Raw genomic sequence first — 142999 nt, forward strand, 5'->3', positions numbered from 1 at the left:
TAAAAACAACTCAACACAGCACAAAACCAAATCCACTCTAAGCTGTGTCGCCGACCTTGCAAATCAGGCCCAATAAAACAAGTAGTTTTTGAAGAACATCCTTTTACATTTCTTTAATTTCTTGGAGCAACGAAGTATGCCTTCCTTAGAACTTGAGAGCTATATCTAATGATTAATGCTGAAGTGACCTCAAGATTGGACCTCACAATGTACATCATGACATGAAAGTGGATAAGAACTATAGATGCTTTTTCCCTTGTATCTAAAGTTACAACAAAACTCGAAATGGTATCTAAAGTTACAACAACAACAACAACAACAAAAATCATGCTAGCCTAACTTAGTAAGATTTCAGATCTTACAAAGGGTTGTTGGACTCATATGGATTATCACATTGGCAATCCAACACCACATCCCTCTAATAAGTGTGGCAATGGGTCGGTTTGTGTTGTGTTCGGATAAGGGTATTATGAAAATTTATCAAACTCAAATCCGACCCATTTAATAATTGTGTTAAAAACTTAAACTCAAACCTAACCCATTTATAAATAGGTATACTTGACCCAACTCCTATATTACCTGCTTAATAAAACTTTAATCTTTATTGAAAAACATAAATTTTATTTTCACCAACAAAAATGGAAATATTATTATCAAAAGTAAAAATAAAGTTAAGCAACCATAAGCCAATATCTACCTACATAAATTATCACAAAACATAAATTAAGTTCTATCACACAAAATGGGTAATTTAAATAATTGTTGATATATTTAAAATTACATGTTATTAACACACTAACAAAACGTACCAAAACGGATTAAGCGGGTTGGCACTCCTAACTCAGATCTGATCCATTTAATAATCTTGTTGACCCCGTTTTTTAGTCATGTTAAGATTGTTAAGCCTACCCTCCAGATTTCATGGAAAATTTAGATTTAAAACAAAAAATCAAAAATCAAAAGAAAAATAAAAATATATAATTGAGGCTTGATACAAGGTGTTGAAAATGACCGTCATCAAACTCCAAAATTTCAACGATAAAAATTCGAAGTTCTTATAATTTTTTCCACTACATCCATGTGACATCAGATCATGTTTTTGAATGTTGTAAAGTGATGTGGTCATGAAACTTTCCTTAATAAGAAAATCCGATATTTTTTTTATCTTCTTTGCTTTCAGTTAAAATAAAATATATAAGGTGGTAGAAGAACAAGGAAGAGGTTGGCTGAGATTGCGAGAGGGCACTCCATTCTTAATTTGTGTAGGCAGGCAGGCAAAGAGATGAAGATGGAGATGATTTTGAGGAGCAGCTGCTTCATGTTCATGAATAATGAAGATAAAAAAAAAGGAGAAATTGAGATGAGAAGGATAGGGGTCGTAAAAACCTTTGAATAACAAGGGTAGAATAAGGAGTGCGGACATATAGCTGGCCATCTCTCTCTCTGCTCACATGCGCAGGGCACGCCAGTCATATTGTGATGAGAGAAAGAGTAATGTAACGTGGTAGAGGTCCCCATCTCACATCACATGCCCCTCACGCGACTTAGGTCTTAGAGAGACACAAGCAATGTAACGTGCTGTCTGTCTTACAGTAGGCCTGAGGCATGCAACATAGAGTTAAGGGAGTTGGGGATCATAAGTTGACTAACTGCTTCCATTCAAAATCCTCAAGATGAGATGCATTTGAAATGACTAGCATCATCTTTATACATTGTGACAACCTCTTGGTGTGACTGTGGTAATTAAAAAATAAAAATAAAAACAAAACAAAAAAGAAGTCAATTTTCCTAATTTGGGTTTAACTAACCACGCCAAGTGGTGAGGGAGAGTGTGTGTGGGTGGGTACGCTGCGCTGACTCAGTGAGTGGATTTTTGTTCTGTGGTCTCTGAAGAGAGAGAGATCATGGCATGTGCGGCCTCTGACTTGTCTGCCTGGTTTGCAGCTTTCATGTGGATAGTACGACGGAATCCACATTTTCTCGTGCTTCTATTCGTGGACATTCCTCTCTCTCTCTCTCTCTCTCATTACCAAGCCAAACTTTCATTTTATTGTCAAAAGGAAAATTTCCTTACTTTGTAAACCCCACCCTTACCACCAAAACTTCATCCACAAATCCCAATAATACCAATTATCTTTGCAATGTATGTGAAATAATTAATATCTGTATGCGAAACGCAATCCTATGGGAAACATTATCACTGTACTTGTCATAATCATTGTGGGCTTAAACTTCCTCCCAAACCTCGTGTCATATGATGTATGAGAAGTGGTAACTTGGTGGGGGTATTCAAGTTAGTTTTTCTAATTTTGCAAAATTGTAAATTGAATAAGAGATTCTTGAGGTAAAAATCTACTCTACTTCGAGATCTACAAGTCTTAGCTAGATCTTCCCTTGATGCTTGAAATGCTCCTAACGGTACTTGCACTATCGAGTCTCTGATGCCTAAGTTAGTTCCAAAAAAAAATTCAGCAGAGTTTTTGTGCTAAGAATTGAGTACCTTCCAATGGTCTAGGTGTTCCCTTTTTATAAATTATTGATAGAATCCCCTTTTTAAACATTTCCATATTTATTATTGTAGAGGGTTAAATCGGTACTGGACGCATGGCATAACTAGGATAAATATTGATAATCGATCACACTATAATTAATGCATATCTCAAGGCATTGATTGATATATCTTTGATTAGATTTTTTTATTTATTAAGATTGTAATCTTATCCAAAAATATGAAGTCTTCTAATTGACTAGAGAATATATATTTCTAGATAAGGATAAATTTGATTGAAAAGCCTGATTTGTTTGACTTTTCTTTTAGAGTTTGTTTTTTTTATCTATATAAGGAAAACAATTAGGGAGAAGAAGGAGAGGTTTTCAAGGGAAAAAAAGAGGAGAGGAGGGTAGGATTTGTAAATCTTGTAATAGCTTGAATAATAATGGAATGGCTCTTCGGAGTCTGAGGACGTAGTTTAAGTTTTGGATGAACCTCATAAACAAATCTTGTTTCTTATCTTCTCTTTCTTTCCCTTCTCTTTAGTTATTTTTCTGTATGATTTTTGATCATTTAAGTGCATCAAGAACAATGAAGATCAATTGTCAAGGGTAAATCTCAAGGAATTGATGGCATATAAGATTTAACCTCTACAATTCTTTTCTTAATTTAGTAACCTTATTTTTTTGGAATTTTCCTTCATTTTCAAATTATATCCATTTTGGATTATTTCTTTAACAAATACTTCTAAACTCATGCCCAAATCCTTAAAATTCAAGGATTAAGCATGTCATACTATCTAAGCCCTAACCTCTTTCCTTTCGAATCCGTTCTTCATTTGTCTAAGCTTTGGATCTTATTGTCCCGACCCTTAAGTTTGGTTCAACCCTGCACTCCCAACCTTATCAAACATTTAGATGACATATGCAGAGATCCTAGGACTTTTAGATTTAACCCTCCATAGAGATAATTTCAGACCTCAAACCTCAATAAGCCCTTTGATTTTATAGTTTATTTTATTGTGATAGGTATCTCATATTTTATAAATTTAAATAGAAATTATTTTGGTTGTACCTCCTAATAAGGACTGTTTCAAGGCAGTTGACCAAATTGAATAGGGAACTTTGGGTATTTCTTGTACAAGTTCTCTTGGGTAAGTGGATTCGGGTTTAAAATTGAGAAATGAATTTAACTTAATTTGGGTGTGAAGGCTTGGGATTTCTAAGACTCTAATATTTTTTAATAAGAATATAATAATTTGTTCTAGATCTCATTCGTTGAGTAAGCATATTACCGAACCACATAAGATCTATATGTTATGTGTGATCTTTATTTACTTATTGTTTCATTATATTTGTTTCGTTTTTTGCTCACAAATTTGGAAGTGATGAATAAGTCAATAAATGTTAGTGTCAGTATCAGTCTTCACTAACTTTCTTAGTATCATCCCCTTGATCATGCATGCGGTTAGTTAAATGGTAATCCATTGCTTAATTAATCTTTCGGATATCATTATTGCCATTCCTTCGTACATTTTGTCAAAGCATCATGGACTCTCATTATCTTTTCTTACTTCTTTTGAATCTTGAGTATCATGGTTATAATGCGTTCTTTTATTTATAAAGGGGCTTATTTATCTCCCTTAATTTCAAATAGGGGCAGATTTGTGTGGTGCCACATGAATATCATAGATGATTTATTTATTTTGTATCTTTATGTGGCATGATATAAAAGAGGTGGAGGAATGGGTAAAACTCTATTTTCTAGCACAACCTACCCCATGGTACCTACAAAATTGATCGGCTTGGCATGCCTTAGTTGATCTAGTTACTTAATCAAAACAATAGAGTTAATATTCGTGATGGGTATTCGTCCAATTGAATTGAGAGGGCATCCCAAGAATATAGAAGTGGTTAACCATTATCAATCATGATCTTTCTAAGATGGGGAACTTCCCATCTTGAAAATGTTTTCCCTTAACTAACTCAAAGATGCATAAGAAGGCCTCTCAAGTAAGGAAATGGGTGACGTGTCAAATAAGGGTTTAAGCAAAAGGATTAGCATATAAGTATAGGAGAAGGCAATAAAGGAAAAGACTTTTGGACGGTGCTTTAAATCTCATAATCATTATTCTATGTAATTTTCATTCTAATTAATTGAACGTCAGAGGGTGTTGGATAAGTACCACACTGATGCCCCAACTTAAAGGAGGAAGAGGTCTCACTACCAGTGCCCCAACGTTATGGTACATCCAAATGATTTAAAGGCATACCATAAATGCTAACTCTCAAAGGTATTTAGTACAATGATAATAGTAATTTTGAAATTCATTGACTACAGAATTTTCGTTTAGTAGTTTGTAATATAAGAATTAATTAGTAAAATTAAGCTATTTAAATGTTAAAAAAACATAATAAATAAAAGTAGAGGAAAAACAGAGGTTAGTGGTTGATGGAGGTGAAGGTGGGATGAATGGGATTTGAACTTAAGTTATGGGATCAACTCTCTTCGAGCCTTTACCACTTAGCTAAGTCGCATCTTCCAAGAATTCCCATGAAAATCATCCAAGAAAATGCAATCATAAAAAAATAATAGAAAATCTTTTTTTCTCTCTTTTTTTATCTTAGATTGTTGTTTGATGGAGAGGCTCGAAGATCAATTGGGATAAAGAAAAGGTCCATTAACAATCAAAATCCTAATGCTTTAAAATTCAACTTCTTGGAGTCCCAATGACTTCCCACTTACGGATGTGACTAGATCTTCAATTAGGGGTATAGGTGGTGCCAATGAGAGAGAAGAGAGAGTGAGTGTGTGTGTGTGCAGAGGAATAAACTTCCCCCATTTGAAAATTATATAATAGTCCCAACTCCAAACGTCTCAAATTTTTTTTGTCTTCAAAATTTAAGTAATAATTATCCCAATTGCAGACAAAACACAGCTAAATTTAGGTGCCATCCATTTAAAGCCACAGCTCCCTATCCTCTCATTCAACTATTATTTTCTACTTTTTATTGGAGAGAGTAAAAATTAGGGGATTGGCTATAGTTGTAGTGTGAGAGGGGCAGTTGAAGTCTTTTTCCCAATGTGGGTGAAGGTCAAGCGTACATCACCTACACCTACCAGGTGTAAGTTAACGAGACCCCTTCCCTAAGAGCAGACAGAGCGGCGAAGTAGCAGCCATGAGAGCCGACAAAGAATGGTGAAAAAACAAGAGAAGAAAGAGAAAAAGGAAAAGTTAAAAGGTTTGAGAGAGAAAGAAATACAAGTCAGGTTTGACCGATCTATCAACAGTCCATGCCCTTTGTGTGGTAGCGACAGTCATGATTCGATTTCAGGGTTTTTTTAATAAATCTGGTGGATCTGATTGGCAACTCACACCAAACCCTATTTAGCCACAATAGACGCCGCTTAATACGCTAATTTTTTTTCCTACCGTTATTCTTTTTGACTTGAAAATATAGAAATATATATATTTAGTGGTTTACTTAATAGTAATTTTAAATAATAAAAATTTCTCAATTCTTATAAAATTTAATTATTATTTATATATTTTTTAGAATTTGTACAAATTTTGAAGGTCGAAGACTAACCCAGGTCAAAGAAAAAGAGAAATATTTTGAATTTGGTCCACCTCCGTACATAATCATGTCTCTCAGGACTGCAGGTTTTCGGTTACGATAAGAGATGCACAGAAAGGTGATAGAGTTGAAATTAAATAGTTATTGAATTAAAAAGAAGAGACGGTCAAGGTATCTTATGAACGTCTTTGACGGACACAAAAGCTTATATAACAAAAACACCACCACCACCACCACCTCTTTTTGGAATAATAAATAATTATTAAATTAACAGATTAAAATAAGAGAGAGAGAGAAGAAGAAGAAGAAGAAGAAACGGGAAAAATAGATTAGGTTGAATACAGCGAAGCAGGGGATATATGAAGAGGCGAACATAATAAGTGTGGAAAGTGCTGAGATTGATAACGATCGTCTTAATTTTTCATTGGACCATTTTCTGGCTACTATTGTCTTGTGGGTTCCCACTGCAGCTTTTTTGTCTTTTTTCTCTCTCTCTCTCTCTTAATCCTCTGTTTTATTTATATTATAATAATCTTTTTATTTTCTCCTCTCTTCGTCTTCCTATTTCCACCCTCACCCAGCAATGATTTTATCGTTACGGTTACCGTTGTTGAGGAATCTTAGGTGTGGATGTGGAAAAGGTAATAGAAGAAGAAGAACAACAACAAGAGCATGTGTTGATGAGTGATCTTTTGCTGTTTTTGTTGGGCTTGATTGATTGATCTATCTATCTTTTTTCTCTCTCTTTCTCTTTCTAAATCGTTTTCTTTTGCTGTCTTGGTTTCATTTTTCTTTCTATCTGGGTTCTGGGTTCTGGGTTCTGGGTTTATTTATATCTTGTTGTATTTGTATTATTTTTCTCTTCTCTATTCTTCATGTCTCAACAAAGGCAATTCCAAATGGTGGGAGGAAACAATGTTGCTGGGCAGTTTGGTGACACTACCTATACCAAGATCTTTGTTGGAGGATTGGCTTGGGAGACCCAAAGAGAAACCATGAGGCATTATTTTGAGCAGTTTGGGGAGATCCAAGAAGCGGTGGTCATCACTGATAAGAATACCGGAAGATCTAAGGGTTATGGTTTCGTAAGATCTCCTCTTTCCTCTTTATCGATTTTTTTTTTTTTTTAATGTTTGTTTTGTTTATCGATCAAGATCATTTGTTAAGTAAGAAGACTTTTTTATTTTGATTTTGATTCTATTATTAGGTTACTTTTAAGGATCCAGATGCTGCAATGAGAGCTTGTATAGATCCATCGCCTATGATTGATGGAAGGAGAGCTAACTGTAATCTTGCATCCTTTGGTGCGCATAGGACTCGTACGTCTACTCCCCAACATGGTTTGTATTCTCTTTCTAGTTTCTATTTCTCAATGAAGCATATTTTGTTAATCAAACTTTAGTTAGATACCCATCTCTATTGTTAACCCATTCAACACTTTTGATTTATTATTCTTCAATTTGGCTAATTTGTGTGACTCCATCTCAATCCACACCTCTATTTCAATCTCATCTCAACAGATAGAAAATTTATAAGCAATTAAATGTTGATCTGATAGGAGTAAAGGGTATTAAATATTTATTTTTTATTGATTTGGATTTGGATTTGGATTTGGATAAACAAAGCAGCAGGCATGGGAAGGTTCAGACCATCATCTGGATCGGTGGCTCCGTCTTCCTCTTCCTATCAAGGATCATCTTCCTCCACGTACTTCCATCAACCTGCTCATTACACATTTCCTTATTCGGCTTACGGGTAAATAGGGCCGCAAGAGAGAAAGCTTTATAATCTGAAATATTTGGGTTTGTGGTGTTTCATTGTCTTCTCATCTTCTCTCTTTCTCTTAATCATTCAGGTATTCTGGATACTCACAGGAAAACATGTATCCCATGGTTAGTGTTCTCGCTCTCTCTCTTTTTCTATTTTTGATCAGAATGTTTGAATTGATCAAATTGATGACATTGGTTGATGCAGAATTACTACAATGTGTATGGGGGAGTGGGACAACAGTTTTCACCTTACTTCACAACAGGCACCGCATCGGCCCCACCCGCCATTTTCCCCAACTTCTACCCATACTATGCCCAATATGCTGCAGCCCAGAGTGGCCAAACACAGGGCTTTGGAGCACAGTATCCCCCAATGGTACAATATCCCTATGTTCCACAGCAATACAATGCAGTGCCGATCCCATCTCTTCCTACTTCAACTGCCTCCGCAACCAATGCCACAACCACCACAACCACTGGTCCGAGCCCTAAAACAAGCTCTCAATTCTCATTTAGTTAAAAAGAAAATTTTGTTATTTCACTAGTCCATTGTAGCGCATTGGATTCGATAATAACTGTAAATGTATGGCAATATGCAACAACAGGTATTACAGCAACCACAGCGGTAGTGGCAGCGACAAGGTCGGGTACTTCACTAGCTGCAGGGACTACCAACGAACAGAGTTCATCAGCTTAATTTGAATGATGAAAGGGAAACAAGTATTCTTTCCAATACACTAAAACAAGTAGCGAAAAGGGTAATAAGTATCAGAAGGAAATGAAAAAAAAAAAAGGCAACAGATATCGAATCACTGAGTCAGAAGAAGAGAATTATGGAATTTCTTTTTCTTCGTAGTGTGCCTGATCCGGTTGTGTACCAGAGAAGGAATCAAGAGTAGCAGCATCAGATTGTTCATTCGTGGGACTGGGACGGGCAATTGAGATGAAGAGCTCGCTCCACTAACTGTCATCATTCATTCTTCGTTCATGCTCAATAGCATCATCATTGTCATGGTCGTCATCATACATGGTTGATTTAGGAGAATAGAGTCCTAGTTAGCACGAAAATTAGATTTGTTTATGTATTAACACAAGGTTGAAACGAAAGATTGGCTTCGGATTAGACCTTGATACTGATTCTTAGATCAGTCTTTGTCTCGGAATGCATGGAGCTTCCGATGACACCTTTGTTTATGTTAGCGGTAACAGTTCCGTTGATTTATTTTTTGTCATCGGATCACACATGGCCAACATTGGTTAGACAAGATGAAAGGCAAGCTCTTGGATAGCTTGGCCTCTAACATGTAATCCATCCCCCCCCCTCCTTTTTTTATTTTATTTTTTATGTTGTTGCATTTTGTTTCATGATAAATACATAAGATAGGATTAGTTGGGGAGGAAGGTGGCACATAGGGTGCTCTGTCCCTCTGTCTCTTTTCAGCTATCTTCTCTTTAATCTCTCACTTTCGGTTTTCTTTCTTTTTTTTCCCGTACTTTCTTATTTTCACCTTTTTTTTGGATATGAAGAGTGTCTGGAATCCAAGGGATCCCTGCAGAGAGGGGTGATGGGTACTGGATCACTTTTTTCCCTTTATGGTGGAAGCATGCGGGTCTGCATCATTTTGCTTCTGAATCTTAGAATTTGATGAGGTCTTCTTGGAGAAGTTTCTTCTAAAAGAAAGTGGAGAAAAAAGAATCCAAGGAAGGTGATTCTTGACTGTGGAATTGAAGGAGCAGTGCACCACTAAATAATGTACCTTTGCACCATTCCCTCCATTATCATCGGTCCATGTGTCGGTGATCTGGACCATCAATTGAATAAATGGGCAATAATACCGTTTGAGAAAAAGTGATGAGACCAATAGAACTGTTTGTCTTGAATCTTGATTCAGATTATTGATAAATTTGGTCAAACAATAGCTGCTCCTTGAAAAAATTGTGATGAAAATGATAGTTATGACACTTGTAACTCACTCACACGTTGAAGGTTGAAGGAATTTGCATTTTATGTAGAAGCTTTTGAAATGGGAAAGCTTGTTTTTGGAGTTATGACGGCAAGATCATGGCCCATCATCATTCAAAAGGGGGAAACGAGTAGTTATGATTATACAGGCCCAAAAAATATTCAAGGAGCAACTGTAGTAGCTACGGAAAAGCAACATCTTTTGCAAAAGTCATGAAAGTATCCCAAACTCTAAATTTTGACCCTTGTCAAACATCTATTGTGCCAAACAAATCGCATGTGAAATCTCCATGACTTGTATCCATCCATAAACAATTTTCACTCAAGATGATGGACCAAGTAACCCTTTTAAATTTTATTAAGCAAACTTCATCCACATTGATTATATTGAGCCAGCTTCATGTATCAATGATGACCTAAAATGGACGATAATGTACCATATGTGGCACTCAGATCGATCCACCTTGGCATCTGGCCGACACTGATTACTTTAAATAAGCAGCCCCACGAAACAGGCACAGACAACACCAAAAGAAAGCTCCTTCCTGAACCACGCTTTAAAAATAGAGTACCAACTTACGGCCAGAGGTATACATTACAAACGTCAGCTTGGTACATATCACCCAGTATTTGGGATAAGGAAGATCAATCACAAACATTTACAAAGACAGCTCGGAAAGTCAACAAAGTGACTCATTAGTATACTATCAATTCATCATACAGATCTAGAATAGCTGCATATAGGTATAGCCAGTGGAATCTGTGAATTTATGCAAATTCGAAGCTATAAAAAGAGATAGAATGAAGTTCTCTATGATACTCATCCCAGAGAAATCAAAGCACTATTAATGAATACAATGTACCAAGGCACCAGCACTAGAGGCCATGTAAGGAAGTATTTAAGAAGTCTGTAAGAGAGAGAACCACGAGAACAGTTGTATTTGTCTTTGGAGCATCCCATACATTTGTTCAGTGATAAATAAACTCTTTCAAAGCCTTGAAGTTCCATCCAACTCTACATACTATTAAAAAAGAAAAAAAATTCTGTAGACATCATAGACCCCAGACTATGATGCAAAAACGACAGCAACAACAAAGTGTCCCAAAAGTTAACTATCAATGAAATAGCCAGACCTTTCAATATCTCCGTATATATGTATTTATAAAATATATTTATATATAGTTAACTTAATCAGTCAAGGAGAGTGCAAAGATAGTTCAGTGCATCTGTTGCCGAGGAGCACGCGGACGAACTGGCGTCTTTGATGGGCTGACCCTGGATGTAGATGATATAAGAAATTGCTAAGTCAACTAAAAAGAAAAAACTCAATCAACAGGAAAATATCAACTCAACTTAGCAGCTGTCAGCGTGAAAACAAAAGGAACTGGAATGCAATATTCAAAACTCACCTTATTGGCAAGGACCCCAACACTGCACCACTACAATTGAGAGCAGCAATTGCACTTTCAGCCTGCAAGAGGAAAGTTGAACATAACAAAACCATTCCCATGGGCAAAAATCAATCTGTACATAACTAAAAATACGAGAGAGAACTGATCCTAGATTCATGCAAGTATGCTATTTCAATCAGTCTATGCTATCCGCTACACAGGCATACTATATAACTATCAAAGGAGGAGTTTGTTGAAGAATAGTCATCCAAATGATTTAGCAGAGTTCAAGAGCCTTATCTGCCATTTCAACAAACAACTTCTTGAACTCAAAAGTATTTTCCTTCCCCCAAATAATCTTCTACATTTTTACAAAAATGGTGCCTGTTAACAAATTTGAAAAGCTCTGCCTATGTAGTATTCCCTTACACTTAACACTACATAGCCTCCCAAGCCTGGAGGAGCTGAGGCCAATATGACTAAGATGGGACATTATTGGCATCAGTGGAGGAGAAATACTACTGACCTAAATAAAAAGCAGTGTGAAACATAAGGTCAAAAAGTGTATAGCGTGTCAGACTTCAATGGGACAGTGCAGAATATCGGACTATAGTATTCACTCCACTTCCAGAGACAACAGTACCATGGATGGCTGCTGCTGATGAAAGCTAGACATGAGTAGCAGTTTTTTGTGGTAGGTGATCATTTTTCCAAGATGGTTCACCCATTACATGTAGGGAAACATTTGATACTGCTCACGTGGCTAGAACATTCATCAAGGAGATTGTACATCTATACGGGGTGCCTAAGTGTGAAAGCCATGCACCACGACGCCTAGAGTTAGGTGTAGCTCGCCCCAGAGTCACCCGAGAGCACCTATGTAAATCTATATAAGGCTCACATATGAAGCCATATTAGTCCCGTGCCAGAACATATCTGTTAGCTTAGTGACATTTTCATGATAAAAGAGTGACTGACATCTACTTTTGAAGTTTCCGATTTAGTGTACTTTTTGTAGGAAGGGCGTCTTTGGTCCCAATCCCTGGCCTACACCCACGTTAACTTTAAGCCCTCGCCCAAGCTACGTGGCGTCCCGTGTGTATTAGATCACCAGTTGCTAGTAATACGTCTTATTTGTTTTTGTAACGTGTTACTCCGTGTAATTACATACCATATCAACAAAGTTGCCTCCGGACTTTGTCTCGTGTTGCCCCGTTCTCTTGTATTGCTAGCTATGTTTTGTGTGTGTGAGTTATTTTTAATAGGCTTGCTTCCGGGCAATCATCCCAAGCACCGCACGACCTTGCTTCGGAAGAACATGGCCGTGATAGTTGGTATCAAAGCCCGACTCTTCCCTAGGTCCATTTAGTTCATGCAAACAATGGCAAACGGTGAGAATAGCACCGTGGACCAACTCGCTTCAACTCCACCACCCCCACCCCCACGTACAAACAAGGAACGTATAGAGCTACTCGAAGCTCAGATGGCCCAGCTATCAGGTGGTGTTGATGATATTGCTCAACTGGTGATCACCACGACATGTTGGATAACGAATCCATGACCCTCAGCATTAGATTGATTGACCTCGAGGAAGATACCCGCGGATCCCTAGCACAACTACAAGAATACATCACAGAGCTCACTACCAAGGTAGGTTTCCTGGTAAGAGCCGTTGGTAAAGAACGACCTACCGGTGGTGAAGCTCCTCCCTCGCGCATGCGAGTCCTAGAGTCATGCGCCTTTAGTGGTGCTAGTGATGCGAAAGAGCTAAAAAATTTCATGTTCAATATGGAGCAATACTTTCATGTTGTTCTCCTGAATTCAGAAGAGGTTAAGGTCACCATGGCCTCCATGTATCTAACAAGTGATGTCAAACTATGGTGGTGTACCAAGCACTTCGAGATGGAAAATGGTCAATGTTCCATCAATACATAGGATGACCTCAAACAAGAGCTGAAAAATCAGTTCTTACTAGAAAATGTGGAGTTCATTGCCTGCAGAAAATTGAGGCAATTCCACCAGACAGGTACCATGCACAATTACGTCAAGTAGTTTTCCATCTTGATATTCGATATTCGTGACATGTCCGAGGACACTGTTTTCATTCTTACATCTGCTATTACCGCAGCCGAACGGTTGACTGATTATACCCCATTGATGGGGGCAAAAAAAAGGTACACCCTCAATCGAAGGGGTACTCCTAGTAGCGTGAGCACACCAAGGAGTCCTCCAAGGTAAGAATGGAGGACCTAGACTCAGTTCTAGCCAGGGATTCCTCCCCTTTAAAGAACACAGGTACCTTGCCTAACAATCGCCACAACAAGTTTAAATGCATTTTGTGTGGTGGTCCTCATAAGACATTCAAGTGCCCACAGCGAGCCAAGCTAAATGCACTATTAGCCTACTAGAGTGACCTTAGTCACAAGAGTACAAGTGGGCGAGATGATGACAAGTCTCCTCACATGGGAGCCTTGAATTTGCTGAATGCACTCAGACTTCTGAGACTTAGCCATCAACAAAAGGGTCTCATGTATGTGAACATCAAAATTGGTGGTAAGAACACCCAGGCAATGGTTGATACTTGATACAGGAGCTACACACAGCTTCATCTCCCCTGTAAAGGCGAAATGCCCCAATATTCGGCTCGAGAAAGATTCTAACCACATGAAAGCTGTTAACTCCCAAGCCACTCCTATCCAAGGGTCGGTAAAGGCTGTGTCCGTCAAGATAGGCACATGAGGGGGTAAGCTCGACTTGCTCACAGTTCCACTCGATGAATTCAGTCATCATTGCGATGGACTTCTTGCGATAGAATATGGCCGTTCCAATGCCATTCGCTAACACATTGGGCATGTTAGGTGAATTTCAAGCTTCATTCTCGTGTCCACAGGCTATGAAGAGGGAAAGATTATCTCAGCTCTTCAACTGAAGAAAGGGTTAAAGAAGGAGGAGCAAACTTACCTCACTACCCTACGAGTTGAACCTGATGATCAGGACCATAGTTCAACTCCCACTCTGATTCGACAGGTATTGAGAGAATTTGATGATGCGCTACCGAATGAGCTTCCTAAGGTCTTGCCTCCATGTATGTCGATTGACCATCAGATTGAACTAATACCTAGTACCACGCCTCCTGCGAGGGGGCCTTACAGGATGAGTCCTTCGGAACTAGCTGAGCTACGCAAGCATGTCATCAAGTATTGGGACGTGCCCAAAAACATTGTCAGTGATAGAGATTCAAGATTCACAAGGAAATTTTGGACCGAACTATTCTCAGCTTGACTTTTAGACCAATGGACATTCTCAAATAGATGGGCAAACGGAACAATTTAATGCTATGTTGGAAGAGTATTTAAGGCATTTTGTCAATGCCAACCTTAAGGATTGGGCGAATCTTCTTGATGTTGCGTAATTCTGTTTCAACCTTCAGAAAAATGTCTTTCTCCAACAAGAGTCCTTTTGAGCTTATTACTGGCCAACAACTTTTAACACCTCACGCTATTATAGCAGGCTATCAGGGACAATGTCCAAAGGTGTATTGGTTTGCTAAGCTTTGGCAAGACAACAATGAAATTGCCAAGTCTTACCTTGAAAAAACGTCCAAGCGAATGTAGAAATGGGCTAATGAACATCGTCGACCAAATCCTTTCAAAGTTGGTGATTTAGTTCTCCTCAAGACAAATTAGTTGAAAAGATTCAACCAAGTTCAGTGAGCACACACAAGTCTAATACAGCATTATGAAGGACCAATGCTCATCCTCTTTTGAGTAGGCAAAGTCTCCTTCAAATTGAAGTTACCGCACTGGTTACGCAACATTCACCCTGTCTTCCATGCCAGTTGTCTCAAGCCGTTCCATGCAGATCCCGCACAGCATTCCAACCCACACACCTTTTCATTCAGCAATTCAGCTAGAGCGTGTTGTCGACAAGGTCCTCGCAGAGCATCAAGTCAATAGCATTTTAAGCAAGTAGCAGTACATTAAGTACTTTGTCAAGTGGAAGAGCATGCCAGAATGTGAAACTACCTGGGAGAGTGCAAAGAACTTACTACCTTTCAAGAAGAAAGTCGAAGAGTTTCTCGGGGACACTACGACGAGAACGCTTGCAGAATAGGTGGGGGAGACTAAAGGCCATGCACTACGACACCTAAAGTTAGGTGTAACTCACCTCGGAGTCACTCGGGAGCACCTATGTAAATCTATGTAAGGCTCACATATGAAGCCATATTAGCCCCGTGCCAGGGCATATCTATTAGCTTAGTGACATTTTCGTAATAAAAGAGTGACTGACCTCTACTTGTAATGTTTCCTTCTGGAAACCTAGGAAAGACTTAATGTACTTTTTGTAAAAAGGGTGTCTTTGGTCCCAATCCCTAGCCTACACCCATGTTAACTTTGAGCCCTCACCCAAGCTACGTGGCGTCCCGTGTGTACTAGATCACCAGTTGCTTGTAATACACCTTATTTACTTCTATGACGTGTTACTCTGTGTAATTATATAATATATCAACAAAGTTGCCTTCGGACTTTGTCTCATGTTGCCCCTGTTATCTTGTATTGCTAGTTACGTTTTGTGTGTGAGCTATTTTCAATAGGCTTGCTTGCAAGCTATCATCCCAAGTGTAGCACAACCTCACTTCGAAAAAACACAGCCGTAACAACCAATCATTTCTTACCTTGACACTAACTCCATGAATCATTTTTGGCATTTATTTTTATGGAAATGGTTGGGGACTAGGTTCCAGCTTTCCAGCACATTGCAAACAAACAGTCAAACATTGTTAGGAGAAGGTTATCTAGGAGCCTAAGGATCTATTGAGAAATCTTATCGGAGAGTATGTACCACAATGAGATGAGCCTCTTCCCATTGAAATAGCTTGATTAATCGCAGTAGGAAAATTCTGATCAAAATTGTTTATGGGCGTCCATTGACCCATGTACTTGATTTGATGCCCCTTTCAGTGCATGGAATGGCAAGTGGTGATAACGATGTGAGTATCAATTGTCAAACACATCAGGGATGTTCAATAGCATGCATAAGAAAGACTTGAAGAAGCTAATCAATGGTACAAAGCTATCACCAACAAATATAGGAAAGAAAAGGTCTTCAAGGAAGATGATTGAATATGATCTTAAGATGAGCACAGTTTCCTACAAGCATACATCATAGGCAACAAGTGCCGATGGGACCTTATCATAATGTGAAATAGGTAAAAAAAACACCTAAGAAACGGAACATGAGATAGCAATAAAGACCCTGAAGACACAAGAAGGAAAGTATCAACAACTATTAGTCAAATGAAGGAATCAACCTAATTCAAAGAACATGAATTTTAAGGGAGATATTACACGCTCCATGGCTCATTGGTGGATTCATGTCACTTCACAAACAAAACGAGGTTGGGTTTCTATAACCTTGGTGAGGAGTACTAAAGCATTTAAATTCGTGCCATTGGTGAGGGGTACAAAGACATTTTCACATTTAGTATTGGGGGACCAATCAAAGTCGTGGTATAGGGGTTTATTGTTATAGTGTTGAGTTCAATTGTAAAATAACCCCAAGGGGACCTTTTTAGATGCTATTCTAAGCTCTTGCAAAGTTCTAGCTTGGTTATCTCTGTTATTTTTATTGGATTATTACTTCAGCTCTATTTAGCAGTCTCAATAAATTTGAGTTTTCTCCTATAAGTCTTGCTCTTTTTCATAGATCATTGGATACATGCTATGTATATGTAAAATGCATAAAACATATGAAGAAACCAAGAAATTTTTTTGCTCTAAGCAAATACCACAAACATTCATGTTTTTGTCTGATTAATTTATGCATTTTGTAATTTCCAAATTCATTGAATTGATTTTATTGGAACAATATTTCTATATTTTTAATATAAAAAAAAAAATTATGAAGTTGTCTAACTTTTTAACTTCCTTATAAATAAATAGAAAAATTGTATAAAAAAATATTATTTAACTGAAAATCATTGTCATCATCTATGTTATATCCCAAATATCAACAACTTTTCACCATTCAACTCCTACAAAATCTATATATTCTATCAAGGCATGTGAGTTTAGATCTTCTCCTGCTACAATCCACCTTGTCTTCGGTCAACCCCACACCTTTCTATCGGCTTCAACTTGCACAAAGTGCTCCTTCTCACTAGTGCACTCAATGTCTTTGTTGTGCATATCCAAACTATCTCAATTGGATTACAAAATTTTTATTTCCTGTTGAGGTTATTCCTAGATTCCCTCCAATGTCTTCATCTATAACTTTTTTTTCTTTCCTAGTCTCACCACACATCCATGTCCACTAAGCTCATTCTATGCTATGTTTCTTGACGGCTCAACAATAAATGCCAAAAGGATAGCTGGTGGTGTTACTCTTGTAAAACTTTTCTTTTACTTTCGACATTATAGGCATGTAATTACCTAGAAGAACGGTTTTACTTTAGCAAGCTACTGTTGATTATATAGGTCACATCTTAACGAAACTTTCCATCTTCATGGATGATTGATACTAAAGAATGAGTGGTTTATTTGGGGTATTTCTTTCCTATGAGTATCCTTACTAAAGTGCGGTGCTATATTCAGGCTTGGTCCAACTTATCATAAAAGTCCTAGTTTCAAGGTATCCCCATAGTTTGTTTTGAATTTATTCCCTTCTAGTTTCATTGACCTATACACATCATCTGCAAATAATGTGCACCATGGGACCTCCTTGAATAAGAGTAATCCATCCATCCATCCAAAAATAGTACAGTCTAGCTTATCTTGTAATGCAAACCTATTGTAATTGAAAGCTCCACCATCTCACCAACAACTATTATCAAACTAAGTATAAATCCAGCATACATTGATGATTGATCCTAAGGAATGAGTGGTTTAGTTGGGGCGTTTCTTTCCTATGAGCATCATTACTAAAGATGCAGACTGCATACATTCAATCTTGGTCCTACTTATCATAGAACCCTTAGTTTCAAGGTATCCCCCATGTTCTAGTTTTCATTGAGAAACATAATTACACCGGACTTCCTAGAATAAGAGCAATTCATCCATCCACGCATAACTAGTACTGACGAGCCGATTTCCTTATGCAAACTCATTGTAATTGAAAACTCCACTGTCTCACCAACAACTATTATCACACTAACTACAACTCCAGAATACATGCTCTTCATAGTTAATAATGTCAATATACTTGGGGATCTTTTTTATAATACCCACCAAACTATCTACCAACCTTATCATAGCTTTTTTGAAGTTACTAAAACCATGTGAAAATTCTTCCGATGTTCTCAAAATTTCTCCAACATTAAGTAAGAAGACAGCCTTGATGGTTGACGTCCTAAGCATGAGAGCCTTTTCTTCGCCATGCAAAACTACACATGAAGCTAAATTGATTCTGTAAGGCTCTCTTTGTTTCACAAAAGAAACTCCTTACAGGAAAATTATTTTTCTGGGCACAGATTCATATATAAAAAAAACACAGTATTTTTTTGTTTTATCGTATAGTTGTATTATGAATTGTTTGAAAATTTCCTGGAAAAAGTATTCCACTGATTTGTTTTTCATGAAAAAATTATAGAAAACTATTTTTGTAATCTATTTCCATATACTTGGCAATCCAAATAGTATAACCAACACAGTCTACTTGTAACACAAACATTCTACATTGTTTCCATAATTCCTGGAGTTTTTACAATAATTTTGTAGGCTTTAGGACCTAACTTTCAAAATATCCAAGAGATGGGTCTCTTCTAAAAGAACATCTCCAACATGACATGTGGACGTATGATATAAAGGACCTTTGAGAGATCTCATATTATCAAAATCTAAACGGAGGCAGATGAGGAACTGACTCTTTCTCTACTTTTTGAATGTATCCTTAGACCATCTGTAATTAACGAAGGAACCATTTCCATTTTGCAGCTCAACTTTTCTTTCCATTGAATTTGTGCTCACCACTGTAAATTATTTTTTTGATAAATAATGTTCAGGTAAATAAGAAAATTAAATGGTGTTGGAGCACCATGAGCTCATTGTAAAAGCTAACATAGTAAATATTAAACATTCAGCACTCATAAACAAAGAGCTCGGGCAATTACCATTACAAACTCAACGAAAGCGATACGGGTAGAATGATGATAGTCTCCAAGCAGTCTCAAGCGATAAACCTGCATCAGACAAGATGTGTCGCATCAATTATCTACTTTCTAAAACGAAAGTTGACCATCCAAAAAGAAGCATAAATTTTACATATGACAGAGTAGCAGCTACAAACCTCTCCACAGAATGATTCGAAGAAGAGTTTGACATCAGCTTGAGAAACCTAAAACAAATGAACAAAGAAACCAGAAGCAAAATTGCCAGTTCAAAATCTGCACTAAATTTTCCTTAACCCATTTGCCGTTTGTTGGGGAATTTGGATGGAGCGGAATAACATGGTCTTTGAAGGAAAGGAGCATACCCTTCTCAAGGTCCTCTTGTCCATAGTTGGGTTTTTATTCTATTGGAACAATGTACTGAAGGAGTTTATGGGGGTCTTATTCTATTTGAGTGGGATTTATTATGTTCATCTTGCTAATCTCTTTGTATCTGTTTGCTCCATGTTGTTTGGTTGGTAGGCAATCTTGGCCTCCGATCTTTTTGCATTTTAAAAAAATCTTTTAACCTATTAAAAAAAAATCTGCACTAAATTCAATAATAACAGAGAAACTGCAAAAAAGCTACCTTTTTATCAATATTTGTACAATAGATGGTTCTTGTGCACATTTGGCGCTCATCTTCAGACTGGGGACCAAAAAAACAGTTCAGTCATCAGATTATAAGCAAAGCACTAAATGTTTAAACCTATCATAATTTACCATATGATTCATATACTCTTTAAGGCTGTGATATGTTACGTAGGGGGAAATTCATAGTAGATAATCACAATGTATACTCATTTATGGTACAATATGGTAGGCCACTTATCAATAAACATCACAAGGATCACTAATACACACTATGACAATGATAGCAATATCAATAGTGTGGTTATAAAAGAAATTATAGATTAGCAAGACTATGGTGTTGCACTAACTTCTATAGCTTCAGATTGCATTGAAAATAAATAAAGCATCTCAATCAAATAGAGATAAGTATATAAGTATAATTAATAAGACTTTCTCACCCTCGGCAAAAGAGTTGGGTTAACAGGTGCAATTGCCGTTTTTGAGGGAAGCACCCTAACTGGGTAGTATCCAAGCATGGTCCCAGCTAGACTTAAGGCAGCCCTTGCACCTTCTGATTTGGCACAAACCCAGGAAAGCAATATTTCATTAGTTTAATACCTTTTTTTATCATCAGTTCATTACACCACCAAAAATTGATCAATATAACCCCAACACCCCCCAAACCCAAAAAAAAAAAGGAAAGAGAGAGAGAGAACTACTGAGATTGATAAGCTTACCCTCATCAGTAAACTCAATAAAAGCAAAACGAAGAACGGACTTAGGATCACCACATATACGACAGTCAACGACCTTCAACATCCCAAAAGGGAAAATTTGTTCAGAAACGTAATACATCATTCACAAAGTTAATCTCTCCTCATATGATCAAAAGAAACATGGATTACCTGTCCACAATTGATGAAAAGGGCTGCAAGCCGTTCTTCAGTAACCTGTATATATGTATATACCAAATAATATATTAATTAGGCCAGTATTGATTGACAAGCAAATCAAAACTTAAAAAAGAAATTATAATCTCTATAAATGGGATTGATCCTTTACCTGTTGACCAATGTCAGAGACATACACAGTCCTCCTAATTACCTCTTCTTGTTGTGCCATACTTGTTCTGCTGTTCATTCTCCGCTTTCCTTGAATGTAGTTACTCTTCTTCTGAACAAAAGTAAAAGTACAAACAAATAACATAAGCGATAAATAATCCACCAAACTTATATAACAAAATACGTGTATTGGATACCAATTAGAAGATAGAAAGCTAAACCTACCCGTCTACTTGTATTTCCGTCGACACTACCATTACCATTACCAGTATCACTGTGCATCATAAAGTTGTTAGTATAAAACCCTTCACCAAATCCATGGTTAGATAGTGAGGGCGGAACGAATTCTTCGGCCATTGGATTCAATTTCGAGAGAAGCTCCTCCAATTCCCTTATATCCCGTTTGAAACCTTCACCAATCTCTCCCTTCATATCAACACCGTTTGATCGTTGATGCATATTTCCATATTCAGGCTTCCCTGCTGCGGTCATCGTCATTCCCACTCCCACCTGTAGATTCTGCTGCAAATCGTTGTTCATGTGGTCATGACTGTGCTGCTGAATCTGAGCCATGTGGCTCCTAACATGTACTGAGGGAGCTGTTGTCGCCCCCCTATGTTGAAATTGCTGGATTTTCATGTGGAAGGGTTGATCGTGTAAAATTGGGTTGTTGTTCTGTTGTAAATTAGGATCAACCATCCGAATCCCTAAATGATTCTGCTTAGTTTGATCGAGATCGTTTGGAACATGAGAATCTACTGAAGCGATCTCAAAATTTCGACTTGAAGAACCAACAGTAATCCCCAAATTGCGACCAGCATTCTCAACAACCGCCATGATCGAATGCGATGTGAGCGATTCCTCAGTCAAAATCTCTGTAAAGTTTAAATTCACATGATCGGTTTTGATCAAGAAATCTAGCATGCAAAAAAAACTTTAAAATTACATCGTATTCTGCAAAATTGTCTACATTGATTGATCGATAAACAAACCTTATCGAGATTGCTACAAAGAAATGAAAAGCAGGCAAAAGAGCATCTCTGTAAATCGGGGGAGAGAGAGATTTTTTTCTTCTTCTTGGTTTTATGTCCTCGAATCTGAGAGAGACGAAAGAAGCTCTTGGAATCGTCCGTTTGTTTATTCAAACGTTCTTCCAATCGTCCCTGCTGAGCTTCGTGAAACTGAGATGACCACCTGACAGCTCAAATGCTTTTGTTTGTTTTTTTTGTTTAATTTCAGTTTTTATTATTGAGTAGGAAATAAGTTTTTGGTAGAGGGGTAATTGGGTAAATGCCTGTAACTTGGCACGCGAGGGGCATCACTGTCTACATTAATAGCCTGGCGGTGCTTCTTTCCCTCTTACTTCAAACAAAAAGAATCAAATTCCCTCCATATATATATCTTTCTTGAGATACCCGTAATAAAGATGCAAACCCCAAAAACCTATGTATCAAAAGTGACACCACCACGACACATTTTTCATTAATAATTTTCATTTTATATGAAGAAGGGGAACAGAGCTTTATCATGCAAAACTAAATCTTCAAAATCATTTGCAATCACAAATTATTGGAACATATGATACTTTAGGTTTCTTTAGCTGGAGGAGCATTTACTTCAAGATAAATACACTAAGGGTATGTTTGATTGCATGGAAAGTCACTTTTCATGAAATTTGAAATCCATGGAAAATTAGTTGTGGAAAATAGGTAGGGTTGGAAAATCAAATTCCATTGTTTGATTTCACTTGGATAAAATCATGGAAAAAATATGAGAAAAAATAAGAAGAGGAGAAGGAGGATGTGGCGACGACGAGGACGACGGTGGCGGCGACGACGGCGGCGGTGGCGGTGGCGGCGGCGGTGGCGGTGGCGGTGGCGGTGGCGGCTACGATGACGATGGTGGAGGCGGCGACGACGACAACGACGGTGGCGACGGCGACGACAACGACGACGGTGGCGGCGGCGACGATGAAGGTAAGTGAGGAAAATGGGGGGAGAACTTGGTGGTGGTGGTGACGGAGGAGGTGAGGGATGGAGAAGAAGAAAAATAAGAAGAGAGAGAGAGAGAGAAGGTGGTCGGAGACGGAGCCGACGGCGACGACGATGGTGACGACGACGGTAAGGTTAGTGTAATGGTGGTGGTGGTGGTGGTGGTAGTGGTGGTGGTAGGGAATAATTGATGATGGAAAACATGGGTGGATTTCATTTTCCCACCCATATGGGTGGGAAAGTGAAATCCATGATTTAGTGGACTTTTTGAATGGGGTGGAAAATGAATTCCATTTCCATGTGCAATCAAACACTTGAAAAATGTCATTTTCCATGGAAATTGATTTTCCACCTTATTTTCCATGTGCAATCAAACATACCCTAACTAAATTATTAGATTATAAAAGATGTTTCCCAAGAAAATCCTTGACTAGGGTGTATCTAGTAAATTTTCATTTTTACTTGGGTAGGGTTTTTTTTTTCCTCCCCTTGTCTAGTAAGATAAATCTTAAGGGGTTGGAGGTGGAGGCGTGAGTGTATATTGACATCTCGTAAAACGACGATTTTTGTATTGGCACCATCTCAAGCCGTTAAAATGCAACTTGACCATTTTCCCTTGACAAAAGGTTTTGATCGTTGTATTTTGTGAAATTGTAAGTATTTTGCATTTTTTTTCCTTCTCATTTGTTGTCTCTTTCGTAATATTTTTCTTAAATGGTTAAAATGCAACTTGACCTTTTCTCCTCTCTCTCTTTTTTGTATTTATTCCCTCGTAATCTTGTCATCTCCATTTCTTTCTAACAAATGATAATCTAATGGACATTTGATAATTCTCATACTATTTTCCCTTCACATCTTGAAAATGTACTAATTGAATAATATGTGATTTTGTACTAAGAACTTCTTGTCCTTGGGGATGATTTCCTAACACCCCTTGCAATAAATGGAAGGAAGCTTCTTCCTCTCTCATAATAAATTGAAAATAGAACTTTGGTTTCCTCTCTTTGCTACTTGCAGCCAATGCACGCACGTAAAATAACTAAAAAATTATTAGAATTGTAGGATGCAATGTATTGTTAAAAAAGAATGGTATGATCAATATTCTAGAGATTTTTCCTTTTTGTTAGGAAATCGAGTTAGTGGTCAACAATTAATGTATGAAGGCTGGTTTTTAACCCAAGCATGGTACAACACTCACGTACCTTTTCAACTTGGCTAAGTTGACACCTTTGTATTATTTTTTTTTAGACGTTGCAAGCACCCCAAAAATGTGTAGTATCTTTTCAAAAATACTTGCAGCACTTCACTAAATCAAGTAAAAAATGAAAATTTTGAAAATTCAATAAGTTGTCGGAAATCAAGAGCTAAAGCATCAAATTAGAAATTAGAAATTAGAAATAGGTGCACATATTTCAAAATCAATCAACTCCAATCACATATGAAAAATAGGTGAATGATTTTCAAGATTGGTCACCCCACCTGCATATCCACAAATGGGCATGATGACTCATAATGGCCACGCACCTATGAAGCAAGTAAAGATTACCGAGTGAGTCATTAATTAATCTTCATTGTGAGAAGTTGATGGGCTAAAGGTCTTCAAACTGTTGGCATGAAGAAGAAAATGAGAGAAGAAGAGACATCGATGTGGTGCTTACCAAATGCACTCTGAAAGTTAAGTCAATAGTACAAGAAGAAATAGATAACAAGTTGGCTTTTGACAATAAAATGTCTATACTCCATTCTCTTTACAAATCCATGTATTTATAGGCAAAATTGGGTAGCCAGGTGTCACCTGCCAAGTGGTCCAATTATTTATTGAGTTTGACAACTAGTTAGCGATAGAATACTTGAGTGTGTTGTGAAATGTTGAGATCAACAATTATAATAAGGCCAGCCTCCACAAATTTAATCATTTGTTTCAATGATCCATGTTCACATGTTGAGGTCGAAGATTTACAATCACTAATCTTGATGATTGTAAAAGCTTCATCCAAATAATTAGACCCAAAGTTGATATCAATGAATCATCGATCTTGAAAATTTGAACCATCAATCTCACCAAGAGGGGGGGCACCAAGAACAACAAATAGATTCATGTTACCATAAAAATACAAAAAAAGGAGGTGTTTAATAAGAAAGAATAATACTAAACTGATTTTAAAAAAAAATGCTCAAATATACTCAATTGGCTTGAAATGTGCAAAGAACCATAGATTTTTACTTGTGCATCTCGAGCAAAATCTATGGTCTATGCACATGCCACATCAATTAGGTTTTTTTTATAGTCAATTTATTATGGTTCAATAAGAAATCATATCAGCAGGATTCATAAGTAATTTTTCATATTAATCTAGAAAAATTACTTAAAGAACCTTGACAAAGGGGTTTCTTTTTAAATAATCCCTAAGTTCTAGGGGGTACCTAAATAATTCATTTTGTAAAATTTTCATTTCTTTATGATCCTTGAAGTTCATCTCATATTATAATATTTTTGAATTATCCAAACTATCTTTTTGAGTTCAAGTATAATCGTCGATGAACTCCACGCTTTTAAGTCATATTTAATTACTGTCGAATTTAACAATATTTTCATAAAAAGAATTATTGAACTTGAAAACAAGAAGTGGTGAACTCGGCACTATAAAATGTGGTCTAGATTTTCCATTTTCTTTTTCATATATATTCTTTTACTTCGTTGTTGGGTAAATCTACTTGAAATACTTAAAATATATGAATCGTAGTTGCGAAACAAAAATTATAATGTAAGAATCACAAAATCTAGAATTCGTTTTTAATTTTTTTTTTTTTTTTTTAAATCATGAGATTAAAAAAAGAACATCTAAATGTTCATAATAAAGATTATATTATAAAAAAATATCGAAAATAATTGAAATCGTCATTGAAAAATTTAAGTATGTGAAGAAGATGAGAAAAATGATAGTTTAGGTATTTTAAAAATATTATAACGTGAGTTGAGATTCAGGGACCATTAAGAAAGAAAAAGTTTACGAAATGTACTATTTAGATACCGCCTAAAACGTAAGGATTATTTAAAAGGAAATCCCTCCGTCAGGGTCCTTTAAGTAATTTTTATGATCGTGGATCGATTTGTAATTTATGGGCGGCTCAATACTTTTAGAGCCAAGCCACAGAGGAAAGCCGAAAAGTTAGCTAATCAGGCCGGACGCCAATAATTCATGAACTAGGGTTTGTAAGTCCTTCGCTTCCGCTCCTTCTCGTGGGAGAAAGCAATCTACGTGTGGATAGACATAGACGAAAGCTATTGTAATTTTTCTACTTGTTCACCGGAGTGGCAGAACGGTTGGGAGGAAATACAAAGAGTTACAGAGAGAAGCTTGGACAAACTTCATGGATGGATGGATGGATGGATTGATTGATCGATTGCGAAGAAAGATAAACCTTTAATCTGTAATTTCTTGAGAATCTCTCCAAAGACATCTAATTATTGAGGTCAGGTAACTTTTCTTTTTTGTTTTGCTATCTAATTTCGTTCTGTGATCAGTGCCTCATGTAATTCGAAACTTAGATCATGAAACTTCGCTCTAGTTAGGTTTTTGGAACCACAAAACAATGGAAATTAGGGTGAGGGTTTTCCTTGTTGGAACTTTGTAGTGTAGCTTGTTATTAGGGTTTCGGAATTAGGGCGAGGGCAAGAAACAGAAAGCCATGAAGGGCCGGTCGCAGCGTCTGCCCATCGCAGAGCCTTCTGATGACTGGGTTGATGGTTCGTGGACAGTGGACTGCGTGTGCGGTGTGAATTTCGACGATGGGGAAGAGATGGTGAATTGCGATGAGTGTGGTGTATGGGTGCACACCAGGTGCTCACGCTTCGTTAAAGGAGAGACATCGTTTGCTTGCGACAAATGCAAGATCAAGAAGAACAAAAATGATAATAACGAGGAGACCGAGGTTGCTCAATTGCTTATTGAGCTCCCTACCAAGACTATGAGGATGGAAAATCCGTGTCCCTCTTCTGCCCCTCCTCCTCGGCCTTTTAGGCTTTGGACGGAAATTCCAATTGAGGACAGGGCTCATGTCCAGGGTCTTCCGGGAGGTGAGCCCACCCTTTTTCAGGGGTTGTCATCGGTTTTCACTTCAGAACTGTGGAAGTGCACAGGTTATGTGCCCAAAAAGTTCAATTTTCAGTATCGGGAATTCCCTTGCTGGAATGAAAAGGAAGGGGTTAATGCAAGAAGTGATGAGGAAAATGAGAGCCCTGTTGACAGAGGTGCTGATGCCTTGTTCTCCTTGTCGAAGGATATTGTCTCTGCCAACCCGGTGGAGATGTTGGTTGGTTTGAGAGGTTCAGTCGAGGCTATTGGTTGTGAGAGAAAGTTGTCTACAAAAGAGATGAAGAAGCAGGAGGGAAAGGAATCAAGTGTTGGGCGTATTCAGAATGGTGTGAAGAGGGAAAGAAATCGTCTTCGTCCTTTTGGGGTACATTCGGGTAAGCGGAAGAAGGACGACATGGGGGGATCCAAGGATCAGAGTGGAAAAAAGAAGGCTAGAAGTGCTGATAATGAGGCGGAGAACAAGAAGAGCGGTATGCTCATGTCTCATTTCTACCCGCATTTCTTGACTCTGGAAATTTGTGCAACATTCTTTACAACTTACAATTTCTTGTTTTTTTATTGTACTTTGCAGCTTCTACGCCTGCCATTGATGCACAAAAAATCGAGTCCCGTGAAGATGGAGGATTCAACATTGTTAAGACACATTTACAAGACACAAAGAATGATGATAGAAGGGAAGTCATACTCCCCGATCCTATCTCTGATGCTTGCTTTGAAGAGATCAATAATATGGACAAGCCCAAAGACAATTTAGCATCTAAGGCCCACCATTCTGAAGACTTCTCCAGGGAGGCCACCACGCATATTTCACTGATTGAAACAGTGGTAAAGTCAGAATACATAGACCATCAAGCTCCTATGAAACCTGGGAGTTCTCCTAAAATAGATGCTGTTGCTGTCTCTCCTTTAGAGCCAAATGGTGTTGGATGTGCTCCTATAAAAGTAGAGGTATGCTTTAAAATGTCTATCATTTATTGTGGATAATTTCTGTTTGTTTGATGTGGCTTCTCTGTGCAATATTTTAGAAGAAAAGACGGCACTTGAATGTTTCAAGGAATTAGTGGAAATGAAGGGAGTTTTATGCTAAAATCGATTGTTTATTATTTGTTTTCGCCTATCATAAGTGCGATCAATGTTGTTAAACCACATGCGTGGTCATGTGTGACAAGCATATGTTGTGCGCATATGCTTATCGAACAACTGCACATGAGGTGGCATATTGAGAAAAATAATACATAAAGTTACAAAAAATGAGAAAAAAAAAATGAAGTAAAAATGTGCAAGAATTGCATAAACTCAAAAGAATGCTGTAGAAGAAGACGTGAGGAATTTTTACCAATACTTTAACTTATTACCCATAAAAAAAAGACATGATGATTTTCTTATAGATTTAATTATTAAACTAACTAAAAATAAAATATCTCAAGTTCTCAAGAAAGCTTCTTCAATTATTGGTACTTGATGTAGAAATTTAGAAAGTTGACATTGAAGTAGAAGATGTTAGAAATTGTACTTTAGATTAGAAGTGAGTTTTTAGAGAGAAAATGTGTGTTTTGTAGAGAGGAGTAGCAGGCTAAAAGAAGTAGGAATTGACGTGGGAATCAAGTATTTACTAAAGCTTTAGGTTTAAAAAATTAATTTGTGTATTTGACACAAAAAATTCTAGCAAATGGGTTGTCATTCAGTAAATTGTTTAGTATATTAATGGGTTAAACAGATTTTAGGGATTTAAGAACCTTCTTTTTATTTGTTTTAGGTTAGTTTAGGAATTTTGATTTGTCTGGATATTATTCACGTCATTTTTCTTTAGGTCTTATTTTGAGGGATCAAAATTTTTCGTATTAGGTTTATTTATTAGTTTGGTCATTTGAAAGGTTATTCAGTTATTTATCCAATGAACCCAAGATTTCACAATTCCGATGAGTTTTAAGAAAGTTATGGCCAAAATATTGTTAGGGTATCAGTTTTACATAAATATATATATGGTTATTGTAATAATTTTTAACAGATTATTTGAAGAAAAAAAAATACAGAAGTTTTTTTTTCTTGTTTAAATGTTGGTGCATTTAACTTGGGTGATGCTATGAAAATCATTGGGGTGATTCAAAGGTAAATTTGTCATTTTTTTTTCCTCTTTAATCTTCTTCTCCTTTATATTCTTCTTCAATCCATTTTTCTACTTTATTTATTTGTTTATTTGTGAGAGATCAACCCATCAAATCCTTCTTGGTCCACAAGAAATAATCACCCAAACCAGAATGCGTCTAAAATCTATCCAAACTCCTTTAGAACTTAGATTTGAAACTCACAACCTAATCTGCAATCTTCAACTCTTCCCTCTATTAAAACTAACCTTATTTCATACCCTTAAACCTAATGAAAACAACCTGTTAAAAATAATCATAATTGCAAAACTTTGTATTTCACATACACAATTGGCCTCCGTTGAAACCTTTGATGACCAATATAACCTTTTATGCCTGATTTTTTTTTTGAACCCTTTCAATAACGTTTCTTTGTTCTTCACCACCCTTTCAAAAATGTTTTGTGAGATCATATTTAGATGGCCCATTTGTGTATGCTGGATATCTCACAAATCGTTTTGCACATGTATTTGTTGAATGAATGTCCTGATTTTAATACATAGAACCAGGAGTTTTACTTCACAGCTTCTATGCATTATCTTTTTCTGTCAGCATCCTCCTGTCTCTGCAAGAGATTGATATTTTGCTATTATGTGAGGCAACAAGGCACTTTGTATGGAGAAATAATTAATCTATGGAGGAGATAGGCCAATAGCTCCAGGAGAAAAGAAACTGAATCGATAAACAAAATGGATCTCAATTGCTGACTGAGGCATCCACATCATCAAGGGAACGATTCCTTTTTCAAAAAAATTTAGGGTATGAAGACGTTGAGTTCTATAGGGACAGAGGAGGATTAGCCCCTGAGTTTTATGTTTCATTGAAACTATTCAAGTCGAGTATTTCGTTTAGTCTTCTGCCTTCTTTCAATGTCCTCTTGTTTGATACATTTCAGAGGTCCAAAGGGTAATTGTTCATGAAATTTGATCTCATTTGATCAAAGACATTTCTATATCAATCTTCTTGTAGCTTGAACAAATTCTTTGGGAAAACCAACTTAATCTCAGAAGATCGAGGAGGTTACTTAGAAGGCCCCTGATAATTCTCAAATGAATAATTAAACTGACACTTTTCTGGAAACGTACCTTACCCATCCAAGAAAAGAAAAAAGAAAAAAAGAATGTAAGTAGACTTGGTTTTCTAAAAGTAGCTATGTTGGCTGTGCCCATGTCATTTTTTTTAGACTTATTTTATGTGGTTGTGTGTTGAACTTCATTTGTTCACATAATCACATTATTGGAACACATTTCACTGGCAGGCATTTTACAAACTCACGGTGGATGTCGGTAATATATGTGTTTTCCAGCAACTTGGTTCGAACACAATATTGGTTGACTGTCTCCGTGGGTACCCCGGCCTTTGATTGGCGTCTTGTGTTGGTTGCTATTATTTGGGGGTGTTTATTTATGAGCTTCCTTTTTTCTCCCTTTAATTTCTTTTCTTTTTAAAATTGAACCTATTGTTTTGAATTAATCATTTCCTTGTTATTGCATTAGGGTGTTAACAAGACTGTTGATGGTTTTGATCATCTTAATGATGAGAAGCATGATCACGGGGACTTAAATGGAAGTTCTTCCAGTGTTGCAGTAGAATCTCAGAAATTAAATCTTACTCTCGATGATCTAAGCAGTGCTTCTCCTGAAATGCGAGATAATCAATCGCCTCCAGATTCAAATGGCAAAATACCTCTAACCTCTGTACCACCACATATTGAAGTTAAAATGGAAGAAAATGATGATCAACCTAGAGGGAATATACTCTCTTCTCCTCCTAGTGATGTAAAGCTCGGTACCACTAAGACCTTGGACCAATATACGGAGATATCTGCTGCTGCTGCACACCTGTCTGAAGGTACTCATATTCGTAGCCGAGATGTAAGCAGTTTTCCATCTGGTGACCATAAAAGTCAAGATGTTGTCAGGGAGTCAGAAGCAATAAGCCATTGTGACAGGGATGCTGTTGCTGAAGGAATGATTTCTATTTCCGCTGAGCCTTGTCAATATGGACAGGAATCAAAGGGTTCATCTGGTCCCCTTACAGGGCAAGAAACTTTATCAGAACCTAAGCCTGGTCCAAAACCTGTTGAAGAGCAATCAAAAATAGGAGGGATGAACTCCAGCTCTCCAACCCCTCTCCCAGCACCCCTCACACAACATAAAGCGGTTGTAGGCATTGGAAAGTCTTCAACTTCATCCATAGTAGTCATCTCCAAGTCATCTGTTTCAGCTGGCTGTAAGCCTCCAGGTCGGCCTGCATCGCCAAATACTCCGAAGCCTATCCATTCGACTAAACAGCGAGCTAAGGTGAACTCATATGGTGATATTAAGAAAGATCATACTCTGAGTGGTGTAGTCAGGGATAATGCTAGACATGAGACGGCAAGAAAAACAACAAAAGAGCGTCCAAAGGTCTCTGCGAATACGGTGTCGAAAACACATATGGGCAGGATTTCTCATTCCTCTAGTTCTAAGCATACTTCGTCCGATTCAAAGGAGCAAGTACTTCATCCATTTTCTAGAGCATCTGTGACACGGAATGTAGCAACAGCTTCGTCAGGTTCAGTTGACACATCAAGTAATTCACATTTGCAAAACAAGACTACAGTTGCAGGATTATCCCAAAAAGGTGAGAGGTTCAGTCAATCAAGTTCCCAGCAGTCCTCTAAGGTGAATCATTCATCATCTATGCATCCTCCAGTGCCTGTTAATTCTTCCGTGGCATTAAGTGATGAAGAGGTGAGAGCATAGTTTCCAAATATGTACATGTTGGTTTTTTAAGGAATCTTATTGTTTGCATTATTCCTTGTTTTGGCAGCTTGCACTACTGTTGCATCAAGAACTCAACAGTTCTCCTCGAGTACCTAGGGTTCCACGTGTCCGCCATGCAGGTAGCACTCCTCAATTGGCTTCTCCAACAGCTACAAGCATGCTTATTAAATGCACATCCAATCCTGGTGGAAAAGATCAGATTTTTGTAAGCTGCCATATTTTCATATATTCATCAATTAAGGATGCTAAATAGTACCTGTCTTGTCAAATTTGTAGCCTTTGGAATTACTAAGCTGTTAACACTGTTTCACTTTGGTAACAAACCAGTCTTTAACATATTGTATAGGTTTCTAGGAGAAAAAACAAAGAAGATGCACCTAAAGATGGCCTACGCAATTCTCGTGAGCATAATGATGAAACAAAGCAGATGGGCAGGCTGCCTTCTTCCCCCGATCAGAGAAAACAAGGTCCAATCTCTACTTCAGATGGTTCTACTAAGAAGGAAGCACGTAGTGGATCTCCTGAAGTAGTTCATTCTGCTAAGAAGAATGTCCCTCTTGGTCCATCTTCATCCACTGAGGTCATTGACCAGAATCTGTCATCTGTACGTAACTCAGACCGGGATATCTCCGATGATGATGATGCTGATGCTGATACTGGTTCTGTCCCTCACACTTTACCAGGTATTTGGTTCGATAGAGATTCCAGTTTAATCTCTTGAATGTTAAGTTTATTTTTGAGAAATTCTGTCGGTATTTATGCGTCATCAATGAACATTTCTAAATTCCAATGCCTGTGTCCACAGGGCTGATTGATGAGATTATGAGCAAAGGCAGGCACATGACATATGAAGATCTTTGTGATGCCGTTCTTCCGGTATAGTTTCATCCTTCTTTTAAACAAAGGCTTGCTCTTTGTGGTCATTTTTTTCCCCCCTGATGTTCCATTATTGTCTTTTTTGTCCTTCTATTGCAGCACTGGCATAACTTGAGGAAGCATAATGGTGAGCGATATGCATATTCAAGTCATTCGCTGGCTGTTCTTGATTGCTTGCGGAATAGGAATGAATGGGCTCAGCTGGTCGATCGTGGTCCGAAGGTAATACAAATAATATTGTTATTTCCTTAACACGTTGTAAGCAGTTTGCACAAGTTTATAATCAGCTGCCCGCATGCACCACCTTCCACCTTCATTGGTTCTTTAGGATCACAGAATTAGTTGAATCTCTTACCGTTTTCATTATCTAGGCTCTATTATCCCTAATGAGAGAGGGATCGAAGAGGATGTTGCCTACAGAATTAGATTGGGTATTTTATATAGTGGACATGCTGTTGCGTGGTGTTATTTGATCACTGCACAACAATCAAACTAAGAGGAAAAGTTTTGCCAAACAACAGTAAGACCCACTACGTTTTATGGAATAAAATGTTGTGAAATAAGAAAACAATGCATTAATTGAACATGTGTAGTAGCATTGGGAACATGTCAATAAATGAGTGAAATGACTAGAAAGAACAAAATTGGAACTGAGCACAGCTGGAGGAATTTCTTAGTAAACTAATAAAATAAGGGAATTTGATCAATATCCTTGAATGTGCAAAATGAAGACCAAAGACAGCAGACGGAGTCTTGGTGCAGGTTGAAGGCGCCAAGAGCCCGTTTAGATACACATAAAAAATTAACTTTTTAAAAAAAGCTAGTTTGGATTCATTTTAGAAAACTACTCTTCCCAAAGGTTTTTTTTTTTCTAGCTAGTTTCTACTTTGTATCCAAACGGACTCTACAAGAGTTGAGGAAAGCAGAACAGTTGAGATAGTAAGAGGATTTGGATATGGTCCTAACAGAGGATATAGCTCTAAATAGAACTGAATAGTGAAATAGAATTTTTTTTTTTTTTTTGAAAAGTATAATATATTGCAAAGAGGAAACCAGAATACAAGGAGGCCGAGAAGGCCTCACAAAGAACAACAAGGAAAAGAAGCAAACAATATCACTGATTACATAAAGAGTCCCATCTAAAAATAAAATCATCAAAAGAAATCCCTGCGAACTCTATGTTTTGCTTAGACCATAGGTATAAAAGGCCCAAGATCTCTAAAGAACCTGCATGAGAACTTCTGATCTTGTCGTTGAACACCCTGTTATTTCTCTCAATCCAAGTCGCCCAAGCAATAGCCGAAGGAAGCATAGCCCACACCCTGTGAAATAGAATTAATGTCATTAACCCGTAGATGGTGCTGTTATTGACGATGCTGTTTTGTATGTACTTCCTTTCGCTCGTTCCAGTGTATGGCAGGACAACCTTCAAAAGTTTAGGGCCGCAGATATGTCAATAAATTAGTAACAAGTATTGAATAACAATTACAAATTAAGAAAAATAATTAAAATTCAAGTGGTCATTCTGAAGAAAATAAGAAAAGTTCCGTGCATTTAAACTTTTTATTAATAGTACAAAATTGAAATATAACATGATTCCAAAATGTAAGCAGTCAATCACAGCACAAGCAATTATGAGTTCTAGGTGGAGTGAACACTTATTTCAAATGACGTGGATATCATTAGCATGCTAATCTATGTGTGTTCAATGCTCTTGTGAAAAATAAAAAGTGATGCTTAGCAATAATTGAAAGCTAAGAACAAAAGAACACAATTTGATGGTAAGCACTTCGATGAAAACCTCCTGGAACACGGTTATCTGATAATAGAGTAGATTTTTTTTTTTTTTTAAACGCAAGAGGATACAATGCTAACATTTGAAAAGTTATGCCATGAGGTTTTACCTGAGTTTTAAAACGTTGTAGTGGTTCAAGAAAAAAAATCTGAAGTTGAGTTATCTGTTTCAGACCAATGCAGGCAGGAAGAGGCGCAAGCTTGATTCTGATCCAACCATAACCGAATCTGGGGAGAAAGAGTATGGCAAGGGAAGATCTTCAAAGGATGTGGACGGTAAAAGTGTTGAGTCACACCCAGATGAATACCCCAAGGGCAAGCGAAAGGCCCGAAAGCGCAGACGATTGGCATTGCAAGGCAGAGGCATAAAGGATGTCAGGAGGAGTCGGAAGGCAGATGTGGTCACTGATGATGATATTGGTTCATTTTCCCATTCAAGCGAGGAAAACATCTTCAGTGAGGATGAGAGTCAAGGAGCTAGAACGTGTCCTGTAGGGAGTGAGGCCTCCACTAGCTCAGACGATACAGAATCTGGATTGTAGTCCAAGACGGATGGAGTTTTTTGGATAAAAATCTGTCCAGCAGCAGCTATGGAGAAGTGGTTATTCTTCAGGCACTGCTTTTTTTTCCCCATTCTTAAATAGGGGCACTCAACTACTTCAAGCACTACAGTGATTTTGAAGGGTGATTAGTCTTAAAGCTCTGATTCAGAAGTGAATGGGCTTCATGAAGGATCAGTAAACCTCAATCATTCATTTGGTTACTTCAGTTTAACTGCTTATTGATCGTGGAAAGGATTGGGTGCAATGCAAGGTTATTAAATGAATTGTGGGGGCAGATTGTAACATTAGTGTAAATTTTTTTTGTTTTTTTTAGACAATGTATAACAATTTTAGTTTGCTTCTAGAGACGGATCACACATTAGTATGTACTTTCTTTAACTCAAGTATTTAAGCAGATTTCTCATCAATTGTTAGACAAAATTCAGAAGATATAATTATAATTGTTACAGAATCATTGCCAAATCTTTTGGGGGTCATCCAAAATCAAATTATTTGTTATCGCCTATTTAATAATCTTCCTCTTTCTTGCATAAACTAATCAGCCCGTTTAGGGTTAGTAAGATCACATCCATCTCTGGATGTAATTTGTCTGATGTAAGGAAGATGTGAACACCATTTTTCAGCTCAACCCAGCTGCAACCTGGTTCTTTTTTAACAATTTTCTTCATCTTCTCCCTGATCTTCTCTGTTTCATTCCAATCATGCTCTGCAGCAAACAGGTTCGATAAAACCACAAAATTGTTTGGATTCTCTGGATCCAGTTTGCAGAGCTGGTCCACAGCAAACTGAGCCAATTCAATATTCCCATACAACCTACAAGAATTGAGGAAGGTAGTCCAAACACTCGCACTAGGAGTCAAAGGCATCTGTTTGATGAAGTCAAGGGCCTTCAGCAAGTAGCCACTTCGACATATAAGATCAACCATACATGCATAATGCTCAGGTCCAGCAGGAAACAACTTATCTTGAGTCATCAATTGGAAGTATTGCCAACCCAAGTCGATGAGCCCTGCATGACTGCAAGCCGACAACACTGCCAGATAGGTGATCTCATCAGGCTCAATGTTTGATCCACGCATCTGCTCAAACATCGTAAGAACCTCCATGACCTGGCCGTTTTTGCCATATGCAGAGATCATGGCAGTCCATAGAAGAGTGTCCCTAGAAGGCATAAGATCAAAGACGAGCTTGGCAGAATTGATGCAGCCACACTTGGCATACATGTCAATCAGAGCATTTCTGATAACCAGATCTGATTGAAACCCGGTTTTAACTATGCGAGAGTGGATCTGACTTCCCTGCTGCATTGAAGCCAAACTAGCACAAGCACCAGCACAAATGGCATTGGAGAAGTTATCTGGTTTCAGACCTTCAGAAACCATCAAGGCAAACAGTTTCATAGCTTCTTCTCCTTGTCCACACTGCAGATAGCCCGACATCATCTCATTCCATGCAATATTCTCTTTCGTGGTCATGGAATCAAATAATTTCCTTGCAGAGCTGATACATTGGCATCTCCAATACATGTTAAGCAAATTATTTTGAAGGACAAGATTAGTACCCAAGACTCCTGCAGTTAACGCATGGGCATGCAATTGTCCGCCAAGTCTGGAATCTCGAAGGCCGGAGCATGCGCTCAGAGCCCCAGAAAATGTATACCCATTTGGGATTGTATCAGCTGCAATCATCATCCGAAACAAATCGAGTGATTCTGTATAGTGTTGGTGCTGAGCATAACCCACAATCATCGAAGTCCACGAAACCACGTCTCTGTTGGGCATTTTGTTAAACAGTTTCCTAGCTTCTTTCAAGTTGCCACATTTGAGGCTGTAATCCATCAACGCTGTCATTAAGATGGTGAATTTACAGAATCCAAACTTAATGACAGCAGCATGTATCTGTTTTCCATGGTTCGGAGACTTGAAGGAGGCCGCCTTGAGAGCGTGAGTAAGAGCATACTCATCTAGCCTTGGGAGCATGAACCAAGTGTGGAGCAGCAGGTATAGTGGTGGTGGGCGATCAGAAATTCTTTTAGACAGTTTGAGAGAATAGGTGTTGAAGGGTGATATGGGAGTGCCGTTGTTACATGTATTAGATTGGTTTTAGAGGAGCTTTGTGGAAGTAAAAAATGGACATAATTGCATTGCCTTGACATTCAACCTTGTAAGTCCTAAGCCAGATTTACTTGGATTGGCATTAATAACAATACGGGAGAATATCATTCTCTAATATTTCAACCTTTTCATCCAATACGCTTCTCGTCTTGGCTGGCTTTCTTTGTTGGCTATTTTGTAATTTTTAGAAATTTTAACAGATATCAGCCAATTATTAAGACATCTTCTGCAAGGCTAAGCCATAACAAAACTTGGATACAAATTCTTTCTTTTGCCATCTTAATTAACGAGCAGTATTTATTATCCATCATCGTCACTAATGGCTATTTTCCCTAGGCTCAGACTGCACACGATCTTTGGGAGTTGAATGCAATGCAATAATCTTTAAGACCATCCATCCAGTGATCTATAAATGATTCCACAATTTTTTCCCTTCAAATTCCCCAGAAAGAGGCAGTAAGCAGGACAGGAATGGTCCTTAAGGTCAAATTCTCCGGTCCATTATTGGAGGGTTTTAGTTTTACCCTTGAAAAAGAAAAACATACAGCTGGATATTGTTAAAAATCCAACTACCTTCATTGGAATTATACACACACACACACACACACACAAAGAAAAAAATCATTTCAAGCCATTATTCCCATATCCAATACAGTTGGATATGGTTTCTTATTTATTTAGAATCATGATTGTGTAACGTGGTGCCTATCTTGCTCTGATTCACGGAAATAAATATGCAAGGCTGTCCTCCATATGCCACATTATTATAATATTTATAGCCCCACCCCTTCCAACCAAAAAGATAAGGAAAGTAAGTCCGGTCCCCGTCATGGTTTTAAATCCCATCCGAGACCAAGACGACTCGTTCGAGATGGATAGACAAGTCAAATGTATCGGATGAGATTTAAAATCACGATTTATTTTTCTCATTGTTGAATAAGATGACTCAAACACATCTGAGACGACTAGACAAGATGTCAAAACGAGTTTTAAAACCATGATCACAGTCCCCACCAATAAGGAGTTGGTTTGTCCCATTTTGATCAATATTAATAATATATAAATAAATTACTAACAAACACCAATTGGCTACAGTACTAATACATGATTACATTCTACTAAGATGACAATGTTCTTCTACTTCAAAATGGGGTCTTTGCTAATCTCTCAGCCTCCTGATCGTCAGCACGAAATCTCTTTATTCAATCAAAACCTCTGCAAACTAAAAAAGAGGGGAAAAAAAACATTTAGAGTGAGTGCCAACCAACCTATAAAAAGCCAAAGAGCTAGTATATATGATGAGATGGATCCAACCACTGAACCACAACACAGCATTCAGGATGGATCCAACCACCAACTCATTGATCTAGGGTTAATAAGGTCTAGACTAGAGAAAAAAAACCACAAATGACCCACCAAATCGAATACAAACGTTAAGAGACATTTAATTAGGTGGGGGTTTAAGGGGTTCATTGAGGATTATTAATAGGAGGAATGGAATTTCATCACCTTTAATTTCCCTTGCTCCTGAAGCTTTCTCTCCATTTCACTATTGTCACCATCAGCATAAACTTTTACAGTTTGGACTTGAAACGAATAATAGAAATGAACTCAGACAAACACAAAGCACCGGTTGCAAGTAAAACATGGGCCCCCCAGAGCGCAATTTGTCCTGAAACCAAGTAAAACCCCACACCATAAATAAATAGCACTCACTTTTGCAATTTGCACCCCGTTAAGGAGAAGATATGATGGCAGAGAATTTAAAGTTTTTTTAACGCATTTGCGTGAGTCCCATTGCATAACATTCGATGCCAGAATAAATCCAACGGCTCATATCTCTCCTTCTTTATTATATGGTGTTCAGTCGGTGCAAGTTGTTAGCTAAACCGTGCGAGTTGTTTGCTAAACCACAACAGTTCGTTTGTTTCTCTAACCTACTCGCCACCTGTATTAATTAATGGTCACACTCACGTCACATGGTGCACATTAGATTCTTTTGTTAAAATGCGCCACATAATTTGTAGTTTGTAGCTCTGCTTGCTTCTAACTAACTTGTGATTATCTACCAAAAATTAGTTCTGATTATTGCAAAGAAAGACATAAGTTGCATAACTTACCATAGCTGAAGAGATGGACAAATAACCGATCGATGAACTAGAAGACGGATTATCGGAATTGTTGCCACTACCGCCGATTGTGTTGTTGTTGTTGTTGTTGTTGTTGTTGTTGTTGTTATTTCCATTAATTCCGGTGAACTCGAACTGATACGCCTGCGTTCCATCTGGCTTAAATAGTCCATAATTCCTCTCTGACGTTGGTCCCTGTTTCATGTTCTCATTAAACAAAGCAAAAACATAAACGTTCAAATCACAATTGGGCCTCATGGGCGTCCCCTTTTTCTGTGAAATCAAATTCATCAGATTCCCATTATACTTCTTTGCGTTCTCCGGCGTGGCTCCAGCTTCATTTTCGTCCCCCTTGGAAGGCCAACCAGTCTCAGAAACGTGTATTGGAATTTTGTTGTATCCAAGCAAAGCTAAAGCAGCGTGCACAGCGTCGATCTGAGCGAATAACATATTGTCGTAATGAAGTTTCGAGACTGGATCCAAAATCCCTTGGTTCGACTGAAACAGAACGAAATCAAGAGGAACTTGTTTCGGATTCGCTTTGTATGCGAAGTACGGATAAGTATTAACGAGGAAAGGAGATCCTGTTTTAGCATGAAAGTTACAGATCTGAGATATACATCCCCTTAGATCTTTGCGAAAAGCTCCGGAAGATGGTGGATAAGAGGTCTCAAGCACAGCTAATGAGTGAGCTGTGGTGACGCTCACTTGCTTGTCTAACCCTAGATTGACAAGAGCTGTTTGGATGTTCTGCATCGCTGGGAGGAGATTTCCAGCCAGAGATGCGTCGTTTAAGGTTAAAACTTCGTTTCCAATAGTAATACAAGTGATCTTCGTTGCAGGCATGTAACACTGAACGTTTGATTTGACCCAAGCTTCTGCTGCTTCTGGATCTCTCATCTTCGCTAAGTATTCGTTTCCAAGTCCAACAACGAATTCAACACCAGTATTCCCAAATGCACGAAGAACACGAGGATCTGCATCGTACAGCTTCACTTTATTGACACCAATTGATTTCAGTAGTGGAACTACGTTTTCCGGCGAAGGAAGATTGTTCGCGATTTGGCCGTAGTTAATGCCTATGGAAGCAACCAGTACCGGAAATAACAAACCTGCATCACATCCCCGCCGGAATCTCATAAAATTAACCAGAATACTGGAAAAACAGAGATTTTTTTTTTTCTTCTTTAAAAAAAAAAAAAAAAAAAAAGGAAGAAAGAAGATTACCTGATATTAAAGAAGAGAGAAATCTAATGAACTCCATGAATTACTTAAAATATCTTCACAGAACAGAACTGAAAGCAAGTGAGAAGCATGCAGAAACTAGTGATTTAAAATTATTAATTAAAATTAAAAGGCGTTAGGATCTGCAGTCAACATAGCCTTTGATTGTTGTTCTATAGAAGATCCACGCCTTCCAATTTCCATGTCTAGCTGATTAAGCTCCGTTAGAGATAATGCAGCAGCCGTTACTGTCAGCTTCATTATCAGCCTTGTGATGTGTTTGTCCTCATGTATAATAATATAGGTGGAGAAACATCCAGTACTACTACTACACTAACTACAGTCTAAAGCCACGCAAAGTTCCGCACTAAAAACGTTTGCTACTAAAGAATTTATTCTTCAGGTTCAGGATATTAAAAAAACCAAAAAACAAAAAAATCATGAATGAATCGCGTGAGATCGAAGGAGGATGGTTAATTGACGGCTAGGAAAATCAAAAGCTGCGGTTTTGTTGAGATCTCCGTTCCCACCTCACTAGCCCTCTTTTACTGAAGGAAAAAACAGGAATATATATTTCGGTGATGTGGTTAGGCAGTGAGTAGGTTTCGTCTTGTTGAAGATAAAATTAATCCATTTTATTAATGTTTATGATTAATTAAGGTGATTTGCTGCTGATGCTCATTGTGTGGGTCCAGAACGGGGGGGACGAATCATTCAATTTTTTCTGCCACACCTTCACGTGGCTCCCATTCTCAATAAGGAATCTGTTTAATTTCTTCGCTTTTCCCAACCCAAAAAAATTCCTACTTGTTTACCACATTAGTGTCACAGTATCCTACTAACGGCTAAGATGGGAAGATCCCATTCCTCTTGTCATCTCAGCCGTTTTCCTTCATTGAATCGATCATGAGAAAAGCCGAAAGTGGGAAGGGTGTAAATTTCGATCTGGATACGTGTCACAGCAAATTCATTGATGCTTTACCTCAACTTGATGACTCTTAAAATAAACCCCAAACGCCTCCGACGAGCCTTTCGAAGCGTTTTTTCCTCTTATCTCATCCGCAAAAAGTTATTTCAGGTTTTAGAAAGTCCATGGGTATTTTATGATATGATGGCGTTTGCAATTAGTCAAAAAGAAAAATAAAGCCAAATATCACTCACAAGCAAAACACAATCCGTAAATTATGTTAGTTGCAATTTCAATGATATTTTATCGGAAAATACTAATTTGCTTGCGTTAGACACTGTTCCACGTTGCTCTTGATAGTCCATTTCTCCTCTAGCTCCTGTTCTGCAATTCATACAACTCCACATTCAAGGAAAATAATAACACAGTCCTCTTGGATTCATGGTTTATGTCAGATTTGAAATATATATATATATATATATATATATATATATATATATATATATATATATATATGGGTCCCGTTCGCCACCCTTAGTTTTACCACACACTTTAACAAACGCGTTTTGTCTTACATGGGTTAGAAGTTTCGGAATGAACTGATTTTTGGTGAGGATGATCTCTATGGTGAGGAGATCATCCTCACCAAAAATCAGCTCATTCCAAAACTTCTAACCCCATCAAAATTGATTTACAAAAAATGGACGGTCCACGATTTTTCAACGTGTAAACATGGGGCTAAACATTTCGGAATGGGCTGATTTTTGGGGAGGATGATCTTCTAATCATAGAGATCATCCTCACCAAAAATCAGCTCATTCCAAAACTTCTAACCCATGTAGGACAAAAAACGTTTGTTAAAGTGTGTGGTAAAACTTAGGGTGCTGAACATTTCCCTATATATATATATATATATATATATATATATATTATAAAAATAAAAACTTTTTTTTTTTTTTAGCCTTAATGGAGTATTTGAAAATGGATGGTCATTGTAGTTCAATATTTAAATGATTGGATGCAATCATTTTAATGATGTGGCACACCCTCAAATGTTGATATGAACTACAGGAGATTCGTGCTACAGAGGATCTACTCCCCTTGATAGAGTCTGAACCAACTTCGTTACAACACACGTGGCACTTTGAATTTATTTCAACCCCTACACTACTGCTAAAATTTGGAATACCTCCTTAAAAATATCACATGTAATCCAATGTAAAGGGTTTCTTAAAATTTTGAAGCGGTCTATCCGCTTCAAAGTTTTTCCACACTCATGTGATGGTGTATAAAGACTCATAGATTTCTTTAATTGCATCTCAAGGAAAGAAATCTATGGTTATTTTTGCATTGTCACATCGACATAGTGTTGAACACAATGTCCTAAGAAGAGAGTGTAGCACGACTCTATTTTATCAGGAATAACTATGGTGAGTATGTGCCATGAATCCTTACATTGTTTTTACTCATTCCTTATAAAAACTAAATATAATGCTTCTTTTTTGTTTAGGTAAAGAAGTTTGGCGTTACACCTACAAGGTGGACTATCCATCTTATGAGATTATGTGACAGAATCTTTTAACTGTTGGCAAGACAATTTTTAAGTTTTTAATCAGCTGTCTCATGAATAACTTCTAACTGTTAAAAATTATTAACCAGTTGAAGTAAAATTGTGTTACTTATCATCTATTGCTATGACATGTGCATGACAAGAGCACCAAATAGCTACATCAATATATTCTTTTTTGTGGTTTTTAGTGCTTTGTCCTTCTTGAATCATTAATGACCATGTTGGCATATCTATTTATAAAATTTTTATAGTTCCGTTACGTCACTGGTATTTAAATAAAATAATAAAATAATCTTTATTTATACTATAGAGGAAAATAATTGTGCGCTAATCTAAATCATACACGTGTCCAAACTGATTAAGTAGTACTAGGCGCTGATCAACATATGGGCACTGTCCTGTAAGCAGCGCAAGTAAGAGCAGAGACCTCCCTAGTCTAGCTGGCAGGGCAGCATATCATTTAGCAAATCTAGATCAACCAAGCGGGGCAAACTGAATTGTAGAATAACCGTAAGGCTGATACGCGCATGTCATTCCTAGAGATCTCGGAGGACATCTCTGCAGTTTAATACGATCAATCTAAGAGATCTCGATTAGGTAAACAACTCCGCAAAGTCGATAAATATCCCATGATTATAGCCTACAAAGGGAGTAACCCTCTGGACGAGTAGGGGGGATAAATAACACAGTAAATACTATTGAGAGTGGTCTTTTAGAGGGATTAGAGTCTAACCAGTTTTCTGAGACTATTCCTTTGCATCTTTAACTTAAGTATCGGAGTGATTTTGACAGGTACCACGCCGCCGCGGGGAGGGAGGTGCTAGGAACGACTTCGGATCAGTGTGGTTGAATTCATCAGAGTCGTCCACTGGATTTCGACTGCACATATACTAAATATAGAGGGTAATATTGGTACGTTATCTAGATCGTACACATGTCCTAGTAGAGTAAGTCGTACCTGAAGCGAGCTAGTAAAACCAATCTTGCCTAGTAGCAGGGCAGACCAAATTAGTAATGCAACGCTTGGTCTGGCTGGTGGGGTAGGACAACATAAGGAGAAATCTTGTATGCTTAGTAGGACAAACATAATCCGAATATCTACATAATTTTGGATTGCATATGTCAAGTCCAAAGATCTCGAAAGAAATTTTCGGAGAATCTTGGACTCAAGATTCAAATTCCGTTTAAGATCTTTGTAATCAGAGGATTCACCGTAATCGAATCCCGATTAAAGAGAAAACACTTATTTGAAGGGAGAACTTATAAATAGAGGAATCAACAGAAGCAGAGAGATCTTTTTGGCCGAGAGAACAAAGGGTGAAACTATTTTTCTTTAATAGGGTTTTCTCTACAGGAGGGATTGAGGAACTGCTTTGGATCAGTAGGGCAGGGTTGATCAAGGTAAAACTTGATTCCGCCTCTACACTAACAAATGATTTTGTTTTTTTAATTATATATTTTACTTTTATCTTTTTACCCATCCTGCCATTTTTTAGTGTTGATTTTGTAACTCAACCCAATAAGGTAATTCAAAAACTCACTATAGTGGCAGATGCAAGAACCCTAGATTTTTTTTTTTCGTTGGGATATACAACTGCACATCGTTGTGTATCCCAAGGGAAAAAATCTACAATTCTTGCTGGGTACACGTGCATCAGTTGAGTTTTTCAGTCACCCTATTAGGTTGAGTTGCAAAATCATTACATTTTTTTTTTTAATCTTAATTAGAGCAACTCCAGCGCATTGCTTGCCCCTTCTCAACTCCTATTTTGGAGAGTTAAATCGAAAATATGTGCCTCCAATACACTATCTATCCCACTCTCCATCTTGGAGATTGGGAGTTTCAATATCCACTTTGGATATCAAGTTTGGACTCCCAACTACTATTTTAAAGAGTTATTTTGGATTTTATGCGTTTCCAATGCACTATTCATCTCCATCTCCATTTACATTGAATTAAAAAATATTACAATATTTGTGAATAGCTATTTTGGATAGCATGGTTGGAGTGCATATCCCTTGAATGTCTACAATGGCTATCCATAAACAAGTGGCTATCCATTATGGATAGTTATTCTGGATATTCTCCTTGGAATTGCTCTAACTCCTTACAATTGTTGAAAATATAGTTGTTTTCATCATCATGTTGTTACCTAATAAATTGTTTGAAGCAAAGAAAAATCATTGAAAGTTTTTAATTTCAATGAACCGTTCATAATTTCAAGGAAGAACAAATGTAAAAAATGTAGGTTTAAAAAATTTTAACATCATTTTTCTTTAAAGAAATAATCACTGAATAAGATGATTAATTGACAAATAAGAGTTGGTGAAGATCATGTCAACGTGATCACTATGATACCGTAGCAATGGTTATGATATTGTACCATTCACTTTGATATTATAGTAATCGTTTTTTATTTGAAGAAGATGTTTCCATGTACATTGGCAACATTACCATTGCAGTGTAGCGCAAACTAATGAGTGCATAGTAACAAATGATTTTATTAAATAAGCCATTACTTATATGGTCAAACAATTGCTTATGTTATAAAATATCTCAAAAAAAAATTAAGTAGACAATGAAGCTATTGCTTTTTTATGGAGGGTTAAATCGACAAGCCTCAAGATGTTTAAACGTGTCACATATAGATACGTAGGGATCCGACCTGATGAGGTTGTACCAATTTATGAGCTCTGAGGGAGGTTAGCTCATAACTCGGGGTAATTTGGAACGACATCATAAGGCATAAGGTTGGGGAGATTCTCTGGAATGGTGTGCTAGCATAGATTAGTTCAAATCATTGGTTTTAGGGATTTGGATGTTATATATTTCTATTGCATAAGCATTCTAAATGGGAGAGGATTTTGAAAAGGAGAGAATCTTAATTAAGCTAGCATTGCTTAATTAGGATTAGGATGGAATTAGAAACGTCTAAAATGGATATCATTATACCATTATCTATAAAAGGGGCACACTCATGCAAATCAATGGTATGCAAAATTTCTATACCAAAACTCAATCAAAATTATTCTGTGGTCTAACTTGGACGTCGGAAGCTCTATGGTGCAGGCACACCCAAGGGATTTCCGAGAAACAAAGGAACATCAACAAAGATTACAAATCTCGGGATAGAGCAAGGTTTTTTTTTGCTTCTACTCTTGCGTATCTCTACTAATGTCTTTGGGGAAGGTTTTAAAAAGAAAGATAATGCAACCCACCCCAGGCCTCCCCCTAATTGCTTCCATGTTGTGAGATGATTTTGGGTTCAAATTTCTTTCGGTGTCTCGTTTCTCGAGGGTGTGGACCATGGGTCATAGCTGAAAAAATTGCCACAAGAGTTCCTAATTTCTTTATATGTCTAGCAAAGGAAGGATGAAACAAAATGACATCAACCAAAAAAATAATAATAAAGACAAACTGACAAAAATGTGAGTATCTTTAAAAGTGTAACTTGCCTCAAAAGCAACCATTGTAGGCTGGAATTTACATTAAAGTAATCTTATCCTCCATTTAATTAAGTTACGGGCTTTACACGATTAGAATAAAGTGTAAACATGGTGCTAATATTTAGTCGCACTGAACTGATTCGAAATTCTTCTCATGTGGCATGTGTATAGAACGATAGATCTTTTTCTTCTGGATACACAAGGAAAAGAGTCGATTTTCTGACTGAAAACTTTCACTCGGTCTATACTTGACTGACGTGGCAAAGGCACAAAAACCTAGATTTTTTTTCTTTGGGATGCACAAGGAAATATATCAACGGGCAAGGGAAAAGATCTATGGTTCCGTACACACATCTACGTCAGCGAGTGAATTTCAAATGGCTTTTTTCGAGTCAGTTTATCATTAGTCTAACATTTATGTACAATGGCATTGCATCTCATGGATGATTAGTGTTTCTGATCTATATATTTTACCGCCCACAATGGGATAAAAACATTGTCTTTCATATTTTCCTAGACATTGGCACATCTATACTTTTTGGATCCGTTTTCGAGCATGCCCCTTTGTTTATTGAAGCCAGTACCTTGGATGATGCAAGAAACATATTAAATTGATTGTTAGGCAAGTGGCAAGAGGATAACTCCAAATCTCAAAACAATAAGAAAGTTTGATGAACTTCTAATTATGGATAAACTTGAATTAGAAAATCCAAAATTTGTAGGAATCTTGGGGAGGATTTATAAATAAATTAAAGGCTCAATAGAATGCAAAGATATGCAAGATTCTCTTACCATCATCTGACTTAAGCGCTGGGAGTAATTTCAGCGACTCTCTGAAGGGAGCATCAACTGAAGATCACAGACAGAAATGTTTGAAGAATCTCAAGAAAATTACTCCCACATTACGATTTTTAAGAAAAATGTATCTATAGAAATTTTGTTTTTCTTTTTTATCTTAACCTTCCATTTGATGGATGCCTTATCCATGCATTGAGGTAGAAACATCCTCAAATTTAACTTTTTTTTTTTTGGTTAACGGGGGTATCCGAACTTACGTCCGACTAATGGGACTGGGTGAGCCAGGGCTGGACCAAGGCATATGGATCCCTCCCCCGGGCATGTGCAACTCCCGCACGTCACACCCACTAGGTAAGTGAGGGTACGCCCTCGCGGGTGGCCTTGAGGAGCCACTGCTCATACTGGGTATCAAACACAACCTACGGACTCTCACCGCTTATGGATTTAAAATTGCAATTGAGCCAACCCCTCAGGGTTAAATTTAACCTTCTTGTTATGAGACATGTTACCTCTATGTTAGGCACATAAGTTTAGCATCTAGAATATCAACCATAGGGTCAATAAGTACCTCACTAGCTAAATCACAGAAAAATATAGCCTTACAATCCAAAAATCCCAGGTCTTTGATCTTTGGCTGATTACTGACCCATCGATTTGTTAAGTCACATTCAACCAATAGTGAAAATTCGGGTCAATGGATTCATTCCCACATTCAAATCACTGTATCACATGCAAAATAAAATACCTTCTTTCCTAGTACACAAAACTTGGACAACGACATTGAACTTGCCCATGAGATGTCCACACTATTTGATAGAAAAAGGGCAAATCAAATCTAATGGAAACAAAACAGGGCATGTCAAGGGCATTTGACATTGTGAAACCACCTCCGCTGGACCTGATGAAAAAGGCTCACTAGTACTGATTTTGAAATTCCATCATCTAAGTTAGGCACGATTGGAGGTTTCAACATTTCAAAATTACGAACTATCTTTTCTATTTTAAGGAATTTCAAAATTTACGAATTCTTCTCTCTTTGGCTCCATTTGTTCTAATGTATAAAATGTGCTAAAAATTATTAATTTCTTGGGTACAAACTGGTTGGTATTTTTTTCTCCTTTTAGGGTTTTTATTGTCATTTGGTGGTCCATAAATAACGACCAAATATTTTGGGAAAAATGTGATATGGTATTGGAAGTCCTGCGTTATGATATTGTAACTGTTGCAATACATGCTTATGCGTAATCGTTCACACATTCTGCAATTAGTATAGCCCTTGTGGGCTTCACAGTCATTACTTTTTCATCTCTTGTGACTACAAAAGTTACTCCGTTTGCTTTACAATCCCACCTATTTCGTTTGTGTCTGAAATATTTCATCCTGTCTAAAATGATCCGCATGGAATGCATAACTATGCATTTCTATTTCCCATAATCGCATGAAATATGTTCGATCCTGATTGAATGAGACTTTTTACCCCCCTCACTATTTATATTGATATGTAGGTCACATTCAATCCTTATTTATCCATTGTAACGCGGCTATATTTTTTAGGGATGGACTAGTTGTAGATCATCTGGGGCTAATTGATTCACTCACTCCCCCCACCCAAAAAAAAAATCAATGACTAGGTATTCAAGATTACCCATGAAAGACTTGTTCAGGGGTAACGAGACTCAGGTCAGCACTAGGGGATCAATTTAGGAAGATTGAGTTCACTAAGGAGACCTTTTAGCAGTGAGAAAGGGTTATTCCTAGCAGTCTTAGTTCAATTGTTGTTAAACAAGGGAGAATGATCAAGAGTTTAAGGTGTTCATTTGTATTTCATCACTAATGTCATGGGTGATGGATCTCCGGAGATAAATTTGTTGGAAGTTTGCGTAGCATGGAATCGAATCCTTCTGTTTATTTTATTTTCCTAATTATAAAAACACCCACGAATTAATAAGGGCAATCCACATCATAGCCAAATTGTTTTGTTTTATATGGGTTAAAAGTTTCAGAATGAACTTATTTTTTGTGAGGATGATATCCATGATGAAGAGATTGTCATCACAAAAAATCAGTCTATTTCGAAACTTCTAACCCCATTAAAATAAGTTCAAGAATTGTAAATTGTCCAATTTTTTTTTTTCGTAAATCAGTTTTGATAGGGTTAAATTTTTTGGAATATGATGATTTTTTGTGAGGATGATCTTTATAATAATATCAGTTCATTCCAAAACTTTTAACCCAGGATAACAATCCATTAATTCGTAGGGTGCTTTTATAATTACCCTTTTACTGGTCCATCATATCCCTTCTCATTTCTTTAACCTCAGGCTCAGATAGACAGAGACGTAAATCTCTTTTGGTTGATCGTTCAGCACATTTTCACGTGACATGCTAATGTCCCATATCGTTTGCTCGCTCTTTTCCCACCGTTCCTCTCAAGTTTCCTACATTACTCTCTGTCTGTGAAGAAAAAAAACCCTAACTTTCGAGCTCTTTTGATCTGAAGAATTCGTCTCTGCTGATATTAAGCTGTCTCTTGATTTGGTATATTTTATTTATCTGAAATCTTTGCCTTCGTTTTATTTATTTTATCACTCACTCTGGGATAGGATTAGGTAGGTGTTATGTGGTCACCATTCGTTTAACAGATTATTTGTTCCTCCGAGAGTGAAAATTTTACATGATTCTAAGACTTTGTGTGACATGTCCGTTGTTCCAGTTATTGTGAAGGCCAAAGTCGAGGTAGAAAATTGGGACACTTAGCAGTCTTAGCTTGTCAAGAATTTTATATATGCTGTGTTTTTTATTGAACCAAAGCATGCAATCGAAAAACTCACTTGCTATAGAAAGATGCTAAATAGTCCCCTACTGAAGCTTACTTGGTTATTAAGTCTTAAAGATCATTTTTTTAAGTGTAAAATGATTATAATCAGCAACAAAGGAAGCTACAACCACGAGAGTGAAATTTGGTTGCAAGATTTCACATCTTATATTGTAGCTTTCTCATCTTCTTTACATAATAATATCTACTGTCCAATGCTCCCATTTTTTATTTTTAGTTTTTTTGTGTGTGTACCACAACGAAACATTGCGGAATTTTGAATGTTTCAGTATTTCATGCAAAGCATATTGGTACATACATAATTAATCTTTTACTGAAATTCATATCGGGAATGCTTCAGAATGTTATAATATAATAGAATGCTTTCCATAACATATTGAAGCATGGAAAATGCAATATTTCGATATTAAATTTATTGTTAAACAAAGTTAGTAATTTCTAATATTCATTTAGCAAAATAAAATAGACTTTTTACAACAATATCTTTACATCAAATGCAATGTTTCAAGATTTTCTATGTTTCGAAGTATTTCTAGTGCATGACTATCTATGTGAAAACATGAGATTTTTAGCTCTAACTTCATTTTATATACTTACAAAATAGTTTCTATATCTATTTATGAATAAAGTAGTAAAATTTAAAGTGAATGTTTCGGTTCTGTTCCATTGAGTTTTATTTTTATCGAAAAATTGATACAACAGAAAAAAAAAAAAAAGAGATTTTAAACCTTGCTAATATCTACATAAATCTGTATAATAGTTGTAACATAGAGTGTAACAAAACCTACCATAGAGCTTATATATAAGTAAATAATTCTTCGATACACACTCGTCTAATATCTAAAATAAAATTAGAACCCTAGTTTCTCTTTCAAGCAGAAAACCGTTCTTGAAACGCTTAATTCCCATCAAACATTTGAATCCACTTTTGCCACATAACCTGAGGAGCCTCAAACCACAAATGGTGATTGTTGAACTGTATTTTTTCATCTTCTTCTTTTCTATTACATATTTAAAATCAGCAACTGTGATAAAGTAAGTACCAAGTACTGAAGTTGGGAAGGAATTTTCGATTTGGAGAAGTTTAGATCATCCAAGTTTTAGAGGTTTTCATATGTTTGAGTGCTTTCCTTAACAGTTTGGCAAATCCAAATCAATATAGATTATACACATGGTAAATGAAATTGACCATCTGCCTGAACTATGAGTTTCAATATTGATGAAAATTTATGGCATGGTCCACATTATATCAATTGTTTGAGCTAGGTAAGAAAAGAAAGTGGTCTGCTTGTAAACTTTCAACCTAAATTGACTTACAGAATGTTGTAAAATGCACTTAATTGAGTATTTGTTGTTTCTTATTTTCCAAATAAAGCTTAGAAAGAGTTAGAGAAATTCCCAATGAAAAATTGGAAACAAAGATCCTAAAACTTCCAGCATCAAATCCTCCTCGCCTCCACTAAATCGTGAACTTTAGGATCATAGCAATTATTCCCCCAACACCAATCTAAATATGTAGGGTAAGAAAACAACCAATCCATACTGAATCATGTTACAGATGCAATTACGAAGTCATTCACTCTCTCTCAAATAGAGAAATATCTTTCTTCAAAAGAATGAAAAATAATAGAGAAAAAACCCAAACATATTTTGGAGATCTTAATATTAGTTTAAGATCACCTTATTGATCATCTTCTGAACATCACTTCTGTGTGTATACCCCTGATAACAGTGTCAATTTACAAGGACATCAGACGGAGAGGATGAGCAGTACAATTTTTATTTCAAATTTCAAATTGCTGTGGAGTTTCTTGGAGCACATAATCAATGGTGCTTGTGGAGTACCACCCACACCAAGGATTGCTCTCTTGTTTTTCTTCACAATCTTGACGCTGTTTTTATTGTATTTGCATCAAACAGGCTCCTAGATGCCAATAAATGGATTACACCATATGCTGTGTTCCTTGAACTTTAATTTTTTTAGTGGGAGGGATTTTCATCTTGGTTATACCCTTTTTCTATGCAGTGAAAAATTTCCTTGAATTCCTCTGATATCAGAAATGAGTGGTCGTTTGTCTCGCACAATCTATGTTGGCAACTTGCCCTCAGATATACGTGAGTGGGAAATTGAAGATCTATTCTACAAGGTATGGATTGGCTATTTCTCTTTGCATTCATTTTCCCTGAATTGGTTTTCAATACACTTCACCGCTCTTGAATGACATAACCTGTCAGTTTATGTCTGCTTCTCCAACATTTTTTTTTGGAACTGGGTATCCGGATCTCTTAGAGCACCCATCAGTTTATGTCAGCTTCTACTTTTCCAACATTTTTTTTTTTGGAACCGAGATGTACGGGTCTCTTAGAGCACCCGATTAATCCTCGCGCATGTGCAGTCCCCTCCCCCCATATGTATTGGCTAATTTCTGGGATAAATCCCTGAGGGTGGCCCTAAGGGGCAATTCGAACTGAAGACCTCCAGTTTGAGGCGTGGTCTTGGCCATCTCACCAACACTTAGGTGTTTTATTCTTCTCCAACATGCCCATCCAAAAAAGAAAAAGAGTACAAGTGGTCATATCATCCACCTCTGGAAGTTCAATCTTTCCTTACACGTTCTAGATTTGTGGTGCAAAACACTTGGCGACTATTCATTTGTGGTATACATGTTAAATTATACCGTTTGAGTATGAATGGTAAGCTAAACAATCAATAGAAAGGCATTACATATATTTTGATGGTTTTCCTTACGGTTACATTCCCTATCAGATGCAAAATTGCAAACAAGAAACTGCTGGGCAATGTTTTGTACTCTTCCTGTTCATGTCGTTTTGCTCTTCAAATCTTTTCTTAAAAGTTTTGGTTGTCTTTATCTGCATGAAATATACGCTTTATGTATTTTTGATCTCTCCACCAACTGAATGATCAACTAATAATGAGGAAGCTATATTACTTGTGCAAGAATAGACCATAGTTCTGACTAAGGGCTCTATCTCAAAGGGAATGCTACATGATGGAGATGTCTATGTTCAAAATATATTGCTACCTTAACTGTTCATTTAATTGGCATGAGCTATTTAATTCTTAAAGTTTTTTTGAAGAGATTAACTAGTCTTGTGGATTATAATCTCTGCTGGATGTTTAGTATTACAGACTGACAATTAGTATTGATTTTCTAATTATGTGGCATATATATTTCATTTCTTTGGAAACATATGCTATTATGTGAATGATATATTACTTTTCGGTGGCTGCAGTACGGTCATATATTGGATATTGAACTGAAGATTCCACCTCGCCCTCCTGTTTATTGCTTTGTGGAGGTAAATTTTTTGTTCTCCTAGTCTACACTTGGTTACATAACGCTGTTAAAAAATGTCCATTTGGATTATGGTGTTGTATCATGCTGCATTTGTCCATTCTGCAGTTTGAAGATGTTCGGGATGCTGAAGATGCAATCAGGGGTAGGGACGGCTATAAGTTCGATGGCTGCCGTTTAAGGGTAACTGAATTTTTTATTTTATTTTATATGTTCAACTTCCATGCATGTAGCACCTATCTTTGGTTAATAATTATTTGGTTCTTGTTGCAGGTTGAGCTTGCCCATGGTGGTCGAGGGCAATCATCTTCAATTGATCGTCGAGGTGGTTATGGTGATGGAGGTAGTGGACGATTTGGGGTCTCACGACATTCTGAATATCGAGGTGCTTTCATGGGATATCTTGCATAATTTTAGTTGTGATTTCTTTCTCTACCATTCTCTAGTTTTTTTTATTGAGGTTTTGTTATTGATTTTTTTGAGACATTCCTGATAATTCTCTGTTTTACTGTATAGTTGTTGTTCGTGGACTTCCTTCTTCTGCTTCATGGCAAGATTTGAAGGTGAGGGCATTGCCTAATTTTACTCTGCATGCACAAGGCAGCCATAATAGTTTATCTTTTGGTGAACAGGATCACATGCGGAAGGCTGGTGATGTCTGTTTTGCCCAGGTTCTCCATGATGGTGATGGTAATTTTTTTAAACATTTATTGTAATCTGTATTCCTGGTTGTGTACAGGATCTATAATTTTTGCTAATCTGATTCACATGTTTTTTATAGAAGGTCAGATGTACTTCACTTTTGTTCTTGTTAAGGGAGAAGCAAATTAGTCATTGATGGCTTAAGCTCTGGGACTGCCAGTGAAGCAGGAGCACATCATTGAGTTCTTGAACGTTGTAAATGATCCTTACTAAAGTATGCTGCATAGTTTTCATTTTTATTGATTAAATTAAAAAGACAACTTACGAGAAATAAAATTTAGAATCTGCTACGTCAGCAGGATCTTGTGTATATGGACAAGTTGGTCCTGCCATGATACGGCCTTTTGTTAAATAATAGAGCCAGTTAACCTACGTATGGTCTCTGAGCAAACATCTCCAAAGGACAGAAAACATTGCAGAAAAAGTTAGACTTGTATTCACTATGATTAGAATCAGATATCATGAACAAAGTGGAATGCTTGAACATGTGGCAGTGATCCTGTAAGGAAATAATGGAAGGTTTCGAAAGGGGAATAAAAAGATCACACCATATGAGTAGGTGCTGTAGCAAGGGGATCAGAATCAGCCAAAGGTGATGTTTTTGAGCTTGCAATCTGGATCAAGTGCCAAAATGTCAACAGTGACTGGAGAGAATTGATGATCTTGAAAACCCTAATTTTGTTTTTGGCCCACTGATGCCAATTGAAAAAAAAAAAAAAAAAGTTGCAAAAAATGGGGAACCCTGACAGAATGACAATCATACGAAAGCTGAAACCACAGTATGTTTCTTTCCCTGATTAGGGTATATATACTGTACATAATGCATATACAAGGAGAAATTACTTAGATGCATCTGCAATAAATTAAAACTAGAAGAATGTTAAAAAGATAAGGTATAGTTCCAGGAAAAACATGTTAAGTCTGAATATCTTCGTGAGACAAATGTTCTTTTGCGAAAGTGCATATGTTACATTAAATGTGCCATTAGGGACATATATAAAACTATATATGTATAACTATTGTCTTCACACGGCCTTGCATATGTGTAGAGAAGTGTGTTTGGTATACTATACTGGTGGAGAAATTTACTTGATAAACCTGAGGCCTTTTAGGTGCAAAATAAACAAGTAGAAGCTTAGTCTAGATGAGATTTATGGCTGAGGTAATTTAGTTTCTGATGTTCATCTCAGACAGCGTTTCTGAACTCTGTTGTTGTTAGATTGATGAATGCATGTTTTGCATTTAAAATTTCACTACTGCTGGTTTGGAATGGTATAATTTGTTAGTGGTATTGTTTCACGTTCATTTTGAAGTTCATGTTTTCTAAGCATGTCTTTTTTTATTTTTTATGTTCCTCTTACTTTACTGAAGTGCTATGAGTGGTTTCAGGAACCATGGGGCTGGTAGACTATACCAATTATGATGACATGAAATATGCTGTAAGAAGTTGATAATTCTTTCTCATTCTCTCAACTCTCTGATGTTTTTGCATATGCTTACTCAACACCCCCCCCCCCCCCTCTCTTTTCCTCCTCCAATTTGGTATCTTATGTGTTCTTTTGTTGCTCAGATTCGGAAGCTTGATGACACTGAATTTAGAAATCCTTTTTCAAGGGGCTATATTCGGGTAAAGTTTATCATATTTTTAACCTAAAACAGTTTAAAGAGTTGTTTTTTTTAATTCTTGGATAAGGATTGTAAGACAGTTGTTAGTCATTTTGTAACATAAAACATTTTCTTTTCTGTATAATATTTATCATTAAAATGTTGATTTTTATTAATTTTTTTGAATGTTTCTTTCCATTTTGGTGAATGTTTCAGCTTTTTCCTGGATCAAAAAATTCCTCCAAAAAGAAATTTTAACCTGGTCTAGCCCATGATAAAATGCTGAAATCCTGCAGTTATAAATCAGTTGTCAGGGTAGTTTTTTCTATTTAGGTACACCACGGATTGGGCTAGAAATTAATGGGGAAAGTGAGCATTAAACCATGCCATGTGGCTTCTTTTGCTACATGGGGTATTTAGACCTTATGTAATTCTTGAGTTAAATGAAACTGTGCCAAAGATAATCTTTACTATCCTGTGCTTTTTCTGCCAGTTTTTGCTGAAAAAAATGTTGACACCATTATGTTTGTTCTGAAAGTTAAGATAATTTCTTTATTTTTCGCCATTATAAAGCTTGTGTAAAAGAAATCATCTTTTACCAATCAATAGAAGTAGAAAAAAGTCTGGAACACATGGTATTTTACTTTTTTGAGCTTTAGTTGTGTTTCCTTATTTGTACTTTTACTGGGACAGGTGAAGGCCTATGAGAGCAGTGTGTCAAGGAGCCCTAGTCGAAGTAGGAGCCGAAGTAGAAGCAGAAGCAGAAGTGTAGGAAGGAAGCGGAGGTAAACTGCCTGTAAACAGCAACTCTATTTTGGTTTCGTCTTTGTGATTTGCGTGTTTTTAATAGCTTGGTTGTTTCTTTACTCAGCAAATCATTGGAACGATCGATCTCTAGATCACCATCTATTTCTCGATCTGCATCAAGATCTAGGTCTGCATCTCCTGCCAGATTGCCCAGGTATTAGATTGAATAACTATTTCTAGATTGTGTTTTTTGACTTCACATTTTGACACGATTTTTCTGTGTGCCAATTTCTGAACTTATAACGTGATATTTTATTATTGTCCGCTCAAATATGCAGATCAAGGTCAATTTCTCCCCACCAGGTAATACTTGGGTTTGCATAATCTTGAATATATGTCATTTTTATGTGACTAGGTCTTGAAAGGTTACCATTGGAACACTTACTAGAATTTTGTTGAGGAAAACAAAAATCTGTTGCTGTGTTGGAAGATGAAAGTACCTCTAAACTTGGGAAAATATGTATAATTAATTTTTTTATCATATATTTTTTTGTTATATTACAAGCAAGGTTCTTTATCTCCTGTAGCATCCTTATCTTTTAGAGCAGTCTGTTAATGATATTACTGTTTTTATGATAACGAAATGGCACAAGATGGTGTGCCTCATCATACATAATATAAAAAATAGTTAGATTTTTTTTTTTTTTTTGAGGATTGCTCATAGTCATCTTACAGCTCATGCATATCTAGGGTTCATCTTTTATCTGAAAAGGAAAAAAAAAGGAAGAGGATACTTGTCCATATGGAGGTAGTTGTATTTTGATTACACAAGCCACACAAGAAACTTCAACCTGGAACCATTGTCGTCATTATTCAATCAAAATGCATTATAGCAGCTATTTGGTGTTGGGAACATGAATCCTATTTTCAGTTTTATCTAGAGTTGTATCTTCTGTCACAGCATGTGTCTTCAGATCTTCTGCAGCTAGAGAGTGTCATATTTTCTTAACAATTTGTTCTTGACTTTTTGGCCAAAAACGTATGATTGAGTAGATTTTCCCCCCTTTAATGATAACCTTCTCCTCCACCCTGATCGTTAAAGCTTGTTTGTCATAATTTAAGATGTCCTCTTCTTTTCCTGTTCTCATATATTGAAGCTTGTTTTCTTTTCAGGCGCGGTCGGGTAGTGGCTGATCCCTATATATTTACAAAATCAAAACTTCTGGTGGCTATTGAGAATGGCAGGACATGATCTGATATTTATATATGTCTTGAAAATTACTACAAAGACATCATTTTATGTTTTAATGGTGACTGATAGCTCTTGTGGTTAAACCTTTTTCTAACTAGAGATTGGATTGTTGGTGTTCAAGCATGAAATTGTTTTGTTTGTGGTTCAAGATATTTTGTTGGAACTGGTAGAATAGCTTTAATCGATGTTGATTGTTGAATGCTTTGAATCCCTGTAGTTTTGTGCTTCTGATTGATTGCCATGCATGTATTGTTAGCAAGGATTGATGTTCGCACTTCTGTTGGTTGCATTTCCACTGAATAACTAGTTGTCTTTTTTCATTCACTTGCCTTCTGCAGCTACAGGATCTCTGTTGGTTTTAATGTTGAATAATTGGAGACTTTGTTTCTTGTGTGTCTCATTTTTTTTGGGATATACTTTGAAAAGAATGCAATAAGTTCAAAGTGTTTAAGGTCATCAAATTGGGGATTATTTTTGTTTGAAAAGGGGGAGATTTCATTAGTGGGACCTATTAAGTGTTCGAAACCCCACGAAGCAACGAGTTCTTAGTCAAAACCCGAAGGATAAATGGTGAAAAAAAAATCAGTGGCGACCTTAGCATTGAGTATTGAATTGACCGTAACTTGAACCACTACAAAGGGCATTCTCTAACTCTTACACAAGCTCCATGTTTTTTTAGTTGTGGTTAAAATTTTGCTACCGTGTGTGGCCCTTGGAAATACAAGTATGTTGCAATTTAACATCATAATGAACTAAAAAATGATTCACTTGTAGAAGATACCTACAAAGAGTTGAAGCATTCCATATGGTGAAGGGATTATTTATTAGAGAAGTAGCACCACCTTTAGGTTTGATGTCATTGTGTCACGGCCGTGTTCTTTCGAAGCGAGGTCGTGTGGCGTTGGGGGTGCTAATCCACAAGTAAGTCTATCAAAATTATCTCACATCACAAAACGTAACTAACAAGCAAGAGAATGAGGGCAATACAAGGCAAAGTCATGCGGTACTATCCATCTAGGTTGATAAAACTTTATCAAGTCAACTTGACCATACAAGATGAAGGATTGAGTTTTGAAAGAGAGATTTTATTTCATATCAAATTTTAATAATAGCACACCAATTCATACGGTACCATCCATCTAGGGGGGTCAATGGGTCGGTTCTATAGTATGGTTCCTCAGGAACTTAGAACCATAATCATAATATTTAATTCGGATCTGGTTCTTGTTGATTTTAAGTCTGATTCTAAAATAAACGAAACTGGAACTGAAACCACCAAAAATCACAAGTATCCATCAATTCCGATTCTCAAGAATCAAATAAGAAAAAATGTTTTCAAATCATTCTAAAAAGAATTTCTTTAAAAAAATTAACATATTATCAACAAAATTATTAACATAGTTATAATTTGTTAGACATGAGATACAAATTAATGATTTTTTTCAAAAAGAAAATTTTCTCATAATTAAAAGTAATAAATTTTTAGAAAATTAACTCATTTTAACTTTCAGTCAATAATTTATATGAAAATTTGAAGAAATAAAAAATACCTTAAATCATCTATAATATAGAAAGAATGACAAAATAAATTGGCTCCGGGTATTACATATTCGATTCCAATAAACCCTGCTCTAGTCAATTCCAATAAAAAGGGATCTGAAATCGGGGTTTCTAATTTCGATTAAATGGGTACCCATTGACACCTCTGCATCCATCCACGAATCATCATCACACATATTGGGATTCTCTTAGTAAAAGTTGATGTGGCAATAGAAGCTCTATTTTAAAAATTAAAACCATTCAAGTGAAACCCTACATTCGATTGGGGTTATAAGGCATATAAATTGGCGCCTTTTCAGAGACCCTATATCTCAACAGCGAAGAGGAAACGCAATTTAAAATCTCCATCTCTATTTCATCTTTGGGAGGTTTCTCTCTTGATCTTCTTCTCTTCGATTTGCTATTCTTCTCTTCGATAATTGTAATCCTTTAATGTGTTATATGTTTTCTTTTGGTTTATCGTTGTGACTTTTTCTGCATTTCAATCAGTTTTTTTTTTTTGGTTCCCCCAGCTTTACAGATTGATTAGTCGTTTGTAAGGTAAGAGATGTCGGTGGGAATGGGAGAGATGGCTTGCACTTACGCTGCATTGCTTCTCCACGACGACGGGATCCTCGTTACGGTATCCATCTCTCATCTCATCATCCATTACAGTTTCGCTGCATTGTATCTTATCTTTGAGTTTGATGGATGTTTGGTTTTTTTTCCTAATTGAAAATGGTTACCAACAAACAATAGGCCGAGAAGATCGCTGCCTTGGTGAAAGCTGCGAACGTGAGCATCGATCCATTCTGGCCGAACCTCTTTGCAAAGCTTGTGGAGAAAAGAAACATCGAAGATCTAATAATGAACGTTGGCTCTGCTGGAGGTGGTGGTGCTCCCATTCCCATTGCTTCCCCATCCCATGGTGGAGCTGGTTCTGCTGCTGCACCTGCAGCCGAAGAAAAGAAGGTAACTGATCCGCCCCTAGTTTTATTTATTTATTCGCAATATTGTGTTTTTGTTTGATTTCTCTGCCATTATCAACATTACAGGAAGAACCGAAGGAAGAGAGCGATGACGACATGGGATTCTCCTTATTCGATTAGGTGCTCGTCCTGTTATGGTGGTTCGATCATTTTTGTAGATATAGGTTCCTTCTGACTTCTGATTAAGTAGAGTTTTCTCTTATGATTTTCATGTTAGTGATATACTTGACAACAACTGATATTTTGGTGGAAGAAGTTACAAGTTGTTTTGTCCGGTTTCTCAAATCAAGTAGAGTAAATTAATATTGTGATGGTTGCCAACTATTAAATTAATAGGTGTGTTTGATGGATGGATTCAGCTCTGGTCTAATTTTATCAGAACTTATTCAAAGTTTAATTACTGCAACATAATTGCTTATTTAAGTGCAAATATCTGAGCTTGTCTTAGCAATATTATGGATGATGTATTGTTATTGTTAGGTCCTTAGGTCAAGAAAAAGTGGTAGAGTATTTTATTTTACGCCAGTTCATCTGTGTGGTCTCATTGTGTTGGGTATGATCTCTGTGTCAACGGATCTTCTTTCAAAGATAAGTTTGTGTTGTTAATTACAATCCATCAATTAGGAACTGTCCACTCCATCGTGGAAGTATGTATGATCATACCAGGATAGCTTGACTGTTAATGTATTCTCTTCTTCTAGTGGCTTGTGCCTGGTTCCTTACATCCCCAAATTTGTACTCTGGCACTTGTGCCGCCTGATTGTCTTACTTGGGCTGTTCATCAAGGGATTTTTTTACGCTCATTTAGGGTCATTGAAATTTGCTCAAGGAGTTTGGAATTAAACTACTATAATATGTGCGGCATTTTCACTTTGACTATCACCTAGGTAAGATTGTCTAGTGACTATAATTAATGGCATGTTGTGGGATATCTGTCCATTGCGGGGCATGACTTTAAGGAACATATCGTTACTTTGTCTGGCAGGATCTTGGTATCTAGGAGTTAATTGCTGGTTTGATTCAGGATTTTTTTTTAGATGGAACGTTGCTTAAGATGGAACGATGATTTATGTTGTCTATCCCAATATCAGGGAGAAAAAGGGGAGGTGCTGTTGTACAGGGTTGTGACATTCTGGTGTTTGATCAAAAGTACATGGGTTGTATCACATGCTTCGTCTGATGAGGTGCATGTCCTGGTATTCCCCTGTCAGGATCTAGTAGACTTTGACAGCCCCTAGTTGTTAGTCCTGATTATATAATAGTAGACAAGGTATATTGTGGTGGTTCTTTGAAATCATATTTTTGAAGTTCACAAATTCTTCCTACTCACAATCTCTGGAGAGCTGATTCTTTTAAATCAGTTTTTTTTAATGGGTCTACATCCCCTGCTTTGAATCATGAACCCAACTCTAGGTGTGGCTGCATTTATGTATTTTCCAACCTTGAGCATGTGTTGTTACAGCTCTATAGTTAATGGCACTTAAAGTTTATTGCACACTCTTCCACTCCCTTTGCATGATTAGAAGTACAAGTTCACTTGGCCGTGGGACCATAGGTTAATCACAGAAGGGGGCCTATAATGTGTTGGGTGGCAGCCATATAATTATATGGGCTAAATGTCTCATGATAGTCTCTGCCCTCTTGTTGGTGAAATCCTTTGGCAACTAACCTTGCTTTATATCTAGCAACACTTCCATTATGATTTCTTTTGATGCGAAAAACCCATTTGCAGCCAATAATGTTTCTTTGAGATGGAGGAGGCACAAAAGACCAAGTACCTTGAGCTTTGAGGTCTGGAATTCCTCTGACATAGCTCTTCTCCATTCTTGATGTTTAACAGCGATTATGTAGCAAGTTGCTTCCATAGAAAGAGACCCAGTGGTGCTCTACAAGGTAGTATGCCACTTTTAGATCTTCTAACCATTGGATGTCCAGAAGAGTTAGCAGCGGGTAGTGTGGGAATAGTTAATGAAAGGCTATTAAGTGTGTAGTCGGTAGTAGGGTTTTTGGAGTTTGGTATGATAGGGGATGAAATAAGATGAGTTGGAGAAGAGTGTTGGGATAGAGAAGGAAGTTGTGTGGTTGATGTATAAGGTGAAACGACTTGATATTGATGGTTATTGGGTGATGTGTTGGTTTGTAGATGAATTGGAAATATCTCTCGATTGAATGAAGAAAGAGGCTTTTGTGGAGGATAGCTTTTTGTGTGATGAAACGGAAAGATATTCTCGTGAAAATAAAACATGCCTTGAAACATACACAACACCCTAAGAAAAATCCAAACGTCTGTAGCCCTTGGATTTTAAGCAATATCCAAGAAAAGCACATTTTTTGGATTTAAGTTGGAACTTGTTTGTATTGTAGGGCCCATAAAACTAATTTACAAACAAGTATACTAATGGCTCCCTCCTCTCTTAAGTAGACAAACTTCCATTTAATACGAAAAAGTGGAGAGATGAGGGATGTTACCCATTTATGTTATTTGTGTGTTGTCATGAAGGTCTCTATGAACCAATCCCTAAGGGTTGGTGAGATGGCCAAAACTATGCCTCCGGATGTGGAGGTCTTGAACCTTCAGGGATTTATCTTTTTTTTCCTTTTTAATAAGTAAAAATTTTGTTGATAAAGAGGACAAGATGTCTACTAAGAAGGTACTAGTATATCTCACTACAAACGAGATCCCATCTAAAGACGAAGTCTTAAAAGAAAAGCCCTCTAAAATCTAACTATTTAGACAAAAAAAAAACCCAAAATAGGGGACTGCATGTAGCCTATTTTAATAGGCTTAGATACATCGGCTCCAAAAGGGGGAAAACATTGATTTTATTTGGTCTAGTTCAAGGCAATCACGTTAATTGATGGTAAGTTATATTCATGATGTGAGAGGAAACAATCCTTTATATTATGTTTAGTAAAAATTTTATGTTATTCAAAGGAATTGAGATGGAATAATATTTTTAAAAAATCTAAAAATTCCAAGAAAATTTAGATTGATGGTCATAAAACAAACAGTAGTCTATAAATATTTGTAATTTTTCTTCTTTATCTCAATTATATGTTTGATGGCTAACCCCAAATCTTGTTTGGGGAAAGAAAAGTCCTTCAAAACAAAAGAGCAAACTTGCTAAATTGGTTATCATGACCTAATAAGTTTAAATTAAAACTTGCATTCACTAACCTGATATGTATAATTGGATCTTTGGAACCGCCACTCAAAAAAAAAAGAAAATAAAAAACTTTAATCCATAGGATGCAAAAATCTTGATGTCGACCCCCTTGAAAATGCTATGTGGGATTTTTTTTGTTTTTGTTTTAGATCCGCCAATCTCGTAAGAGCCAATACCAATTGAAAAAATATGCAAATAGACTCGTGAGTCGTGACCATATTCATTGCACATTTGCATTCTTGAAAAATAAGACGAAGATTCGTATAATTTATTTATTTTGGTTTGTTTGTTGGTGGGGTTGGGTTGGTTGATTGGTATTGGGCCAACCTAAAATTAATAAGACATCATATCAGGGAAGGGACACGTGCTGTGTATGATGTGGTGCTGGAGTCCTCAAAAGCTTGTGGTTGCACATTTTCTTTCTCGCACATCATCAGACCGACCGAATTCATGTATATATCAAATATAAAGTTATTTTTTTTATATAAAAATAATAAAAATAAACGTGGATAGATTACCTGTACGCATACGTATCATATGGGACTATTAAGAGCATTTTTCTTTTTAAATTGCTTTTGAAGTCTCCTCCATCTGTTTTAACGGTTGGCAGAGTTTGGATTATGAGGAAGTCATAAAATGTCCAGACAAATAAACCACGTGGACGGACCGCTTCAGCCTTCAACTTTGGTGTACGCTTAAGTTACAGCTCCATCTTTCTAGACTTGGCCAGATGCGTCGGTTCGGTCGTCCCCATTTCTTTCTTTCGTAGAAGAAACTCTCTTTCCATTCCACATTGCACAATTGACTCCCCAATCCCATATTATATATATATCTCTCTCTCTCTCTCTTATAAAAAGGCTAAACTGCTCTCTTATAATTTCTCACATCGTACGTGTTTCTCTCAATTATCGATTCTCAATCAGATCAATCATTTCTAGCAGTTGTTGCTTATCTTATCTGCCCTTTGTTTTCCTTGGCTATATCTGTAGACTTGTTTTACTTGTGAATTGAAAGAGTTTGAAATTGAAAAAGGTTCATCGATCATCAGAAAAAGGAATCAATCATTCCAATTATGATGTCGATTTTCAGTTCATTTGATGCTGTATGTGCTGAATATTTTGGGCAGAGAGCCGTCGTTTATAATAATCTGACTCCAATTAAAGAAGAAAATAAGATGGTAGAGGCGAAGGGGCCTTTAACTGCAATTGAGGGCGACATGACGCAGAAGAATTCGTCACCACCGGCGGCGCCCAAATTCGGAAAGCCTATGCAAAAGAGGACGCCAAGATTTGCGCCAGAGTTGGATGGGTTGAATTGTTTTGAGACCATCGTCTCTCATTAATTTTCTTCTCAAGGGTGATTCAAGATTTTTTTTTCTTTTTTTTTTTAAACCATATACATAGCTTTGTTAAATTCTAAATTGGATAACAATGTCATCTCAATTTTTATTATTTATTTACTCGTCTTGTTTTCAGTTATCGCTTCGTATTAGTAAATGTTAAGCAATGATAAATTTAGGAGTCTAACTAAAAATAATTGGCAAAGGCCTAAGAGCTTATAAGGAGAGAGACAAGGTAATGAGTGAGAGACTCCGTCAAATTAGGCCCATGCATGTCTAAACATGAATTAGGTGACGTGAAAGAAGGAAAACTACCTAATATTAAGTTTTATGCTCTTGCTGCGTAAGTTGAGTACAGACTAAGTGAAAATTTTCATGTTAGAAAATCATTAGCGAATTAAAAGATTAGGAGAAGATGGCCGTAGATACGAAGCACTCAAGTGAAAGCTTCAATGGATATGACCATGGCTCATTTGAGTTATGTTTTGATTTTTCCTTGATTTGGGTAAATGCAAGAGTATTTCTTTATTTTTAGCTTGTCATGGGTAGACGCACCCGTCAAGTAAGACTAATCTCATGGTCACACACACACGCGCCACCACTTCGAAAAGTCTTACATGCAACTGGTTGAGTCAAGGGTTAATTGAACCCTGGAGGGTGGTCCCAAGGAATTCTTTGCTTTGTGGGATTTCAAACTCTTGACCTAACCTTCCTGAGGAGCTTATCAAAGCAGCTTGCCACGAGCTCAATCCCTTCGAGTTAAATGAAAGATTATCTTTTCATTTAATTTCAATTTGATTTTTTTATAGTCATCTTAACTCAAATTCTTATATACGCAACTAATAAGAACGTGTTTCTTGTTTTATAAAAAAGAGCTTCTATTGGCATCCCAACTTTTACTCATTACACTCCCAATTTCTTAAATTATTTGTCACCCCAATTAAATATTAAAATACATCATTCAAACATTACAGAAAAATTGTTCAAATTATTATCTCAACATTAGAAAATATTATAACACTCTAAACAATTTCAATAGATTTTTACAATTATGATTAGGCTCATATAAAATATTAAACTCAAAAAATAAAAATCAAGCAAAATAATAGTAGACTTTCTATTGGCACTGTAGACACCCCAATTTGAACGGGCTGCTACTCGAAAGGGCCCAAAAATATCGATTTTCCAAATAAATGGGCCAACGGGCTTTAAGGGCTCAAGTCATTGAAAAGTGACATTTTGACCAAACCGAAGCCTCTAACACCTCTCAATGGGTTAATAGGTCCACCAAAAAGATTTGACATGCTCCCATCTACCCCGCTCCACTCAAAACATCAATTTTTCGACAAAATTGGCCAACGGGCTTTAAAAGCCCAAATCACTAAAAAGTGATGTTTTAATTAAACCGAGGCCCCTGAGACCTCTCAATGATCTAAAGGACCCACCAAAGGGTTTGACCTATCCTCTATTTTGTCTAAACCATCACCGCTCCGCCTTTGTATCTAAGAATACCCGAATGTTCGATGAAATTCTCCAACGGGCCTAAAAGGCCCGATTTGCCAACACGTGGCATCTCGATCAAACCAATGATTTCAAAAATCTCAAAAAAATAAATAAAACTAAAAAAACGAGACTTGAGATGCCTACCACCTCCTATACCTTCCACCGCTCCATCTCCGAATCCAAAAAAATCTAAACCCACCTAAGGCCCACAAGCCCTCAACACTTTCCTAAATCAATTTCTCACCTTACCCCTAACCTAAAATCAATCCCATATCACCTAAAATCTAAAACCAACCTACACCCTCAAAATTCATTCTAAAATAACCTCCAACCAATTCCTAAAATCCAAAACCATTTCATAACCCAAGCCCAAAACACTCCAAAGTCCCTAAGCCCAAATCCATATCCAACCCACAACCATAACCCATCAACCACTACCCACATCAACCAATCACCATCTTGATAATCAAAGATGACAAATGTCATCATCCCATCTCATTTCCCTCACCCAACTACCTACCCCATTAATTTGCTTTAAATCCCATCTACCCACACATCAACCCATCACCTTTTTTCTCAAATCAAACACATCTACCCACACCCCTAACCTATACCTCCCCTAATCTACCCTCATCATTCCCTACAAAACCCACATCTACAACCTAAACCTACACCATCCTCTCAAGTCAAACACTCAACCTCTCCCATCAACCTATCTCAACCCTTCATTTCCACCCACTTTGACACATGGCATCATCTCCCTCACCCTCCCAAAATATCATCAACCACCTCTTTAAATCCTCCATTCTCTTAAATCAAATACCATTTAATCACAACCACCATCTTAAACTCACCTCACCAAACACTCCACCCAAATGGGTTGGGTAGGATCCAAACCATTTGGGTCAAAACTCACCCATTTAACCCCCCTTACCTAAATACCCTCCAATCTCCTCTAAATTACACCCACTTCTCTCTCAAACTCATAATCATTCTATCATTTTTCTTCACTTTACCCCATTATATCCCTAAAATAACTCCTCAACATCTATAAATACCCTCCTCCTCTTCCCAAAAATGGCCCCCAAAACTTTCACTACAAAATTTCTCCTCAACTCTCTCTCTACTAACAACTATCACCCCTCTCGCTAAGAAAAATCTCATCAATTCCCTCACACTAATCCTCCCCAAGTCTCATAAAAAAAAATCACGTACTACACTCATCTCTCTCATCATCTCTTCTCTACTCCTTCAACAAAAAAAGAGTTGTATTTGCTTAAAATACTAATGACTCAAGAAGACTCAAAAAAGAAGAAGAAAAGAAGAAAGAAGATACAAAGTGGGTTCAAGGCAATCCCCCATCTCTCTTCTACACCCTTTCCTCCTCCCTCTTCTATCACCCCTATCCCCTTCATTTTATTTTTTAGAATGAATGGACCCCAAGGCTAAAGGTCTATAAGGGTCATTTCCATCAATGGAATGACCCTATGATCAAGCCAAAAATGAACCCCTATCTAGGGTACAAATGCACCCACGTGGCACGTTGTCTTTCACACCTTTTTAAATAAAAAATGACCGAGTTGAGTTGAGGTTACCACTCTTTAGTGGGGAGAAAATGGTGCCTAACACCTTCCCTTTTCTCCAATCGAACCACTTATCTCGAATCTCATTGTTTGATTAGTTCCTATCCATCGAGAGTCACTAAAACATCAAAAATGTCACTTTTTCAAAAAATGCACATCGGGTGACCATTCACACCCACTTATAATATGAATGGTGGCGACTCCAAACCATTGTAGATGTGGTCATCGTAATGACGAAATCACGTGTCTACAGACACCATAACTTTTACTTATCTTCAACCATGTACTTATTTTCTTTAGGGTGAATCTCTAATTTCATGTGTTGACGAAATTTCGAGTTCGACATACTGATCATTTTAATTCCCAAAACATGTTTTTCGAGAGAGTCAATCACTTTTATAATCTACGAATTTGTGAATTTCTCACTATTGTTATCAACGAAGTCATTGATAAAGTATTAGTGATTTTGTCCTATCATCAATTTCACTAGTAATTTATCAGCCAATTTGTTGATTATAAAAGTGAAGAATTCACTGAAAAAACATGTTTTGGGAATAAAAATGAATAATGTATCGAAATCAGAATTTTGACATAAGTTGCACATGTTTTGGGAAAAATCCATTTTCTTTATTTTTAATTGGGTTGTAATAAGTAAAAGTTGGAGGTGCCAATAGTAGCTCTCTTTGTAAAGGAGAAGATTGGAACACCAAATTTTTATCTTTAATTTAAGGGAAAATTACTTAATAACTTTTCTTTCAATTTAGTCATTGACTATTATGGGTTGTCAAAATAGTGCATTAAGTAAATACATCTTTCAAACACAGTCCTGAATCCCACTTTATACATTTCTCACGATTGAAGCGTTGAAATTGCCCTAACCATTCAAATTCATCATTTTCGTTAAAAAAATTGGATTTCCGGCATTCTGATCGAGTTTTGGAGATTTCATTCCAATGAAAAAGATTTGAAAAGGAAGAAGAATCCATTTTCAAGGATTTTTTTTTTCAAGATGTATGTAAAAACTAAAGTTTTTTCAATTATTTTACTTTTCTTTTAGATGAAAATCGATCAAGGATGTCTCTTTTGGTTTGAAATCATCTACACAAGTTATTACGTTAAGTTTTAAGCTGATCTTTCCATGTATTTTAGTTGAAAATTTTCAAAAAAATACAAAAAAAAAATGGGTGGATTTTATAGCATATAGGTCGATCATTTTTATTTTTGAGTTCAAAATTTTTATTGTTGAGGTCACTAATTTTTAATTATTATTAAGGTCGACAAATTTTTTTTATTTTTAAAATTATTGGTGAGGTTAACAATAATTTAAAAAAAATTGGTGAATGCGTTAATAATTTTTTCAAAAACTGTTAACCTCGATGTTGTAAAATCCAACTGATTTCATTTTTTTTATAAAACTTTTCTTAATTAAAATTGATGGACAAATCGACTTAAAACTTGACATAATGACTTCTATAGATGATTTCAATAAAAAAGAATCATTCTTTATCGATTTTTTTTTCAAAAAAAAAATAAAACAATTGAAAAAAATCCTTGAAATGACTTCTTTTTTCCTTATAAAATTATTTTCATCAGAATGGAATCTTTAAAAATCGATTGAGATGTTGGAAATCCAATTTTTTTGGACGAAAATGATGAATTTGAATGATTAGGGCAATATCGATATTTCAATAGTGAGAAATGTCTAAAATAAGGTTTAAGGACTGTTTTGAAAAGAAAAATTTATTAAATGAATTATTTTAATAAACTGCAAAAGTCAAGGATTAAATTGAACGAAAAATTAACACGAGGGACTGTTAAATCATTTCCCCTTAATTTGAAACCACAAACCAATTGCCACGTTCACAACAAGACCCCGATATTTTTAGGTGGTGAAAAAGTCGCAGATGCACAACACACAAGAAAAATATCCTGCCAACTTTAGCCAACTTGCTAGTTTGCTCCAAGATATTTTTTTCAACCTCAAACCCCAGTTTAATGCGTAGGGTCAAACGTACAGATGAGTGGAAGAAAAACAATGGCTCTGAGAGAGAGAGATGTTCAAGTTTTCTAGAGATCTGTTAAACGTTTGGGAATCCAAGAAATTCTTCCCATATCAATCTTGCGTGTGACGATCTGAAAGGGCACGTGTTTGGCGGGAAGGTGGCATCAATCTTTTGAAAGAAATATCCTATCTAATTTGTGGTTCATAATAACTGAGCATCAGGTGCGAATCTGAATTCAACGAAAATATCAAAATTAGAGATCCAGAGTGGGACACGTTAACATGAGTGAGCAGAGCCAATGGTGGCCTGCCGTTTGATTTAGTAGTTTATGTGGTGGGGAAGGATTGACATGGCAAATACGGGCCACACACACAGACAGAGAGAGAGAGAGAGAGATGGAGAGAGAGATTAGAGAGAGATATTTTGCTTTAACTTCGCGGCTACAAAGCCAGCTAGCTTCCTCCAATAGAAAAAGAAAACTGATCGGTCTATGATCATCTTTTTGAAGAGAAGAAGAAGAGGTCACCATTTGATTCGAGTAGAGTGGTAACCATCTTTGCTTTGGATCTATCAATCTAACGCGTTTTCTTCGCTAAACTTAGCAGATATTTATAGCGGAAAGAAGATATCAGTTCTTCGATAGCTATGGGGGAAATTTTAGGGTGTAGCGAAGAAGTGATGGAGGAGGTGGTCGTGTTGCAGGAGGAGGAAGAGGATTTGGAGAGAAAGACTGGGAGTTTGATCAAATTGGAGAGTTTGATGTTTCTTAGAGTTTTGTTGGTTGAATCCGACGATTCAACACGGATGATCGTAGGCGCGCTTCTCCGAAAATGCGGTTATAGAGGTTAGATTGCTTACTTTTTTTTTTTTTTTTTTGCTTCTTGTTTTCACCGTTTATTTTTGCTGATTTTTATGTTTGTTTGTTTTGCGATGATTCGAGTCTTGTGATTTAGGAATTAGATCTTTGGATTTCTAGTGGACTTTTCGAGTGTTTTAGGAAATCAGATTTGTCTCTGTGGAGGAGATAGATTTCAGTTTACTGAATTTGATTAGTTTAGGGGTTATCTCGAGGAGTTTGGTATGTTTTTAGGTAAGTTTCTGCTCAGATCTGGTTTGAAAAGCTTTTAATTGATACTCTTTTTGCAGTGGATTAGAACTTGATCTTCTTGCAATAATTAATGGTTTTTCGTCAGCGATTCATCAATGTTTTGCACCAGGGGAAGGAATTACTTTGATTTCACGGGAGGAAATAGCTCTTTAGCAGTTTATTTTTTAGATTTAGTGCCACATGTTAGAGTTTTTCTGCCCCATCTCGTGTGACTCGATTGAGTTGGCTCTGTTTCAAGAGGTACCAACACCAGCTGCTTATGTAAATTACAGATCAACCTTAGTCATAGGCTTCCAACAAACATGGCTTCAACTTGGCCTATTTGGCGTCATGTTGTAATTGATGCTATGACTGAGTCTTTGGATACGAGTCCTACGGTCTCATACTTTAGTATATATTCAGTTAGTTATTGTTGTTATTTTTGGATCCATTGCTCAAAGTACTATCGACATGTCAATGAAATAGCGGACAAGGTTGAGGCACCAGCTAGGACACCTTTTTTATAGAAGGGATATGAATTCAAATGTTTTTCATAAAATTTCCTGTTTTCCATACATTATTCTAATTTTCTTTAAAATTCTTTTGGGTGGATCTTTATCATTTCTTCAATTAGTAAAGCAGGACATGACACCACACATCACTACTTTGTTGTTGATCAATTTACAACCTGAGGTTATTACCTAATTTTCCACTTGAGAGTTCCCACGGGAGAGCTGTAACGAGATCTTGATGTTGCTTGCTGAATTTAGAAACTGTGATTCTGATCAAATCTTGTTTGTTACATGTGCTGATTACACATTCATCTATGAGACTATTGTTTTGCCTACCTCCAAAGCTCCAATCTGCATGTTTCCATTAATTTAGAATTTTTTCTATGTTTTGTTATTTGTTTTTCGTTTTATATTCGCATTTTGTTGATAAATATCGAACCTTCAAATGTTCTCCTTCAGATATTTTTTGAAGGTTTGTCTTGTAATCTCTGAACTGAAACACATCCATTGTGTTTGTTTGAACAGTTGCAGCAGTTTCTGATGGCTTGAAGGCATGGGAGATACTGAAAGGAAGATCCCATAACATAGACCTGGTCTTGACAGAAGTGGAATTGCCATCAATATCTGGATTCTCTCTTCTTTCCATGATAATGGAGCATGAGATCTGCAAAAACGTTCCTGTTATAAGTATGATATAATGAATGGAAGTCATTTTAGAATTTTGGATTATCTTTTGTAAAATTTCTTTTTCTAAACTAGCTACATATCACTTGTGATTCATGCAGTGATTTCCTCACAAGATTCAGTTAGCGTGGTTTTCAAAAGCATGTTGAAAGGTGCTGCTGACTTTCTTGTTAAGCCCGTTAGGAAGAATGAGCTTAGGAATTTGTGGCAACATGTTTGGAGAAGAAATTCTGTATGCTCTCTCCTTCCTGTGAAATATCATTCTTATCTTTAATAGATTCTGTCCTGTTTCTTGTTCTCATGGCTACTTTGTATCAGAACTGAATTTTGATTTGTGTTGTCCTATCAGTCGAGTGATGGTGGACACGATCACCAAGATGGGAACCCTGTGCAACAAAAAGTTGAAGCTACTGCTGAGAACAATTCATTGACTAAACACACAAGTGATTGTGTGGCTTGCCCGAATAGACATGAAGAATGTTACCTATCTGAAAAAAGAAATGTGGAATGCAGTGAGAAAGGAAGCGACGCACAGGTAATAGTTTTTCCATCATCTAGACATAGTAACTCACCGCTTATGATTGGGTCACTATAATGTCGTTGGAACAAGACTTGTCATTGTGTTAACTGGTGTTTCTGATAAAATTTTAAATTTATAGTGAAGGACTGATTGTTAACAAACATTTCTAGATTATCTCCACTTAGTTTGTAGAACAACTATGAGAAATGTTAACTGATTAGGCATTTCTTTTGTATCAACGTTAACTGAGACTATCAAGTTTTGGGATTTTTAATTTATATAGAAGGAATTATTTTGTAGGAACTACTCATTTAAAAAAAAAAAACAATTGTTCTGTAGGAACTAATTGTTTTCCAAGATCCATATAAGGGCACTTATCGCTAACTCATATGAAATTTATATAAAGACTGAATGTTTTGCCTTCTGTATGCAGAGTTCTTGTACAAAGCCGGACATGGACTCTGAGAGTGAATGCATGCAAAATAGGCACGGACTTTTGCAGACAAAGTGGAGTGACTCTCTTATGACTGACATGAAAACACTGAAGTACAGAGAGTGTGTTAAATTGGATGAGAAATTGCGTGTGCATGAAAATGAAGCAGAAGATATGGCATGTTCTCTTGTATCTGACGTGGCACCCTGCAACCAAGGAAATAACTCAACTGGTTTGATTACAGAAGAATGTACTCCTATGAGAACACTGATTCAGGGAGAGGGAGTGGCACTAGAAACTCACAAGGAGAAAGCTAATATCCATAATGATGAGACAATGGATGACAATAACGAGCAGTTGCAACCATCTAGAGAAGCCATTGACTTGATTGGGGCATTTGATAGTCACTCAGACGCATACAACACTCATTTTGGAAAACTTTTGTTCAATGGTGAGAAGATTCACTCAGATTCAAGTGATGCCTTGGACAGATATAGTTCCACTCCACTACTGGAGCTTTCCTTGAAAGGATTCCATCAGAGTGACCTTAATATCCAACAGGCTGATGAAAGGCATACCCTGAACCATTCGAATGTCTCAGCCTTTTCACGGTGAGTTTGTATTTTCTGTCTTCAGTTTCTTCTACTGTGAAGCATTCCTTCGAGATATTAAAATGGCACTGAATTGATAGTACCAATGCTTAGTCCATGGAGCAAAGCAATTTTAATTTGTATCTCATAGGTATGTTTTATATATGTATGAATCTTCTAAAGCATATCTTAAATCCAGTAACGTATACTATTGTGGTATCGTCTCTCAAGTGGTTAACCAACAAGAAAATGATATATTTTTTCTTCTTTTTTGTGTGTGATTGATATCAATGTCATGATTCGTTGCTGTTCTCACATAAAGCTCAAGTTTTTAAGAGTTCAACATTCTATCAATTTTTGTTTCTCCACAATAGAAATTAGTTACCTGGAAACACATCTAGCTGATGCTAGATGAGGTACGTCTGATTTACTAGCCTGTATGATAGGAATAAGTCTACTTCATTAGGGATAACTTCAGGATAGAATAATCCTAAGAGGGAAAAGAACTGAACAAATCAATTGTATTTATAGGCCATGTATGGCTTATAGAGTCAAGGCTTAATGCCTCATGAAGCCTTGATAGAGTTAGGCCTAAACCACCCCTTATAATTCGATCGAGTTTTAAGCCTTGAGACCCAAACCTTGGACTTCCCCTCAAGGAGTGAGGGGATTTATTGATGGTTTGGTGATCATAACTGGCTTTCAGTAGATTCTCCCTCTATCCTTTATGGTCTTCTTCTGTGTAATGAGTTAACAAAATGCTGGAGAAATATACATAAAATGATAAAAGAGGTTTAGTTTCTCTACGTAAACTAATAATTAACTTTACCAGGGCTATACTCGGTGTTTTATATTTCATTGAATATTTGCATTGTTAGCTTATGCTGGATTCTTCTCAACTCAAAATTCCTATCTGCAGGTACAATAACAGGACAGTGCTGTCACCTTTCGCAACGTCAGCCAGTTTTTGCACTGAAACCAAAGAATGTGCAAGCATCTCTGGCAAACATTTGTCAAATCAAGGCCCTAGTAATACTGCTGAAGTTCGTTCATGCAATGTTTTCACACTGAATAATTATCTGGAAAGCATGACCTCTCCTTGCCCTCAACATGGGGTCATTACTGTCCCTGTTCCCATTAGAAGCAGAAGGGTTGATAGTCTACAGTCTGGTTATGATGCTGTATTACCACCCACACCTGCATTTTATACTCAATCAGGTCGACCATCACCACCACCACTATGGAGTTCAGATTCAGCCAGCCAGCAGCGATCATCTTTTCATGTAAAGTCATCTTATCCATCCAATCCCGAAACTCTCCACTATCATCAAGCTTATTGCCTTCATGAAGAAAATGCCAACAAGTCCACTATCCAAACCATGACCGAACAGCCAGAGCAGATTTTGGAATCTGTGGAGAATCCAAGACATGCTTCACCCGCCACTTCTCAGAGTGCAGGTGGCAGTTTATGTAATAGTGCTGTAAGTAATCTTAACAGCAGTGAGTGTGGGAGCGTTAGCAACAGAAGTGATGAGAATGACGCCGCAATCACTGTTGTTAAGGCCACTGTGGATAGTGGTAGTGATGAAAGCCTTTTTATTCCTGGTGGAATCAGTCGTCAACTAGATTTTCATTGCTTAACCGAAAGAGAAGCGGCTCTGACGAAGTTCCGATTGAAGCGGAAAGATAGATGCTATGAGAAGAAGGTATATTTGATTGTTTTTATTTTTTATTTTTTTAAATGAATGATTATTACTAAACTTACACATTCATTCACCATCTATTTCATGATTGCATTGGGGATCATGACCAATGTTGTTAAATAGCATATGCGGCCTTGTGCGACCACCACATGCTGTTCGCATATGCGATTTCGCACATCGCGTATGCGGTGGCATATGCTGCAAGAAAAAAAAATTGAATATGCCATCGTGTATTGGCAGATAGCGTAATTTGGGGAATGTGACTAGCATATGCGAATATACTACCGCATTTGACAACACTGATCATGACAGAACCAATGAGAAGGCAATCGTGGCTTCCCCCCTAAATTAGTGTATTAGTGAAAGAGAGTCAGGGTCAAGCCCACCTGCCATAACTTTTCACTGATATTCCTACTAGTACCACTGTACTACTGTCATTATTCATCATTATTTGATGTGCCACCTTCAACACTAACTGTTAGAAATAACTGGTTCTGGTGCCTGGACCTCATAATCTATGCTCTAATCACTTACCATGAATTTTCTAATGCAGGTTCGTTACCAGAGCAGGAAGAGACTTGCAGAGCAGCGTCCACGAGTGAAAGGGCAGTTTGTTCGTCAAATGCCAGCCTATACTCTCCAACCATTTGTTACTACTTAAACCTCGTTACCATGATTCATTTATAGCTGATACACTGAATGAAATTTTCCCAGCTACATCAGTTAACATATCTCTCAAACATCTGCTGAAGTAGAAGTTCTCAGATTGTTTGACGCACTTCTAATGTATGTGGTGAATTAAAACCAGACGCTCATTCATCACCACCATTTTGGGGTTTCACTACAATTTTCTTGCATCCACTGTATTTAGTGATGTAATTATATAATCATAGATCTCGATAGAAAACAAAAGGTGGCTGACCGGTAATTGTTTTTCTATGTTGTTTAATATTTACGTGTGATCCTAGGTTTACTGATTCAATAGTTTTGGGCCTGTTACATTGTGTACCAAACTGTCTGCTAGTTGGAGTATCGATAGAGGTTGCACTCTTCAGTTTCTTAATATTACTGAAAGGTTGGTTGGTATGGTATGGTATGGTATGCGGTGCAGTGTTTTTTTGGGTAAGCAGTTTTCTAGTCATAAGCATTGTTTGTTGGATACTGAAGGTCTCTGAATCAATTCTGGCTTTGCTTAGATTGTACGCTAATTACATAATTTTGGAAGGAAATGTGTCTTGTGTCATCTTCATTCTCAGACATCAAGGAATTGTTTTTCGTTGGTTTTACAAAATGCCCCATAGATCTAATGATAGCTCTGTCTAGATCCCCGGAAAACACCAGTTGGTGTCACAATTTTGAAATATTGACTTTGTGGGTAGGACAATTATGTAGTTTTATTTTACTCCATTCGTATGCTAAATGTCCAAACTTCTCAAACTGGTATCTCACACATGATGATCATAAGGTGAAGTGGACTTAAGTTTCAACCTAAACCAATTGATGTGGTTGTTGAATCATCTTTGAGTCAAATAGGGACAATGAAAGGAATAGTGATAAAGGAAAATGAAGATGTAAGGGTATATGTATGCAGATTGAATTGGTTCTTCTACTTCTATAGAGGATCCACCACTAGGTATTGTATTTCTTTGAAGATAATCTTATCATATGAAAAGGTAAGGAATAGATAGTTATTACTAGATCCAGTGCAAAGGTCTAGTATAGTCATGTTTTGTGAATTAGTATGGTTGAGACACTTCCTTTAATAATTTGATCCGAGAAAAAGATTAAAGTTAATTTGAGAGATGTTTAGGAAAGTTCTCTCTTCAAATAGTGTCTCCTGTTTTATAATCAATAATATGGTAGATCATTGTACTTGAAATTGACTATAGAATGATATATCATTTTACTTGGATTGTTCAACAATCTATGCAACATGACGATGGTTTACTACACAAACACATGGCAAGTCATATCATGTGCTGCTTGACCCAACATTTGTTACATACGGGCACCCACCTTTCAATCAAAAAAATAAATTCGAGGATCATATTGCTTTGAATGTTTAGCTTATTGCCCCATATAGAAGGTAGCCTAAAATCAAGTAATTATTTCTATACCAGTTGTCAATGTTTGGACTGTACGTCAGACAAAGTCGTAGGATAGGAGTCTTTAACATCATAGGTGTGGAGAGATTCAAACTAAATGCACCCAATAGTAGCCTATTAATTTAACTACGCTTTTTGATTGACATAAAACAGATTCCACTAGCAGCTGAATTTCTCTTGCTAAAAGTAGGATTAATGAGAAAAGTACATAGTAATGAGCCACCAATTTATTAGTCTTTTATCAATTATTATCTGTTGTATGATATATAAACATGTTCTGCGTCCTGACAACCGTGTCTGAGGCCATTAAGGTCTGTTGTTGAATCGACAAAACATCTAAATTGGTGTCCTAGCACTGTAGACGATGCCGCCTCGTACCTTTGATATGCAAACCACGAAACCTTTTACTCATCTATTGGATTGATTTATGTAGGATTTGGTGATATAAAATCGTCACCTTCTTTTGTTTTTTGAGGTTGATGGATTTTTTCACTTATGTAGGGGTATCTTGGATATGATCATTTTTTTAGAGTCGTGATAAAATGACTTGTCAGGTAGTGTACTCAATCAACTTACTAACGTGACAAGTTCGAATTCGTAGATCTTTTTGCCTCACGATACATGATTGCACTTCCCCATAAAAAAGTGTATCCTGAAATGGAAAGATCTACAATCTTCAAACTTGTGCACATCAGTGAGTCGATTGAGTATGCCACTTGACGAGTCATTTTATCAGGACTCATTTCATTAACTTATGAGAAATAAAATGGGTCTCTTAAAAATGATTCTCTTTTATTGAGAGTGTGAGGAAGTATTGAATTTTTATGTATGTATTTTTCTTCTCTTGTAAAACTTAGAAGCTCAAGATATTTGAGGATGATTTATACATTGTTATTGTGGGTTTGTGATAACGGGAGTGAGATCGATTTTTTGTTTGGATTCTTATTAGAGTTGAGTGTAAAGATTTGATGAATTTCATCAGAGAGTTGGAGGTAAGTATAAATTTTCATACTTGTGATTTCTTTCTTGAGTAGTGTATTTCTACTTGTCAGTTTGGCCGTGGATGTAACCCCATCATTGTAGGTGAACCGCATATATCTTGTGTTGTGGCTGTGTTCATTTATCTATTTTCTTTATTATTACTTACATTTGTTTTACAACACACTCTTAGGTTTTGATTGTTGAGATTGATTTATTTGATGTTAGAAGGGAATGTTTTCGATAATCAAGTTTTACTATGTGACTTGGGATCTAGACGCAACATTTCTTACTCATGAAATTTCTAGTTACAGTGCTGACAGATTCTCTAGCGCTTCATCAAACTTAATGACGGTAATAATGTAAATTGAAGATGCCATTCAATATAAGTGGACTCATGTGATTGGTGAATCCCAGATTCTGTGAGCAAATTTTTTCCCTATCAATTGGACTTTTCATTGGTTAAATTAACTTGGTAAGTATTAGTGGTGCAATTTGGATTCAATTTGAGGTCAAATTGGAACCAAACCAACATAAGTAAGTTCCACTAAATAAGAATCATAATCGAACGAAATTCTATTAGAACCAAACCAATCCAAATCAAATTAAAAGTCAGTTCGATTCGATTCGACGGATTGACAATATTCTATATATTGTAAGTAATACTTTTTAATGAAAAAAAATATATAAAATTTTATACAATAAATCACAAGTCTATCCATAAAAGATCACTACTCTATGTCTTAACTCCTAAAATAATTCATAATAATTATTATATACATATATATTTATTTATTATATAAGGGTTCAGTTCTCAATTTAATTTAATTCTATACAAGTTTGATCCTAGAATTGAATTAAATTAATCGGTTCTCCATTTTTATAATTTTGAGTCGAATCGCAACTTGTTCCAACCCAAACCAAATCAAATCACCTCAAAATTATTGATTTGATTCGGTTCTCAATTTGAACAAGACCAAGTTGCACCTCTAGTAAGTATCACTGATCTGATACTACCAAGCATCTAATGCATTAGGTTTTAGATCTTTCTTCGATATTTAAGTTAAGATCTGATTTCTAAAATCTTTGTGCTAGCTACAGCCCTACTAAGTAAGAGGGCGACCCTACAAATGAAAATGAACAGCAAGGATGGATAAACATATGAGATGGTCGTGTGGCGGACGGAAGTACCATATATTTTCTTTTAAAAAACAGTTCAAATAAAAAGTCTAGGATCTTTTCTTTCTTTAGATTCTTTTAGGACAGATGGATCCCACCCATGGGACTAAAATAATAATAAAAAGGAGGAGAAAACTAAAAAGAGAGATTTACCCGATGGATTCAAAGTTTTGCATTTTTATTAAAAAACTCCCTCGGAGTTCTGACAACTCTAAGAAAATTTTATTTTATGAAATTTATTACCTATCAAACCTCACTTGATCAAGTTTGTTATCGAGTAAATCTTGAAATAGGGATTGACATTATAAAATTTAAATTTATGGGATTATTTTGGTACTTAAAATACCTTGGAGTGGATTCTGAATACATCAATGTGTGACATCAAAAAACGTGATCCAATGCTACAAGGGAGTCATAAGAGATAAAATTTTAAGATTTTTTTATAAAAAAATTAATTTTTATTATTGTATTTTAATTTTAAATTTGAGAGTTCGATTGTCATCTATTTTCATCATCACGATCAATCTCAAAAGAGATTTATTTTTTAATTTTTTTTTTCTTTTGAATCTTGGTTTTTTTTATGAAATCTAAAAAAAAATCTATCTTTGGATTGTTAATTTGATAATCCGTGTTGGCCCAACGACTCTTAATAAGATTTGAAATTTTATTAAATTAGTCATTGTAACGTTATTCATAAAGTAAGATTTGTTGAGGTAACAAACTGGACAAAATAAGGGGGTTTTTTGTAATAAAATTACGATAGAGAGGTCAGCCTGGTAAATCTCTCAACAATGAAAGAAAAGGAGAAAAGGAGAGATACGTTAATGAGATGATGAGCAATCAGTGAGACAAGTGGTGGTCGATTAAGGGTTTGGTGTGGAGCAACTTTCTTCCCTGATTGGAGGGCTTTATAATACAAATGTCTAAAAAGTAAACCCCTGGTTTCAAACCTAACAGACTGCAATAGATCCTAAAAAGGAGGGTCCCATAGCTTTCCTAAAAGAGAACAGTGGGTGTACTGTGTACTAGTGAGGCGTCCCACCATCGGTGCACAACTGTATCCACATGAAGGGGTGCATTGGTCATGGATGACACCCACAATTCATAGTGTCTAATTACTGATACTTAGATCCTGAAAAAGCTTTCTGAAAAATTTCGGTAAAACCATATCGTTTGGATTAGAAGTTGTGTCTCCTCCAAGAGGTATCCCAAATATTGATAAAACGTAGGGGTGTGAAATAAATAAAATTCATGTGTCATGTTGCGAGGAGGGTATCTTAAAAATTTTTAAATTTTTTTTCAGCCGTCGGACTTTAGATATTATGGTTACAAGTGATGGCTTGTTGGCTTAGTAAATCTCCAAGGTGGACCCAAGAATGATGTGTAACTTACTGTTTACACGTAGGTAGGATCCTTCGGTTTACCACAAAAGATCAAAAGCCAGAATTTATCTCTTAATTAATAATTTAGTAATTAAGAGCCGATCACGAGTTTCTCTAGAAAGACAAACCCACTTCAACTTTTCGTAACTTAAATTCTTAAAAAGCAACTAACTGATAAAAAGACTCAAGAGTCTGTGTGTGTGTGAGAGAGAGAGAAGTGGGCTTCAAAGTCGATGATGGATGATACTCATGAGCTTCCAAAAAGTGTTTTTACAGATTCTCCATGTTTTGTTTCTTTCTGCCTTTAGTGTGCATAGCAAAATAAATATATAAAAGACAGGACCCTACAACTTTCAAAATCGTATAAACTAGAACTACAGTAAATGGGTACACCACTATTTTATTATATTTTTTTCACTTAGAAATCGTCTTCAAAGTATCCATCTCTGTTTTGTTAAATAAAGCTAGTGGTGGTGGGTCTGAGTTGAGAAAAAAAGAAAAAAGCTATTTCAAACCTCTTCTCTTCTCTCATATGACACACACACATATATATATATATATATATATATATATATATATATATATTGGGCCACTCTTATCCCTGAGGCTGAGGTTGAGGTGCTCGACTTTCTTCTACTCAATTATTCTAAAAGTGATAGATTCTGGATCTCCAGTATATAATAGATATCCCTGAATACGCCCATGCATGTATCATTGTATGTAAATACTAAAATGCTTATCTAACAGGCTTGCTATATAGATGTCCATTACAGTTACTTTTAATCTGTCACCACCATCTAGAAGAAAAAACATTAATCATCTAAAATGCTAATATTTTGATCTATTTGGTGCACTTTCTTATACATATTTTTGATATATTTGATGCACTTGGATAACAAACCCTTGTCTATATAAATAATTGGTAAATTACTTAACAAACGTTGATGAAAAGATTTCTTTCTAAATACCCATAGAGTTCTGGGCGTTAACTTTATAGCCTAGTTGGGATTATTTTAATGCCCTCTCACTCCTTTTCAATGCAAATGTTGAGGTTGACCTTTGATCGATATTAACCTTTTACAACCTTATATATTTTATATAATAAATAGACAATCCTGATGGTTGAATTTGAATTGTTGAGATTGGAATTTTGAGTGACATTTTATATTGGTGAGGGTTCATTAAGAAATAATGATTTTACCAATTGAATTGTTAAAGTACTACTGAAAAATTAAGGTGAATTTAGAAATAAGTCCCTACAACAGAATCCATTATGTAATCTTTTCTAAATAATATGACAATTTCAGTTTTTAACTTAATAGTGAGTAGTTTTTGCTCACAGAATTTCTTGTCACAGTGCTCACACACTCCCTAAAGTGTGCCACATCAAGCCCAACGAATGTAATTTTGTAAATTGGGGATGTCATTCTATACACACACAGGCGCATGTGATTGGTGGATTATGTAAGCAAAAATTTTGGGATCTTATAAACCTAGAGTGGAGGATTGAAACCCACCTCCTATACCTCAATGCATGCCTGGGAGGTCACAATCCAAAGAACTAAAGTCTAAAATATCTCATTTAATTTTTGTGGGAAGAGAGTTTAAATCCTCCACCCATAACGTTCACTATCTGGCTTTTTTTAACTTTCTAGTGTAATTGTGCAAAATAGAATGAATAATGATTTTCTGACACCCCTCCCCCGTGGCATATGCTTCCATAAACCCCCTGACATGATATCTTTATGTGAATGAGCAGTTGTGTATCCAAAGAAAAAAAGATCTGTGATTCTAGTCCATACCACGTCAAGGAGCATATGTCATAGAGGCATCAAAAAATACAACTCAAATAGAATATTTGGATTTTGACTATGAGTAACTTTTTTATCACATAAATTGAATTATATGTAAGATATACATGATTTTTTTCTTTGTTGTTGCTAAATAAGGTATGAGTCGTGATAATATGACTCGCTCGCTAGGTGGCATATTCAATTGACACCCTGACATGACAAGTTCAAGAATCACAGATCTATACACCTTGGGATATATGATTGCACTTTCCTTTAAAAATGTATCCCAAGGAATTTGTGTATCTTGAATGTACAGATCTACGGTCCCAAACATGTCAAAATCAGGGAGTCGATTGAGTATGACACCTAGCGAGTCATATTTTCAGGACTCGTACCATATACATGATCTACAATCCAACAGAGTCGAATAATCATCATTCAGGTTTTGGGCTCATGCCCTATCAAAACTCGGTTGTCCACAGATTGAACGGTCCAAAATACATGATTTTGTGGGTCCACCCCATTATAGAACTTGAGGTGCGTTGGGAAAGTTAGCAGGTAAGTTATCTCACAAACCAAACACGTTCCCCCAAGCCCACTATGAGAGCTGCCGGTCAAAAGTAGTAGACCTAAATAATTGCAGCTTTGTGATTGTACAATGTGCATGCAATTATTTAAAGCCCATCATCACCTCTGCTTCCTTAGCCTTGCTAATTAGCTTTGCTTTCTTCTCCTACCTACCTCTACTATTTCTCAGTCTCTCTTATACTTGCAAATGTCTCTACTCGACGAGAAATCTCCCAAACACTGCGCCAACCACGGATTGAATCTAAAAAAGATTTACAAGAGGCTATTCTATACCTTTTCTTCCTTCCTTTTCTCTATTCTCTCCTTAATCCTCCTTATATGGCTTCTCCTACACCCCTCCAAGCCAGAGTTCTACCTCAAAGAGGCTAATATATACCAACTCAATCTCTCTGATCCTCACCAACTGGACTCCTCCATACAGATCACTCTATACTCCAAGAACCCAAATCAGAAAGTTGGTATTTACTACGACCAGCTCCAAGTTTACGCCTCGTACAAGGCTCAACAGATCACTAGTGAAGTTTCTCTTCCACCTTTCTATCAAGGCCATCAAGATAGTAATCTTTTGACGGCTTCCTTAATTGGAAACCGACTCCCCATTCCATCCTACTTCGGTTACGAAGTGGCACGTGATCAGACCACTGGTACACTTGTTCTATCTCTGAAGATGAATGGAAGGCTCCGATGGAAGGTGGGGACATGGGTCTCTGGTCGATATCATCTCAACGTCGATTGTGTTACCTTCATGGCTTTCCCCAACGTTGTATCGAGTCCCTTGAGTTCCAAGAAAGGAAGTCGTTGTTCTACTACTGTATGAAATTTCAATTTTCAACACCACCACCACCACCACCACCACCAATATGCTTAGCTTCTACTAGGTAATTAGTAGTAAGTAGTAAGTGAGTCTCTCTCTATTTATTTGTTTTTTTTTTTTTTTCTTTTAAAATAAATTTCCTCTCTTTTGTGATTTGTAACTAAAATAGAGTGCCTATCAATCAGTCTATGTATGATATTTAATACAAATGAAAGATTGGACTGAAAGCTATACCAAGACGTGTTTGATTGAACACCTCCTAGTCCTACCTTGTGTTAATTTCCTTAATGGAATTTCCTTCTTTTACAGATGATGTTGGCTTGAATTGAAAAAAAAAAAAAAAAAACTATTGCTAGCCTCAAAAGATGTTAGAGGCATGATGACCGGCTGAGATAAGTGTGGTAGTCATGCTTTTAAATCTCATCGGAGGCCGAGGCGACTCACCCGATATGTCTTGGTATCGTCCAGGGACGAGACGGATAGATAAGTCAAACGTATCGGATGGGACTTAAAATCACAGTTGATTTTTTCTCATTGTTGAATGAAACAACTCAAACGTATCGGAAAAATCGTCCGAGATGAATCAGTCTCGTTCATGGACGAAACGAGACCTCAAAACAAGTTTTAAAATCATGTGGTAGTATTATTTTGGGTGATTTTTTGTGTACTACTTCTATATATGAGATAAAAAAGGAGTTGAAGATGATGATGAGATGTTCCCATTTAAAAGTAGAAACTAGAAAGGAACAAGAAGAAAAAAATAGAGCGCGTGAAATCACCAGCTTTCTTCGCTAAGAAATAAGAATCTTGAAATATCCCCGGCCCCAATATGACTTTAATTATTATGGAGTACTTCGTTTTTGTTACTCTCACTTGCTTTCACCACCCACTGAAATAGGGCCAATTACTAAAGACTCGCCATCCAGTACAATACCCTAATGTCTACGTGGCACATTTAGATCGGAGAACATACATAACAAGGAATTCACAAGAAAATGTATCCCTAGGAAAAAAAAAAAATTGTACTAATCGATCCCTACAAGATTTTAATTGATTTCTAGAATATTTTTATTTTTCCTCCGAGCCTAATTGTGTTTGATTGAGAGTCTTAACCTACTGTTGAGGCTCTCTGTCAAATAGATACTTGAGATAATATTAGAGAAAACAACACAGTCTTCCTAGAGATTCGTGGTGGTACTTCTAGGGATTAGAACAATTTTTTTTAAGTATACATCTTTCTCGAAACTCCTAAGCATTTCAATCATCTATTTGATAAGGATGGTTGAGGCTAGTGTTTTCCCTTTTTTACCATTTTTAATCGAAAATGCCAGCCTCAATCCACAATTGAGGCTCTCTGACAACATCACCATTGGGATGTTAGGGATTCCTAAGAAAAATGTATCAATCCCTTAAAGGTTGAAAATGATCTCCAAAAAATCTGTTTTTTCGTTCTTATATGAGAGTTTTGTTGACGGAGAGCCTCAAATGTGGGTTGAGATTAGAAAAGTCTTTTTTTAATCTTCTTTCCTTTTGAGAAAATGTGAGCCTCAATCCATCAACATGACCGTTAGGATGTTAGGGTTTCTCAAAAGAAATGTACCCCTAGAAAAATGTGTAACCCTAGGAATTACTCTTCAAGAAATTTACTTTTTTCCTCAAATCCCAACAGCGTAGATTAGAAAATCCTTATCGTGGTCTACCTTTTGAGCTATTAATCACCTGTAAGGATGCATCAGGGACTTCCAAAAAATGGTTGAGATGATAGGGACTTCCAAGAAAAAACTGTACTATTCCCTAAAAAGCGTCCTCATAAAATCTATGTATTTTTTTTTTTTTTTGAGGGAGAGCTAGAAGCTAGAAAAGTCCCTGTAGTAGTGCAGAGGGTTAAATTGATGAAGCATCTGGACCTTACACGTGTCCAAAAGTAAACTTGGCAGAAGATTAGAGTTGAGCAATTTTAGTTGTGGTACCCAACTCGACTAAAGGGCAAAACTCAAGCATCAACTTTGCTCTGTATAACCAACCGAGTAGGGTAGAAATGTGGGTTACCACCAAATCAACTCAGATTCCTTAATTGTAGGGAAGATCCTAGGAATTTTAGGAAGGGATAGCATAATCAACGCGAATGTCTTCCCTTCTCAGTAACTTCCCTTAAAAATGAAGGACCATCTCTAGGAAGATTTATAAATAGAGGAGGGGGACCAGGAGGGAAGGGGTTCGAAAATAGAGAGCATAAGAGTCCATTATTGTCTTTCACAAGAACTAATTTGATCGTTGGAGGACTTTTGACAGGTAACACCAATATCACCATTCAATGGAGGAAGCAGAAAGTGCAGAGCGAAACGAAAGAGCAGAGTTGTCAGAGGTAACTCGAAATCACCTCTACAAGTAGTATGGAATTATGGATCTTTTGGATTTTTAATGTTCAGTTTTGGAGCCTAAACTTTTTGTTTTTCATACTAGGTATGTCCCTGTCTATCTATAAATTCACTCTTCTTTTTGGTAGAAATTGCAAAATTTGCTAGAGCATCAGCCGAAGAAGATAGAGTTTAATAGATTAAAAAAATTTTTCATAGAAGCTGCGGAGCTTGAAGATGACATGTTTTGAGAAGAAAAAATCACAGGTTTATAGAGGTTGTAAGGCATTTAAGGTCATTTTTCAGCAGTCTATAAGAGAAAACAATGGTCAAAGAGAAAATTTTGGCAAGATAATCCATGAAGCTTCATACACACCCAGAATGGTTCTGAGTTCAGACTGAGAACAAGGAATCTGATGAAATTAAGACTTGGTAAAATTCCCTTGAAATATCAGCTCATCTAATCTCAAGACTTAGACCTTCTCATGCATGGAAGTCCACTTTCCTGGCAAGTTATTCCACAAACAAGCACTATGCTCGATGGATCACTCGACATGGACTAGAAGTACATGTGTGTTTGCTTCAATCGATAGTGATTGAGTTTGAGTTCATTTGATAGATATATTCTATTTATAATATTAATGTTCAGTCTTTCTTTATCCAACTATACATGTTGAGGTGTATTAAGGCTTTTTGTTGGCCCTCAACCTTCTTTCTGATTGAAACAGTATATAGACTACTTAAGTTTTAAATATTTGAAACTCAATTCTTTCCCAATTGAGGTCCCTAAGCAGAGCCATCAAGTTGAGATCAAAATTAGAAAGGCACACATATAACCAGTTTGCTATAAGATCAAACCGAGTGATACATACAAAACAAAATTTTGTTCTTTCTTATTTATTCGAAAGGTAAAAAAATAAAAACCAAGGTTTTGGAAGGATCATTTGAACTTTTACAAGGATTGACATATTGATGCAACCACAATAAGTATAGCCCCAAAAAATATGAAAAAGAACCCCACTTCATTTCAATATTCACAGAATTATTAGATCTTGGATGTAAAAGTTTATCCACGCATTCGAATTTTATAATCATTCATGAGATTGGTTGATAGATTCATAAAACTTATGTGATGACGATGCCACATACATTGTTCAACAGCTACTCCGGGGAATAATGAAACTCAATAAGATAATTAGTTAAGAATATTGAAAGCTTAATTATGAATTTACTTTGTGTTATCTGACCCCCCACGTTAATGCTTGAGAGAAGATTAATTTGATATACATCATCACCAATCCTCACCATAATGGTAGTACATCTTCTCCACCATCCATGGATCTCCTCCTTGAAATGGCGATAGCTTGGCTCAACATGGACATGTTATCTGACATTGATATCTGCCCACTTATCCAAGTACTCTCTATGAAACACCCAAGCACCCTCTATGAAACACATGGCAACAATTTGATACCTCTCTCATCTCATGGCTTCTCTCCAAGTGGCTCAAGCACGTGGCACATACCTGCTCATCACATTCTCCGTGTCTATCAAGAAAGTCACCAAACATTACTACGGGAACTCTCTTCTTGATGAGTTCCAACATAATAGGATTCATTGTCACTGGGACAGGAACCAATTCCGGAGAAGGCCTAGGGAGGTTCACCCTTATAACGTTACGAACCTGATGCTCCCAAGGAAGATACAATGGATGGAGCAAAGCCAAGTGAGATGAGAGTGCCACCATAACCATGCACTTGACATGGACTAATAGGTTCAGTAGCTCTGCTACAAACTTTGGCACTTTAATGCCAATGAAAGAGTGATCACCCATGGAGAATTACAAGTTAGCTTAGCTAGCTAGCTGGGGGGGAAGAGAAAACCTGTGAATGGGTTAATGAAGGCACGAAGAGAGAAGAGATTATACATTTATAGCTAGGAGTTTGGAAATTTTGGTCGGTTGGGTGAATTAGATGGTGATTAAGAAATTAACTAAAAAATGAAATGTCTAAGATGTCGAAGTGTCAACTTACGCAATGGGACTACTTGTACGCGTTTACCCGATTTTATTGTGATAATTAAATTTAAAAGGGATAAAAATGGTACTTTTAATTGAAATAATAATAGAGCTTTTGCAATTACAAAATAAGATGATTTTAGAGCAACTCCAACGCATTATAGCTCGGGCTCTGCATCCCCTCCTAACAGTCATTTTGGAGAGCCAAAAGGAACTCCAACACACTTTGCATCTGATTCTCTATTTCTCAATATTTTAGAGAGAAACCTTTTTAATTGGTAAAGAAGAGAGTGAGATTCTCTCTCTACCTCTGGACGACAAATGAAGATGACCATTAGCTGAACGTTTATGGAGAATTATTTTAGATAATAAGATTGGAGTGTATACCTTTGAATATCCAAAATGACCCTCTATAATGAAATGCCTAGTGATTATATATGGACAGTTCCGTTGGAGTTACTTGTAATGTCCAAGAATCAATAAATTTGAGAAATCCAAATCTTTATTTATTTTCTTCTTTATTTTTCAAAATTAAAATCTAAGTTAGTTTCCACGCATGTTTCTTCTCAAGTATCACTATCTCAAGTAATAAGAAAAAAAGTACAGATAATTTTATTCTTTTGGGTAGATATATGGTAGGATCAAACCTCCTTTGTATGGTTTTGGTACAATGAGGCATTAGTAAACAACATCAAAACCTTATCCTAAAGATTTATAGTGTGGTAGATGGATCATATTCCTTCATTCCACGGGTCAACTCTACATTAGTGAAACTGTTTGAAAAAAAAAAGAGAAAAAAGAAAGTGAGATTCTCATGTACATTAATGAAACTGTTTGAAAAATAAAGAGAAAAAAGAAAGTGAGATTCTCATGTACAATTTATTCTTCTCTCAGAAATTATATGCCACGTAAAAAAACCTATCAATAAGATGCATGGTTGGATGTATGGTACTGATCTGAAAATCAATTAAGAGAGTAGTGAACACCGAATTTATGGAAAGGAAATATTAAGAAGAGTACTGTTTGAACTAAGACTTTTTGGATTAAGAGACATATGTCCAAATCAATAACACGATCACCACTTAGGGTATGTTTGATTGCATGGAAAGTCACTTTCCATGGAATTTGAAATCCATGGAAAATTAGTTGTGGAAAATAGGTAGGGTTGGAAAATCAAATTCCATTGTTTGATTTCACTTGGATAAAATCATGGAAAAAATATGAGAAAAAATAAGAAGAGGAGAAGGAGGATGTGGCGACGACGAGGGCGACGGTGGCGGCGACGACGGCGGCGGTGGCTGCTACGACGACGATGGTGGAGGCGGTGGCGGCGACGACGACGACGGTGGCGGCGGCGACGATGAAGGTAAGTGAGGAAAATGGGGGGAGAACTTAGTGGTGGTGGTGGCAGAGGAGGTGAGGGATGGAGAATAAGAAAAATAAGAAGAGAGAGAGAGAAGGTGGTCGGAGACGGAGCCGACGGCGACGGCGATGGTGACGACGACGGCAAGGTTAGTGTAATGGTGGTGGTGGTGGTGGTGGTGGTGGTAGGGAATAATTGATGATGGAAAACATGGGTGGATTTCATTTTCCCACCCATATGGGTGGGAAAGTGAAATCCATGATTTAGTGGACTTTTTGAATGGGGTGGAAAATGAATTCCATTTCCATGTGCAATCAAACACTTGAAAAATGTCATTTTCCATGGAAATTGATTTTCCACCTTATTTTCCATGTGCAATCAAACATACCCTTATTGTTCTTATTAGAGAAAGTTTGAAATGTGCAGTATTGGTAAGACTCTTGGGCAATGTCTTAAATGTAAATGCCGACTTGGGTCAAGAACATGGTGAGATGTTTAAAATGATACATTTTTTATTTATTTTTTAATTAAATAAAAAATATATATATTAACAGTGATCTAAGGGTAGAGTTGGAATTATAAAATATTTTAAAAGGTTTCTCTCTATTTCTTTCCTCTTATTTCTACTTCTTTTCTCTTCTCTCTCCACTCAAAAATCCAAACAAGAGAAATGGAGAGTAAGTCATTTATTTTCTCTTCTCTTCTCTCAATTTCTCTCAATCCAAACACAGCATTAGAGACAAGAATACCATCTTTGAATCGGTTTTATATTCTTACCCCCATGTGGAATTCTTCCTTGACCTGGTTCCCCTATGGATGTGCTATCCATGTTTGGTTCAACCAGCCCCTGCCCCTGCCTAGTTTCATTTAAAAAATAAGGGGATTTAGATTAAGGTCTCGGTGGGTATTGTTCATCAAATGCACAATCTGAGAGTGGGATGTTTGTTGTATGATAGAATATGATATTTTGGGTTTGGGATTACATTAATTTGTGCTTACTAATTGATTCAATATTTCTTGTAATTCATCCCATATATTGCTAGATCTTGGGTTTTGAGCTCGCAAATGATTTTTTATTTCTGACCTCATCTATTGGTAAAAAACTATGTTACATTTTCTAAGTTCCTATGTAATTCAATCCATACCGAGTTGGACGTAATTACATTTTTGAAGAAGGTTACCATACTATTCTATCTTTTGCTATAAAGCATATTTATAATCTATAATTGCCATCTTCACCCAAAGCTTCTCAGATTTTATTTAGATTTCATCTACCATCACAAATAGCTTTTGACACTCAGATTTCAACCTACTGTTCAACAGATATTTAACTCACAAAAACCCTGAGTTGTTAATCGATGTGGGACTTTAACACCCACCCACATGTCCATGCCGAACTAAAACAGAACAAAGGCCTGGCACGTGGACAGACGAACCAACAGACGGGCCTATAGACAGCAGACGTCCCATGGGCTTTTATACCATCTTAGATTCCAACCTAAAATCAATTGGTATCAAGTGGAGTGACCCAACAGATATTTAACCCAAAGAAATCCTAAGTCCTTAACGACGTGGGGGCTTTAACACTGACATCAACAATACCTTGCGAGACTAGTGGGAGTCAATTAACTAGATTAGATGACCCTCATCAATCCAGTTATATTGTAGAAGAGATGACCCGTTGCCTTGCACCACTAGATACTTTAAGTAGGTTTCATAGTGTGATGCATTATTCTCTCCATCGCTTTCCATATTTTTGAACATCTAAGTTTTGCTTTGCAAACTATAAATCATCTTTTCCCACATATTTGTTCATACTAACTTTGTCCGAAGTTGTTTTTCATTTGAAGGATCCAAAAAAGCCATGTCCACTTTGTGAATTTTTGACCAAGGCCTTCTACCCAACCTCCCTCATTGAGTGTCTTTCCCTTTTCTTTCAACCCATTAAGCAAACCTTCTTACGAAATAGAAAGAAAGCATCTTCATCTTAGTTATAATATTGGTTAAATGGTGGAGTCGTGTCACAATGGTTTTAAACTCATTTTGACATCTCGTCTTGTCCCGTCTGTGAACAAGATCGAGTCATCTCAGATGAGTTTTCTGATACGTTTGAGACGTCTCATTCAACAATGAGAAAAATGAACCTGAGTTTTAAGTCTCGTCTAGTATATTGACTTGTCTATCTGTCTGATATTGGTGGACGATATCGAGACGTATCGGACGAGTCGTCTTGGTCTTGGATGAGATTTAAAACCATGCATGTCACACATGGTTTTAAAACATGGTGTTTCTTCTCTTCTCCTACCACTGAGATAGATTTGTCTGGTTGAAAACTCATTTAAGATAAGTTAAACCATTTAAATGGATTTAAAATTATTTATTAAGCTATATAATATTTTTATTATTATTATAAAGTAGATTGGTGGATACTCAATAACTGAATATTAAAAATTAATTATTTGATATAAAAGATATAAAACTTAGTTAATTCATAGACAAATATTTTCAAAATGTTTGGATGAGTAATCTTAGATCTCAAACGAACCAACATGATGGATGATCGACATTGACTATCTTGCTTGTTGGCTTCTGATACCAGCATGATTGGCCTTTGTTATCTGTCTTAGATGAGTTTTCGAATCCTGATTTATGAGTTTCTAAACCATGATTTCCCATCATCATTTGTTTGGGGGAGTTACAAATACAGTAGGGCAATGTCAACTTATTATTTATGAGAGTGTCTATATCATGATTTTTGGTGTGTTATTTATAAGTGTCATGATATACTGACGCGCAAATATTTTCTTCGGGATACATAAGAAAAAAGATCTGTGGTCCTGTGCACATGCCACATCATCCCCACATCAATTTATCATTAGTCTATCTATAATTTCTTCAACTGGTTGGTGTGTGATAAGAAAAGTTTTTGTGGCAATATAAACTCTCTAATCTAAAAATAAATGAGAGCTTCTATTGGCACCCAACTTTTAATTATTACACTCCAAACTAGAGATATTTCTTAAAACTTGTACAACTTATGACAAAATTCCAATTTTGATACATTATTCATTTTAATTCCCAAAACATATTTTTCCAGTGAATTCGTCACTTTTATAGTAAACGAATTCACTAACAAATTACCAGTGAGATCATTAATATATCAAAATCATTATTTTTTTGTCAGCAAATTCGTTGATCATAAAGAGAAGAATTCACTGAAAAAACATGTTCTAGAAATTAAAATGACTAGTGTAGCTAATTTGTAATTTCATCATATTCAACACACGAATTGAAGATTTAACCAAGAAATTAAGTAAATGATTGACAATAAGTAATAGTTTGAGTGACAGCAGCTCTCATATTCTTGCTAAATTTTTGGGTTTATGATTTTATATGAGTCCAATCATAATTGTAAACAACTACTGAAATTGTGTGAACAAGTGTCATAATGTTTTGTAATGAAAATTTTGTAATGTTTGAATGGTGTGTTAAAATATTTAATTGGGGGTGTGATAAATAATTTATGAAATTGGAGTGTAATGAGTAAAATTTTGGATGCCAATAGCAGCTCTCAAATAAAAATGGATGCAGTGCAAGTGCAGTGGTTTCTTATTTTGATTCTATCCCCTTATCGGTGTTTGAGTGAGTAGTAATGGCGTACCTCTCCACCCATCATTTCCCTCTCTGCCACCTCGCTTCTACTTCGAACAATGTCAAACTCCCCAACTCTCTACTTCCTTCTTCTTGTTCATCCATCAGCTTCTCTTCAAAATCCTCAATTTTTCCTCAATTTCTTTCCAGGCGGAAGTCTCTCCCTTCAGCTCCAAGGTCTCTCACTATCAAATCCATGGCGCCTCCGAAAGCTTCAGGGAAAGCCAAGAAGGGTACTCTCTCTTGCTTCATTTCTTCAAATGGTTGATGTATTTTCTGTAAAAAAAATTGTTGTAACGAACGAAGGTTTGTTTTTATTATGTTTACATTACGCCTTTAGTCTATTGGTTTATTTCTGATTTTTTTGTTTTTTTGTTTTGATTTGGTAAACGTGTACAGTGATTGGAGTGATTAAGCTTGCTTTAGAGGCAGGGAAGGCCACTCCTGCACCGCCTGTGGGTCCAGCCCTTGGTTCTAAGGGTGTCAACATCATGGCTTTCTGTAAGGATTACAATGCCAGGACCGCTGACAAGGCCGGTTATGTGATTCCGGTTGAAATTACAGTCTTTGATGTGAGTTCATGGCTTTCTGCTGGATTTTTTTTTTTTGGGTATCAATTTCTTTGAATTTCTCTGTTTCTGTTAACATTTTGAGTTTGCTCTGATAAATGTTGATTTGATGTAATGGGTCCTGACTGGTTTCTCCTATAAGCATTATTTCAATTATCCATTCATAAACTTACATGACCATACAATGATTTTCACAGACTTTAAGTGGAATAAATTGTTAATCTATGCATGAATGAATCCAGGATCTACTTACAATTGATTACCACTAACAAACATATAAACCACAAGCCATTGTAGATAAATCGTTGCATACCTGCCATAGTCATTAATCCAATTCGAAACAAATAGAACGAATCCCTTTGGTGAATGGTCTTTAATTCTAGACTCACCTTCTCCTCCTTGATCTACTCTTCATTTATCGGAATAGCCTTTAGTGATGAAATTCGGATTTCCAATAACCTATTATTCTTTGCGCCGATTTCTAGAGAAAAATCAATTATGCCTTTTATCTGAAAATACCCTGATTTTCTGGTGCAAAATCAAGCATTTGATATGGGAGGTCGATCCATTCTTTTATAGATAGGACTAGGAGTAGAGGGTCTCTAACATTAGTATCCAATCTATCAAAGGATCCATATCATTTCTAAATAGAGGTTTCACATTCTCACTAACTCTTTTTAGAATTTTTTGTTATTGACTCAACTTCCTTATCAAGAAAACCCAAAACAAAATGTTTTAAAATAGTGGGTAATTTATAGGCTTAATGGGCCACCAACAGACCATAGGTCCAACATCTCCTTATCTGCTTCTCTTGAATTTTGTTGGTGAGTCATTAGATGGTTCCAGTTGTAATTCATGGTACTTGAATACTTCAAAATAGGTGTTAGATTACTTCAATATAAGTGTTAATAGTGTCTACGTATCTGAGTAGCATGGGTTGTAATGTGGATGCACAGTCGAATTCTTTCAAGGATCTCATGAGACATTCTTTGTTCACTGACAGGACAAAAGCTTTACTTTTATTCTGAAGACTCCACCTGCCTCAGTTCTGCTCCTTAAGGCTGCAGGTACGCTTGTTCTTTAAATATCAATGAACTGTATAGTGTTTTATGCATCTCTCTCTTGTTTGTGTTGTCTTTCACTTTATTTCTTGTGAGTATTTAGTTCATTCAAAAACATATTCTTGCTTCAATTTTTATGAATGTCCAAGGGAAATTATGGCTTTGGTTTGGCATTTGTACCTGTCCTTAACCTTTCAAATCAGTCCCTGGGATGCAGAAAGATTTAATAACCAGGATTACACGAAAAAATTCCTCAAACTAGTTGCAAGGATATTTTTCAGTCATGTATATTTTCCTTGTAACAGTTACAAAATTCTGCATAAGCAGTGCCCCCCACATTTTTACGGTGGGTACCTTTTATTCTCTTACTATGTACGCATCGCATTTCCCCTTAGTGATCTCTCCTCTGAAACTCAAGTGCTTTATGGAGTTAACTTTTTGAGGAACATCCATACCCATTTTTTTAACTTGACCACCCTGACTTTGAAAAAAAGAAAAAAAAATCCTTTATCCTTCACTTCCTCACAAATTCGTAACTGGTCCAAGTACTTTCTGTACATTTACAAAGCATAACCTGGTTCTTCTCCTTCCTCTCCAAGTAATGTGTCATGATCTTCGGTGATTTGGAGCCCCTCTTTTCCTAATAGAACCTAACCTTCTTTTGAGAACAAACATGATTTAGGGTTTGCTAAATGAATCATGTTACTCCCTTCAATTCTGTCCAGAGCCTTGTCTTCTTTGTGAAACTCCCACATCTATGTGTTTTTCACCCATTTACTGCCTAGCCTCTTTTTATTCATTTTCCTTCAGCTCTTATACATCAAGGTTAGGCAGGTTTACATGGTCTTAGCATTGGGTAAGCTCACCCATGGTAAGAGGCTGCTTCCTTGACAAGCATTGTTCAGTTGTAGCTCCATAGGAATGACCTTCTATTGGGTGAAAGTTAACAATTGAGACTGAATGAGGAGCTTTCTTCTTACAATCCCCAGGCTGATTTTGTATTAACCCTTTTAGGGTATCTCCATACTTTATATGCACCATTAAACCAAAGGAAACTACATGTGGATTCAAAAGCACCCAATAATTGGCTTCATATTTTCAGGTAAAGATTCTATAAGATGAGAGTGGTGGAATTCTATGAGGAAATTGTATTCAGAGGACAATATGGCTAGGTTAAGACTAGATAACCTTGAGTTTGATTGTATTTGTGGGATTCAACAAGCATGGCTTTAGAGGCCTATTGATGAAGAACGGCTGTTTCAAACTATTGTGGCCATTAATGGGGAGAATACATTGGGACCTGATGTCTTCTCGATGATCTTTTTTTCAAAGAATGTTGGGAGAGTATGAAAGATTATTTAACGGATGCTAATGCAATCAAAGATTTTGAAGAGGGAGGATATCTCGATTATTTTTTCAATGCTACCTTTGTTGCATTTATTCTAAATCGTGTTGAGGCAGATGACATCCCAAATGGCTAGTCAAAATTGATGGTCTAAAAATACCTCGAAGCAATCAATGTTGTCATCCCGGGTCTATTATTCATGAGGATGGAGGGATATATGAAGATGGTGTCCATATAATCAGACTTGAAGGAACTGGTGGTGAGCTTCTGAAGTACTATTGACAGAAGCATACCAATAAAACTAAAAGAAAAAATTGATGAGATGATGGTAAGACTATCTATGATTTATGGAACTAAATGTTGGGTACTAAAAAAGCATCATGTTTATAAGTTGAGCATAGCATATATGAGGATGTTGAGATGGAAATACTAGGAAAGATAAAATTAGAAACAAATACATTTGGGAAAATGGGCCTTAGATCCATAGCTCAGTTGGTTGACACTTTGAAATGCAACATTGAAGTCATGGGTTCAAGTCCAATGTACCCATAAAAAGAAAATCACATTTGGGAATATTTAGGACGAGCGATAAACTAAGAGAAAGTCGATTGAGATGGTTTGGGCATGTTTAATGAAGGCTGATTACAACCTTAGTAAAAAAGAAATATTCAAGTTGAAGGTCCTAAAAGATAGAGAGAAAGACCCAATAGAAATTGGATGGAAACAGTGGAAGCATATATCAACTCACTCTCAATAACAAAAGAATTGTCTCTGGATAGAGTGGAATGGAAGAATAAGATTCATTTAGTTGACCCCAAATCTTTGGGATAAATCTTTGTTGTTGAAGCAAATGCCATCAGACTTTCAACCAACTAACCTTGTGGGAGTCAGTTTGGGATGTGGTGTGCTAATTGCCAATGATTGTATTGATTCGAGATGTTGGGAAGGGATGCCAGAGTTAGTGTGTAAATTGGATTTCGAAATATGTATATGATCATGTTAACTGGGAGTTCTTGAGATATTTGTCGTTGAGGCTGGGATTCAAGAGAAAGTGAATTGGGTGGATCATGTAATATGTGACATAGACCTCATTATCAATATTGGTCAATGGTAGTCCAATCGGTTTCTTCAAGAGTTCTAGTGTTTTAAGACAAGATGATCCATTTTCACCTTTACTATTTAATATTAAGCTTTAGATAGATTCGGGAGGGAGGTTGTGACAAATGATGATCTTGTAGGTTTTGGGATTGGCGATGATGCGCAACTATCTTAATTGCTGAAGCTTTAAATAGACTTGTGAGGAAGTTTGTGACGAATTGTGATCTTGTAGGTTTTGGGATTGGAGATGATGGTGCAACTATCTCACATCTTTGGTTTATAGATGACACATCGATGTTTCTCAATGCATCTATACAACATGTTAGATTCTTTAAAGGTTTTATATGATGTTTTGAAGTGGTGTCAAGGTTGGCCATCAATTTGCATACGAAAAACTGTGCGGTGTAGGATTCATCCCCAACATCGGTATTGATATTCTATCAAGGATTTTGGGATACCAAGTGGGTCATCTTCCAGGTTTTTGTTTTGGTATTCCCCTTGGTGTTGTATACAAGTAAAGCTATGTGGGGTCTGGTCATTGGAAGAGTGCAATTCCACCCCAGATGGAACTGTAGGTGTTTGCATAAAGGGAGAAACTTAATTTTGATAAGAAGCAGTCTTTCCAGTATTCCGATCTATTTTCAAGCTTTCTTCACTATTGAAAAATATTTCTTTCATATGACAAAATAGGCAACAAAAAAAATCTAATTGGTAATTCGTAAAGTCATTTTCAAGTCCAAAAGGAAGGGGGATGGAGAGGTTTAGGCTTACAAATGTGGTTTTGTTAGTAAAATGGTTGTGGAGCTTTAAGGTAAACCATCATTAGGGTTTTATGGAGAAGGGTTATCATTAAGATCCTCCTAGAATTCTATAAAATGATATAATTTATGGTTAGTAAAGGGAGAAAAGTTCCTTTTGGGGAGGATAGATGGTGTGCATGTCACTTATGATATCATAGTTTCCAAACTTGTATTCTGTTTCTTTGAAAGCTAAAAAGAAGAAAGAGACTGCCCATTGTAAGATTCATGGTGCAGAATGGGAATGAGTTATGTTGGGTTTTGGCTTTCAGGAGACACTTTAATTAACAATTTGGAAATCCCACTGATAGCCGCCCTCATTAGCCAACGTACAACGGTTGCCATATTCCCCTTGGAAGAGGATCAAATGCTTTAGGATGGAACTCAGGACAAGGTATTCTCCTTGAAGTCATTTTATAAGGCCTCAATGAAGGGTAAACTACTTTCGAAACTTTGATTTGAATCCTAACCCTCGATTAAAGACTATTATCTCTGTCAATTATTTTTGCTTGTGTAAGGCATTTGATCAAGTCTTAATTCGTTGTCCATTTTCTTTGGAGGTCTGGTTCACTTCATTTCATTATTTCACACATTTGGCTGTTTTCCTCGTTCGGTTGTTTCTTTGTTCGAAAGTTGGTAATCACGTGCCTTTTCAGGGATAGAAAGGATACTTTGGAGCCTAATTTCTTTTCTTGTGTGTTGGGGCCCTCAGAAAGAGAGGAATAACGAAATATTTGAATGGAAGGTTCAAACGCTTCAGGAAGATATTATTACTATACTCGGTTTTTGGTCTAATTGTTTAAGAAATTGAAGGATATCTTCTTTGAGGACTTACTGGTCAGATAGGATGTGATTTGTAGGCCTGTGGATTAAGGACCTTTGTTTCGTAACAGTTGGCCACCTTGACCCCAATTTTCTCGATATAAATATAATGTACAAATTACACCTTTAAAAAAGAAAAAAAGAAAAAAAAACCCCAAAAAAATGTTATATTTTTTTATTGATATGCACATCAGGAGTTCCAAATATTTGGAACGTGAACTTGGTTTGTTATTTGCATCCATGGCAAAAATCTTTTCTTAAAAAGGGGTCCAATAATTTTGATTGGACATGGTTACTACTGGTGATACAGCACCTATTGCTGTCACTGAAGAATAATTTTTTTTTTCTTCTAAGAAATCAAAAGGGCTAACACTGGCTTATAAGCACTCAGGTCCAATAAAATGGTAGGCAAGTGTCTTGGCCCAAAATTGTATTGTTGTAGTTCTGGTATTAATACGACTAGAGAAAGATGTTATAATGACAAAGAAAAGTTATCATCAAAACCCTTTGCTCCTTGTTCCATGGAGTTTCTTGGATATGTAGGCCAGACAGGGTCTGGTAACGAGTTGCCCCAACTTAATGTCAGTGCTTTCTGGGATAGCATTTGTGGTCATCATCATTATTCATAATATCTGATCCCAACTACTCATGTAAAGCAATATAAATCCAATTTTACCATTCAATTCTATCTAGATTTGTATATTCTAGTATAGCATGTAGACTTTTCAAACTTACTGCTTCTATCATTTCTTTTTGTTAATAACAAACCGCTTCTGCAGCACATACCAAAGTGGTCCTCACTGGTCTTGTTATGGGTCTTCGTCATGCTCAAACCCCTTCATTAACTACTTCATCCCCTTTTGTAGCTACTCATACCTTCCCCTGATACAACTTCGTAAATTAAAGGTGCTCAAATCTACCTTATGACGTAAATGAAAGCCTTGGTATCTATATCCAAAAAAAAAAAAAAAAAAGACTTTATTGGTGTTTATTCATACTAAAGGCACGAAGGGAGATGATATATTACATTTATTTCTTGGAGTTTGGAAGATTTTGTTATTGACAATTAGATTATATTATGTTCTTAACTAATTATTTTAAGATGAGCTTGAGAAAATTGGTATGGCTAGTTTATTTTTGTTAGGCTTACTTGATTCAATTCTTTGGGGTGCCTTAGGAGTGGAGAAAGGTTCAAAAGACCCAAAGCTAGAAAAAGTGGGAAAGATCACTATTGATCAATTACGTGTGATTGCCACAGAAAAACTGCCTGATTTGAACTGTTCAAGTATTGAATCAGCAATGAGAATTATAGCAGGCACTGCAGCTAATATGGGTATTGATATCGACCCTCCTGTTCTTGAACCCAAAAAGAAGGTACTTGTGTAAAATCTTATTTGTTTTAATTTGCTTCAAATTTGCCAAAGTTGTACCAAGAACTGGCCTCATGGAGGCGAAGAGATAAACAATTCAAATTTGGTTGATTTTTTTTCCCAATTGTGCATTGAAGCTTCGTTTATGTTCATGTTCATTGAATAATATCCACGACCGACTCCTAAAAGAAAGAACGAAGAAAGAGCGATGATACGAAAGAAAGATGGTGTAATAGTTTAAGTTTAGTTAATTTATTGGAGGGGTGGGAGCCATTATAAATAATGTTGATAACCTTCTTCTACTTGGACAGGGTCCAAAGGCTCAGTATTTTATTTTTAGTTGGTAAGATAAGAAGAATCATAATTTTTTAAATTAATGATGCGTAGGAGAGTGGGGTGATGGGAGCAGCATGGAAGAGATTTTTTATAATTATTATTTTTTGTTGAAAATTAATGGCATGGGAGAGTTGCATGAACCATGAGCAGTATGTGTGTTGTCATGGAATGACGCACCATACATTGCGTCATGGCTGAGCTCACATGCATTGATTGAGTTGAATGCCAGCCCATGCACTCCTCATTTATGGGCCATGGCCATGAGTTGGTTGGATCAACCACCATACCCTCTTGTCTCATAATCACAAAATTTCGAAAAAGAAAAAAAAGAATTTGTAAAATTCTCCCAAAAAAAATATTGGCTAATTGATGAGTGGAATATGATACTGTTTTTACCTTTTTAACATCAATTTCTTTTTTTTTATATTTAAATCTCAAGAACTAGACATAAATTTATGGGAGATTGAATAGGGTTGGTGTGGATAAGAAATCCAAAAACATCATCGGTAGTCTTTGAAATTTTCTCAATTTTTTGAAAGAGATATTTACCCGATAGATCCAATTATTGCATTTTTATTGCAAAAACTCTGAGAGCTCCTAGAGAACTTTACTTTATGAAGTTTGTTACCCATCAAACCTCACTTTATTAACTTTATTACTTAACAAACCTTAGAGTGAGATCCACATCATAAAATTTAAATTTATGTCTTTACTTTATTAATTTAGATACCTTGGAGTGGATTTTTACCGAATTAATTTGTGGCATTAAAAACATCATTTGATGTTAGAGGGTTATAAAGGAATTTTTTTTTTTTTATGAAATTAAAAAAAAAAAAGGAATTATTTTCAGCATTGTATTTTAATTTTCAATTTGAGAGTTGGATACTCATCAATTTCAACACCTATGATCAAGTTCAAAAAAGTTTTTTCTGTTTTTTTAAATAAATTTTCTTTTGAGTCTAAGTTTTTCCAAGAAAACTACAAGTATGTTGTTGGAGTGTTAGTTTAATAATTCATGTGGGCCCAAATATCCTTAGTAGATTTGAGATCTTCCTAAGTTAGTCAAGTAGCATAATTCATGAAGGAAGATTTACTAAAGTAACAAACTTGATAAAGTAAAAGAGTTTTTGTAATAAAATTGGTACAGGGTAAATCTCTCTTTTAAAGGTTTTTTCAAATTAAGTGAAGAGAGGTTCTATTGCCATCTCCACTTTTGCTAATTCCACCCTAATAATACATATGTAAATCACCAAAGAAGTAATACAAATCTTGGTCGAAACTAACAGCTATTTATTTATGGATCTCTTCTTGTCATGTAAAATTCCATGACGATGATGTCGACATATATGGTTGGTAGTGGTTGGCCACCAAAACCGTCCATTGACAATTCAACGGTTGATTAAAACACACAATGATACAGTGCTTGTCAACCGACCAAAGATATTTTCATTTGTAATCAGTAAGTCAGTGGGTCAAATCCACCATGTCCACTGGTCGCTTATCCTTTTCTTTGGATTCATCTCATCCCACTCTTAGTTAGGAATTGGAATTTTTGGAGAAGGGATAAGCTCTCTATCACACACGCGCACATTTGTCTTAGCAATCACTTTCTTTTTGACGTGGATCAAACGTGTAATGCTTCTTCACCTATCACTTCATATTATATGTGTTATGTTTGATTTTTATTTGATGATGACAAGGAGGAGTAAGTTAAATGTCTAAATAAATTTTATGTATCCTAAGCAATTGAGATAAAAGGGTTGACCATCATCTAGATAATCATGGACATTCTTCAAAAAAATTTGGATGAATTACCATTGTGTGAGTTGAAAATGATTTATTTACGATTCCTGTTAACTATTCATTTTAATTACCAAAACGTGAATGATCACCTTTTCACTAACAAAAAAAAAATCATAACGGTAATGAATTTGGTGGTTTTAAAGTGATTATTTCGCGTTAGTCACTTTAAACCTGCGAAATTGTCCCTTTAAACCTGCAAAATAGTCGCTTTAAAAATCTTCGAATTTGATATCATTCCCGTTTTTGTAATTAAAATGAATAGTGAGTTAGAATAGTAAATTTATCAAAAGTTAATTACTTTTTTCATAAATATCCTAATTTTTTTAATGAGCAAAGGCAAGTAGAGAAGCACTCTATTGTGAGTGGTGCTTAATGATTTGTAGAGATAATATTCTTTAAGCTCTTGCCTCTATTTGACCTCCACCTTGGATCATCTCTATCTATACCCGCCCATGGGCATAGATAGATATAGGTGATCCCCACCATAAGATGAAGTTTTCCTCCTAAATACCCCCTGTTTTAGGCCGTGTCAGTAAACATTTTTTCTATTAAATATCTTCACCTTAACAAAAGATTTCAATAACCCAAAACATCCTTTCAAACTAAAACTATCTGACCTTACCCTTGATTTACTAGTACAAATGTCAGTGAAACCTGATGATCTTAGAAAAGGTGAATTAACAAAATTAATGTTTCATTTCTCATTGTTGTAGATGGCATTCAATAGGAAATGGTAAACAATGATCAATGTAGAGTAACACTAACAACAACGATTTTGTAACTTTTAAAATAGAAAAACCAACAATTTGCCAATTTTCTTTCCGTAGATTATTATGCTTCGCTGATGTCCGTCATTTGCCATTCATAGTTGCAATTAAGGTGAGAGACATTATTGAAAATTTCAGATAAGGTGAGAGGAACTGTCATTTGAGTTTGGAAGAGTATTTTAGGCATTACAAATCTTTAGCTAAGGTGAGGGTCGGGTCACATTATGTGAAAATTGAAAATTTTGACAAGAAAATTCGACGGGTCAAAGCCCACAAATTTTAGAAAGTGAAATTTGACAGTCTATGACCATTGAAATTTTTGATAATCCCCAATTCGATGGTTTAGAGTCATCAAATTTCTCTCATCCACTATTAATTTAACGGTTTCGATCCGTCCAAAATTTTTTTTTGACAATGTAAAATTTGACACTTTGATCAGTCAAATTTTATGAAATTCGACGGACTTGGACAGTCAAATATAGATTTTTTTCATGTTGTACCAGTAATTAATTGAAAAGGTGAAAGAAAATCTCCTACTAAAGTCTATTGAGTAATTTTCCCTAATATTTTAGGGTGCAACTTAGCTGAGATGGTAAGACTCTTAGAGTTCAAAGAATTTTGGATTCACTTAGTCCTAAGTCCTAAAAAATAAAAAAGGTGGGGGGGGGGGGGGGGGGGGGGGGGGGGGGGGAAAAGAAAGAAAAATTAAAGAAGATTTTCAACTCATGTGGAGAATTCAGTAACTAGCTAGCATCCAATATTGGCTCCTAGACATAGAATCTCCTACATCGTACATCAGGCAATGGGATAATGGCAACCATCCAAGCATCCAATATTGATATAAGAAGTCTTCTTCGTCAACCCCCTGCCGACAACCCCTTATATCATAAAGATCAATAAATCCAGTATTAGAAAGCCCTTCCAAGATTATTAATGGCCCTTTAGATAATTCCTTTCGCTTTTTTGGTGAATATTTGTGGTCATGATTTCAAATTTCATTTGAGGAAGATATGATTCGCCCAAGTCATCTTGGTATCATTGACTACCAAGACCGATGAACACCGTGTCTCAAGCTTCAACCTATCTCCCAAGACAAACGAGATGGTATAGACAATATTTCAAAAATCTTAGTCAAGTCAACTTGGATCTTGTATTTTTTTTTAATTAAAATAAGAGTCGTACTGGAGTAACATTGAAATTGACATCGTTTGGAACATTGATATGCACAGAACCATTGATGCTTCTCACTTATATCTCGATGAAAAGCATCTATGGTACTACAGGCACATCCACATTAACAATGTCTCAAATGATGTTAATTTCAATGTTACTTCAGCATTTTCTTGAAAATAATTATATTTTATAATTTAAATATTTATTATTTAAAAAAAAATGATCTTATGATCAAACATATTTTAATTACGTTATTATATTAAAAGAATTATAATTATATGCATATAAATTCATATCAACAAATAATTGTAAACCAAGTTAATGATTTATCTTGGCTGACCCATAGGTCAGTTGGTTTGACACGTAACAAAGCAACTTTGAGGTCGTGGGTTAAGTCCAGCTTACTCATAAATAAAATAAAATAAAAAGTTAATTATTTATCTCGTGTGAGATAATTGACTAAGACAAATCAGTCTTGTCCATGAACAAGAGGAGAAGTCCAACCCAGATTCGAAACCATGTTTGTAATAGCCCCATGTTTTTAAACACCTCAGTCTTCTGCTGCGGACTAACAAAAAAATGGCCCAAATGCCTCATCTCAGTAACTAACAACCTTTGATTTTTCTTCCCACAACTAGCCATCTTCAAACTTTTCAACCTCAATGGTAAATCATTTTATTCAAACCTTATTTTTAGTTCATTTTCAACCCCGCCTTAATCTCCTAAACAAAACCCTTGATTTTTTTTTTTTTTTAAACAAAATTCCCTCATCTTCTACTTTGAAAGTCCTACTTTGTTATAGGGGTTTAAAGGTTGAAGTAGTTAGAATCTTAAGATTGAAGAATAGGGTAAGAATGTTATCCAAGAGATTAAAGTAAAATTAACAAATGTAAAATTTAAAAAGTCTAAATTAACAAAAGTAAAATTTAAAAAAGAAAAGAAAAGCAGAAGATAGATTTTTGTCGTTTAGGGGTGTTAATGGGTGGCCATTTAATCAAATTCAATAACCTAGGTTCGAAATTCCTTTTTTCTATATTTGAGTAATGTATAAAAAGGGAACAAAATTGATAGGAATATCCTACGAGTAATCGAAGGTATTTGGAACTGATTTATTTTTTAATTTCTTTTTAAATTATAGGTGGTGGAAGACTTTCTTACTTTTTAAAAATTAATAGATAATAGATATTACAAAATACTCTTCAAGTTTCCTTCTAAACTATACATCAGAGCTTAAAATGGAACATCTCGAATTTTAATTTAAAAAAGAAAAATTAACTGGTATCTTTATTTGAACAAATTATAATTATGCGGTAGATGGCGTGTTTTAAGAAAATTCTTTTCCGTGATTAATAGAAGGCATTTTCTTGTATTTGTTGATAGCCGAAAAGGCTAGGATGTCATGTAAAAAAATATCATTTTGTTAAGTAATGTTTCATACAAAATGTTTTGACTTTCTAACAATTCGAGATGAACAGCACTGAAATACAAAATATAAAATGTTTCGGTGATTTCTTTGAAAAATCAAAGAAGAGGAGAGAGAGAGAGAGTTAATGTGAGATCACCGGAGTTATGCTGGTTCCTATCAATATTCGAGGCTTTTTTTCTCAATTTTTTAAAGAAACGAACTGTTTTAAAAGAAGATATGTCCTTGACCTTGGTCTTCTCTGATAAATATTTGTGACATCCAATGTTTTCAAATTGATTACATGTCCTTTGAATGCATTCTTCTGTTAAGACTTCTTTTAAATCTAAAATAAATGCATTGAGAGAGTATAGAATGTTTCGTAATGTTACATGAATGTTTCGATATTATTTCGACTTTTGAAAAAAATCAAAACATAGTATCGAAAGGAGATTTTAAATCATGATTCTACTACTACTAAATGTGTACTTTTTTTTTTATATTAATTTAATTGGGTTATTGAGAATTGAAACTACTAGATACTTGATTCTCAACCGTTTTGATTTTGATTCCATTTCTTTTAGAATCGAAAATAGAAAATCGTATAAAAAAAAACAAAAAATAAAATGGTTTCGAAACTTATAAACCGAATTAGAACCAACCCCTTGACAGAAGCAAATCCTCTGTACCTCACAATTCCTATAGCAACCTTGTAGCGCACTTTAAATGATTGGAAGAGCACCACATCAGTGATAAAATTCGATCTCATACTTGAAATCAAGGGGAGTTTAGTAACCGTCCATTTTTAAAGATGTGGTTCTACATATAAGAATTTCTTTTTTAAAATTTTTGATATTTTGAGTATAACTTTTTTAAATGAGATGTAAGTCATGATCACACAAGATGTTGAGATATTCAATTTTTTTTTAAAGTACTTGTCTCTCAACCGTGTAAAGTGTGCAACAGGAGCCGTGTGCTATAGAGGATCCGCTTCCCCACGTTGACATCCCTTCGAGTCATCACGTAGCGTCAGCAATCGAAGCCAATTTTTCTTCCGCCTACGTCACCTTAACAAATGTTTCTTAAGGTCTATCGACGCGCTTTGCCCATTAAAATAAATAAGAAGACATATCTCAGATCTATATAAACACTAGGCACTTTCCACGAAACTACTAAGCAAGCACACAGTGGTCATGGATTGTGAATCTTTATCTTCCTCAGTAGTTATCAACTAATAATCATGGCCCCAATGGTCCTCTCAACCGGAATCCGTCACTCTAAATTGCCAGAAAATTATAAACGACCAGAATCAGAGAGACCCAGACTGTCAGAAGTGAGGAATTGTGATAAAGTGCCGGTGGTCGACTTAGGTTGTGTAGATAAAGACCAAATGATAAGGCAAATAAGAGACGCGTGTCATTCTCAGGGCTTTTTCCAGGTAATTAAGATCAGTTAATTAAGAGTTGCTTATATATATACACACACACTTAATTAGTAGTTCGTCAACTAACCACATACACACACACATTAATCACTTAATTTCTTCTTCTTCATTATCATTGTTATATATTAATAATATATATAACTAGGTGATCAACCATGGGATATCTGTGGAATCGACGGACAGAATGTTAGAGATGGCGCACGACTTTTTCCATCTACCGTTGGATGAGAAGATGAAGTATTATTCAGATGATCCCTCTAAGACACTCAGACTCTCAACCAGTTTTAATGTTAGCAAGGAAACAGTACACAACTGGAGAGACTATCTACGACTCCATTGTCATCCTCTTCAAAACTTCATGCACCAATGGCCTTCTAATCCCCCTTCTTTCAAGTAAGGATATATATCTAATATTATATTCCCACACACAAATAAAAAATAATATTTGCTGTAATTATCTCGATGCATGGTCTAGTAAGCTAGCTGAGTTTGACGACATGGGCGGGTGGTCATGGCTTCCCAGCTTCTATTCCTTCAAGAATTGCTACACTACGTATTCTGTGGAAGCTGTGGACTCAAGCCATGTACTACCCTCATCAGGCCCACTACCTGTTATTGAGGTGTGGGAGGGGAAGCGGATCCTCTATAACATACAGTTCATGTAATAACCCTATAGCACACTTTAAACGATGAGAAAGCTATTTTTTAAAAATTAAAATCTTAGCCTCTTGTGATCATGACTTAGATTTGATTTTTTTCTTTTAAAGTCAGAAAAACAAGTTTTTTTTTTTTTTAATGCAGATCCACGTCTTTAAAAATGAACTACTAAACTCCCCAGATTTTAAGTGAGAGATCTTATTTTAGCATTGATGTGGTGCTCTTCTAGTCATTTAAAGTGTGCTAAATGGATGATGCTACAAGAACCGTGTACTACAAAGGATCTGCTTCCGTGTGGGAGGAGGGTTTCAATCCTCCACCTGGGTGTATACGATTCTCACTCTATTTAGAGTAGTTTTTTGGGAAAAACCATGTGCAATCCAAAGAAGAGGGTTCTACCGAAGTTTTCTCCACAAAATTTGGTCATTTAAATTTAAAATTTCATAAATGATCAACAACTTCCAAAAGCTTTAAGGGATCAAATCCAGTATCTATAAAGGAAAAATTACTTAATGGTCCTTGACGCTAACTTTTTTTTTCCTGATTAGTCCTTGACTTTTAGGGGTGAGCTGAATAGTCCATTTGGTAAATCCCTCTTTTCTAATCAGTCTCTTAACTTCATCTCATGTTGTAATATTTTTGAAATATCGAAACTACCATTTTTTCTTCTTCTTTACATTCTTTAATTTTCCAACGGCGATTCCAATCATTTTTGACGATTTTTTATTGTGAATGACGAATGAAAATGATATACTTCTCATTTTGAACTTTTAAAGGTATTTTTATTTCGATGATTTATAATAAAAAAATGAAGTTAGGGCTTTTCAATTCTTTTACTTCGTTTTTAGATCAAAATTGATCAAGGATATTTTCTTTTTTGTTTGAAATCATCTACACTAGTCGTTATGTCAAGGTTTAAGTTGATATTTACATATATTTTAGTTAGAAAAACTCGAGAAAAAAAATAAAAATAAATTTTACAACGTGGAGGTTGAAAATTTTTATTTTTAAGTTAAATATTTTTATTGTCGAGGTCGACAATATTTTTATTATTATTGTCAACCTCAACAATAATTAAAACTAGTGAGGTCGAAAAACAATTAAAGTAAAAATGTCGACCTCAACAATAAAAATATTGAACTTAAAAATAAAAATTACCAACCTTAGAACTGCAAAATTTACCCGATTTCATTTTTTTTTTTTAGTTTTTTCAACTAAAACACATGGAAAGATCGATTTTGAACTTGACATAACGACTTGTGTAGATGATTTCAAACCAAAAGAATCATCTTTGATCGATTTTTGTCAAAAAAAATTTTACATATACTCAAAAACCCCTTGAAAATGGCTTCTTCTTCCTTCTCAAATCCTTTTCATCGGAATTGAGTCACCCAACTCGATTAGGATACTTGAAATCTAAAGTATTTGGATGAAAATAATGAGTTTAAATGACTAAGGTAATTGTAATTTCAACATTTCAATCGTGAGAAATGTTTAGAATGGAATTGAGGGACTGATTAGAAAATAAGGATTTACTAAATTGACTATTTAGCTCATCTCTAAAAGTCAAGGACTAATAAAAAAGAAAAATTAGCATGTATTAAATGGCATTTCAAATTTACAGAAGTACCTTTTTGTTAGTTACAAAACTACCCTTTATGCCTGACGTGGAAAGAAGTGAGGAATCTGTTAGAAAAAAAAAAAAAATCATCAACTGTTGACTTGAAGTAAAGAAAAATTATATAGAAATTTTTTTTTGGAGGGTAAATTATATAGAAATTACTTAATACAAAATAATATAGGATTTTGTTACTAAATACCCCTTAGTTTTAGGCGACAACTTTACAATCTAGTTGATAAAAAGTATTTTAATCTTTTCATAAGCAGATAACTTACGTATTAAGTCATTCTTATTTTAAACGGATTTTTGTTCATATTAATGTAAATAATAATTTAAGATTTAATACGGGTTTTAATGTTTTAAAATTCACAGATCTTCGTTGCGAAGATGGTCTAAGCTAAGAGTCCAAATTAAATCATAATTGAAATGTTAAAATTCAGGTGTGCAGAATCAGAAGATGTAAAACTGTGTGTTTGGCATTATTTCTAGTAGTAATTATAATGAGTGTTTGTGTTGTTTTTGGTAGGGAAGTGGTAAGCAGATACTGTACAGATGTTAGGCAGCTTGGGCTTAGATTACTTGAAGGAATATCGGAGAGCTTAGGCTTAGAAGGGAATTACATTGAAAAGATGTTGGGTGAACAAGAACAACACATGGCTGTCAATTACTACCCACCATGTCCAGAACCAGAACTCACTTATGGGTTACCGGGTCATACCGATCCAAATGCCATCACCATCCTCCTTGTAGACCAACAAGTAGCAGGTTTGCAGGTACTCAGACAAGGCAACTGGGTTGCAGTTGATCCATATCCCAATGCATTTGTTGTGAACTTAGGGGATCAAATACAGGTATCATCACTTCACTTGTTTACTATTACTACTACTTTACTTTTTTCACTTGTAACAAAAATTACCACCCAAAGGAATTTTGATTTTGATTTAAGCATCCTTTTATGTTGTTATCAATTGTTCTCCTAAACTAATTTTAAAAAAAATCAAGAAAAGGGTTTAATAATTAATGCTACAGGCACTAAGCAATGGGATTTATAAAAGTGTGTGGCATCGAGCCGTGGTCAACTCCGAAAAGGAAAGGATATCAGTGGCTTCCTTTCTCTGTCCTGCAAACAACGCCATTATTAGCACCCCCAAAGCTCTTACAGAAGATGGATCTCTGCCAATGTACAAGACTTTTACATACCAGGAGTACTACAAAAAGTTTTGGAGCAGGAACTTGGATCAAGAGCATTGCTTGGATCTTTTCAAGAATTGAACTATTAATCTACCAAGGCTGTATGTTAGCTAGCTTTGTTATGGGGTGGCTTCACTTGTTTTTCGTTTTCTTCTTTAATTATATATATATATATATATATATATATATATAATATATATATATATATATATATATATATATATATATATATGTAAGTATTGTTTTCTCACATTCCTCTGCTTTTTGAACTACTTTTTTAAAGGAACCTTGGTTCTAAATACTGTAGTAAATTAATGTGGGTGCAACATCAAATACAACCATTTAAGTTATCAAATCTTTAGAATGTTTAAAATCAAACATGGTGAGCAATCCACAAGGGGTAGGGGACTAGATAAGATGGTTGGAATCTACAGGTTGAGTTGATGTCCTGCAGGTGTATTAGGCAATTTGAATTGAATGTCCTCTGCTTGTATGCAAGTGTGGCACAGGACCTTAATTATCAGGTTCCATGGGACCTATTCTTGGTGGAAAGAATGGTAGGTGGTTAGGGTTACCATCATCATCTACGTCATTAATTAATTTAAGACTCCAAACTCATTTAACTTACATTAATTCATCTAAAATGCGAGTATAATTTGTTAAGTTAATCTACTTGATAAACTAACGCTCTTGACCTGGCATGCAAATAGAATCATAGATCTTTTTTCCTTGTGTATCCCCAAGAATAAGATCTATGGTTCTGTGCAATGCAATGTCAAGAGCGCAAGATAAAATCATAAATATTTTGCTTTTGGAACACCCTGTAAATAGTCTAATGTATGCGTAGCATTTGATAGATTGTGGAAAGTCTTTGTTAAAGAATAGAGACAAACAAATTGACAATAGAAAAAAGAAAATATAACACTCAAATTTACATGGAAAATCTTTCGGAAAAACCACGGGCAGAGAGAAAAAAATCCACTATGTCAAAAACTGAATAAATCCCATAAAGAGTTCGGCCAAACAACATATACATAAAAAAGGGAAACCCTAAAACATGATAGGTCCATACCGCGAGGGCTCCGCCCCCACACCCCCAACAGGCTCAGTGGTGGGTTACGAGATCAGGCCGATCAGCCCGATCCCTTCTCTACCACCACAGATCCCCAAAAATTTCCCATTATTTTATTTCACCACAAAATGTCGCACCGCAAGCCTTTCGAACTGAGTCAATTAGAATTCAAGTCACACACTCAACAGTCTTGTTCTTTTATTTATTTATTTATTTATGGGTAGACTACCATTTACTATATAGTAATATCAATGCAATTTTTGTTGACCAAATCCTCCTCCTGCACCTGAAAATGAGCAAAATTCTGTAGAGGTGGTTGCACCAGGGATACTGCAGATCTTGTATGGGGGCGCACTGCACTTATCAGAATGAGATTGATTTATTCCTGTGAATATGTTCTAACTTGTGTTGTTCATCTGTATGAAATATGAATTGTTACTGCATGTACCTAATACCATACTTGTAATTCTATTTAATTTTAGTAGTTGAGAATCATCCATGTTAGTTTCTTCAGAGTCATTATTATATTTGAGGTCCTGAATGCACTTGTACATACTTTAATTTCTTCTATATATATACAGTAACACTTCCCTTCCCCATCCCCATTCTGGCATTTGAACTTGAAGAGAAGTGCCATTATGTTGTCAATATATTACAAATTTTGATGCTTGTTCTAATGTGCTTAAAATCATTTTTTTTTATCTGTATGTGGTCCAGACGCTTATGAGCTTTACATGCTGTTTTGTTTCCCACCAATATCATCATCATGTTTGTGAAGCAGACCATCCGGAATATCCCCCCCTCCCTCTTTCTTAAAATTCTTCAGAAGATGCACACAATTGGAAATAAAGAGAAGTGGGGGAACATCGATCAATGTAAAGGGGGACATGTTTTCAAGTACTTGGCTGGGTCCAGGGATTCCATGCATCCAGAGGAATGAGGATAGGGGTAATGATTGGTTGAGGAATTATATTATATATGGTACAAGTTAGCCCGAATGGAAGATAATTATTTTATATATGCACGCTCGTCTTCTCTGTTTTTATGCTGGCCTCAACGACATACTGGACTTCCATCCTAATGAAGAGCACAACAGGGGAGATAGATGCTTCAGAACAGGCCTTCTGAGATGCATGCATGAAGGTGGTGGCCATTCACCAGCTGCACATTTGAGTCATCAGTACTGTTGCTAAGGTACTATATATTCGGAGATTAAACCGATGGAGTGCAGATGCATATGTTGTGGTTTGTGGAGCTTGAGGGTCCCCAATCTTGAGGGAATCACGTAAAATCTTTGTTTTTCTTGTGTGATTACACCTTGTTTTGTATTTGTTTCAATTTGTTTTCTTGGTTCAAGTGCACTTGCTTAACAACATGGTGTACCTTTCGAAGTATCTGGCGCCCTTCAATTCTTTTTTTTTTTTTTGCTTTTCTTTTTGTAACAGTAATATTTATTTAATTGGAAAATTACTAGAAAAATGGGTTAATGTTTTAATTAATTATGAAAATATAATAATTTCTAAGAAATTAAAAATAATGATTTAATGTGTTGAACTGTTTGAAATAACTATACAGAACAAAAGGGGGGGGGGGGGGGGGTAATAGGTTTTCTACCAATTTTTAAATACAAAGACATTTAATGTACCAAAAAGCAATTACAACATACAACCAATCAAATTTTTTGAACAAACAAAAAAGTAGAGTTTAGAGAAAATCAAATCACACAAGTGGCATAGATTTATAGTGATTTGGCGACCTTGATCCCTACTGCACTCTTGAAAAGCTCAATAACTTGAGCTGATGTCTTTTTATTCAATACTTTCGAATTACGACCGCTTACAAAGAAAAGTGAGCACACTACCACGACACTATGCTAGGAACTTTCACCGGAGCTGTTCTGAGACTTCATCATGAGAAATCTTTCTAAAAATTAAAGAACATAGAACAACTCTCTCTCTCTCTCTCTAACTCAGTGTATTATTAGAAAATGGATCAGAGGAGAGAAAGGGAGGATGGAAATGTTAAGAGCTTATCTCAGATCTGATTGTATTTTGGTTGATGTTTTTCTTAGATAAATCTCTCCAATTTCTAGAAGAGAAAGGAAAATATGATTTAGAGAGAAACCCTAACAACTAAGGATAAACTTTTGAAAAAGTTACGAAATCTAATAACAACCAAAGACCAAGTCATTTTCCACGGAAATGATTGTTAGAAATTGAATAAGAAAAAGTCGCACAAGCTAGGATTCAAGCGCTCAATCGACTGAACAAGTATGGGTCGATCGAGTAACCAAACTCAAGAGCTATGAGATTTTCAGGTTCGATCACCCGAACACTATCAATCACCCAAGTGAACCAAAATAGAGGTCCAAGAATTTTGGGCTCGATTGATCGAAAGGAGTCAGTCGTCCAAGTGAGCAAAGTGAAGGTTTGCAAGTTTCGAGTTCAGTCAATCAACCAAGGACACTCACACACATTTTTGCCCTTTTTCTGTCTCCTAGCTTGTGTTTATCTTGATTGATCCTCTAGTCTTTTTTTCAATCTCTTTTAGCTTGAGCTTCAACGAATTTGACTACGATACGATCTTCAATTTTTTAGGCTTCCCATCACTATCTTAATGCGATCAATTACATACGAAATATAAGATTTATAGGGAAATAATTTATAGGAAAATCAATACAACTCATGGATAAAGACAAATACTTCAACACTATTCAATGTCTCTTGAAATTGCTGGATGGTACATCCTTTTTGTGTTTTCATATTTTGAAACTCCTTTATTTAACACTTTTAGTACTAGGTTAGTAAGGAAGGTTTCCCTACAGTCCATGCATGTGGCAACCAAAAATGGGATCTGACCCCACAAGGATGTAGTGGACGAAATTCTAAGAATTTTGGAAAATAAAAAACAAATTTTATATATGTTATTTTTCACTGTTTAAATTTAGGAATTTGGTGGTTGTTTATTTTCAACAGTGCTTTTGATCAAGTGCAAAAAAAGTAGTTTTTTTTTTTTTTTTCGGAAATTTTCTTTAATCAGAGTTTTTCGTTGAAATCTATGGGTATGTGGTGTTGGATTGCCAATTGGTAATTCATGTGGACCCACCAGCTTGCATAAGATTTGAAATCTTACTTAGTCAAGCTAACCTTATTCAAAATTTTACACTACAGGATGAAGCATTAGATATTTTGGCGGTTTAGTGGGCAAGGGCATTTTTGACATTCTAAAAGACATGAAAGCATAAAACGCTGGACTGCTAACGATAAGTCATGATAATCTAATGCTCTTTTTTCAGATCTATATGCCCCCATCATAAAATCGTAGATCCTTTTCTTCGAGATACACAAGAAAAAGATTTATGATTATGTAACTGCTAGGTCAAAGGAGTGTAGGGGGCGTCTAAAAAAAGTGCGTCAGATTATCATTAGTCTTTCAACAAAATCTTGGACAAACTAATGTGTTAAATTGGTTTTTTTTATAATTTTATAAAAATTATTACTTTTTTGATAATTTTCCCTAAGATTTTTAAAGGTTGGATGGATGCTTTAACCATTAGATTTTATCAAATATCAATGACGTAATAATGGATCTCTAATCTAGTTTAACACAAAGAGAACTCTTAAGAACTTCAGATTAAAACAGTTCAGAAATGGTCGGAACCTATTATAATCTACTCATAAAAGATCAAAACCTATTATCATGATCATCTAACCTAAAAAGAACAGTTATCATCGAAGAAAAATAGGGAAAAAATATAAATAGATTGAGATGGCGAAATTGATACTCAAAACCATAACTAATCGATCTAGATCTATCAAATCTCAGAAAAAGCAACATTTACCACAAAAAATGACTGCTAACATGATCAAAGACCTGCGATTTCTCCATTATCTATTTATGGTGTTAGGATTTCTACTCTCTCTCTCTCTCTGAGATAGAAAAAAGAACGATAGAGCTCTCTTCAAACAATTTTCTAAACTTAAGATTACTTTTGAGTTGAGTCTCAAGAAATTAAGATTAAACCCTCACTTAAGTTTGATTCGAAGATTCAGAAGGAGGAGAAGGCAAAGTTGACGACTAAATCCATAAATCGAGGGGAAAAAAAATATGATTATAGAGATGAATTTCAAAGAAAAACTTGTCTATCGCGATGTTCGATTATGAGACTATCACTATATGCAAGTCGTCAGTATATTCTATATCAAAGTCGGTATTCATGTGGCCGTCATTCAAGCTCGTTGCTAAAAGTTACTTTTGCTATAGTGTTTAAGTAATTTTTTTTTTTTTACATTAAGTAGGTAGTTAAGCATTTTAAGTGTGTGCAAATAGCGTCACCCTTCCCATTAGTTAAGTGAATAGAAGACTGGCACAGCCACGTGGGATGGGGCTATATTTTTTTTTACTTGAAAAAGGAAAATACCTCTTACTCTCTCTTATATGGTAGGGATGTCTTACGATTGAGGGAACGATGGAGTTATGTAGGATAAGATGTTGTAGCTGTTTTAAAGTGGTCTCTAGATAGCCACACGTGAGGTAGAGGAGTGCCACACGTGTGTTAGTCATATAAACACCAATGTTCTGTCACACCACAAGACCACATCTTTACCGCTACGGTAGGTGGGACCACTGAGTTTGATAACAACAAAACTGATCCTTTAATGGAAACAGATGTTTTTTTCCTTCAATTTTTTCTCTATCATACCCATTCAAGCCTAAAGGTGCTACGTGATGTACGGGTATTTTGCATTATTTCACAATCCATTTTAATTTCACTCGTACTCTATCCTACCCTACACTCACCTCAAACAAAGTTACCAAAGAAATTAACCTGGTTAAGAGTATACGTAGTTATATATCTCGTTCCGTCCAACGCCTTTTTCTTTAGAAGTTTCAAGAGATGAGATGTCCTCTCAAAAATTCAGTCCAATCCAAAACTTTTAAATTATATAAGACAAATTTTGCCTCCCAACGATTGGCTGTCGAACACTACAAAAATATACATAAATATATTTGGCTCACTATAAAATTTAATCCATCATCCTTCCACCATCTTTCACTATTTTGTAAGTGGTGGAAATGCACTGCTAATCATGTCATGTGCATCCTTGAGATACAATGTTCAGTGTCATGCAACTCTCATGGTGTTAATTACCCCAAGGGCAATCTAATTGTGTGTCCTGATATCTATAACATTTTCATTTATCATATCATGTGGCATGATTAGAAATGAGAGTCCGCGTATACATAGAGGGTGGGGGGTTTCAATCCTCCACTTTGGGTGCACACAATCTGAACTCTAGATTTAATGAGAAAAAAGAAAATTAAAATGAAAAGACTCCTAACTAGTGGATTGGTTGCCTTATTCGGATTATTAAAAATTAGACAATAACAATTTAGGGTGGATTAGGATTGATATATAACTCTTTTTAGTGTTTTGGTTGCCTTTTCGTTGCTTTCCATTGTGTCAATAATCAATACAACCCTTATATCAACTAAAATCACACACATCTTTCCCTCTGTGTTTCACGACCTTTTATAAGGTATCATGCATTCAATTTTCAAAAATTGTGTCGAAGATCTGACCTTTGATGTATGACAAGTGGCAAAAGAATTCATGAAATGCTTAGATCACTAAAAGTCCAAGTAGAAGGCCTAATTGCACTAGTGAAAATTATGGGCTCATGGACTTGGATAGGTAGCTGAGTCAGAATCATCTGCGAAGACCCATTTTTGAATGAAAATGTCAAGATCTTCAATATTCATTTTAGATTTTCACTTTTAGGCTTAATTCCTTTGTTTATCCCATTTTTTAGGTAATTTTACTATTTTAGGGAAGTTCTTTCGTTTTGTTAATAACTTTAGTCATAAAAGTCAACAATTAAGTAGTTTATATTTTCATGCTTAGTTTGTTTTTGCTATTTTTAATTAGTAATTTTGATATTTTTTTACTATTTTCGTATTTTACTAGAATTGGAACTCTTTTCTATATATGAAAGAGATGTAACTGCAATGCAGACATCATCTTCAATTTTAATAAAAAATTCTCTTTGAGAGTTCTTTACAGTGGATTCCAAATTTTCTTATTCCTTTATTGTTTCACGATGTGTTAACTAACCTTGATCAATGTGACCACTCTTAATTCAACAATGTTACATTTCCATTATTTTTTAGATCTAGTGTGATCTATTTGCATTATAATTTAGTTTACGTATACAATAGATTGAGACTCAACCTTGGTGTTATTGACTTTCATCTTAAGAACCAAATTTTTGGTTTATGACTCTTTTAAGTAGGTACGAGTCTGCCTACATATATTCTTTTCACGTTATTGATCAGGCATTTCATTTTCTTTTATTTTTTTTAATGGTATTAGACATTTCATTTCGGTCATGTCTAGGATATGTATTGCAAAAGAACTTGATTGCAGTGGAAAGTAGCCAAGGGTTAGTTAAGAAAAGTACCTCTCTAGGCTATGTGAGAATATGATTTGTTTAGTTGACTCCATTCCCTTGGGATAAGGCTTTGATGACTGCAAATAATTCCTTTTTAGGCACTACACTCATACTAGTAATCTCGAGATAACAAGTGGCAATATATTTTTTTACTTGGCCAATATTTAGGGTTTTGACAACATGTGTCATAAGGGCACATGTTAAAATGCATTAAATACACCTTGAAAATAAGCATTTGAGGGTATTTTCGCTTGAGAATGTTTTTTTGATGCATTTTAGATAGTAAATTTTTTTTTTAGATGTATTTAATGCATCTTAACAATTGTACAAGGGTGCATGTTAAGATGCATTAAATGCACCTTGGAAATGAGCATTTGAGGGTATTTTAGCTTGGGAATGTTTTTTTTTGAAAGCATTTTAGGTAGTAAAATTTTTGAGGTGTATTTAACGCATCGTAACAATTGTATAAGGGCACATGTTAAGATGCATTAAATACACCATGGAAATTAGCATTTGAGGGTATTTTGGCTTGGGAATGTTTTTTGAAGGCATTTTAGGTAGTAAAATTTTTTGAGGTGTATTTAATGCATCTTCACAATTGTACCCTTTGGGCATATGTTAACAGCACCCCAACATTTTATAGATGGGATCCTTAGACTTATGAAAGTAAACTCATATTTTCACACACAATCTTGACTGTGGATATGTGAGATTCAATGGTTGAGATTGATCTTAGAGACATGTAATTTATTTTTGGGATACATCTTTTATTCCTATTGTTGGATCTCACATATAAATGGTCCAGATTATAAGTGAACATATGCATTCACTTTTCATTAGTCTACTACCCATATTTAATATAGAAGAAAGACAACATATATGTAACTTTAACTTGATTTTTTTTCCCCCAAATCCCCGACTACATTAATAAGCAGGAGCGGAGCCAGGATTTTCTTGTAGTGGGGGCAAGCTATGGTTAGTTGTATAGTTGAAGAACTTGAAGATGAATGATTTTAGGGAGAAATTCGAGATTTTTGGTTAGAAGTTGAAAAAATGATGTTTAGATAATTTTCAATTAATACATGAGAAGGCCCGGTCAAAAGACTATGTCATCAACAAAAAATTGAACAGAAGGGAGGGAGGTGAGGGTGTGGGGACAAATAGGGAGACAGGTGAGAGAGTGGGGACAAATGAGATGTGTAATTAGTTGAAAATATAAAGGTGTCTCAAAGTTCTGTGGGGGCAATTGCCCGCAACAGCTCCTTATTAGGTCCACCCCCTGTTAATAAGCTCATGATTTCGTTTTTTCCAGTCCAGTATGATAACCCAGAAGTTAAGGCAATGGAAGAAATTTGAAGTACATGGGGCATTGAGAGAGAGGCTCATGTTCAATATTAAAAAACAACAACTAAAATGACAAGAAATCAAAAGTCGATAGCAATAAGAAATGGATATGATTTAGGTTGACATTCTCTAGGAGAATCTCAAGGTCAACGGAAAGATGGAAAGAATTCAACCTTGTCATGACTTTCTTCTTCTTTTCTTTCTATATTTTTCTTTAAAAGAAAAAGTACAGAAAAGACTCTAGTTATATGGATTTTTGGTTTCTACAAAGGTAATACAAAAAGAACTACTCCAACCAATTGAAAAGATTATAAACCAATTGAAAAGATTATAAAGATGATAATCCTACAATAAGAAAAAATAAAAAATAAACACCAATATTCATGTTATATTGGTAGGAGACTAGGAGTTATTCTATGGTTTTATATGAATTGAAGTCTGTGAAGGCAACAAATTTACAATCCAAGTCGAGATCCCAATTTCGATTAAGATCCCCCTAAAATCTCACAAACAAAATAAAGGAGATAAAAGAGAGAACACTAAGATGGTTAGGAAAATTTGCCTATATCCATGGGCTCCATGGAAGCTAGTCTATGTTACATGCTAACCCTTAGGTCTCCCTTTCACATATCCCTTTTTATAGGTATCCCATTTTTCCAAATTCTTTTTATAATGTCTCTTCCCCCTTTAGATAAGAGTGATTTTTTACTCACAACACAACTGTTTGACATGTGATTAAATAAATACGAGAGAAAATTTCTCTCCAGCCCATAATGAAAAAAATGAAATTTCTTGATTGCATTTCCATGTGGTATCCAAAAACATGATCCAATGACACGTGATTGTGTAAGACAAAATTCTATGAACTTAAAAAATATATATTTATTAATTTTGAAATTAGTTGCTTGGTAACTATCCATTTTCAAAACTTTGGATCAAGTTCAAAAAAACAAAAGAAAAATAATAATAACTTTTATTTAATATGAATTTTTCAATTAAATCTAAGAGGTTATGATGTTAGATTGCCAAAATGGTAATCCATATAAATCCTAAGACCCGTTTTAAGATTTGAAATCTCAAAATTAAAATTTGTGGGCAAAGGACTTGCATTTGGGTAGGAGAGAGAATTTTTCTCTTTATTACTTATGTCATTTGTGCCACAAGTCAACCGGTTGTTGTGTTGTGAGCAAAAAATCACTCCTTTAAATAGATAAAACTCTTATCCAATAAAATAATTAAGTCGTGATAATATATCTGACTCCCTTTCTTGTATGTTCTTTGTATTGTCCCTTCACGTAATCGTAGATCCTTTGCTTCGGGATACACAATAATAAATATTTATGATTCTGTGAACTCTCAAGTTAGGGAGCATGGAAAAGAGGGAGTCAGATTAATAATTTTGATCCCTATAATTACTAAATCAGTCCATATCTAAATAAATAAATTATTTATTAGGAAACAAATCCTTCCACATTGGAATTCTTTAGTAATGCCACGTGACACAATAATACACTCGATGTATATCTTGAGATAGGCACAAATTGGTGTCATATGAACTGTCCACGTGGGAGTAATTTTATCCCTCCAGAAAATCCAATTTCATTTTAAAATTGAATCAAATATCACTTATAAACCGAGTCTAGTAAGGGATTTGACCGAATCCTATCATTCTATTTCTCTTATCCTGGAGAATATAGATTTCTAACTTGAATATTAGATGTTTATCTTAGATCCTTCATCAAGAATTTTTGCAAAAGTCAAGAATAATATTGTCCCCACATCATTCCAATTGAGTAGAAATTATCAACATAAAAGATCAGGTAAACAACTATCTCCCATTCTCTTGCTCATAAACACATGCTTCTTTGAATTATTATTAATAAATGTTAAAAAAAGATCATACATATACATAAATGATTTTTTTAGGACATCATTCCTCACAATTTTTTTACCCTTATATTGTCTATCTATTTGTGTATGGAAAACAACTTTATACATTATATTGTAAACTTAAGAAAAAAGTAATTAACCATATTGTATGTGACTCATTATCTTCTGTAATATATCTGGATCTACTCCAAAGTGAGAAGTAAACAAATCATTCTTTCCTTAATCCACATAACTGAAGTCCTTTATTCTGAGAATTTCTATTGCCTCATAAACCTTTCTTATAACACACCAATCATATAGTCACACCAAATTTTTATTCTCTCCCTTCCTACATCCGAAACCATCCTTGTTTTAGGGTATTTGGAGAAGACTCGATTCAACAAGAGCCATATGTTTTTCTCCCTCTTTCCCAATCTCTTTCTTTTTCTCAGTCTCCCTCCATCAAATCACCCCCCCTCACTTCCTCTTTTTTTATAGGATTTTTTAAGTATTTTTTAAATAAATCCTAGTACTCATATATTTGAAGGAAAACAAATATACCCTAATCCTAATCTTTAACTTCCCAGCAAGCATATGCCCCTTCTACACCTGTCAAGTTGTTCGACTCCAACCACCAAATTGGGGAGCCAGAGCTTCTTGGATTGAAGATTGAAGTTTGTTGGGCAGATTGATATCTAGTTCCATTCTGTCAAGGGCCTCAAGGCCTATATATATACAGAATGTTTCAATAGATAACAATTGCGATAATGGTTTTTTGTAAACCACTTTTGATGGGGTTCTAAGTTTTGGAATGGGTTGATTTTTGGTGAGGAGATCATCCTTACTAAAACTCAGCCCATTCCAAAACTTCTTACTCTAATTTATAAGTTGAAGTATCATGGACCATCAATTTTTTTGTAAACCACTTTTGATGAGATTAGAAGTTTTGGAATGAGTTGATTTTTGGTGAGGATGATCTCTATGGTAAGGAGATCATTCTCATAAACAAATCAGACCATTATGAAACTTCTAACCCGTATAAGACAAAAACGGTTGTCACCATTGTTGTCACAATCATTGCCCCTTGAACCGTCCCAATATATATTTACTTCTCCTTCCTTATCTCTCATTCTTTTGCACTGCTTCTAGTTGCAAATTATGGGGTGGGATGATAAGAAAACAACGAGACAATGCCCAAACCCTTTAAAATAGGTTAATACAATATTGATGTTTTATGAAAATGTTTCTGTAGTATAGTTCTTATTTATTCCTTGAAATTAGTCAATTTTTTTATCCCAGAGTTGAAATGCCATATTTTTTTTCTTTATTTTTATTTAGTAAATGGAGTTTTTGAGTTGGAAAAATATGTAGGAACAACCCATAACATGAAATGAGTTAGATTCCTACCAGCACAGAGTCATTGAAATCATTAGAAATATGGTCTAAGTTTTAATCTCCCCCACCCACCCACAAAACTTAGGTAGTGTTTGTTTGCGCTATTTTTCAGCGCTTATTGCTGAAAAAAATTAAATTCAGTACTTTTTGTTAAAATAGCGCGTTTGTTTACTTTATATTTTCAGTGCTTATTGCTGAAAATAAGTGAAAAAAATTCAGCACTATTTTGATGCTGAAAAAAAGTGCTGAAGTGGTAAGCACTTCATTTATTTCGACACGAACAAGTATGCCCTTCGTTTTTTTGAGTACGGATAAGTATGCCCTTATACTTAAAAAGATATTACTTTTATATCCCATGGATAAGTATATAAGCACCCCACAAATTAATAAACCCACACCATGGCTAAATTATTTTGTCTTAGATGGGTTAAATTTTTTTGAATGAGTTGATTTTTGGTGATGATGATCTCCTCCTTAGTATATAAGCACCCCACAAATTAATAAACTCACACCATGGCTCAATTTTTTTTTTTTTGAAAATTATTTTTGACGGGTTAGAAATTTCAAAATGGATTGATTTTTGGTGAGGATGATTTTAGACCATATAGACCATCCTCACTAAAAATTTGCTTACTCTAAAAACTTTAAAACAAAAAATATTGGCTATGGTGTGAGTTACCTTTATTAATTCATAGGGTGCTTTTATAATTACACATCCTTCATTTTCATCCAAAATTATTCATTCAAAATTAAGTTCTTTTAATGTTAATTTCAAATTTTAGTAATTTGTATGACATTATTATTTTTAATTTGAAATTTTTCGACTTTTACAAATAGAAATTAGTATTTATAAATTGAAGATTTGAGTATTATTTATTATTTAAAAATGAATTATATTTTAATTTTATAAGAAATAATATATTTTATTGTGTTTAATAAGAAATAGGGATTTGAAACATGCAAAAAATGTATAATATGATTGTAAGGATAACAAAGACAATTTATAAGCTTCAGCAATGTGTAACAAACATGATTCAGCATCTAAACAAACAATTTTTTTAACACTTAAATTCAACGTTTAATGCTATTCAGCACTTATTTTTTTTTAGTTTAACAAACAGCACCTTACCATATTTCTTATATGAGGAAATTCAAAATGCGAAAGTGAATAGGGTTGTGTATTTTCCTTTCCTTTTAAAGTAGTGGGATGGTGTGAGTGACTCATCATAGAGTGACACAATACAAGGTTAGGACTCAGGACTTTCCCCCATCACTTTCTTTGCTGTACGCTTGGAGGGAGTCCCCACGTCTGCCTGTCCCCGCTGGCGGACAAATCTGCCACCCCAATAATGCACGGGACCCTTGCAAAGCTGACAACACCTCCTTCCCTCTCTCTCTCTCTCTCTCTCTCTTACCAAGTACCAACCCCTCTTTCTCTCTCTCTAAAGGAAAGAAAAATCTCCAACCCCTCTCCCCATTTGCCATATCTTCTCATCATCTACTTTATTTAGTCTTTAACTCTTTACTTTCCCACCCCTTGCTTCTTCACCTCACCTACACCACTACACATCCTCTCTCCCTCTCTCTCTCTCTTTGATAGTCTCATATACTGCCCTCACCTACACCCACCGAAGGTCCAAGCATTTAATACATTTCCTGTATTGTAGATCTCTGGGATCGGGAACAAAGGAATATATATCATTCTAGTTATGGGTCTTGCTCTGCTTCTCCGTGCTTTCATTTATTGCTACTGTTCTTCCAATATTACTATCGAATGTTGGTGATGGATCGATTAGAAAATTAAAGGGGCATTGGTTGGTAAGATAATAGTGGAGTTGAGGAGGCAGAGAGAGAGAGCTTTCAATCTGCAGTACGCATTTCAACAAAGACTACTACTGTTCTGCTGTAATGGAGGGGTTCCAAGGACCCACAAATCCAAATGTATGTTAGTTAGCTAAAGAACTATTTTACTACTTCATTTATTCCTTTGTTCTTCTCGTTTCTCCTTTGAATTCCTTATTTCTATTTCAGGAAGGGAAGGCAGTGCATTAACTTCTTACCAAGCCTTGCATTCAATGCAATTTAATGTGTGTTATATGGTTTTGGAATTAGAATCATCTGCTCTTCTTAACATTCTTATTCTTTTTTCTCTCTCTTGAGAGACTTAAGACTTGACTAAAAACCTGTTGTTGTTGTTGTTGTTGTGGTACTCTCTTCCTTTGTCTTGAAGCTTTGAAACTTCCTCTTATTTTCTCTCTTTTTTCATTGGGGTTTTGCAGTTGTTTGGCGAGCATTTGAATGTAGAACAAGGAGGAGGAGAAGGGAGTGGTTTGGATTTCAATAGTTATGATGCACCTTTTGTGAACAGTGAGAGCTTATTGAGAGTTGATGAAGAGGAGGTGGTGGTGGTGGGGCATCATCAACAACAGCACTTTTCGATCCCAAGCTCACAAGACAAAATGCCATTCCTCCAGATGTTACAGAGCGTAGAATCCCCACCATTCTCCCCCTTTACAACAACGGAACCACATTTTCAGCTACTTTTAACATTGCAGCAGCAGCAGCAGCAGCAAAAGCAAAAGCAAGAATGTAACGGAAGGTGGAAGAGAAAATACATGAGTGAAGTAGTACTGGACTCCTCAGGTTCAGGTACTACTACTCACCCACTGGAGCTCGAAAGCTGCATCACCCATGACTTTTCGGACTCACATTCTCCTGTTAAATCCGAAACCAAGGAACAACATTGCCCATATTCGTGGTCGTGTCCGGAGGTTGTGAGCTCCTTATGCAATAATGGAGGAGAGCCCAATTCACAGGTGGTGGAGAAAGGAAAGTACTCATGGCTTCATGAGAATCAAAGCAGTCCAAAACCTACAACCCATTACTTCACTAAACCTCCACCAAATGGCACCCCCCGTGAGCGCGAGCGTGAGAGAAGAAAGAGAAAGAGAACAAGGCCCAGCAAGAACAGAGAGGAAGTGGAGAGCCAAAGAATGACCCACATTGCCGTTGAAAGAAACCGTAGAAGGCAAATGAATGACCACCTCAACGCACTCCGATCTCTCATGCCCACGTCCTTCATTCATAGAGTAATTCCGCCCTTCCACTCCACTCAAATTAATAATATTATTTTACTATCTAGTCTAAGTGTTGAATTTTGAATTTGAAAGAGAGAATTTTTGTTTATTATGTTAAATTAGGGAGACCAAGCTTCGATTATTGGAGGGGCTATAGATTTTGTAAAGGAATTGGAGCAATTGTTACAATCTCTTGAGGCTCAGAAGAGAATGCGTAAGTGTACAAAACAGGAACAACAAGAATCCTCCATCATTCCATTCAATGGGTTCTTCACATCACCTCAGTACACCACTTATTCCTCCTTCTGGGACTTGGACTTGGACTTAGATGAGGAGGAGGAGGAGAACAAGTCTCGAGTAGCGGCCGACATTGAAGTAATTGTGATACAAACGCATGTTAACCTCAAAATTCTATCTCCAAGAAGGCCAGGACAGCTTCTTAGAGCCATTGCTGCTTTAGAAGATATTAGATTAACCATCTTACATCTTAACATTACTTCCTTCCAAACCTCTGTTCTTTACTCTTTCAATCTCAAGGTAAACAGAAGCCAACAATTAACACATTATTAGTATTTGTCTATTTAATTTCTTTCTATAATTTATTTATTAACATACATATAATTATAATTATAATTAAAAAGAAAGGGGGAAACCCAAACCCTAACCCTAGTTTTGGTTGGACTACTGCAGATAGAAGATGACTGTAAGCTTGGATCGGCTGATGAGATTGCAGCAGCAGTCCATCAAATTTTCAGCTAGGTCGATTGTAAATGATTATTAATCAATCAAATTTTCAGTCCTCTCGACTACTTTAGCTACACTCTTGTAGAAAAAGAACAAGTGCGTACTGCCTGCTGCGCACGATTCACAGCACCTCTCGTTTTAACGTGTCGTTTTGTTTGGATTATCGAGGAAGGAGGAACAGGCGAGGCCAGATGATGTTAACTTAGTGCTTTGGAGTTTCCTAATTTTCTTTTTTTTCAAGAGAGATAGGGGGCCCAGTTGACATTTTTATGTATTTATGCCTGATTTTTTTGAATTTCTACACTCTCAAGTCTCATCATTACAAATGATGCTTCTCTTTCTATATTGACCTTTTCACCTTACGGTTGGCTATCTTTTTGCGACTTACAAAGTACATTGGGATACGATAATTTTAAATTTTCTTTTTATTTAATCTCTGTTATTATAATGAGAGAACAGAAGGTGGAGTACAAGTGGTTCATGGATTTCAAAAATGCCCTCGTCTTAATATCTGAAGTTAAGACAAACAGGGTCATATTAGTGAAAGACCACTAACATCTTTTTCTACTATGCCATCTTTAAGTTATTATTTTAAATTACAAATAAGCACTTTTGATGCAACCTTCTAATAAGAATAAAAAAACCCTTTATTTATTTACTTTTCTTCTTATTTCTTTTAGATCAACGAGTTACTAATTTCATTAAAAACATACTAAAAATCCTTAAGGTGATGACTTATAATAAATTTTTAACCTCACTTATTATAGGTCAGGTGATTGACATATTTAAAATGCAATTTCTAGGTTGTAAATTGAAATTTTGCCCTACTTCCAACAACAACAAAAAGTATCTTTTTTTTTTTTTTTTCTTTCATTAATTTTTGGAATCAGAATCATCATAATACTAATTGGGTTAAGTTCTAATCCATCCCAAATCTCAAAATATAATAATAATTGTAGAGGGTAAAAGTTATAACAAATCTAAGCTAAACAAGATGTCTAGATCTTGATCAGAGAGAAGGGGTCGAATAGGAATCCAAAGAGGTGGAATCCAGATCTGTCATGCAGTCCAATCCTGCTTAGTTGCAAGACAGAATTGTATTAGGTTTCTACTCTGATAATAGAGCAGGGGAAACAAGATAGGCTAAATGGATTTGATCTCCGAAGATCAAGGAGAAATCCCAAGATTTGGGAAATTAGGAAAGGAATAATTCTACTTTGATAGAGATTCCATAAATCATGGGATCTTCCATAATCTAATCCCGAATTAAGAGAAGTAAAATCAGGAACCCGGATTAGAGTGCATAGCCTATAAATAAGACCAAGATCGAGGGAGAAAGGGTTTTTCTCCCTCCGATTGAGCGTGAACTTAATAGAAAGTATTTTTCTTCTTCTGTGAAACTTAACTTGATCATCGAAGAAGTTTTGGCAAGTATCATATCGGTGTTCGCTAACGACAAAGGCAATGAGCATTCCATCTGAGCTACAAGGCATAGTTGATAGAAGAAACACGAAATCACAACTATAATAATAATAATATCTTTAGAGAAAAGAAAATAAATTATCAATCCAAAAAGTAAAACGCTAGAGTAGCCTTTGAGAAAAAAATGTCAATTAGATAGTTCAAAAGTTGAAACTCCCAATACCAACTCCAATTGGTTGATTATATAATTCCATCAAATCATAACCTAGGATCTTATAAGAAAAAACGACAATGAACATGTTCTTCAATTAAATACATGCAAGATTTGACTATATAGATTATAATATTTGTCAACACGAGGCAACCATTTGAAAAAAGTTGTGCATCATACTTATGCGTAGACAAATGTTAACATTTATTTTTCAAGCGTAACATGAACAAAAATCCGTGTCATATACTACCAATCATTTTGAAAACTATAAATAGGCAACAAATGGAAGCTAAGGCAGAGTAAAGGAATTTTTATGCAAATTTTTTAATGTAGAAGATGCCATATTTAATTTAAACATATTAATCATCATTTTGTTGTCAAAATTAATCAATCAAAAGTTTATAATGAGGTAAAGTCTAATATACACTTTAAATAATATTTTTTATTATAAAAATCCTCATACAATAAATTAAATGATAAAAATATGTATAAAACTAGATTATATATTTAAAACTTGAAAATAATTATTTAAACTAATTAATTGTTTCATATTATATAAATTCTGAATTTTCTAATAAATGTACGTTTGCATATGCCACCAAAGAGTACTCTTTAAAAATTAAGGGCGCAGTTGATTCAAATTGTAGAACTTGATTCTCGATTCGGATTATGGAATGTCAAAATTAGATTATAGAAATTGATTTCAAGAATCCAAATTTTCGTTTGACACTGTTTCTAAAAACTGATCTTGTAGAAAAATATTCCAACTACACTTCTTGAGATTGAAAATGAGAGTAAAAATATATGTCCCAAATATTGAAGATAATGAAATTTTTAGAGAAAAAATCAAAGATTTTTTGAAAAATTTGAAAAAGAACATTTCGATCATTTTTATTAGTTTTCAAGTGAATTATACGTTAAGGTGTTAAGGTGCATGTTAAGCTTATGAGGATTTTGTATTATTATTGTTGTTGTTGATGTTGCTTTTGTTATTAATTATAATTGTAATTATGATTATATTGATATTATTATTATTAGTTGTTATTGTTATTATTATTATTATTATTACAAGATGTATTTCAAGATTTTCACAAGTGGATAATCTAAGAGAATCAGGAGAAACGGTCTAAGAAATTTATGATCCTCCATGATTTTGGTTCCTGATTATGAAAAAAATCAAGTCGACAATTCGAAACAAACGAAGCATTGAATTCTAGAATCTGATTATAAGCCAAAATGAGATTCTAGAATTTAAACCAAACGTTCCCTAAATTTGACTTGATTGTCGAAGTAGAATTACAGGATTCTCAGTAGTAAGGAACTACAACCAAGGACCGTCTATTGGGGGAGTTATCGAAAGTCAATCCGACAACTAGATGTATAAGATGATGGCATTTGCCTTTTGATCATGGGCTTATATAATGTATTATCATAAAATAAGTAACATGCTCGTGCTCAGTCAAATACCAAAAGTCCTTGTTTTCCATCATCTTCATTTCTTAAGATAAATAATTGGATTAATTTGAAAGTCCTTAAAAAATTTTCCTTTAGAAATTATTTTATATTTCTTAAAAATAAATCTTCTATAATCCTAGATTTATTTGACATGATTTTCTACGGCAAACAAATTACTTATTTTCTTCTCGTTGATTTAATTGATTGTCTCTAATCATTGCTATAAATCTCAAAATTGGAAAAATGTTGAAGAAGTATACTCATTTCAAAATTTCAACCCATAATTAGATCATCATAAAGGGACTTTAGAGGGGAAGCAAAGAATTTAGAAAAAAAAAGGATCTTTGGCAAGTGGTTGAAAGATGCATGTGGTACAAGCAATCTTCAACCTACAAGGGTAATGTCAAAATTACTCTTTCTTGGAATTTAGAATGTTTGGTTAAATTATTAGGGATTGATGTGTATTGAAAATATTTTGCAATCTGGATTTGAGTTCACTACTTCAAAGTTTCATTATGATATATGGGGTCAGGATCAAGGGACATATGTAAAAACAATGTAATAATAATAAAAAAATTCAAAATATGGGTTAGAGGTTTTGGATTGAGCTGATTTTTTGTGATGATAATCTCTATGATGAGAAGATTGTCCTAAAAAAAATCAGTCCAATGTGAAACTTGTAACCCCATCAAAAGTGATTTAGAATGTGGATCGTCGATTTTTTACCAATAATTTGTAAATCACTTTTGATGGACTTAAAAGTTTCAGATTGAACTAATTTTTTGTGAGGATGATCTTCTCATCATAGAGAACATTCTCACAAAAATTCAGCTCAATCCAAAACCTCTAACTCATATTTTGAACAACCATTGTTTTTACATATGTCCCTTGATCCGCCCCCTAATATATATATCAATCGACTAGGTAATATGTTTATTTTTTTTCCTTGATGGGTAAGCTACACTTATTTAAACAACCTCGTAATTGTTTTACAATGTGTCAAACCAACTGAGCTACGAGAGCAAGTCTCTTTAATATTTATTGATTGATATTTGTGAATTCTACATTTTTTTTTTCTCCTTTTATTATTATTTATAGTTACATAAGAGGGGAATGGTAAGCCCTAATATGAAATTTCTTTAAGGTTGAATGTATCAAACTACATTTTTTCCTGTTTAACTCAACATGGATGATAATGTGAAATTGGTGGCATAGAGATTACATGATTATGAGTAGGTAGCTGATTTCTTAATCTGAGAACCACTTTCCAACCAAGGTTCAAGAATCAAGATCACATACAACTAACTTTAAAACATCTTGGGGCATAGTTAGTTGTGTTTTTGTTGTTCCTTGTAAATTTTTTAACAATAATAATAATAATAATAAGGGGGGAGGGGGGTATCATATGAATTCTAGTTTGTCACAATTGTGTAATATTATTATTTTTATGCATATCCCAGAGTGGGAACTCATATGAACCGGTCACTAAGGTTGGTAAACTTAGGGTGCTTACCGTACTTGTTCTTCTATTCATCCCCTTTATAATAATTGTTCGGAAATTGAGGAGAGGGTCGATGTAATTGAGTTTGGACTTGCTTTAGATAGATTGTTGTTCGCCCTGGTTCCACCTTCGGATGTTCAAGAGTTGTTCTTGATTCTTGATCTCGTCCCCTTCTACCTCTCCTACATATTCTATTTTTTTCTCTGATCCAAAAGCAATGAGAATCTCCTGACATCTAGTATTATTCTGTCAAACTTCTTCACATCGTAAACTCTTTACAGATCCTGCATCTTTAGATCCAGTTGTCTCAATTTAAAAAAAAAAAAAAAAAAGAGGTTGAGATTCTTCAAATGCCTAATAGAGATTATTACCAAATAATCTCATTTCAAGTCGGAAGACTCAAAATTGAGTGCCTCCTCTCCCAACAGCTTATTTACCGATAAGGTAAAATGGGGGAGTGACTCAAGTATATATATAATATAATATGTAGGAGGGTGGGAGGAAGGGATTCTAAGTTCTAACAAATAAACGAAGAAGCAAACAGTATAATTAATTAATTAATTAATAAGCAAATTTGGTCAGGTCAGGTCAGGTCAGGTCAGGTCAGGTCAGAGAGAGTACCTGGACGACGAATCCCAACGACATCCGTTCTTTGACACGTCACTTCAGATTTTCTTCAGTACACGTAGAGAGAGAGTAAGTACGTGGTCCCATCTCCTCAAATTTACCGTCTGGGTTGCAAAGAGAAAATTGAAAAATTGGCCTTAACTTTTTGACGGTATCAGAAGAAGGTCAAAAAAGGTTGCAGGTCTTGGGGATCGAAGTTGAAGAAGTAATTGGAACTACCACCCCCACCATATCCCAAAAGGACAGTCTACGATTGTCGTGCGTGTCAGACCTTCCCATGTGCTACTAACAATAGACTCCCTCCTCTTTATAGTCAAATCGCCCTCTTAACTACACCTTTTCTCCATTCACAAACTCTAATCTTCCACCCTTATTTAATTAACAGAGATTTACCCGGCAGATTTAATTGTTGCATTTTCTTATAAAAACTCCTTTGAATTTCTGACAAATTTTTAGGAGTCTTACTTTATGATATTTGTTACCCACTCTATCTTACATTATAAAATTTAAAATTGATGGGGTTAATTTATTACTTAACCTACTTTGAAGTGGATCAGAACCTTTAGTTTCAAAACTCATCCGTGACCGAGTCATCTTGATATTAAGTATAGATGAGATGGACAAGGTTTTTTGATATTGTGGAATCTTGCAAAATGAATGATATATCTTAAATAAGATAAAAAATCTTGTTCGAATATCTAAGACGAAAGAGTTTTATCAATTTTCATGATTAAACCGTATCATTTTCACCCCCAAACTGAGTTTTGATCATTTTCTCAACCAAATGAACCAAAGAGTAAAGAGTTTGGGTCTAAATGAGATGAAAAACTTCATCAAATTTTTTAAATGATTAAAAATCATTGTCTCAATATCAAAACAAGATAAGACGTATCATCCGAGTCAACTCGATATTAGGCATGGACGAGACGAGATGCGAAACCGAGTTTTAAAACCATGTCCTAACCACATCAATTTGTGGCATCCAAAAATATGATCTGATGCTGCAGGATTATAAAGGAAAAAAAAAAAAAAAATTAAGAACTGCCTAAAAGAAAATAAAAAAAAGAAGAAGATATTTTCACCGTTTGAATTTTAATTTTAAATTTAAGAGTTCAGTAGCCATCCACTTTCAACATCATCGATCTAGCTCAAAAAAGATTTTATTTTTTTAATTTTAAATATGTTTTTTTTTTTTTTTTTTCCATAAAGTCAAGAAGGTTGTGGTGTTGGATTGCCAATTTGATAATCCATATAGGCCCAACGACCCTTAATAAGATATGATAGGTAACCAACTTGATAAAGTATGGGAGTTTTTATAATAAAATTGTTAGAGGTTTGCCCAACAAATTTCTCTTTAATTAATCACTCAACATGAAGTAAAAAATGCAAAAATTACCTCTAGGTTGCTTGACACTAGTGACAGTGACCCTAAACTAAATGATCAACCTATTGATCTTTAGAGAGTAAAAAAGGAAAATAAATAATGATTCACATTAGGTATGTTCAAGATTTTAGCTTGGATGAAAATATTTTGTTTAAAAGATTGAATTATTATTTAAGTATTTGAAAAAATCAAAACAACAAAGATAACAAAAATCACACAACACACAAGGATTTGATGTGGTTTGACAATGTACTTGTATCCACAGAACAAAACAAAAACAATCACCATTTTCTCTTAAATTTAAGGACCCTAGGGATCTCTATTCATAAAATCAAGAGTTACCTAAATATATAAATGTCACCAAAACAAAAACCCCACAAAAATAAAAATCCCTTAAGAAAATATTATAAAATCTCAAATTGAACCTATCCTTAAAATTTCAGATTTTCTTCTAGTTTAGTTCGGTTCAGATTTGGTTCCATTAAAAATGTAATTTCTTTTTTAAACCTCTTAAGAAAAAATTAATTTTTTAATTTTTATTTATTATTTGTTTTTGATTGATAACAATTTATTACCATAAAATAGTTATTCATTTGTTGCCAATTCTATAAAGTATAAAATACAAAGATAAAGACAAATTAGTAATTCTTTATTACTACAAAATAATTATTATGTTGCCTATTGTATAAAGTAAAAAAATGCAAAGATAGAACTTTTTTTTCTTCTATTTAATTAGTAACAGTTTATTACAATAAAATAGTTACTTTATTTTCAATCGTTCAAACTATATATATTGAAAAAAAATGGTAATTCTATGTTGTCTGTTGTAAAAAGTATAAAACATAAAGAAAGAAACATTTTTTTGTATTGTTAATTAATTATTTAAAATAATTATTTTGTTACCTACTATATAAAGTATAAAATATCAAGATAAGATTTTTTTTTTCTTAATTATTTGATAACTATTTATTAGGTTTACAACTTAGGAGGGCCAAACCTGAACTTGGTGGGTTGAACCTGACATTCAGTTAGGTCTGGGCATAGTTAACTTGGGTTTAGCTTCAGGTTCAAGAAACCAAAAAACAATGCCCGGCCCAAATCGGGTTGAGTCCGAGTATAGGTATCGGGTAACCTGATTTGCCCAACCCCGAACTCAATATTGTTAGAATTTAAAAATATTTCTTATATCGTAGTTTCTTTCACAATTTCAATTCATATTGCAATCTGCATACATTTGTTTATCTATACATCATCATTCACAAATCAATGTGTGATTATTTTCATCATTAAACAAACAATTGCTTTATTATTAATGCTTCTATTTAAATGTAATTTCCTGATCATATAATGATTATATTACAATTTTAAATGATTTTTTTTTTAGAAAATTGCGCTTAACTGTAAATATAGATGATTATTTTAGTTGATCATCTTCATCTTTAAATTTGTTTATAATTTTATGTATATATCTTCATCTTTAACAATACAATTTAAGATCTTTTACATGCCACTTATCTTCATATAAGCCCTTATCAATACTAAATTATCTAGTATTAATTAGGGATGAATCAACCCAAACAACCCCCTAGTTGGGTTGAGCATGTAATGCCCGAGGTCGGATTGGTATTTGTCAAGTTTGGGTTGGGCGCGAGTTGATCCCCAACCATCCCGAGTTACAGTCCCTACTATTTATTACAATAAAATAGTTACTTTGTTGTTAGTTGAACACATCATATAAATATATATTTCGTCAACCAATGTTGGGAGCTAAAATTTGTCCTATATGACCTAAAATTTTCAGATTGGGTTGATTTTTTGTGATGATGATCTCTACGGTGAGCTGTGTGTCCCGAGGCATACATATCAACAGTTATCAAACATTTCCATGTTAGGAAGTTGATTGAGTATGCCACCTGGCGAGTCATATTATTAGGACTCAATCAATAATTAAGCCTACTGATAGAATCTTAATAGAAATAGAAAATAAATTTAACTAAAATAAAGTCGTAATGTGAATAGAAATTGTTGAGAGAGAGAAAAACACAAGAGAAAAAGTAAGTTTTTTTTTTTTTTTTGTTTCCCTTTTAGATCTGAAATGGTGGTTACAAACGGTATTATCTGTCCATGTTATTCCAAAATACATGCAAATATGAGAGGGAAGTGGAAATCTTTGTGTTGGGAGGGCATCAAAGATACTATCAACCTCCTAAACGTTCAAAAATCCAGATTTCATCCAGTCATCCTCGATGCGAAATCCTTGTTTTTGATTTCAATCTCCAATGCTGGTTCTCTTACCTTCTCAATTTCACAAACTACAATCACAGAAAGAGTGAAATTTTTTTTTTGCATGAAGACATGAAGACATGAAGAGGGACAAGTCCTTAGTAACCCAAACCTTCTAACTAAGCCAACGTTCCCGCTCTCAAACTGTGGTTTGACGGATTTAGGGTGGATCTGTGGTTTTTTGACACTTTCATCCGATGAAACAGGCACTCGTAGGTTGCCTTTTCCTTTAGAGAATGCATTCAAAGGACTTATAATTACTATTTTACATGTTTATAGTACTTTTGCACAACCCTCATTGCAACATCTCAAGGAGGCTAAGTAAACGGATCTTACATTTCAACTCAAGAACAAAGGCTCTAGGACATTGCACGTGCCAAAAGGCACACTTGGATTGATTGATCTTCACATTTTTTGTTTTTTTTTGTTTTTGTTTTTGTTTTTGTTTTTATACTTTACTATTTGAACAATTATAGTCTAAAATATGTTTTGAAATTATACTTTCTTTATGAACTTGAAAGTTTATATTCAACTATCATGTTTTTGTAATTTGTAAATTAAACTCCTTTACTTGAATTTGATAGTAATATTTTAAAGAAAGAGGTGTGTGCCTATATATATATATATATATATATATATATATATATATATTATATATATATATATGGGTCCCGTTCGCTGGCTAATGGTTTGGCAAACTTATATGGGTCGTTCGATATAACGCGATTTGACGGTTTGGATTTAATCTCAGCGAAATATAAATTTATACATATATTTGCCGCGCCGTCCCTCGAAAAATAATCATTTTATTTTGAAGCCCTTTTATCTTTAAAACTCTCTGTTCTGTTCGAACAGAACTCCAAACCCTCTCTCTTCGAACTCTCTCGCTATATATATATATACATATAAACAGACTTAGATGGTTTATTTGGTCTGAAAAGATTTGACTCGTCTAAAGTAACTAGGTTTCGTTCAGGTCGAGACGAGATGACATGAAAATCATGTTTCAAGGTCTCTGATTCTTTAAGTAAAGATGAAAGGAGAAACATACAACAAGAGATAGTCTTCAACTCTCTTTCTATCTCTCACAGAGCAAAAGATAGATTTCAAATATCTCTCTCCCCTTTTTCATTTTCTCCCCATCAACCATTACACAGATGGAAAAAACCCTAAACCTAAAGAGCACATCTACAATGAGGAAGATGGAAGAACTCCCACCAGAGGTGATCCAAGAAATCCTCTCAAAATTATCCATCAATTCTCTACTTCAAAGTAGGTGCGTATGCACATGGCTCAATCTTCTCAAAACCAAATCTCTGGTCTTATCCTTCAATCCGTAGCGTGAGTGAGTGAGAGAGTGAGAGAGAGAGCGAGAGCGAGTGAGAAGAGAGAGGGTTTGGAGTTCTATTCGAACAGAACATAGAGTTTTAAAGAGAAGAGGGCTTCAAAATAAATTAATTATTTTTCGAGGGATGACGCGGCAAATATATGTATAAATTTATATTTCGCTGAGATTAAATCCAAACCGTCCGATCGCGTTATATCGAACGACCCATATAAGTTTGCCAAAAAATTTGCCAAACCGTTAGCCAGCGAACTGGACCCTATATATATAATGGGAAAATGCTGGAATAACACAAATGGAGACACAACGGTGACAAAAATGATATGGTGGCACTCATATAACCGTAGATACTTTTTACTCTTATCTCACGGAAAAACATCTCAGGTAATGTGCGAGACACCACATCATTTTGTCACCTTTGTCTTGTGTCACCCCAGCACGATTCAAATAAATATTCTTAACGTATCGACAGGCTTCGGAGGCGCTCCCGACTTGGAGGGCATTTTGAAATTAGACGCGCTGGTCACTAACGTGACAACAGATAAAAACTTTCCTCTTGGGCATTTTACCGAACATTAATTGTGTCTTTTTCAAATCGATCAAACTCTTAGCTACCAAATAACTAACTTCGATCAATGATTCACAAACTAAGATGAATTTTTATCTTTCTACTGGAACGTAAGCTGAGAAACAGTATTGGGTCTCCAACCCCAACTAAGCAATCATAAATTTAGAGACCTCTATTAAGATTTTAGTTTCTCTCACTTTCCACACAACCATCTCAGATCAAATGGAAATCCCTAACCATTTCAAAACTAAAACGATACAACCCTTTCAATCCATTGTTTTCTATTTCTCAAAAAATCCGGTATAGTCTTGAGGTTGAAGGCTTCAACAGATTAAGGCGGTGTTTGTTTGCGCTATTTTTCAGTGCTTATTGCTGAAAAAAATTAAATTTAGCACTTTTGTCAAAATAGCGCGTTTGTTTACTCGTGCTTATTGCTGAAAATAAGTGAAAAAAATTCAGCACTATTTTGATGCTGAAAAAAAGTGCTGAAGCGGTAAGCACTTCACTTTTTTCAACACGGACAAGTATGCCCTTATTCTTAAAAGGATATTACCTCTTATATCCCATGGATAAGTATATAAACATCCCACAAATTAATAAACCCACACCATAGCTAAATTATTTTATCTTATATGGGTTAAAAGTTTTGGAATGAGTTGATTTTTGGTGATGATGATCTCTACAATGAGGAGATCATCCTCACAAACAATCAGCACATCTTGAAACTTCTAACCCTATCAAAACAAGTTCAAGAACCGTAAATTGTCCATTTTTTTTTTAAACTATTTTTAATGAGTTAGAAGTTTCAAAATAGATTGATTTTTGGTGAGGATGATCTCTAGACCATATAGATTATCCTCACAAAAAATTGCTCATTCCAAAAACTTTAAACCATATAAAACAAAATAAAAAATGGCTATAGTGTGGGTTGCCCTTATTAATTCATAGGGTGCTTTTATAATTACATATCCTTCATTTCCATTGAAAATTATTCATCCAAAATTAAGTTCTTTTAAAGTTGATTTCAAATTTTGGTGACTTGTATGACATTATTATTTTTAATTTGAAATTTGTGGGTTTTTATAAATAGAAATTATTATTTATAAATTGAAGATTTGAGTATTATTTATTATTTAAAAATAAATTGTATTTTAATTTTATAAGAAATAATATATTTTATTGTGTTTGATAATAAATAAGCATTTGAAACATGTAAACAATGTATAATATGATTGTAAGGGTAACAAAGACAATTCATCAATTTCAGTAATGTGTAACAAATATGATTCAGCATTTAAACAAACAACTTTTTCAGTACTTAAATTCAGCGCTTATAAGTTTCAGCGCTTAATGCTATTCAACACTTATTTTTTTCAGTTTAACAAATAACACCTAAGTCTTAAGTTGAACAACACGAGAAAAAGAAATCGTGTTCTGTTTGCCCCCTTTCTAGCTCAACCGTTGGATCAAGATGGATAAGACGGACAGCTGTAATTCGTTGTCGATGACGTCATCAACTTAACGTGCTCACCTAATCTCGACACTATTACTCTTATAAAATAACGAACTTAACAAGGTTGAAAGTTCAGCAACCCACGTGTGAGTGCCTCTGTTCTGTAGCCACGATACATGGGGAGTTGACCAGCTTTTTATTATTCAAGCGAATTGAGCCCGACTTCTCTCCTTTTAATTTTATCGAAGTTCTGGTTTTGCTCTCTTGATCTAAGGTGCGTTTGTTACGTTTCTTTTCTCTTTTGAGATTTATTATTTGTAAATTCATTTACGTACATAGTTGTGGTATGTTTAGCTTCTGATTTTTCCATCTACTAACTTATCTATATTTCAGAAATTTTGTATACGTTTCTGCAATATATACATTTTTAACATAATCTAAAACTTTGCAATCCATATATCCTTGACTGTTAAGACTTGGTGAATTAATGGATCTGGTGATTTTTTTAGGAAAAGAAAAAAAAGAAGAAAAAGAAGAAAAAGGGATATGTTGGGATAGGGACTAAAATATGAAATCTCACCTTGTTCTTACCAAGATATTTTTTTAGTAGTGTAAAAATATATTAAAGAGAAAATGAAAACAAAGTACAAAAGGAGGCCGAGATGACCCCAAAGAAAGTAAAGAAACAACTTAGGAAAAAACCAAAGCAAGCAAGCAAAGAATGCTAAGAGTTACACAAAAGCTCCCATATGAATACAAAATCTTTGAAAAGAACCCCCAAAAAATCCTTGCTCAGTTTCAACCAAAAGAAAAGCAAACCCAAAATCTTTAGAAACACTGCATGAGATGTGTTTTCCTTGCCTTGGAACACCATGTTATTTCTCTCTCTCTCTAAAGACCTCAAGCGATGAGCGGAAGAAGCATTGACCAAAGGTATCTTTTTCTTAGAGAAAATATATTAAAAGTCCACATTTCCAATAGAGAAAAGAAATTTTGAAAAAGAACCCAATCCACATGAAAAATGGATAGGAAGATAGTCCAAATACCCTAGGAAAAGGGTTAATGAATTAAGGTGTGATTAACAAATGCCCTATCTCTTAAATAAAGTATAAAAGTTTGGAGTAATCCAATCACGTCTAATCAAGTTAATCCAAAGTAAGAGTCTTCCCTACGGAAACTAACCACACAAAAAATGAAATCATGTGTGGGACTAGAGCACTCCAAACAATAAATTCTGAGAAAGAGTTCTCAAATAAAGGAAGGACTTTGTAGAAAGAACGAACTAAGAATCTCTTATCCTTTGCCAAAAACCATTCCCACTTGTCGTGTTCTTACCAAGATTAGCTTTCACATCTTTCATTATTTGAGAATAATTTAGATGCGCTATCAGATCATATATGCAACTTTTAAGTATAAATCAAGTGTTAGTTTCACCCGCCGTCGGCCTATTGAGCACCATAACCTTGTGAATAAAATGTTCAAATCACAAGTAAAGGGCTTTCCATTTTCAATAATATGAATCAAGGAAGAACTATCTTTACCTCATATGTTTTCTTTTTTTCTCACAAAACTTTTGAGACTGTGATCCAATACCAATTGTTGGTCCAAGTTGAGACAGGTTTGCCACATGAAGCCCTATGATCAATGTGCACCATGCCTTGCTCAAGCTTGACATGGATGATGATGTAGGAATAGATGTAAAAGGCTATATGGAGCAGCATGACCAAAAGAAAGTGAGCCGAAAGGCTCAACGTGCACTCTAACTTCAAAAGCGTGTAACTATTTATAATATGCTTTTGGATTCGTATGACAAGCACTATGACATTCCTTGGGCCATTTTATAAGTAAGTATTTCAACAGCCTTCAAAAATCAGAATTGAATACATTCGACGTTTTTTAGAGTTTCTCTTTCTCATCTCGGATTCAAGGCCATCTTTTGGGTAGAAGACTAGAAGATGGTGATTTTCTCCCTTTTCACACTCAACTGCTACGTCACCTGATAACAATAACTTCTACCTAGATTTCTCAATTTGTCAAAAATAATTGGGATAAAGCTTTGATGGTGATGATGATCTCAACTAGCACTATATAGACCATTCTCAACTATAATGTCTGTGACTGATAGAAGCAACATGATATTACCATCTATTCCTTCATTTTCTTAGTTGAAAGTTGAGATCCGCCACTAATTAAAAGGAATATATACATCTAGCAGGCTGTATGAATCAAACAAACCGAAAATTTGGAATTTAGGAAGTTCCCTACTACTCTTGCCTTCTTCTAGGAATCATGGTGCAATGTTAAATTTTTTTTTTCTATCTCCATTATATTCTTAGCCACACATATTTTATGATCATTGTTCTTTAGGATTTTTTGATTAGTATCTAACTGGATTCTTAAATAAGGCTTTGTTGTTATTGTTGTTCAAGTTGGTATCTCATTATGAGTTTCTTTATTGCTATCTATTATTAACTGCAACTAGAAATTATAACTTATTTTGGAACGATTTGGGTTGAGAAACCTAACATGTTCATCTACATTGAACTGTTGCACGCTATTCATAATTAAAAGAAAACCTTGAGTGCTGGCCCTTTCACTCTAACACTTCATATTGGTTTTTTTCTTTTTTTCAATCTAGTCAGAAAATGAGTAATGAGGCAAATGGAAATGAAGCTCTTGAGAAACGTCCAGTTGCACAGTTGAATGCTAGGATCCTTTCATCCTTGTCAAGGAGATCTGTAGCTGCGCATCCTTGGCATGATCTTGAGATTGGTACCTAGATATTGATTGTCTTCATGATTCATAGATTGAGATCTGAATTTAAACAACATATCAATACTAATTATTTTTGCAAATTTCATGTGCAGGCCCTGGAGCCCCTTCTGTTGTTAATTGTGTATGTGTCTGCTCAGTGATCTTTACCAAGTGCATAAGTTTTTTTCCTTTAAAGTGCAATAATGTACTTTAATGATTTAAAAGAGAAACCATAAAGTGAGACCATGGGTTTCAACTAATTAATTTTCTTACATAAAGCATAATACAAACTACCACATTTTCTCTCTTTGGAATGAGAAAAGACCATTTTAATTTTACCCCACAATACCTGTAACCAAGGACAATGGACTTTCTCAAGTTGCCCAAGCAAGTTTTAGTTTCTCGATAGCCATTTTTCCTCTCTAAAGAAGTATATGAAATAATTTCAGTACACTATAATTTTTCTACTTAAGTTCTCCCCTTTATGAGGTTGGTTAACTTCTTCATAACCCTTTTATTCATCTGGAATAGGTTGTTGAGATAACGAAAGGAAGTAAGGTCAAATATGAGCTTGACAAGAAGACAGGGCTGATAAAGGTACATAAGGCCAAATCCCTATTTTGATTTGGTTAGCATTTATCTGTCACATGTATGCATTTGTTCTCAGTTGTTACAGTTGAAATTTATGTCCAGGTTGATCGAGTCTTATATTCATCAGTGGTCTATCCTCATAATTATGGTTTCATCCCCCGCACATTATGTGAAGACAATGACCCATTGGACGTTTTAATCCTTATGCAGGTAATTCCAATCTAACTCGCTTACATGCTTATTTGTTTCTGTAGTATATGATTATG

At 35.5% G+C, this 142999-nt stretch overlaps 12 protein-coding genes and 1 pseudogene across 20 annotated transcripts in view; 10 read left to right on the forward strand and 3 right to left on the reverse strand.

Annotated features, from left to right (window-relative positions):
• Positions 1-6048: 6048 nt before the first annotated feature.
• LOC147390007 (uncharacterized) lies at positions 6049-9146 on the forward strand. Of its 5 annotated transcripts, none has more exons than XM_086417623.1 (6): positions 6049-7154; positions 7277-7409; positions 7695-7776; positions 7925-7961; positions 8044-8317; positions 8444-9146. In XM_086417623.1, the coding sequence occupies exons 1-6, from the start codon at positions 6945-6947 to the stop codon at positions 8533-8535; spliced, it is 828 nt and encodes a 275-aa protein (XP_086273749.1). In that variant the 5' UTR covers positions 6049-6944; the 3' UTR covers positions 8536-9146. The 5 variants fall into 5 exon arrangements, with proteins under 5 accessions (XP_086273749.1, XP_086273750.1, XP_086273748.1 ...); XM_086417624.1 differs by having other exon boundaries at positions 6050-7154; positions 7698-7776; XM_086417622.1 differs by having other exon boundaries at positions 6051-7154; positions 7701-7824.
• A 1327-nt stretch (positions 9147-10473) lies between these two features.
• LOC147390008 (polyadenylate-binding protein-interacting protein 12-like) lies at positions 10474-22183 on the reverse strand. Its single transcript, XM_086417619.1, has 11 exons — positions 21963-22183; positions 21196-21845; positions 20972-21082; positions 20815-20859; positions 20647-20719; positions 20368-20480; positions 19926-19985; positions 19477-19524; positions 19301-19369; positions 11212-11273; positions 10474-11077 (listed from the first exon to the last, which is right to left on the reverse strand). Exons 2-11 carry the CDS (start codon positions 21805-21807, stop codon positions 11020-11022), a joined length of 1251 nt encoding a protein of 416 aa, XP_086273745.1. The 5' UTR covers positions 21808-21845; positions 21963-22183; the 3' UTR covers positions 10474-11019.
• Positions 22184-26197: 4014 nt separating this feature from the next.
• On the forward strand, positions 26198-35657 carry LOC147390009 (uncharacterized). The gene is made up of 8 exons (XM_086419133.1): positions 26198-27528; positions 27630-28006; positions 30699-31937; positions 32017-32175; positions 32317-32653; positions 32776-32846; positions 32946-33068; positions 34814-35657. The coding sequence occupies exons 1-8, from the start codon at positions 26652-26654 to the stop codon at positions 35180-35182; spliced, it is 3552 nt and encodes a 1183-aa protein (XP_086275259.1). The 5' UTR covers positions 26198-26651; the 3' UTR covers positions 35183-35657.
• LOC147390010 (pentatricopeptide repeat-containing protein At2g13600 pseudogene) lies at positions 35570-38201 on the reverse strand (annotated as a pseudogene).
• Positions 38202-38354: 153 nt separating this feature from the next.
• Positions 38355-41269, reverse strand: LOC147390011 (glucan endo-1,3-beta-glucosidase 11-like). The gene is made up of 4 exons (XM_086419134.1): positions 40674-41269; positions 39438-40558; positions 38827-38989; positions 38355-38539 (listed from the first exon to the last, which is right to left on the reverse strand). The coding sequence occupies exons 1-3, from the start codon at positions 40708-40710 to the stop codon at positions 38879-38881; spliced, it is 1269 nt and encodes a 422-aa protein (XP_086275260.1). The 5' UTR covers positions 40711-41269; the 3' UTR covers positions 38355-38539; positions 38827-38878.
• Positions 41270-49693: 8424 nt separating this feature from the next.
• LOC147390012 (serine/arginine-rich splicing factor SR34A-like) lies at positions 49694-58063 on the forward strand. Its single transcript, XM_086417779.1, has 12 exons — positions 49694-49930; positions 52255-52375; positions 53484-53549; positions 53654-53728; positions 53819-53930; positions 54062-54108; positions 54178-54235; positions 55637-55686; positions 55818-55874; positions 56546-56637; positions 56724-56813; positions 57773-58063. Exons 2-12 carry the CDS (start codon positions 52289-52291, stop codon positions 57849-57851), a joined length of 813 nt encoding a protein of 270 aa, XP_086273905.1. The 5' UTR covers positions 49694-49930; positions 52255-52288; the 3' UTR covers positions 57852-58063.
• Positions 58064-59636: 1573 nt separating this feature from the next.
• Positions 59637-61745, forward strand: LOC147390013 (uncharacterized). 2 transcript variants are annotated; one of them, XM_086417781.1, is made up of 4 exons: positions 59637-59779; positions 59924-60033; positions 60150-60362; positions 60446-61745. In XM_086417781.1, exons 2-4 carry the CDS (start codon positions 59959-59961, stop codon positions 60497-60499), a joined length of 342 nt encoding a protein of 113 aa, XP_086273907.1. In that variant the 5' UTR covers positions 59637-59779; positions 59924-59958; the 3' UTR covers positions 60500-61745. The 2 variants fall into 2 exon arrangements, with proteins under 2 accessions (XP_086273907.1, XP_086273908.1); XM_086417782.1 differs by lacking the exon at positions 59637-59779 and adding an exon at positions 59809-59832.
• Positions 61746-70198: 8453 nt separating this feature from the next.
• LOC147390014 (two-component response regulator-like PRR95) lies at positions 70199-76557 on the forward strand. The gene is made up of 7 exons (XM_086417994.1): positions 70199-70818; positions 72099-72260; positions 72359-72489; positions 72607-72792; positions 73211-73821; positions 74720-75506; positions 76057-76557. Exons 1-7 carry the CDS (start codon positions 70620-70622, stop codon positions 76162-76164), a joined length of 2184 nt encoding a protein of 727 aa, XP_086274120.1. The 5' UTR covers positions 70199-70619; the 3' UTR covers positions 76165-76557.
• A 7053-nt stretch (positions 76558-83610) lies between these two features.
• On the forward strand, positions 83611-84609 carry LOC147390015 (NDR1/HIN1-like protein 26). The gene has a single exon (XM_086418725.1). It carries the CDS (start codon positions 83716-83718, stop codon positions 84343-84345), a length of 630 nt encoding a protein of 209 aa, XP_086274851.1. The 5' UTR covers positions 83611-83715; the 3' UTR covers positions 84346-84609.
• A 9076-nt stretch (positions 84610-93685) lies between these two features.
• Positions 93686-100916, forward strand: LOC147390016 (large ribosomal subunit protein uL11c-like). The gene is made up of 4 exons (XM_086418939.1): positions 93686-93963; positions 94130-94302; positions 95303-95366; positions 100600-100916. Exons 1-4 carry the CDS (start codon positions 93732-93734, stop codon positions 100806-100808), a joined length of 678 nt encoding a protein of 225 aa, XP_086275065.1. The 5' UTR covers positions 93686-93731; the 3' UTR covers positions 100809-100916.
• Positions 100917-107425: 6509 nt separating this feature from the next.
• LOC147390017 (protein DOWNY MILDEW RESISTANCE 6-like) lies at positions 107426-111306 on the forward strand. The gene is made up of 4 exons (XM_086418895.1): positions 107426-107711; positions 107863-108110; positions 110522-110846; positions 111025-111306. The coding sequence occupies exons 1-4, from the start codon at positions 107514-107516 to the stop codon at positions 111265-111267; spliced, it is 1014 nt and encodes a 337-aa protein (XP_086275021.1). The 5' UTR covers positions 107426-107513; the 3' UTR covers positions 111268-111306.
• A 13443-nt stretch (positions 111307-124749) lies between these two features.
• On the forward strand, positions 124750-127550 carry LOC147390018 (transcription factor bHLH67-like). 2 transcript variants are annotated; one of them, XM_086419746.1, is made up of 5 exons: positions 124750-125259; positions 125350-125405; positions 125598-126407; positions 126519-126932; positions 127086-127550. In XM_086419746.1, the coding sequence occupies exons 2-5, from the start codon at positions 125394-125396 to the stop codon at positions 127152-127154; spliced, it is 1305 nt and encodes a 434-aa protein (XP_086275872.1). In that variant the 5' UTR covers positions 124750-125259; positions 125350-125393; the 3' UTR covers positions 127155-127550. The 2 variants fall into 2 exon arrangements, with proteins under 2 accessions (XP_086275872.1, XP_086275871.1); XM_086419745.1 differs by lacking the exon at positions 125350-125405 and having other exon boundaries at positions 124751-125259.
• An 11961-nt stretch (positions 127551-139511) lies between these two features.
• The window catches only part of LOC147390019 (soluble inorganic pyrophosphatase 1), a 4673-nt gene continuing 1185 nt past the window's right edge, over positions 139512-142999 (forward strand). The window contains exons 1-5 of one of the 3 annotated variants that reach the window (XM_086419342.1): positions 139512-139662; positions 142027-142160; positions 142256-142284; positions 142674-142739; positions 142836-142943. In XM_086419342.1, coding sequence (XP_086275468.1) covers positions 142034-142160; positions 142256-142284; positions 142674-142739; positions 142836-142943 — 330 coding nt within the window. In that variant the 5' untranslated portion in view covers positions 139512-139662; positions 142027-142033. Of the gene's footprint in view, positions 139663-141023; positions 141233-142026; positions 142161-142255; positions 142285-142673; positions 142740-142835; positions 142944-142999 lie in introns of those variants that run through there. The other 2 variants (XM_086419343.1, XM_086419341.1) reach the window with 2 other exon arrangements.

The sequence above is a fragment of the Akebia trifoliata genome, chromosome 12 (assembly GCF_017979445.1).
Source record: "Akebia trifoliata isolate Shusen 1 chromosome 12, ASM1797944v1, whole genome shotgun sequence".
Classification (NCBI taxonomy): domain Eukaryota; kingdom Viridiplantae; phylum Streptophyta; class Magnoliopsida; order Ranunculales; family Lardizabalaceae; genus Akebia; species Akebia trifoliata.

Bases quoted from the DNA above. Each gene is read 5' to 3' on its own strand.
- LOC147390007 (XM_086417620.1), top strand. From the start codon at position 6,945: ATGTCTCAACAAAGGCAATTCCAAATGGTGGGAGGAAACAATGTTGCT. The intron at 7,410-7,694 runs GTTTGTATTCTC...GGATAAACAAAG, and splicing joins TACGTCTACTCCCCAACATG to CAGCAGGCATGGGAAGGTTC. The intron at 8,318-8,443 runs GTCCGAGCCCTA...ATGCAACAACAG, and splicing joins CACAACCACCACAACCACTG to GTATTACAGCAACCACAGCG.
- LOC147390008 (XM_086417619.1), bottom strand. From the start codon at position 21,807: ATGGCGGTTGTTGAGAATGCTGGTCGCAATTTGGGGATTACTGTTGGT. The intron at 11,274-19,300 runs GTAATTGCCCGA...TTCCTCTTGCAG, and splicing joins CTTTCGTTGAGTTTGTAATG to GCTGAAAGTGCAATTGCTGC. The intron at 11,078-11,211 runs GTGAGTTTTGAA...ATCTACATCCAG, and splicing joins TTGGGGTCCTTGCCAATAAG to GGTCAGCCCATCAAAGACGC.
- LOC147390009 (XM_086419133.1), top strand. From the start codon at position 26,652: ATGAAGGGCCGGTCGCAGCGTCTGCCCATCGCAGAGCCTTCTGATGAC. The intron at 28,007-30,698 runs GTATGCTTTAAA...TTATTGCATTAG, and splicing joins GTGCTCCTATAAAAGTAGAG to GGTGTTAACAAGACTGTTGA. The intron at 32,654-32,775 runs GTATTTGGTTCG...CTGTGTCCACAG, and splicing joins TGTCCCTCACACTTTACCAG to GGCTGATTGATGAGATTATG.
- LOC147390011 (XM_086419134.1), bottom strand. From the start codon at position 40,710: ATGGAGTTCATTAGATTTCTCTCTTCTTTAATATCAG. The intron at 40,559-40,673 runs GTAATCTTCTTT...GATGTGATGCAG, and splicing joins TCTCTCTTCTTTAATATCAG to GTTTGTTATTTCCGGTACTG. The intron at 38,990-39,437 runs GTAAGTTATGCA...ACTTGGTTTCAG, and splicing joins TGTCCATCTCTTCAGCTATG to GACAAATTGCGCTCTGGGGG.
- LOC147390012 (XM_086417779.1), top strand. From the start codon at position 52,289: ATGAGTGGTCGTTTGTCTCGCACAATCTATGTTGGCAACTTGCCCTCA. The intron at 56,638-56,723 runs GTAAACTGCCTG...TTCTTTACTCAG, and splicing joins AGTGTAGGAAGGAAGCGGAG to CAAATCATTGGAACGATCGA. The intron at 56,814-57,772 runs GTATTAGATTGA...TTTTCTTTTCAG, and splicing joins TCTCCTGCCAGATTGCCCAG to GCGCGGTCGGGTAGTGGCTG.
- LOC147390013 (XM_086417781.1), top strand. From the start codon at position 59,959: ATGTCGGTGGGAATGGGAGAGATGGCTTGCACTTACGCTGCATTGCTT. The intron at 60,034-60,149 runs GTATCCATCTCT...AACAAACAATAG, and splicing joins ACGACGGGATCCTCGTTACG to GCCGAGAAGATCGCTGCCTT. The intron at 60,363-60,445 runs GTAACTGATCCG...TCAACATTACAG, and splicing joins CTGCAGCCGAAGAAAAGAAG to GAAGAACCGAAGGAAGAGAG.
- LOC147390014 (XM_086417994.1), top strand. From the start codon at position 70,620: ATGGGGGAAATTTTAGGGTGTAGCGAAGAAGTGATGGAGGAGGTGGTC. The intron at 70,819-72,098 runs GTTAGATTGCTT...TTGTTTGAACAG, and splicing joins CCGAAAATGCGGTTATAGAG to TTGCAGCAGTTTCTGATGGC. The intron at 72,490-72,606 runs GTATGCTCTCTC...TTGTCCTATCAG, and splicing joins ATGTTTGGAGAAGAAATTCT to TCGAGTGATGGTGGACACGA.
- LOC147390015 (XM_086418725.1), top strand. From the start codon at position 83,716: ATGTCTCTACTCGACGAGAAATCTCCCAAACACTGCGCCAACCACGGA.
- LOC147390016 (XM_086418939.1), top strand. From the start codon at position 93,732: ATGGCGTACCTCTCCACCCATCATTTCCCTCTCTGCCACCTCGCTTCT. The intron at 93,964-94,129 runs GTACTCTCTCTT...AAACGTGTACAG, and splicing joins TTCAGGGAAAGCCAAGAAGG to TGATTGGAGTGATTAAGCTT. The intron at 94,303-95,302 runs GTGAGTTCATGG...GTTCACTGACAG, and splicing joins TTGAAATTACAGTCTTTGAT to GACAAAAGCTTTACTTTTAT.
- LOC147390017 (XM_086418895.1), top strand. From the start codon at position 107,514: ATGGCCCCAATGGTCCTCTCAACCGGAATCCGTCACTCTAAATTGCCA. The intron at 107,712-107,862 runs GTAATTAAGATC...ATATATAACTAG, and splicing joins ATTCTCAGGGCTTTTTCCAG to GTGATCAACCATGGGATATC. The intron at 110,847-111,024 runs GTATCATCACTT...TTAATGCTACAG, and splicing joins ACTTAGGGGATCAAATACAG to GCACTAAGCAATGGGATTTA.
- LOC147390018 (XM_086419745.1), top strand. From the start codon at position 125,227: ATGGAGGGGTTCCAAGGACCCACAAATCCAAAT. The intron at 126,408-126,518 runs GTAATTCCGCCC...ATGTTAAATTAG, and splicing joins CCACGTCCTTCATTCATAGA to GGAGACCAAGCTTCGATTAT. The intron at 126,933-127,085 runs GTAAACAGAAGC...GGACTACTGCAG, and splicing joins TTTACTCTTTCAATCTCAAG to ATAGAAGATGACTGTAAGCT.